This window comes from Mustela putorius, unplaced genomic scaffold, assembly GCF_011764305.1.
Source record: "Mustela putorius furo isolate JIRA1106 unplaced genomic scaffold, ASM1176430v1.1 tig00000095_pilon_pilon_pilon, whole genome shotgun sequence".
Classification (NCBI taxonomy): Eukaryota; Metazoa; Chordata; class Mammalia; order Carnivora; family Mustelidae; genus Mustela; species Mustela putorius.
The window spans coordinates 34,264,738-34,367,382 of record NW_025421280.1 but is presented as its reverse complement, the minus strand read 5'-3'; the positions used below and the strand labels follow the sequence as shown (position 1 = coordinate 34,367,382).

Below are 102,645 nucleotides of genomic sequence, written 5' to 3'. Positions count from 1 at the left end.
GTATATATACACATATATTGTGTATATATACTTGCATAGTATATTCTACTATGCATCTAGTATACGACATATCTATTCAGCCTGAAAAAAGAAGGAAATTCTGTCATTTGAAACAACATATGGTTTGCAAATGTTTTCTCCCATTTCGTAACCTTAAGGATATTATGCTAAGTGAAATAAGCCAATCACAGAATGACAAATAATGCATAATTCCAGTTATGTTCAGAGTCAGAGTAGAATGGTAGCTGGAGGGAGAAATGGAGAGTTCCTAATCAAAGGGCATGAAATTTCAGTCAAGCAAAAGAAATCCTAGAGATGTGCAACATTGTACCTAAAGTCAATGGTAATATATAAACACTTCAAAATTTGTTAGAAGAAGGGAGCCTGGGTGGCTCAGTGGGTTAAGGCCTCTCCCTTCAGCTCGGGTCATGATCCCAGGGTCCTGGGATCAAGCCCCACACAGGGCTCTCTGCTCAGTGTGGAGACTGTTTCCTCCTCCCTCCCTCTGCCTGCCTCTCTGCCTACTTGTGATCTCTGTCAAATAAATAAATAAAATCTTAAAAAAAAAAAAAAAAAACTTGTTAGAAGAGTAGAGCTCAGGGCGCCTGGGTGGCTCAGTGGGTTGGGTCTCTGCCTTCCACTCAGGTCACAGTCCCAGCGTCCTGGGATGGAGCCCTGCATCAGGCTCTCTGCTCAGCGGGGAGCCTGCTTCCCTTCCTCTCTCTCTGGCTGCCTCTCTGCTTACTTGTGATCTGTCAGATAAATAAATTTAAAAACAAAAAAACAAAAAAAAAAGGAAGAGTAGAGCTCATGTTAAATGTTCTGAGACCCACAATATTAACTGAGAAAATGGAAATACTCCCAGATTCTTGATATAGAAGTCCTAATTCTCCTTAAATTGCTCGAATGCATTTGCTGACAGATTAAACTCACATGTTTGTTAACTTAAAAATTAAGGGCCTATTTAATGTTTAACAGAGATGTTTTTGTTTGTGTTGCCTGTTCTGTGCCAAGGATAGTATAGGCTCTGGGAAATCAGAAATGAGTGAGATTCAGTATTTCCCTCCACTCAGTATTTGTGTAAGGACAAAATAAAATGTCCTGTTCAAAGATCTAGGGAAATTGTGCCTTCAGATCACAGGATATTTTAATCAAATAGTATGAGACAAGCCTATTAATAACATAGGAAATCTATTTTGTACTTTCTGTGTACATTCATCACATACACAGTTTCCACTAACTATACTGTTTAATCTTTGCAATTAGAACGAAGAAGGAAGACAGTATAAGGAAAATGTAGGACTGGGGACAAGAGAGACCTGTAACTGGCTGAGCCTTCTATGATCCATATCTTCTATGATCCATATCTCATCTGTCATCCTATTAGTCTATTACTATAGTCTAGCTGGTGCAAGGAGTACCTATTACTCCCCACTGAGGGCTACTGGAAACCTCCAAAGTGACCTGGCAGGTAAAATGACAGACTGGGTTGGTAGGAGGTAGATGGCTAGATGACCTGTGTCTGGAATCTGGATGTGAGGATTCAAATCTGAATTCATACCCATTTTATCCCATGACTGAATACAAGTTATATTTAAATGCTGTGCTCCTTTATTCATCTGTAAAATGATGATCATGTGCAGTCCTCTTCTTTGGGGGGGGGGCGGGGTATGCAGATGAAATGAAGCAAGCTACACAGAACGCTTAGCTCTGAGCCTGTCATATAGGAAGCCAATGAAATTTAATGATCTCATGCTTACTGTCTTCATCGGTGTACTCTGGGACACTTCAGAGACTGATTTCCTGCCACTGTAGAGCTAGAACCAGTGTGGGAGGAAAGCAGAGTTCTCAGTGAGTCCTTAGACTCTCATTAGAATCAAGAACATAAACTTCACAGTGCTTGGAGTGAAAACTTTGCACACCCTACCATGTGTAACCCAAGGGTCCTGCTAGCCTGGCAATAAGGAAACAATGATCCCCCAGGCCCTCCTCCATCCGCTGTCTCCCATGGCCCTCACTGGTTGCCCTGTGGCTTTGGTGGTACATAAGCAAGGAGGAAGGGGGCTGCCCCTCCCCTGCTTGGTGAGCAACAATGGCTGAGGCTCTGTCCCCAGGACTGGCAGAAAGACAGACTCGGGCCAGGCTTCCCGGGAGAGATCACTACTCTGGGAGGAGACAGAGGTATGAAACCCACTTGACAGGGACTGGCAGCCTGAAAGCTGGAGACGTAGGCTGATTATGGAATTGTGACCTGGAGACATGCAAGCAGAGTTGATAATTAGCTGAACTGGCCCATGAACTCCACTCCCTGAAGACTTCACTATCTTGGAGAACCATAGGAGGAAAAAGTGTCCTTGTTCTTGCTCAAGGACTTCTGAGTGTCCCCTCCTCCCAAAAGGAAGTTCATTTGGCATCCTCTAGGCACATACCCACAAGGGAGGCTCTTTCTGTAAAGATTATTTCCACTTAAAAATTCTATTGCAGTTGAAAAACAAAAGGAAAGCTGGGGGCATCATGGTACCTGATTTCAAGCTTTACTACAAAGCTGTGATCACCAAGACAGCATGGTACTGGCATAAAAAAAAGGCACATAGACCAGTGGAACAGAGTAGAGAGCCCAGATATGGACCCTCAACTCTATGGGCAAATAATCTTCGACAAAGCAGGAAAAAATATCCAGTGGAAAAAAAGACAGTCTCTTCAATAAATGGTGCTGGGAAAACTGGACAGCTATATGTAGAAGAATGAAACTCAACCATTCTCTTACACCATACACAAAGATAAACTCTAAATGGATAAAAGACCTCAACGTGAGACAGGAATCCATCAGAATCCTAGAGGAGAACATAGGCAGTAATCTCTTCAATATCAACCACAGCAACTTCTTTCAAGATATGTCTCCAAAAGCAAAGGAAACAAAAGTGAATATAAACTTTTGGGACTTCATCAAAATCAAAAGCTTCTGCACAGCAAAGGAACAGTCAAGAAAACAAAGAGGCAACCCACGGAATGGGAGAAGATATTTGCAAATGACAGTACAGACAAAAGGTTGATATCCAGGATCTATAATGAACTCCTCAAACTCAACACACATGAAACAGACAAGCATATCAACAAATGGGCAGAAGATATGGACAGACACTTCTCCAATAAAGACATACAAATGGCTATCAGACACATGAAAAAATGTTCATCACTAGCCCTCAGGGAGATTCAATTAAAACTACATTGAGATATCACCTTACACCAGTTAGAATGGCCAAAATTAGCAAGACAGGAAACAACATGTGTTGGAGAGGATGTGGAGAAAGGGGAACCCTCTTCCACTGTTGGTGGGAATGCAAGTTGATGCAGCCTCTTTGGAGAACAGTGTGGAGATTCCTCAAGAAATTAAAAATAGGGGCGCCTGGGTGGCTCAGTGGTTAAGCCGCTGCCTTCAGCTCAGGTCATGATCTCAGGGTCCTGGGATCGAGTCCCGCATCGGGCTCTCTGCTCGGCAGGGAGCCTGCTTCCCTCTCTCTCTCTCTCTGCCTGCCTCTCCATCTACTTGTGATCTCTCTCTGTGATTTCTCTCTGTCAAATAAATAAATAAAATCTTTAAAAAAAAGAAAGAAATTAAAAATAGAACTTCCCTATGACCCTGCATTGCACTCCTGGGTATTTACCCCAAAGATACAGATGGAGTGAAAAGAAGGGCCATCTGTACCCCAATGTTTATAGCAGCAATGGCCACGGTCCCCAAACTGTGGAAAGAACAAAGATGCCCTTCAACGGACGAATGGATAAGAAAGATGTGGTCCATATACACTATGGAGTATTATGCCTCCATCAGAAAGGACGAATACCCAACTTTTGTAGCAACATGGATGGGACTGGAAGAGATTATGCTGAGTGAAATAAGTCAAGCAGAGAGAGTCAATTATCATATGATTTCACTTATTTGTGGAGCATAACAAATAGCATGGAGGACATGGGGAGTTAGAGAGGAGACGGGAGTTGGGAATTGGAAGGGGAGGTGAACCACGAGAGATTATGGACTCTAAAAAACAATCTGAGGGGTTTGAATTGGTGGGTGGGTGGGAGGTTGGGGTACCAAGTGGTGGGTATTATATAGGGCACAGATTGCATGGAGCACTAGGTGTGGTGAAAAAAATAATGAATACTGTTATGCTGAAAATAAATAAAAAATAAATTTTAAAAAAAGAATTATAGGATATTATCAACAAAATTTATGCCAACACGTTTGAAAAGTTATGGAATGGACAGGCACAATTTAGCAAAACCAATGCAAGAACAAATTAAAAAACTGACTAATCTTTTGTCTCCTTATATTTGGTGTAACTCACCAACGAAACTATCTTACAAAAGATTTCTGGGGAGAAAACCCAGAAGACAGATTCACTGGTGAACTATTCCAAACAGATAAGCACTAACTGGTTTAAATTTTATATAAAGTCTTCCAGAACAGTTTCCAACTGCTTTTATGCTTTTATGGGGCCACATAAATTTTACATAGAACACAGACAAGTACTTTAAAGGAAATTATAAGACAAACCTCTAATTAACAGACACAAAAATAATTTTTTTTATGTTGTATACTGAATATAGCAAAATGAGAAAGCTAATAAGCCAATATCTACTATGTCCAAGTGTAGTTTATTCCAGGAAGACGAGGTTTACCATCTAAAAATCAAGGAATGTAGTTATTCACGTTAACAAACTGAAGGATTTTTTAAGACAATGACACACACAGAGAAGGCACTGGATAAAATATTCACTCACAATAAAAAAAAAACCTTGGCAAATTGAGAATAAAACAATTCTTTTCATTATTAAAAGTAATCTATGAAAAACTTGCAGCTATTATTATATTTATGAAATATGGAACATTTTCCCCTAAGACCAAGAACAGGGCAAAGATGTTCATATTCGTCATTTTTATTCATCACTGTAAACGAGTGAGGCAAAAAAAGTAAAAGATAAAATTTAGAAATCAAGTAAGACTTTCTTTTTTGTTATCAACAGAATTGTACACAGAAAATCCAAAATAATCCACAAACTATTTGAATATAATTCAAGTATAATAATTTAATTTATAAACGTCACTGGGTAAAAAGATCAATGTACAAAAAGACATTGTAATTCATGCTAGCTGAAAAATCAAAAAGGAAATAAATAAAAATATTTACAGAGCAAAACATACCACATACCTAGAAATAAATTAAAGAGATTCAAGACCTCTATAATTAAGCTAAAAAACACTGTTAAGACAAATTAAAGACAACCCAGGTAAAAGGATGATTACATTACATTTAATTGGAAGACTCAATATTGTAAAGATGTCAATTTCATTCAGGTTATGGCATCAAGTCAATGCAATTCCCAGCATACTCTCAGCTTACCTATGAAAACTGATAAGGAAATTCTAAAAATAATATAGAAACAAATGAGGAATAGAGAAGGCAAGACAATCTTAAAGAATAAAAATACTAGGGGCGCCCGGGTGGCTCAGTGGGTTAAGGCTCTGCCTTCAGCTCAGGTCATGATCCCAGGGTCCTGGGATCAAGACCTGCATTGGGCTCTCTGCTCGGCAGGGAGCCTGCTTCCCTTCCTCTCTCTCTGCCTGCCTCTCTGCCTACTTGTGATCTCTATCTGTCAAATAAATAAATAATTTTTCTTAAGTGCTGTTAAGTCTCTCACAACCAGATTTCTAAATGTACCGCAAAGCAACATAAGGGTTGAGAAGCCATCTTTAGCATTCTAAAAATACATTAACAGATGGCATCTGACCTGTCTCAGGGCCTGCTGAGTTACCAGACTTCAGTTCCCTCCTGTTGCTAAGACCCCAGTAAAGCACAACAAGCTAGCTCACAGTATTACCCCACTTGCCCACTGGGGCCTCCTCCCCTCGCCATATATCACAATGGTCAGGACTCTGATTGGGTTGGTGCAAACTCTACTCTGGTTTGGGGATGAGCACTCCAGCCAGTCCTGAACAAATCAGAGTATTACATTCCTCTGGCCACAGTGATTCGATAACAAGTGAGCCAATGAGATTCTATTATAATGATCACATTGGAGTTGCTCTTTTCTCCCTGAGACTTCAACCTAGAGAAAAAGCAGCCTGGATCTTCTGGGACCCACAACAGAAACAGCCTGCCACGAAGAACAGCTAAATGCAAGAAGATGCACAGCCAAGACACGGACACAGAACTCCTCCAGGTAAGAGCTATTTAGCCCCAGGAGCCCAGGCATCCCTGAAACTAGTTGTACCCAAGGACTTATCAAAAATCAAACCAATAAATTCCCTTTATAATTCACACCAAAGAGAAGAGTGAAAAGACAAGCCAGAGCCAGGGAAAAGTAATCTGCAATGTATGTATGTATAATACACATAAGTTATGAATATATATGATATATAACACATGGTTTTATAAATGTACGTGTATGTAACTAGACACAGAAATATACATACATACAATAAAGGACAAGTAAGTAGAAGGAAATCCTTCACATAAAATAAAAACCAAAAATGAGTGAAATGCTTCAACAGGGTGCCCTCATAAAAGATACCCAGGGGCACCTGGGTGGCTCAGTCAGTTAAGCCACTGCCTTTGGCTCAGGTCACAACCTCAGAGTCCTGGGATGGAGCCCCACCTGGGGAAATCCCCCCTCAGGGGGGAGCCTGCTACTCCTTCTCCCTCTGCTCCTCCCGCCTGCCTGTGCTTGCTTTCTCTCAATTGAATAAATAAAATCTTAAAAAAAAAAAATTTTTTAAAGATATCCAAATAGCCGGGACGCCTGGGTGGCTCAGTTGGTTGGACAACTGCCTTCGGCTCAGGTCATGATCTCAGAGTCCCGGGATCGAGTCCTGCATCGGGCTCCCAGCTCCATGGGGAGTCTGCTTCTCTCTCTGCCCTTCTCCTCACTCATGCTCTCTCTCCCTGTCTCTCTCTCAAATAAATAAATAAATAAAATCTTTAAAAAAAAAAAAAAAGATATCCAAATAGCCAATAAGCACATACAAAGTATTTACCATCACTACATGTCAGGTAACTGCAAACTAAAACCAAAGCAGGATATTACCTTGTCCTCTGCTGGATGCCTAAGATTAGAAAGGGCTGTCCAACTAGGTGGAATGACTGGAATTTGCATGCATTGCTTTTAGGAGAATAGATGGAAGCCACCTTTTCAAAAAACGGGAATACCTATTGAAACTAATGCTACAGCCAGGGATCTCATTCCTACAAACAAAACATACACGAAGAGAAGTAAGTGTAAACCAGCAAAAAGAGCAATTAAGGAGAAAGACAACTATCACGTGTCTCCCTGATATGAGGAAGTGGAGATGCAACGTGACGGGGTTTGGGGGTAGGAAGGAAGGGAGACAAACCATAAGAGACTCAATCTCACAGGGCAAACTGAGGGTTGCCAGGGTGAGGGGGGTAGAAAGAGGGAGGTGGGATTATGGACATTGGGGAGGGTATGGGCTATGGTGAGTGCTGTGAAGTGTGTAAACCTGGTTGATTCACAGACCGGTACCCCTGGGGCTAATAATACATTATATGTTTATTTTAAAAAATTTTAAAATTTAAGTATTAAAAAAAAGAGCAATTAAAAGGCTAACCAGACATCATGCTGAGAAAAGAAGCCAAACACATAATTGTACGCATTGTGTTTAAGCACTCAGATAAAGACCAAGAGGATCAAAAAGAAACAAACCTAATAAACTGAATAAAAGTCAAACTGTGGTTCCTCTGTGGGACAATTATTGAGAAGTCAGATAAATAAGCTTTCTTGAATCCTGGGAACCTCTGTTTATCACGGTATGTACGTAAGTGAAATTCCATCAAGCTATACACTGAAGATTAGCACATGTCGCGCATATTAGTGTATTTTTGCTTTACTGAAACAGCAGAAAATGATAAGGGATAAAGGGGAAATATGATGGGAAGGGGAAAGTGCAGCTAGATGTACTGAAGAAACACAAACCAATCAGCTCTCATCTTTCTCAAATAAAAGAGCAGAAAAATCTGTTGGAAGATGTCAAATGTAAATCTTCCTCCACTAAAACAGGATGATGCCCTGGTATCTAATTTTCCTTACTGTCCACAGCCCTTCTTGCCTGAGATGCCAGAGGAGTTGCAGAGATGTCTGTGCCCTGCAGCAAAATGACGTGATGGGCTTGCAGGACACAGATTAGCAATCCTGCTCTGAATTCGGGCCCCTCTATAGAGCCAGCTGACATGCCAGAGGGGCTGTCCTATCAGCAAAATGACAATGCCGGAACTTGCCAGAGAACCTAAGAAGCTGTGTATGACCGTGACAGGGGAACTTACAGAGAGGTCTACGGAGCTGCTGCCTCTGACGTTACTGAGGTTAAAGCATTTAATGTTCTGTTTCAAGCCAGTATTGACTGGTGAAAATGAGCTGGATGTAGAAGCCCACCAGGCCCCTATGTGTGTCTCCATCTTGTGGCCCCACTAAATGAAGGATAATAGCTTCTTCCCACTGCCTTCCAATTCTCATGCAAACTCTCTGTTTCAGACAGCCCTAACCCGGGAATGGACAGGAAACGATTCTGAGAAATGGAGTCCTAACCAGGTCCAAACTAACATACACAAGCCAGCTCAATCAACTTTACTTCTAGCTTTCTTGTCACAAGGTCAGTTTTTAAACTCAAAATATTGGGTCCAATTCCCAGCCACTAATGAGGACAAAGAACAAAATACAAAAACAACGTATTAGATACGACTCTCTGTTGAGATCTTTGCACTTATTAATTTCTGTTGAAATAACTTATTAGACAGAAAAAGGTTTTAATAGTAAAAACTGATAATCTCAAAAACTTTAGGTTCTTCTACTTAAAAAAAAAAAGAGAGAGAGAGAGAAAATATGTTGGGTAGGCAATTTCCAGTAATCTCCCATACTAGATCAAAATGAAATTACCAATTACAAGAAAAAAAAATCACAAAAGAAATTACAAATACCAAAGCGTTGATACCATTATGACTGCACACCCGGCAAACAATGAGCATTAATTAGATATTAATTTTTTTTAAAAAAACACCCCTGCCTGATGAAAAACACCTTAAACCCCCTATGGGTCCAAAAGATTCTGTAACATAAAGAACATTTACATCTCGGCTGAAATAAAGGTACCTGTAATAAAATGTGGTTAGAACTAAAAAGGTATTAGAGGAAAATTTATCATCTGAAATAATTCATATCAGAAAACAGAAACTAACTATCAATGAGCCAGCAGTCCACTTTACAAGTGAGGTCCTGATCTGTGCTGCTCTTGTGAATTTTCTTATACACCGGAAGTGACATTCACAAAGGCATTCCCACAGGGCGTACGGACGCGGGTTTCTCTCAGCTCTGAGTTCTCAAGTCGTCAAACAGAGAAGCAACACTTTTTTGCTTTCTTACATTCACGGTGCATCTCCACAACGTTCCAGCTATGCTGCGAGGTGAAAACGCCTTGCAGACATTCCCACATTTCTTACCATTTACACATTTTCCCTAGTGTGAGTTTTCACATGTCTTCGAAAGTAGGCAGGACACACGAAGGCTTTCCCGCATTCCTTACATTCATATGGTTTCTCTCCAGTGTGGCTTCTTACATGTCTTCGAAAGGATGAGGGACAACTGAAGGCCTTCCCACATTCCAGACATTCGAAGGGTTTCTCCCCCGTGTGCATCCTTGCATGGACAGTAAGGTACGAAGAATGGCGAAAGGCTTTCCCGCATTCCTTACATTCATACGGTTTCTCCCCAGTATGTGTTCTCATGTGGATCCTCAGAGCTGAGGGGTAAATAAAGGCTTTGCCACATTTCTTACATTCATAAGGTTTCTCTCCAGTGTGAGTTCGTATATGAACTGTCAGGTGGGAAGAACTAATAAAGGCTTTCCCACATTCTTTACACTCGTAAGGCTTCTCTCCAGTGTGAGTTCTCAAGTGTTCGGTGAGGGACGAGGAACGGCTGAAGGCCTTCCCACATTCCTTACATTCATATTGTATCTTCCCAGTGTGATCTCTCACGTGTGCTCTGAAGGATGAGGGACAACTAAAGGCTTTTCCACATTCCTTACATTCATAGGGTTTCTCCCTACTTTGATTTTTCACGTGTGTATTAAGGGAAGTGGGAAGATAGAAGGCTTTTCCACATTCCAGACATTCATAGGGTTTCTCTCCAGTGTGTTTTCTCATATGGATACTTAAGGAGGAGGGACAGTTGTAGGCTTTCCCACAGTCCTTACATTTATAGGGTTTCTCGCCTGTGTGTGTTCTGACATGGACAGTGAGTTTGGAGGATTCGCTGAAGGCCTTCCCACACTCTTTACACTCGTAAGGCTTCTCTCCAGTGTGAATTCGTATATGTATTATGAGGTGAGAGGAAGAACTAAAGGCTTTCCCACAGTCCTTACATTCATATGGCTTGTCTCCGCTGTGAATTCTTTTATGTTTGGAGAGTGAGGAGGAACAACTAAACGCCTTCCCACATTCCCTACATTCATAAGGCTTATCTCCACTGTGAATCCTTTTGTGTTCCGTCAGGGATGAAGAACAGCTAAAGGTTTTTCCACATTCTTTACATTCGAAGTTCATCTTTCCAGTGTGAATCTTCATATGTGCCCTAAAGAAGGAAGAACAACTGAAGGCTTTTGTACAGTCTTTACATTCATAGGGTTTCCCTTCGGTGGGATTTGTCACATGCTTCTTAAAACAAGCAAGAAAATGGAAAGCTTTCCCACATTCTTTACACTGATAGGGTTTGCTTCCAGTGTGAGACCTGATGTGATTCTTAAGGGACAAATGATCCGTGAAGGCCTTTTTACACTCATGGCATTCATAGGACTTTACTTCAGTAGTTCTCTTGAGTACATTCAGATGTGAAATTTGGCCCAAGGCTTGTCCACACCGATTCTCTTCACTGCATTCATAGATGTTCTCCACAACTGGACTTCTTTTAAAAATAAAAGCACATTATTAGTAATAAATAAACTTTTATCATTTTCAGTGACTAGGTACATTTTCTGCCCTGTCAACTTACAAGTTCAAAGTTCTCACAGAAGGGTCTACGATACCCAATATTACCACTGAGGTTTTCTTGACATACAATTTTTCTGATAATTGCTTACAACTGAACTCTGTGTCAAACATTGAAGATTGCAATGTCTTTTGGGGAAAAAAAATCTTGAAAAAATTCTTTATGAAATCACAATTTTGGAACAAATTCTAGATAAACATTTTTTAAGTTTTATGACATTTTAAGATTCTCTCCTGAGGCATTACTTTTTCTTTTATGAATGGCACTCACCTCAAATGTCTCTCATGGTTTTTGTTCTGATAACAAACACCCTGGTATTCCCAGTTTTTGTGTAAAATGGATGAGTGAGAATCATTCCTTTTGAATCTCACTATTTTCTGTTCATTGGATATTTCCTGTCCATAAATATCTTGTGGAGCTACTGATTCACTGGTTTTAAGCTGAATCTCAAAACCTGAAACAAAAAAGTACAGGTACCTATAAGCAAGGCACTTCTGGCAATGTGGCTGTTTCAGGACTTTGGTAATATGCAGAAGGGTCAAAACAGTAAGCAAGAAATTATTCCATGGAGACTGAGACTGACAGTAGCACAAATAAGGTACTATTAGGAAAACAAGGGGGACTTGGCTGGCTCAGTTGGAAAAGCATGCAACTCTTGATCTTGGGGCCATGAGCTTGAACCCTACGTGGGGTATAGAGACTGCTTCAATAAATAAAACTTAAAAAGGAAAACAAAATGAAAAGGAACCAGTTCCTTCCTAAAGTGCATATGACCAAATACTAACTTACAAGAAGAAATACGGGCAGTATTTCAGGAACAAGGGAAGGGTGAGAATACCGATAAAAGTCAAAATAGTAATCCAAGATAGCTGGAAGACCAGACTCCTCAAACAAAACAAAAGTTTTGCTTTGCTTTTATTTGATTTTTCCAAACCTAATATTCCCCCAACCAGGATAGTTTTTCCCAAGGACCCTTGCCTTCCTGGTGCTCCCCCTGGACAGGTCCTCCTTCCACTGTCTCCAGGTCCTCCTCCTGTTTCCACTGGGAGATCAGATATGGTGTGTGCAGTGGATACCCTGTTAACGCAGAAAGGCGCATCATGAGGAAAAACAATGATGATCCATAAACACTTCCATGAGACAGGGTCAAAATTTTGCTCTCCTGATACTGTAACGATGGGAAAGAGCAAACTGAATTTCTACAAAATGTGAAAAGTTTTTTTTTAACCAGGGGCAGGGTGGGGGAGTAGACAATGACAAAGACAATGACACAGCCTCTGATTTCTAGAACTGATGTGACATTCATTATCTAAACTTTAATATTAGAAGCTCATGTGATACAGCCAGGCCATTCTGTTCTCCTGTTGCACATTAGTAATCTCAGAATACCAACCTTAAACAAGATTACTCTGAACATGATAATTTTTTTTTAAGATTTTATTTGACAGAGAGAGATACAGCGAGAGAGGGAACACAAGCGGGGGGAGTGGGAGAGGGAGAAGCAGGCTTCCCGCTGAGCAGGAAGCCCGATGTGGGGCTTGATCCCAGGACCCTGGGATCATGACCTGAGCAAAAGACAGATGCTTAACTACTAGGCCACCCAGGCGCCCCTAGACCATGATAAAATTAAACAAATTAAGGCCACTACATAATTTAATCTAAGGATGACTCACCCAGTCACTGTGCCCCCGACGAAATACTTAATAATAAAATGTCTACCTTGGGGCGCCTGGGTGGCTCAGTGGGTTAAGCCACTGCCTTCGGCTCGGGTCATGATCCCAGGGTCCTGGGATCGAGTCCCACATCGGGCTCTCTGCTCAGCGGGGAGCCTGCTTCCTCCTTTCTCTCTCTGCCTGCCTCTCTGCCTACTTGTGATCTCTCTCTGTCAAATAAATAAATAAATTCTTTAAAAAAAAAAAAATGTCTACCTCTTTGGGCAGCATCCAACCTAAAGTGACCCCCTGTGGACTGGGTTAGCAGTGTCCCTTGAAAAGTTATGGCCAAAGAGAGCCATGAAACAGAATAGAGAGGCAGAAATAGACCTACATATGGTCAGCTGATATATGACAAAGGAGCAAAGGCAATATGTGGAGAAGATAGTCTTTCCAAAAGAGACTGAAACAAGCCATCAACATGAAAGAAAATGAATCTAGAGGGACGCCTGGGTGGCTCAGTTGGTTAAGCAGCTGCCTTCGGCTCAGGTCATGATCCCAGGGTCCTGGGATCGAGTCCCACATCGGGCTCCTTGCTCGGCAGGGAGCCTGCTTCTCCCTCTGCCTCTGCCTGCCTCTTTGTCTGCCTGTGCTCGCTCTCTCTCCCTCTGTCTCTGGCAAATAAATAAATAAAATCTTTAAAAAAAAAAAAAATGAATCTAGACACAGACTTTTACATTCTTCACAAAATCAACTCAAAATGGGGACAGCTGGGTGGCTCAGTAGGTTAAGCATCTGCCTTCGGCTCAGGTCATGATCCTGGGGTCCTGGGATCGAGCCCCACATCGGGTTCCTTGCTCAGCGGGGAGCCTGTTCTCCCTCTACCTGTGGCACCCCCTGCTTGCACGCGCGCTCTCTCTGACATAAAAATAAAATCTTAAAAAAAAAAACTCAAAATGGATCAAAGAGCTAAATAAAAATGCAAAATTTTGAAACTCCTCAAAGAAAATATCATATGAAAAGATATCCGAACATATCATCAGGAAAATACAAATTAAAACAATGAGAAACCACCACACCTTAGATCACCTATGAGAACAGCTAAAATTCAGAACACCGACAGCAACAAATGCTGGCAAGACTGTGAACAGGAGCTCTCATTCACTGCTGCGGGGAATGTGAGATGGTCCAGCACTTGGGGAGATAGTCTGGCAGCTTCTTACAAACCTAATCTTACCATATGATCAGCAATCACTCTCCTTGGAATTTACCCAAAGGAGCTGAAAACACGTCCACACAAAAACCTGCACACGCATGTTTACTGCAGCTTTATTCACAGCTGCCCAAACTTAGAAACAATTAAGATGTCCTTCAGAGGGTGAAGGAATAAAACTGCGTTACACCCAGACAATAAAATATTATTCAGAACCAGAAAGAAAAGAATTATCAAGCCATGAAAAGACACGAAAGAAGCATAAATGCACATTACTAAGTGAAAGAAGCCACTGAAAAAAAAAATCTATATAGTATATGATTCCAACTACAAGACATTCTTAAAAAAAAGCCAAAACTGGGACGCCTGGGTGGCTCAGTGGGTTAAGCCGCTGCCTTCGGCTCGGGTCATGATCTCAGGGTCCTGGGATCCAGTCCCGCATTGGGCTCTCTGCTCAGCGGGGAGCCTTCTTCCTCCTCTCTCTCTGCCTTCCTCTCTGCCTACTTGTGATCTCTCTCTGTCAAATAAATAAATAAAATCTTTAAAAAAAAAAAAAAAGCCAAAACTATGGAAAGAGTAAAAAGATTGGTGGTTGCCACAGGTTAGTGGGGAAGGAGATGAACTGACAAGGCAAAGAGGACTTTTAGGGCCGTGGAAGTACTTTGTATGATACTCTAACGATGAATATGTACCATTACATCTTTGTCCAAAGCACAGAATGTATTCTGTGTTGAATGATGGACTCAGGGTGATGATGATGATGTGTCAGCTCCAGCTCATCAACTGTAACAAATGCACCACTCTGGCAGGAGATGTGGATAGTGGAAGAGGCTATACCTGGATGGGAGCAGGGTGTACAGAAGTCCCTGTTATCTACCACTCACTTCTGCTCGGAATCTACAACTGCTCTAAAAAAAGTAAGTGTATTGAAATAAAATAGCCTGTTCCTTCTTGAAACTTCAGAATGTTATTTTATTTGGAAATAATGTATCTTATCTAGAAATATGTAGCTATAATCAAGTAAAGATGGAGTTATACTGGATTAGGGTCAGTCTTAAATCCACTGAGCAGTGTCCTTTAAAGGAAAGGCATAGAGACAGAGGAAGAGGGCCATGTGAAGATAAAGGCAGAGATTAGAATGATCCAGCTACACAGGGTGCCTGGCTGGCTCATTCAACTCATGATCTCCTGCATGAGCTGCTCATTCAGCTCATGCAACTCCTGATCTCAGGACGGTGGATTCCAGCCCCACGTTGGGTGTAGAGATCACTTAAAAATAAAATCTTAAAAAAAAAAAAAGAAAGAAAAAGGTATCACTGCAAACCAAGAAATGCCAACAACTGCTGGCAACCACCAGAAACTAGGGAGAGACCAGGAGAGACTTCTGCCATAGAGCCTTCAAAAGGAGCATGGCCCTATTGACACCCAGATTTTGTACTTCCAGTAGCCAGAAATGTGAAAGAGTAAGTTTCTGCTGTTTTTAGCCACAGTTTAGGGTACTTTGTTATGAAAGGCCTAGGAAACCAATACAGCCTGCTTCCAAGACCCATCTCCAAAGCACTCACCCAAAGTACAAACCCAATAATATGTACTTTTTAGCACCTTCATTCTGAAACATACCGCAGCTCCCCATGTCATGTGTTCTCTCTCTCTGCACTAAGTAATGACCCCTCTTGTTTACAGGTATCTTTCTGAGTAAAGAGCATTGATGTCAGTAAAATTCTCATAAGGACCCAAACCACAAACCTCCCTAAGGCCCAAAGTGACCCCTGAAGTCTGTGCCCACACTTCTAACACTTAATAACCCTCAAGACTTTTAGCCACAAGAAAAATAAAGACAGGGACGCCTGGGTGGCTCAGTCAGTCAGGCATCCGCCTTCGGCTCAGGTCATGATCCCAGGGTCCTGAGATCGAGTCCCACATCTGGCTCCCAGCTCAGCAGGGAGTCGGCTGCTCTCCCTGCTTGTGCTCACTCGCTTTCTCTCTCTTTGACAAATAAGTAAATAAAATCTTAAGAAAAGAAAAGAAAAAGAAAAAGGCAGTTCACTATACACGTTTATGTGATGGTGAAGCCATTAGACTCTAAGTTCTTTGGGGCCTGTGACAATGTCGGTCTTATTTACCAATTCGTTCCAATTCCTCAGCCTAACTCCTGGAACAAGATCAATTAGTGAAATTATTTTCTAAACAACTAAATGAAGGAATGTTGCCATTCTTACCTAGTGAGGCCAGGTTCTGAAAGTTTTCCAGCATCACATCTCTGTAGAGGCTCCTCTGAGCCAGATCCAGCAGAGCCCATTCCTCCTGGGTGAAGTCCACAGCCACATCCTCAAAGACCACCGAGTCCTAAAACATCCCAAATATATCCGTTCAGAAAGGTGCCTATTCTCCCCACATGTGCAAGAAGACTGATGAGGCTGCTAACACTAGGGAACTGAGAATCAATTCATAGGAAGTTCTGAAGATTTTATGGTCTCCCAACATCTACCCTAGAGTTCAGACATCTGATCTTTCTCTTTCTATTCATTACATCCTTCCTAACTGACCCCATCCTGTCTCATGGATCTAACCACACTTCTAAAACACCAAGTTTATCTCTCACACGGTTTGATGGTGACCAATTCCAGTCTTATAATGATCCAAGACAGTCCAGAGCCAATAGCAGAAATGACAGAAATGCTCTAGAGGTGAAATAATTTCCACACTGACACAAACAATTTCACCTGCTTCCTTCTTTCCCACCACAGCAATCAGCACAACATAAAAGACTGTGCCAACTACAAGTGAGATTTAAATGCATAAAAATACACTGAGGGGGGCACCTGGGTGGCTCAGTGGGTTAAAGCCTCTGCCTTCGGCTCAGGTCATGATCCCAGGGTCCTGGGATCGAGCCCTACATCGGGCTCTCTGCTCAGCAGGAAGCCTGCTTCCTCCTCTCTCTCTGCCTGCCTCTCTGCCTACTTGTGATCTCTGTCAAATAAATAAATAAAATCTTAAAAAAAAAAAAAATACACTGAGGAACAGGGAGCATTCCCCTTCCCACAAACCTGAGGCCCAGGAGCCTTGCAAAAATACAACTTGCAACTCAGGCCCACAGTTGGCTTGTACTCTAGGCCAGGGGTCAGCGAACTACAGCATATGGGCTAAATCCAGCCTACTACTTGCTTGTGTAAGTGAAGTTTTATTGGAACACAATAAAACATTTGTTTATGTACTGCCTGTGGCTGCTTTCAAACTAAATTCACTGTTTAATTGCAACAGAAACTCTAGAACTTCAATGTCTAAGATACTTACAATGTGGCCCCATAGAGAAATAGATTGCTGACCACTGCTTTAAACAATTAGGAGGTCAAGGACTTGGTGGGATGGAAAATGCTTTTGGAGAATCATTAGCTTCTACCTACCTGTGTCATATTTTTCTGTAACTCAGCAGCCCTTTTTTCTTCTTCCATGTTCCCTTCATGAAGAAAGTCAGAGCACTGAGAGGTTAGAGCTAAAGCAGGAGAAAGAAAACACGAGAATCCAGGTCTCCCCACAATTTCCAAAACTCATGAGCCTGGATGCTACAGCACATCCATTATGAGGGGCCGCTTCCCTCAAAACACACACCCACACACACACACACGTATAAAGCATATGCCCAAGACACCCAACCAAATACACACACTGATCTTTTAAGGAGGTGGAATAATCTTACCTCCACTAGAGCTTTAAAAAAAAAAAAATTGCTGGGGTCCCTGATAATTTAAAAAGGTTAAAAATGGCTAAAAGTCCCATGTTCTAACTTAACTGAAATCTAAAAAAGTTGAGCTGTCAGTTTTCCCATGATAATGGAAAACAAAAAACAGCAGACAATGCCTGCCACCATAAAAATACACAGTGTCAAATCCCAAAAGGCACTTATAGCTGTGACGTCTGATGGCTCCACTCCCAGTATTTCTTACTTCTGCACCACTGGCAGGCTAACAGGAATTACTGCTCAGACCCTGACCACTGACCCCTTCATGGGCTGCAGGGCCTCTGAAACTTGATTTTTGCGAAAAAGCACCAATGTACTAAACTCCACATGTAGGAGGCAGAGAAGACTGCCAAGCTGTGACTCTCCTGCTAAACTGTGCCTACACAGTACAGAAAAGCAGAGCAAAACACCATAAGTGAAGTTAGTAACATGTCATCTCCGACAGCGGCATGTGCAGCTCTAGTACATAAATTTAAAATAACAAAAACACAACAATTTTTCCCAGGCAGTGGATCTAGTAGGACATTCTTTTAAAAGACTTTATTTATTTATTTGTCAGAGAGAGAGAGCAAGCACAGGCAGGCAGAGGTAGAGGGAGAAGCAGGGTCCCAGCCGAGTAGGGAGCCCATCCTGGGCTCAATCCCAGGACCCTGGTATCATGACCCAAGCCAAAGGCAGCCGCTTAACTGAATGAGCCACCCAGGCGTCCCCCAGTAGTACATTTTAAAACCGATAAAAATCACAACATCCTTCACTAAATTAAAAAGGTGCCATTTGAGCAACTGTGATGTAAGAATGATCTTCAGAGAGCTTTTCTTTTAGAGAAGCTCTGCAAATCAGTTATTATTACAACCAGGTTATAGCTGAGAAATCTGAGAATCAATTAACCATAAACTCAAAGTTATCCAGTCAGAAAGCTGCTAAGGTGTATGTAACACAGGATGTATCACACAGATGGGTGTGTGAATGCAGGCCTGTCTGGCTTCAGAGCCTAAACTCCCAATGAGTCTATTTCTGAACATATACCCTACAGTTTATTTGTTAGTGAGGCCGTTATAACTAACATGATGAGAGTCTAGCCTAGAACTCTACTGTGCACTACGGAAAGTAGACAGATGAAGTATTCTATTTACATGTCTTATCTTGGGGCGCCTAGGTGGCTCAGGTGGTTAAGTGTCCAACTCTTGAATTCATCTCAGGTCATGATCTCAGGGTCGTGGGAACAAGCCCTGCATCAGGCTCTGTGCTCAGTGCAAAGTCTGTTTGTCCCTCTTCCTCTGGTCTCTCTCTCTCTCTCTCTCTCTCTGGAGAGAGATTAATTAATTAATTAATTAATTAATTTTTCAAAAATCTTTAAAATAAATAAATAAATGTTTTATCTTCGAGCTCCTTTGACTAGGCTCTCTTTTTGGTCAAGGAAGCTTCCCTTAAGGCCTTTACCTCTTGCTCCTTTATTTCATATTTACTTAACTAATATTTACCCCAATCCCACTACATACAGTCACAGGGGATATAGCACAGAACAAAACATGAAGGACGCGGATGTTATAATCATGAGAGGGAGCAGTAAATGAACAAGATGTAAAAGGTGTGGTATACGATACACAATAATGCAGTATATTACAGGGATAAAGAGGCACACACACATTCATTTTTAGCCAGCTAGGAATACTTTTGTGGCAGGGAAGCAGAAAATTAAAAGAAGTGTTTCAGATAACACTGGAAATCCACAGTTGGTGTGGTACATATATTCACGAATTTATGTGAATATCATCAACTCCCAGAGAAAATAAAATCAGTACGAGTCGGCTAATCATTAACTTAAGGATGTTAAAAGAACAGCATAAATGTCTAGGGAAATGAAAGTAGGACAAAATTAATATTAAAAAAAATAAAAAGAATCATAAAAATGAACAAGTGCTCACTTAACTGAGCCATCCAGGTGCCCCACAAACATTCCTATGTAAATGCTGAAATGATAGAATAATTCCCTCTGGGATCAGGAACAAGGCAAAGATGCAAGTTATATGCTATTCTAGTACTGACTGTCCACTAATGGACACTAGCAAACACACTAAATTAGTAAGAAAGCAAGGTACTGGAATAAAAGAGAAAACGCTGCAAATGACACATGATCTCATTCTCGGTGTGAAATTCAAAATAACCTACAGATAAATGATTAAAATTTATAGCTGCATTCGACTTTGAAGGGGGTTACAGAGATACTAAGTAATCAGTTCACGTTTATGTACCTGAATAAAATGTATCAAACTGATGCCCACAGGCAAGGGAAAATTCACGGATCAAAGATCTGCACCAGAAGGGGAGATGGGAACGGAGTGGAGGCAAACGTCACCCCGCGCTCACCGAACACGCCGAAATCCACTGACCAGCGTACAGACGAGGTGGAGGCGCTCGTCCCCGTGACCGAATGGCAGGGATGCTTTTACTTTCCGAAAAGACAGCAGAGGATGCTCTGGAAGGCCGACTACAGAGGAAGGTGGTTCGCTAACGCTAGCCTGCTGCCGACTCACCCCCGCTGCTAGACGCAGCCCACAGCTCCTGATTCAGTGAGTTTGGAACCAGCCGCGGCAGAGGGGGGGACCCCCGGTGCTGGGTTCCGGCTGAGGCAGGGGGCACGGCCAGAGCGGCCGTCCGCCCAGTGCCAACCTCTCCCCTTCCCAGAGGCCGGACCTGGGGCTGACCAGACCGAGTCCGGAAGGACGCGGCGAACCAGAGCAAAAAACTACCCCAGACGCGAGTGTGGCCCCGTGAAGCTATGGCCGCCAGCTCGCGCACGCGCAGGAGCGCACTTCTGCTTCCGGTTTCTGAGCCGCGCACAACGTGAGGGGCGGGGCCTAGTGAGCTGAGCTATAAGGATTGCGAGTCAGGGGGCGGGGCGGGGCAGAAGGCCGCGGGGGCAATGACGGGAGGAGGTTGCTGGCAGCCGCAAGTGCGAGAAAAATGCTAGTTTCTTCTTGCAGAGAGACGCGTTTGGGGCCTGAGGCTGGATCAGCGCAGGACTTGGGGTTGGACGGGGCTCCCAGGGGCCTCCGGTCAGTGGTGGGATTTGGTTGTTTAGGCTTGTGGGGCGGAGCTGGGGCGAGACAGCGCCTAGGGGCGTGGCTTAGTTGTGTGTTCCGGAGGGTAGGCTTTAGGGTGGGACCAGTGCGAGGGGCGGGACTTGGTTGAAAATTCTTGGGGAGTTAAGGTCTAGGGGGTGGCCATGGTGATTAGGGCTAGCGGCGGGTATAGGGTTAGGGCCTCCCATCCCAGCTCAGGAGTCAGAAAACCGGACACTCATCAGTTGCATTTATACGCTTCTCCACGATGTCGTACACAGGACACAATACTTAGAACTTTGAGCCTATACCAATTCCTAGGATCTCCCATTCATTTTGTCCTCTCATTAGGTCTTTAGTTTTCCTTTTCATTGTTTTATCGATTACTGCTCTTGCAGAGAAAGGCGATTGATGTAGGTCCCTTTACGTGGAAACCTTGCTCTCCTGTAATACTTGTCAGTCCGTTATGTTGACTTTCCATATAAATAACATTTTCTGTTCTTATTAACTCTTTAATTTTCTTCTTCTTGTTTGTGCAGGGCCTCTCAAATTGTCATAAAGTCGAAAAGAAATCAAGCATTCTTGTCTTTGTTAGTAATGATTATCAAGAATCCTAGGTAAGCTAGGTTGTGTTCTTTATCAAGTTAATGAAGTCCCTTTTAAAATCTGGCTTTATGAAGACGTTATACCAGTTTTTGATCAGTGTCATCAAATGTGTATGCATCTACTGAATTGGTAATGTAATTTTGCTCCTTTAACTCTCTTTATGATATCGTATCTGTATAAATATTTAATTCTGTATAACTCAATGAATCTATACCTTTTAAAAATTGGTTTCTCGGTTTCCTAGCTTGCTTTTATAGAAGTCTTCACAAACACTAGAGTATAAAAGTATTTTCCTAATTTTCTTCCACATTTTATTATTTTTAAAACTTTTCAATCTTTACTCTTCCAGGAATGCATTTTGGCATGTAGTGTGAGGTGGACATTCGTTACACTAACAAGCACAGCTGTACTCTGTATATTGGCCCCTAGGTTTATTTCTTCACTATAGGCTAAGACTCATTAACTCAAAAGCCTGGGGCCAAACTCAAACTCAAACTTGTACATATCCAAAATGGCCTAAACAAGCACATTTTTAGCTATTCAGAGCCTTTCTGCTTTACATACTCTGTGAAACCATCTCCCAGCATCTACTGAACATTGGTAAAATAGAGACTTGTGATTAGAAGACACTGAGCTGCTGTGACCTGTCAGAGCACACTCCCTCCCAGATGCTGTTCTGCCTCAGGGGTTGCCTTGCTCTCTTCCCTTCTGGATGGTGGCTCCTGAGCCATAAGCCTTTGGATGGTCCCATGGCTGGGACTTTCCCTTTCATGCAACTCTGTCCAAGTGCCACCCTGTCAAAGGAAAAACGGCGGTGGATTTAAGGTGGTAAAACATTTTATTCAGTACTATTGCATCATGGAAAAAGAGACCTCCATATAGAACCAGGTTCAATTCCAAATATCCCATGGGCAAATGAGAATTTATAGCCAAGGGGCATGTTGGAAGTTGATAGATGGAAAATTAGTAAGGGGAAACATCAGAGATAAGAGGGGTTCCTGGATTCCTAAATCAACCTAACAGGACTCTTGCTGAAGGTAGGCCAGATGATTGGACATCCCCTAAGGGATGAGGAAACTGAGTAGATATCAAGGATGATCAGATATAGAGGATGGGAAATTCTGGCCTAACTGACTTGCTAAAATTAGACAATACAGAGAAGTCCAAAAGCCAAGATCTAGTGGCAGGGGAGTTCAGGAGATCCTGAGTAGAGTTTGGTGAAGAAGAGAATCTTTGTCAACCCAGTAAAGCTCATTGGATGTTACGGCTTCTTGTGGTCCTATCTTTTTCCTAAATCTGCCTCCAAATCTCTCAGATTCCCTACAGTAATCTGGTGATCAGGGTAGGACTGAGGTAATCAGGAAAGAGGTATAGGGACCACACTCAATAGGGCAATCAATCAGCAAAGCTATACTGGACAGCCTCAAGTGGTTGAAACTCTGAAACACCTCTGTTGTCTATTTGGTGTTGCTCTGTGCTGTTTTACTCTGTACAGTTTTTGTGATCTCCCACTATGTCTCATTAGCCTCACCAAATGGTGGTACAGGTGAAGCAGGCAGGCTGGTCCAAGGACTTGGAAGAGGGTCCCTTGGTTCTTGGCTTCTCGAAGGACAGAAATCACACGCAAGCCAGAAAAAGTGAAAGCAGAGTTTACTGAGTAGTGTGAGTGACAGAAAATAACAAATGGAGTGTATGGGAGACTTGAAAAGGAAAAGTAAATGAGTCTTGTCCTTGGTTGGTTGGGGTTAGGGGTTGATATTGGAAAGGGGTCCAGAGTACATGTCTCTTGAGGGGACCAGGATGAGGTCCATTCAAAGGTAAGTGTCAGGTGAACAATAGGTATCATGGCAATAGGTAGGGGTATTGATGCCAGTATCAGCTGAGGCTTCTTCAAAACGAATGTGTTTGGGATCTGGCTCCGCTTAGGTGTGATCAGGTGTTTGGGGCATAGGACAAAACTCAGAAAATGATCAATTTCCTTGCATCCCCTTTGAAGGAGGAGTATAGCTTTTATGACTTATTCAAAGGTAAAATATTGAACATGAGTAAATGGGGCCTAACAGCAAAATAGCAGAGATAGAACCAATCTAAAATGGAGTCAGGGTGCCTGGGTGGCTCAGTTAGTTAAGTATCTGTCTTCTGCTCAGGTTATGATCCTAGAGTCCCAGGACTGAGCCCCTCACCAGGTTCCCCATTCAGTGGGGAGTCTGCATGTCTTTCTGCCCTTTCTGCTCACTCTCTCTTTCTTTCTCTCAAATAAGTATATGGGTGCCTGGGTGGCTCAGTTGGTTAAGTGACTGCCTTCGGCTCAGGTCATGATCCTGGGGTCCTGGGATCAAGTCCCACATCGGGCTCCTAGCTCCATGGGGAGTCTGCTTCTCCCTCTGACCTTCTCCCCTCTCATGCTCTCTCTCGGTCTCTCTCTCTCTCAAATAAATAAAATCTTTTTTAAAAAATAAGTAAATATATAAAATCTTTTTTAAATTTTTTTTATAAAAATAGGGGTGCCTAGGTGACTCAGTGGGTTAAAGCCTCTGCCTTTGACTCAGGTCATGATCCCAGGGTCCTGGAATGGAGCCTCACATGAAGTTCTCTGCTCAGCGGGGAGCCTGCTTTCCCACCCCACCCCTGCCTACTTGAGATCTGTCTGTCAAATAAATAAATAAATAAATTTTTTTAAAGATGCCTGAAGGAGATCACCAGTAGGCAGAGAGGCAGACAGCAGAGGGGGTTGGGAAGCAGGCTCCCTGCCAAGCAGAGAGCCCGATGCGGGGCTTGATCCCAGGACCCTGGGATCATGACCTGAGCCGAAGGCAGAGGCTTTAACCCACTGAGCCACCCAGGCACCCCCTAAATAAATAAGATAGTTTTTTTTAATTTTTTAAATAATAAAATGGAGTCCCTCCAGCTTCCCTACCTCCTGGGTATTTCAGTGAACCTACTCTACTGGAACTGACTTTTGTGGTTAGAGGTATAGCTGCCTGGGGAAAGAGGTCAGCCTGCCTGTCTAGTCCCCCACTAAGCAGCTGCTGGGCCTTGTAGGAATTATGGGTCCAAATAGGAAAAGGGGAGGAGTATCCACCTCTGGACCAGGGGTGGCCTGCCGCTGACCCCATCATGAGCTATAGCAAGAAGAGGTCCCCATGACCAGGCTGGTGTTTTGGGCTCCTCTGGGACAAGAGGATGTCCATGTCCCTGGGCATTGCTACAACAAGTTAATAAGCCCATAAGGCCAAGATGGCAGGTCTCCCAAGCACAACAAGCAGGCTTTAGCTGTCGTCCCCCCTCAGATCTGTTGTCAAGGATGGCATTCCAGTCCTTCCCCAGAAGAACATCGAGACCCCAAATTCTTGGGCCCAGCTAGCTAAAACATTACTTAAAATAGCTAAAGTCAAAGAAGCTTATATCCGAACCCTTCCCAGGGGCCCAACGAAGGTGGCTATTTTATTAGAGGAATGTTCTAGACCACAAGATGGGTGTTGGGTCCTACTTAACTACAGCTTCTCACCAGGATGCCACCCAGAGGAGGAAAGAGCCCAGACTCTTGGGGGAGATGAGACATGACAGGGTACAGGATCCTGGGAGAAAAAGGACTGGTCCCTTTGCTGGAAAAAAAAAAAGTACAGTGTCACCACTGTAAGAACTGAGATGATTTATCCTCTGCTTTGCCATTGACCTTCCAAAAAGTAGTAAAAGACAAAAAAGGCAAAGGGGAAGGCAAAATAAATAAATAAATAAATAAAGGAGGAGCTGACTCTTGGAGGATGAAATACACATCATCTCTATCTTTAAGGACCCAACCCAAGAAAGCAGTCCCTCTCCCCTACCCCAGGAAATGAATATCTGGGAGGAGGATTAACAATTATCAGCTTAACTAGTAAAATGGGCCCACTTTTGCTAAAAGATGATTCTGTCCTGGATATTCCTCCCAGACAGTCCCTTTTCCATTATTGGAATAGGACCTGCTGAGCAAACCTCATGAAACAAGCCAAGAACTTTTGCTATTGGTGGGCACCAGCCTTTCAGAATGACTTAATTTTCCACTATTAGTGGAGATGTCAGTATGCACCAGGAGCCATTGACAGAGGAAAGGCACCGAAGGAGTTTGGCCCATCCTCGCTGATTTAGTGAAAGAAGGGATACCAATTCCTGCCATTTCACCTTCCAGTTCCTGGTGCAGCCTGTGCTTAAAACCACTAAGCATAAATGAAGCTCACCATAGACTATAGTGAAACATGATTATTCCCTTCATTAGAGCTCCCCTACCTGATATCACTGCCTTAATTATTGACATTTGAGCCAAAGTTATAAATTTGGCTAATAATATGTTCTAATCAATAAAGGGGAGGAAGGCATCCTCACCCACTGCCCACATGCTGCGCTCTCTCACTTTTTTTTTTTAAGATTTTATTTATTTGAGAGAGAAAGAGAGCATGAGCAGGGGTCCTACCTGGGGAGAGGGAGAATCAGACTCTCCGCTGAGCAGGGAAACTGATGTGGAGCTTGACCCCAAGACCCCAAGATCATGAGCCGAGTTGAAGGCAGATGCTTAACCAACTGAGCCACCCAGGCCCACCCATGCTGTGCTCTCTTAAAGGCACTGTGGAACAAACTTGGACTTGCTCCCAGTACCCAGGAAGTAGAATGAATCCCCTCAGACTAAATAGATAACGCCAGCCACAAATGACCATCAACTTTAACCTGTGCTCTGTGACTTTGACTCTTCCCAGTAGCTGAAGAGCCCAATCTAGACCGCAGCTTAGCATATATTCTGCATTTCTCTTCTGAAGGGGCAGGGGGAAAAGCCCCTTATCTCATCAGAAACTAGGAGGCAATGAGAAATTGTCTTCTGACAGTTTCCCAGGGGAGGTGAGTGGGAGATGGCCTCATAGCTGCTCCTTCCAGACCTCCCATCCTCTCATGTTCTGGGAGAATCACAAGGCATTCAGCCAACATTCAGACTGGCCGCAAGTCAAGTCTTTGCCTGCATGGCCTATGTGGATAGATACAAAGTCTCAGAGTGCCACAGCAGTCATTTCTCTACAGTTCTGGCCCCTGATTTTTTATGTATCTAGCTAAGAATTCTTTTTAGATTTTTTTTTTTTTGTGGTAGACAGAATAATGTCCCTGCCAAATATGTCCAACTCCTAATCCCCAGAACCTGTGAGTGTATTACTTTGTATGCCAAAGGGGACTGTGCAGGTATGGCTAAATAAAGGTTCTTAAGATGGGGGGATTATTGAGGTGGGCCCAATGTAATCACAAGGATCTTTATAAGTGAAAGAGGGAGCAGTAGGGTCAGAGTCAGGAAGAAATGTGAGAATGGAAGCAGTGACCAGAGTGATTTATGGTCATGAGCCAAGGAATGGAGACAACCTCTAGAAGCTGGAAAGGCGAGGAAATGAATTCTCCCCTACAGTCTCCAGAAGAAACACAACACTGTGGACACACTGAATTTGGCCCAGTGAGACCCATTTCAAATGCCTGACCTTCACAACTATGAGATAATAAATTTTTTTTAGGCTACTAAGTTTCTGGTAACTTGTTACAGCGACAATAGGAGGCTAACACAGATACTGTAATTAATTGTGTTCATAGGGGCTTATACCAAAATTGCTTTTTTTTTTTAAAGATTGTATTTATGTATTTATTTGACAGAGAGTGAGCAGGAGGAGGGAGAGGGAGAGAGAATCTGAAGCAGACGCTGTCCTTTGCACAGAGCCCAATAAGAGGCTTGATCCCAAGGTGGTGGGATCATGACCTGAGCCAAAAACCAAGAGTCAGACGCTTAACTGACTGAGCCCCCCAGGTGCTCTTGATTCTGTTCTTTTCAGGAACTTCAGACAACACCAATCAGGACCATGAGTCCAGTAGCATGATGAGGGCTACATGGAGGATACACTTCAGCCAGGCTCCCCATGCAGAGCCAAGCCAATTAAATCATTAAACTGGGTGCAGTTGGCAGCTGCGCAATAAAGACTGTGATGCGTTCACGTATACACCAGGATTTGAAAGCAAGTATTATTCAGTTAAGACGTGTAAGAGCACCAGGCGAGGCCCCGCCCCTTGCCCTGTTCTCGGAGACCGGAAGAGCGCATGCGCAGGACGGCGGCCATCTTGGCCGCGCGCCACTCCCGCGTTTGAGGGAAAGTCGTCGGCTCTCAACGCCCTCCCTCAGAGCGCATACGCGGGAAAGGAGGATCCCGAGAGGGAGCGGCGGTGTTGAGGGTCGCTTCTTCCGAGAGCCCGGGCAGGCTGGGCCGCCGCGGCGGCAACGGTTGCCCCAGGGGGAGGCGTGCCGGCTAGGCCTTCCCTGGCGGCGGCGACTCCGGCTCCGACTCCGGCGTCCCCCGCGCCCGGCAGCCTGCGGTTGCGTTTCCTGCGGGCGGGTGCGCGCGTGGGCACCGGTGATGGCAGTTCGGTAAGTTCTCCGCTGGAGAGAGGGACCTCTGCAGGTTCCGAGGGAGCACGCGTGTGGGACACAAAACGCAGGCGTGAAGAGATTCGCCGAAGTACTTCAGCGCCCGGAGCTTCGAGTGCTGGAGCCCCTGAGGGGCAGCGGGAGGCGGGCCGGTTGCCGTTAGCTGCAACTGAATTGAGCCCAAGTACGAGGAGTGTGGACAGGTGGGTTTTTCTTTCGGCTGTTCACCTGGAAATTCGTCCTTAAATCTGTGGCGGCAGTAAAATGAGCATCCGTGGAGCCTTCATCCGCGTTCACTCCTGGCTGAGATTTGTCTCCCGTCCTGGGTGTTGTGATGAACCGATTAACGGCAAATGGCAGACATTCGCTTCACCCCTTCGCGGTAAGCATGCAGCAGGACAGCCTTCTACTGAGGACGGCGCTCCACTGCCGGTCCAAGGAAGTAGTTCCATTTTTCCGAAAGTGTCTATTAAAGTTGCCTGCATTTAAAAAAAAAAAAAAGTTAATTTTGGTTCTTGAAGAGTGTTATTGTAAGATGTTGGCATTCCAATATGATGATGTTTTCCTGTGACTTCATATACTTACTTACTTTTTAAAAGATTTTATTTGTTTATATGTCGGAGAGCGCAGGCCGAGGGAGAGGCAGGCTCCCCACTGAGCAAAGGACTCTGGGATCATGACCTGAGCAGGAGGCAGAGGCTTAACCGACTGAGCCACCCAGGGGTCCCTTCCTAGGATTTCATTTAATTGTTTCTTGTAAAGTAGACTTGGGTCTAGAGCAGTACTGTCTAATACATATATATAGTGAGGTACAGATTATACAGATGTATTTTTATAATTTTGAGTAGCCAACCAAGAACAGTTTGAAGCCCTGAAATTTTTAGTGTTTAATCAACTTACCAATTATCAATATAAATTTATGATGAAGTCAATTACTAATGTAGTTAATAGAGAACTATTAATGAGAAATTTTACATTTCTTTCCTTTTGTAATAAGTTGCTGGAAAACCCAGTGTGTATGTGGATCTCACTGTGGATGCTGAGTTTTCATTAGAAACTCGCCATCTGTATTTAGCTCTTACTGTTTTGCTGTAGAAAAAGATCTCCAAATCCAGATTGATCAAACATACTGAAGAGTTTTTTTGAGTACCTGAATCAATTTTATTTCTAAATTCTAATTAAAATAAATCAAATTAAGAATCTAGTCCTTCAGTCACACTAGCCACATTTCATGTTCTCAGTACCCAAAGAACCAGCCAGTGCCTGACTGGTTAGACTGCAAATTTAGACATTTGAATATTTCTGTATAGTTTGTGTTGTAGCTCATCGGGAGGTGGGGAAGTGCAAGTTGTCCCATTGTTTATTAGGAATGAGAAGCTTTTAGTCAAGGTGCACTTCTCTCATAGTCACAAATTTTTTTGAGGTAATCCTTGGGTGATACTTGGCAACAGGGTAATCTGTTTCCTAACAGCCTTTCATCCAAAGGTTTCACCTCGTTTGTCAGTCTTTGCCTCAGTCTGTTTTTACGTGGGCGGGGAGGCAGGTTACAAAATCCTTTTTTTCTTAATTCTGTCATTCCTTCTCCAGTCTTTAGCTATGCAGCTTTCTTTCCCCACCTCCCTATCCTCTACTTTTTTTCTTTTTGGAATATCACAATACATTCTTGGACTTTTCTTTCATTCACTATTATTTTTGACACTGAAACTGTCGCACATTTGCCCAAGGGTAGTCCTTTTGAATCCTGTGTTCCTTCAACATGAATCCTTTTAGTCTTTAAACCCTATTAGTCTTTAGGTGTAAGATAAATCCCCAGTTCACTTTGTACTTTTTTTTTTTTTTAAGACTTACTTATTTGAGAGAGAGAACAGAAGGAAGAGGGGCAGAGGGAAAGAGAGAAGCATGTGGAATAGGATGTTGAACGGAAAACACTAGACACAAATTAATGCATGTCATGATTTTATATGAAGTTCAAAAACAGGCAAAATTATAGTGTTAGAAATCAGAATAATGCTTCCATTTGGTGAGGAGAAAGGAATAATTTTAGATGAGGCATATGAGTGCTTAGGGGTGGAGAAATTCATGTAATGTACTGTACACTTGTAACTCTACACTTGTTTGAATAATTCAACAAAATGTTTGAAAAATGAACTCTATAATTTTCAAGTGTTTGAAATGATCAACAAAATGAACATAAAGCATAAGTAAAAAAAAAATAGTATAAATAAGGAATTTTTAAAAGGCGAATTTAAGGGAAAACTAAGAGGTGTGAGGTTTTTTAAGAAAAAAAGATAAACTTTGGGCACAGTCTGATTTAGCATTCTACCTACGCAACATTTTATACCATCTGGTGGGGCGCCTGGGTGGCTCAGTGGGTTAAAGCCTCTGCCTTCGGCTCAGGTCATGACCTCGGGGTCCTGGGATCAAGCCCCGCATCAGGCTCCCTGAGGGAGCCTGCTTCTTCCCCTCCTCTCTCTACCTGCCTCTCTGCCTACTTGTGATCTCTATCTGTCAGGTAAATAAATAAAATCTTTAAAAAAAAAAAAAAAAAAAAAAAAAACTAGGGGATTGGTCAGATCGCTTGCATGAGTATTACTAAGCTGCCAGTGAAATAGAGCAGTATCTGAAATATATACTGAGTTTATTTTGTTTACCATGGAATTGTTCCAGTGCTTTGGATCAAAAGTTAACTATCACTTTTTAGGCAAATCAGATGTCAGTTTTTCAAGAGCCTTTTGAAATGGTTATTTTTCTATTCTGTCTTTATTTTTTGCAGAGCTAATACTGAGTTTGCCTAGAAATCCTTAGGTGTATCTCTGTGTGTGTTGGGGAAGGCAGAGGATAATATTCCTTATCTGTTCCTATTTTCCCCCAGCACTGAACACCAACTAATAGGATGTGGATTTATTGTTTAGTATCTGCTTACCTTTAGAATGTGAAAAATGTAAGGTATTGGGGATTTTCTGTTAGTTCACTGTGCTCTCCTCAGTGCCTAGTGTATTATGTAGCAAAGGGAAGGACCTTCATAAAAATTTGCTTAATGAATGAAGGCAAAAGCCAATATAAGGACTTGAAGGAAGGCAACTGGGCCTATGTGATTTTGCCAGCTGGAGGAGTGCAAAGATGTCTGAATTAAACATTTTGTGCTAGGGCTCCTCATGAACACCCTAGTGCTCAGCAATGCAGTAGGACTGAAAAGATTCATGCTATTAAACCCAGCATGACAGTTTATAAAATACAGATCAGAATCGCAGAGGGATGAGACATGTGGGATTAATTCCAGAACAAGACAGGCATAAGCATCCAAGTGTCTTTCCCCAGCGCAGTCAAATGGGCATTGCACAATATTCCTAGTAATAATGTGTAACATCACATGTGAAATATGGCCAACCAAGGAAGCTCACACAGTATATTAGATTATTCAGTTGTACTGCTAGAACAAAAAATATTATAGATTGGGTGGCTTACAAACAACAGAAATTTCTCACAGTTTTGGAGACTGGGAAAATCAGGATCAAAATGGCAGCAAAGTGGTGTCAGGTGAGGATCTCCTTATTGGTTAATAGAAGGCAGTCTTCTCACTGTGTTATCACATGGCAGAAGGAGCAAGGTAGGTCCCTGGGGTCTCTCATAAAAGGCATTCATCCCATCATTACCTCTCAAAGGCCCCCATCTCCAGAAACCATCACATTGGGAATTGGGTTTCAATGTTTGAAGAGGCAGGGAAGTGCAGACATTCAGTCTATAGTCCCTGAGCTTTGGTGTCTAGGTTTTTATTGTGGGTCAGTCCTGTAGGCATGCACCACCTACATGACTGACTGCAGCCACTTAAGCTCCAGCTGGAATTCGGACTGTTAGAACATTGCCCAGAGCCTCAGGCATAAAACAGATGTTCACCATAAATCACATTGTTAGCATAAACTATCAGTCCAACTGGCAGACGAAAACATTATCACGCTGGGTATTCCATGCACTCGGGTTGTCTCCCACAGCCCCACCAAGAGTAGGTCTGAAGACAGGTTTTCTCAGGAAAGTGCAGGATTTGAGCACCCAGACCTGCTGAGTTAGTCATTTCTTGCACACCATTTTATAATCGTTGTCCAGGTATGTTGGCAAATCACAAAAAGCTCGGGAGTTCAGGCTTATGATATAGAGTAACCTGTATTCAGGTTACTGGTCTTCCTAATTGGTGATCTTGGGCCAGTGACTGCTGCTGTCTCAGTGTAGGTTGCCTCAACTGTGGAATGACAGTAATCATAATTGTGTTGATAATCATATGAGCTACCACTGCTTCTGGTACATGATAGGTACTCAGTAAATGACGATTGTTATTTGTATTCATGTGGTAAACTCTACAATTTTTAATGGCTTTCACATAATGTAATTTCATTTTCTACAGAGAGCTAATAAATGATGCTTCATGACAGCTGACTAATGCTTATTTCTTAAAGACTGATGTTGTGTGGCAGGGTTCCACTGCTGCTTAATAAAGAAGAATTGAGATTGGCCTCTAAACTCAGACACTGTCTTGAAGGACTTTGAGAACAAGAAGGGTTCAGGCAGATTTTACTGTCTTACCTACAGGATGCCAGCCATTGATCTTTTCTCTTGTGGTAAGTCCTTATTGATGCTCCTGTCAGAGACTGTTTTACTGGGCCTATAAACAGCCTGTCTTGTGGTCAGGGTCTAAGCAGTCCTGTTTCTATGCTGTCTAGGAGAGGGGCTTGAGTAGATAAGAACATCCTGATGTCTGTATCCTGAGATTTGGGAAGCAGGGGTGAGGATGGGTATTTTTGTGGGGGAGGGTCTGCTTAATCACATGATGAGATTCACTATTGTTGGCCAAAGAAAACAACAGCTTTACCTCTCTGAACTTTAAATTTCTTTTTCCATAAAATGGAATTATTAAACTCTCCTTCCAAAGCTGAGAACCCTTTTTCTGACTTCAGATGAAGCAGGCTGCTTGGCTATTTCATGGCAACAGCATGTGTGTCAATTTAGAATCAGTGTGGAGTAGCTTCTAGCCTAAGTGGGAATTTCGGGAGCCTAGGTTCTCAGGTTTTATTTCCTCTCCCCAAGGTCACCTTTCTCAAGACTTTTTCTGTCTTCGTGAGGAGAAGTCAGAAGGAGAAAGGATAATGACCAGGTGTCTAACAAATTTTTCTCGCGTAAGTAGGAAATTTATTCTTTTATAAAAGTACATGCTTCTTCCTACAAGGTAGATATGTTTTCTTGTAGTGGAACAGTTTCTTTATGTATACAGGGCCTGTCTAGGGACTGAGTAGCCAGTTACATTTTCTCAGGTTTTAAGGACTTTTTTATGAGGTTGACAGAGACGTAGGGAAATGATACTGTTATCCCAGTGTTTACTAATTCAGTCCAGCTCCCATCCACGCTGATTGTGTGCTCTCAGTGTGCTATGATACATTGTGAGGGAGTGGACATGTGTTTCTCAGAATGTGTGCTGTTGCTAGAGGAATGATTCATTTATTTGCCAGCATTTATGGTGTCTGTAATGTACTCAGTCAATAGGGAAGATTAGAAAGTGTACAGTGTATTTGTGGTGAGATACATTCAACTGGGTGAAAGAGGTGCTCTTAAAGTTATATGACTGGATGAGGTCCCCAGTGAATATGTGTGGATAGGAGAAGCCCTGGGAGAGATGATGGGAGAACATGGAACACTGTCTAAGCTTTGGGTCTCCCATTCTCTTTCTCCAGTGAACATGGGTTTAAATGGCAACTACCTGATGCTGGGATGTTTGTGATGGGTTTAGGACCCATCACCCATGACCTTTGAGGATGTGGCTGTGGAATTCACCCAGGAGTGGTCTTTGCTGGATCAAACCCAGAGAGGGCTGTGCAGCGATGTGATGCTGGAGAACTACAACAGTCTGACTACAATAGGTAAGGTTGGTGCCATGCCTTCGTTTAGCTTTTTCTGGAACTAATCTTTCTTAAGTGACTATATTCTAGGCTCTATGCTGACTAATGGGAGTGCAGTGGTAAAAAGAGCAGATATTGTTTCTGTTCTTGTAGATCTTATCTTGACATGGCTTCCTCTTGAAAATGAAAATTTGTTTGTTGCTCTGGTTTTATTTTCTCTATGGACTGAAAGGCTTAGGACTTCAAAAGTGTTTCTGAATACAAGTTTGAGCCTGGGTTTCAGGGGAAAGATCAGCACCCCTTTTGGTGAACAGTGAGAGAGTATGTGTTTGCATTTTAGTTTCATTTGAAAGTTTTTTGGTCTGAAAAACAAAGTTTATTGGTTTGAAAAGGTTGTCACAAACATTTTATTGTTTCTCAAGTTATACCTGACAGTATTTGGTATCCCTGGAGAGCAGAATCTTGGTCCTGACTTATGGATTTGTCATCCCTTGCATGTTCTTGTATCAAGCTTTTTTCTCTGAGAGCCAGGTACCATACGTGCAGACCAGGTCTGATCTTTCAGGCGGAGCAAAAAGGAGAGCAGAGGGTAGTAGGAAGGATTCTGAGGGGTAAAGGAAAAGGGAGAGATGATTTCTTTACAAAAAATAGCAGGAGTCCATGAGACCTGCAGTCTTTTTGGAAACATTAAATAGGAAGCTTTTGAAGATGGATTTTTCCTGAGAATGCTGGTCCCTTTGATTTCTGTGGTTCCTTGGGTACTTTAGACTTCTCTTTAACTTTTCGTCCACTTTTCTGAAACTTCCTTTTGACCTGACGGATCTACTTCTTTAAATTTTGCATTTAGCTCTTTATTCATTTCCTTTCATTCTTTGCTTTCCTGGTCACACTGCTTTCTGTTCACCATTAGTTTCAACATTTATAGAATCATTTCTTAGAAACTCACCTACCAACTTCACCAGCACCTTATTATTGCCAAACTCTTAATATAGTCAGAATTCTCAATCTCTGTATATTCATTTATTTTTTATTTTATATTTCAAGTCAGTCTTCGAAAGTAAGTAGACATTGGCCTCTTTTTTTTTTTTTTTTTCCTAACACTTTCCTTCCATCATTTATTTCTCCAAGACCTTAATGTTTTTTTTAATCTTATTTCAGATTGGGAGATTTGTCTTAATACCAAATGGTCAGCACCTCAGCAGAATATTTTGCAGGGGAAAACACCCAATGTGGTAGAAATGGTAAGATCGACAGTGTGTAATTCCTTGCCTTCCACACCAGTGGAAGATTGGAAATTCCATAAGATAGAAAAGCAACATGATAACTGTAACAGCTAGTGTTACTCATCCCAAAAGAAACTTTTCTCACAGATTTCTGAGCCTTAAGAATTTGACAAACCCGGGGCGCCTGGGTGGCTCAGTGAGTTAAGCCGCTGCCTTCGCCTCAGGTCATGATCCCAGGGTCCTGGGATCGAGCCCCGCATCGGGCTCTCTGCTCAGCAGGGAGCCTGCTTCCTCCCCTCTCTCTGCCTGCCTCTCTGCCTGCTTGTCATCTCTCTCTGTCAAATAAATAAATAAAAAATCTTTAAGAATTTGACAAACCCTTTAAATACATAATTGAGATAAAGTTTTGGGTAAGTAATTTCGTCTCAATGGTTAACAGCTTACAGCTAAACTCTGTAAGAATCCTTGTGAAAGTAAAGACTACAACAGAACTTTTTAGCAGAATGGTCACTTCATTCTGCTTGAAAGCACTGAGGTCTGGAACCATGCATTGCATGCAGTGAAAATGGAAGAAAAAAATACAAAAAACTTCAGTCATACTCATTTATTTCCTGTGTAGTATAACAGAATTCAAGGCAGAGGGAAGGATCTCTGAGTGTAATAAAGCTGGAGAACTTTCATAAGTCGTGACTAATCTCTTCATCAATAGGAGAGAAGCCATATTGGAGAGTAACTTGAATTTTCACCATTGGGAAGAAGCCTTGAGTGAACACTCCTTTAAGGTTTATAGAGTACTCACATTAGAAAGAAAACTTGTGAGTGCAACCAGTGTGTAAAAGCATTCACAAAGAACTCTGCCCTTAATCTACACAATAAGACCGATAATGGAGAAAAGCCTCCTAAGTGTAATCAGTGTGAAACAGGTTTCAGCCAAAATCCATATCTGGTTCACAAGAAAACTTACACTCAAAAGAAACCCTATAAATGTACAGACTGTGGGAAAGGCATTCCTTCTTCCTTACACCTTAGAGAATGTGTAAGAATTCATAGTGGAGAAAGGCCACATACCCTTAAAGAATGTAGGAAAGCTTTTTCTCATTCTACAAGCTTTTGTACATACGCAAATGAACAATAGAAAAAAGTCTTAAAACATTGTAAGAATGTGGGAAAACCTTTATTTGATCTTGTCTTATTTATCATTTAAGAACTCACAGTGAACTGATGCCTATGGAATGTAAGAAATTTGAGAAAGCCATTCCTTGTTCCCCAAACCTTGCTTAAATTATACAACTTCATATGAGAAGCATTGTGTTTTCAAGGAGTGTAGTAAAGAGTTTACTTGTTTCCCAAAACTTAATACTCACATGTGAGTTCACACTGGAGAAAAACCATATGAGTGTAGTAAATAACTTGGAAACCTTCACCGATTCTGCAGGTCTTATAAAACACAAAAGAACTCACACTGGAGAGAAGACTTAGGAATGTAAGGAATGTGGAAAAGGCTTTGTTAGTTCCTTACTGTACATTTAAGAACTCACACTGGCAAGAAGCCTTATGTTTGTAAGGAAAGTCGGAAGGCCTTTAGTAACTCATCTTGCTTTAAAAGTCACATGCAAACTCTAAAACCCTGTAATGGTAAGCAGTGTGGGAAAGCCTTTATTTGATCCTCATTTCTTATTCAACATTTAGGAACTCACAGTATAGAAAGACCTTTTGAATGTAAGGAAATATGGGAAATCATTTAGATATTCCTCATACTTCCGTCAACAAAACACATACTGGAGAGAAGCCATGTAGATGTAAAAAATGTGAGAGAGCCTTCACTGTTTCATCAGGCCTTATGGTACAAATGAGAGCTCACACTGGTGGATGACCTTTTGAATGTAAGGACTGTGGGAAAGCCTTTACTCAGTCCACATACCTTTTTTCTTTTTAACATTTTATTAATTATTTGTTAGAGCACAAGGAGAGAGAGCAGCCGGCAGAAGGAGGAGCAGACTCCCCGCTGAGCAAGGAGATTGATGCAGGACTCCATCCCAGGACTCTGGGATCATGACTTGAGCTGGAGGCAGATACTTAACCAGCTGAGCCACCCATGTGTTTCTCAGTCCACATATCTTATTCAACATTTAAGAACTCACAGTGGAGAAAATCCATACATAGATGAGGAATGTGGGAAACCCTTTACTACGACATGCCTTACTGAATGTATAATATTTCACTCTTGAGAGAAGCTTATGCTTGCAAAGAATATGGGCAAGTCTTTAAACTTTCTCTTAGAAAGCACAGACTAATTCACAGTGAAGGTAACCTTATTAATGAGGAATGTAGGAAACCTTTAGCTCTGCCTTATACTTTACTATTTGGCTGTGATTTCACAGGTATGAAAAATCTTCTATAAAAAAAGTTTTCATCCCCCCACTTTGGGAAGCTATGAAAGCACACATTAAGAGAGATCCCATGCGTGAAAGGGTTATAAAAAAGCCTTTGATTGTTCTTTATTAGGAAACATAATTTACACTGGAGAGGAACTGTAAAGTATAATTGTAGGGAACGTGGAAAAGACTATGCCAATTGATGTTACATAATAAGATTCTTTGTGAATGTAAAAACTGTTTTCAGTAAATATCTTACATATATTTATAAAAATTGAAGTCCTAAAGGGTTTTATAAGTGAAAAACCTTTGTGGGACACCTGGGTGGCTCAGTCAGTAAAGTGTCTGCCTTTGGCTCGGGTCATGATCCTCAGGGTGCTGGGATCAGAAGTCCCATATCAGGCTCTCTGCTCAGCGAGGAGCCTGCTTCTCCCTCTGCCTGCCGCTCCCCCTGCTTGTGCACTCCCTCTCTCAAATAAATAAATAAAATCTTTTTAAAAATCGTTTTGTTACAAAAGATTTTTTAATAAAAAATCCATAAATAAAAAAGTGTTAAAAAGAATTGGGGAAAGTTTTAGAGTACAAATCTTTAGTTACTGCATACAGAAAAATTGATACTGGAAAAGAAAGCCCATTGTTTAAAGTGAGTTGTCTCTGTGTGTGTGTGTATCTTTTCTCAAAGTAGACCAGTAGTTTTAAAGACCAGTGATGTTGAACATCTTTTCACATACTTGTCATCCATTTATCTTTGGTGAAATGTATGTTCAAATATCTTTTTTCTTGTTGTTAGAGGGTTTATTAAGGTATAATTGCCATGCATTAGTCTACATATGTTAAGTGTATGACTTAAGTTTTGATACATACACGCATCCATGAAATCTCTTACTAGCAATGAACAAATAGAATTTGAAATTGCAAATACAATACTATTTATATTAGCACAACAAAATATGTGCATCATCTATATAGGTAAAACTACAAAACTCATGAATGAAATCAAAGAACCAAATAAATGGAGAGAGATTTAATATTCATGGATATGCTCTGTATTGTCAAGATGTTAGTTCTTCCCAATCTAATTGATTCAGTCCAATCAAAATTCCAACAATTTATTTTGTGGATATTGACAAACTGATTCTTATGTTTATGTGGAGATGCAAAGATGCAGAATAGACAACACAATATTGAAGGAGAACAAAGTTGGAGGTCTGAAACTACCTGGCTTCAGGACTTAATAGAAACCTACATCAAGTCAGCTGGTGTTGGTAAGTGAATAGACAGATTGATGGAACAGAACAGATTGCTGAGAAATAGGCCCACATAAGTAGTCAGCTTATCTTCGACAGAGGAGCAAAGGCAGTAGAATGGAGTGAAGATAATTCTTTCCAACAAATGAGAGGAACTATTAGACATCCACATAAAAAGGAATGAATCTAGACACTGAACACTCCACAAAAATTAACTCAAAATGCATTGTAAACCTAAGTGGAAAATACACAACTCCTAGAAGATAACATAGGAGAAATCTTAAATGTCCTTGGATGTAGCAATACCTTTTTAAATAAAAAACTGAGAGCTTGATCCATAAATAATTGATAAACTGGACTTCATTAAAATTAAAAACTTAGGCTCTATGAAAGCCCTTGTTAAGAGAGTGAGAAGACAAGCACGGGTTGGGAGAAAATCTTTGCAGAAGACACATTTGGATTAAAGGACCATTATCCAGCATATGCAAGGAAGTCTTAAAACTCAACACTAAGAAATAGCCTATCAAAAATGGGTCAAAGACCTTAATGGACACTCCTCCACAGAAGATGTAAAGATGGCAAATAAGCATTTATGAAAAGATGCTCCACATCATATCATACAGAAAAGTACAAGTCAAAATGAGATACCACCACATATCTGAGAATGCCCTAAATCTGGAACACTAATAGCACCAAAAACTTCTTTGCTGGTGGGAATACAAAATTGTACAGCTGCTTTGGAAAAGTTTGGTGGTTTCTTATGGAACTAAACATACTCTTACCAGATGATCCAGTATCCATGGTCCTTGGTATTTACCCAAAGAAGTTGAAACTTATGTTCATTCAGAAACCAACACATGCAAGCTGTTTCAGGGGTTTTTCTTTGTTTGCACATGAATGTTTATAGCAGTTATATTCCTCATTGCAAAACTTATGTAGGTGAATGAATGTCTTCAGTAGGTAAATGAATAAACTGATGCATCCAGACAATGGAATATCCAGCACTTAAAAGGAATGAGCTAACAGGCCTTGAAAAGACTTGGAAGTACCTGAAGTGCATATTACTAAATTACTAAACCAGATGCAGGTGTGAGTCTACAGATATCTCTAGGCCTTTGTCTTTGGAGCCACCTTGAGCTGTGTGAGTTTTCCCAGGTAAGGCCCTGGTCTTTGTAGGGCAGAGATAATCCATTCATTCCCTTTGTATCTTGTCCAAATTCCTGACTCATGATCTGTGAAAATAAAATGGTGGGGAGTCCACACCAGCAGTTTTCAAATTTTTTGATCTTGGGACTCTTGCACACTCTAAAATTGAGCATACAAAACATTGTATCTTTTGAGTATTTGACATATTAGAATTTAAGACAGATTTTTCAAATATTTATAATTCATTTCATAATGTACATATTTATGAAAAATAACTGAGTTGAAAACCAAAAAAAATGTGAGAAGTGAGAGTCTTCTCTTAACCAAACTTGAGTAAGTCTCCTGAACCTTTTCCTAGGTCTGTCGGTACACTTAACCAAATCCAGTTTTAATAAGAACCCTGCTGAGTCAGTTTAGCAAGCGTTCCCTCATCCTCCACTATCCTTCAGGTGATTTCTAATCACCCTTGCCTGTCTTCAGCAAAGATTCTGTTAGGTCAGTTCAGCCAGAATCCCTAAACCCCTCTTGTTTCCTCTTAGTAATTTTCCATCCACTGACCCCTATTCTGCTCCTTGCCTGTAAGTTCCCACTTACCATGCTGTATTTGAGCTTGAGCCCATTCTCCCCCACTGTGAAGTCTTGTTCCAGTGGTCCCTGTACCTGTCACGATGGCTGAAGCAAAGTCTGCCTCACCATTTTTAACAGGTGTCATTAAGTATTTTTTTTCCTTTCCAGATGAGTGACAAGCTTGGCCAAAAGATCATTTCATCTAGCTTAATTAATGAGAGCTGGAGTCTCATAGGCGCTTCTGCATTCAGTTTTTTGCCTTATTTTAGATGAAGTATATATAGAAAATTTGGCTTCAGTGAGATACATAGGTAGAAAAAAGTATTTCAGATAATTTTGGCTCTTTGATACCTTTTGATACTCAAAATTCAACTAATAGTCGTTTCTTAAGGATTTAGTTGCACTGTGGAGTATGAAATTCTATGAGTGAACTCTTCCTATTCTATTAAAATCCATTGTTTTTTTTTTTTTTTCACTATGGATATTTTACCCATACGTGATTTTGTACCTTCATGTGTCACTTGTATAGAAAATAGTTCACTACATTATGCATATTTTTCAAATGTTTACTTGCTATCAAGCATCATGCACTAGTATAATTTGATCATAGCAGAAAGATTTGTAAATGTTGACAAACTGCCAACATTATGGTTGCAGGTATATATATTTTCCAGATTTTTTCTCATGCCTCAAGGGCATTTTTAAGGAAAATTGGGCTTTTTGTTTATCATGAGTATGTGCCAATGAAGAATACAGTGTTTGTGGCACTTGATGCCACTGCCTTGATTTCTGCCAAGGAGCCAGCATTTTATCCACAATTGCTTCTGTTTCATCAATATAAATGTCAACATGATGAAATGGCAAATCATAGAACTATTATAATAATAGTTTTGACCTCACAGACTGCCTGAAAGTGTCTTGGGGTCTCTCAGTCTGGCAACAACATTGTAAGAACTGCTGTTAGTATGTTTGGGGTGGTTTGTTACACAGCAATAATAATCATAACAGACTTACTCTCTTTTTTTATTTTTTATGATTAGTCTCTTCAGTGGTCTAGACAGCTAACTAGGAAAATTCCAGGGTCCCACTGTGCTTCAGAATTTGGCTTGCTTTTTGCCCAGGTAGAGCTTGGGTGTTAAGGGCTCAGACTGAAGCCTGACTGCAGGAGTGTGGATCCTGCCCTTGTTGCCTTTGAGCTATGTGTTTGGGGTACTTCCCTTAGCCTCTCCTAAGCCTCATTTCCATTTGCTAAATGAGATCATTAATATGGGAAATGATTTGTTATCAGATGTCAATGGAAACTTTCTAACAGTCATGCCCTCAACAGGGGCTGGTTAGAGCTCCCATTTAGTTTGCACTTACTGTATGCTGTGAAATGCCCTGAAGGCTTTCCATGGACTGAGTCATTTCATCTTCATTACAACTCTCTGAGGAGCCACTGTTCTTATTCTACTTATGTGATTTACGTGACATGAAATATGCACCATCATTTCTGGTGGATTCTAGCTCAGTGTTTTGAGCTAACAGAGGAACCCTAGCCACTGACTCCAGGCTTTCTGGTCTCATCGAGATTAGCAGCAGCCAAATTCTGTTCCTCTGGCTTCTGTATTACAAGTGGCCAGATTTTCGGAATTATTGTGTTCCCCTCAGTAGAGAATTCACAATTCAATTAGAACACAGATTCCACACAGAAACCCACTGTTGATGTTGCAGCTGACCCAGAACTGCCAGCAGAACTGAATCTGCCCTTCCTCTCAAAACGTGGCCATCTACTAATTGCAAAGAATGTGAAACCTACATTCAGCCAAAAGTGATAGCAGATAGTCATAGGCTGGGCCTTGATAGGAGTGAAAACTAGCCCATGGTTTTGCAGCTGTGACTGAATAATTTTTATGAGTTTTTTGAATAGTTCAATAATTTTTATCTCATTTTCAGTTCTCCCATTTCGTTTCCCTCTCGTTGTGGAAATTACACAGGCAATTTCATCCTTCCAATTGTACATGCACATTGTGCATAGTCTTGTTAGGCATCAGATATTCGGAATATAACCATGATAATAATTAAGCACATGACTACTCTTAAGCCACTTACTCAGCAGATCCGAAAAATGAACATGAAAACCCCCGTGGCTGGCACCAGAGACCTTATTCTAGTACGATTTTACTATGATTTAATCATACCAGAATACGGCTGACCTTTTTGCTTCTCATTTTGCTTTTTAGTAATCATTCTTCAAATTCAGAGTCCCAAATAGAAGGGATATTTTTCTCCACTGTTTCGGCACCTGTAACAGTAAAAATGATTTAATTTCAGATTGTCACGGTTATATGTGTTGGTTTTCAGGAATTTCGAAAAAAATGCAAAATTAATTAAAATTGAGTCTGATCTCGGTGGGGACTTATTTTGGTTAGGAAGATAGGAGGGCTAGTGACCTCACATGTGAATCCATAATGGCTTAGAAGTGAGGTTTATGCCCCTTTTCCTTTGTCGCTCAGTCACTTTTTCGGTTTGGGGGAACTCCTCTTTCCCCTTGGAGAGATCATGTAGCGTCAAGGATGGCTCTGAGATCAAATTGCTCCACTCTTCGCGTTGCCCCTTTACTCTTTTTTAATCCCTGCACCTAAGATGGGGCACGAACTTACCATCCCAGATCAAGTGTGGTTTGCCCTATGGACTGAGCCAGGAGTTTCCCCCCTTTATTAAGGGAATACAAAAACTCCCCTTGTCCTTTTACCCTGCAGCACCTCCTTGGCCAATCTCCCAGCCCCTGCCTTCTCCGCACAGCAGCGCCCCAGGGTGGATCAGTGGAAAGTCACAGTCTCTGAGGGCGTCGGGCACAGCCTGAGGCCGGAAGCGGAAGTGCACCCTGGCTGTAGCCCAGGTGTGGGTCTGCGGGTTGGAGGGGCTGTGCCGCATTGCGGCGAGGTCAATTGGACGGTTTCCAGCGCCAACAGCTTCGAGGCCACGGCACTTCTGGGCCTCATGGTGCCCCTCCGCACCAGGACTCCCAGCCGTCCCTGTCTTTCCTACCTGGGCCTTGACCCCCTTCCATCTGTGGCCACTCGGGACATCGGGCCGAGAGGAGGCGGGTGGGGATGTGGTCAGGGCGTGCCGGCAAGGACTTCAACCCATCCTCCGTACTCCTCTCTTTAAAGTTCTCCCCCAAATTAAGAGTTGTTTTTCCTCAAGAAAATTCTCTTTTCTGTCTCACTTTCTGCGTTAACGGCATTACCTTGAAATACTTATCACTAAGATCCTCCCCACCCCGGACCCCGACCTGGCTTGGATTTGTGCAGATGGATCTTAGTCCCCTGTGGACAGATGGATGGTTGAATTTCTCCCCTCTCCATGGGGTTGTGCATGTTTCTTAACATTTCTGCGCCAGGGTCGTATTTAGAGGTAAAGTTGTGGGGTCATGTGTAGTATGTCCAATGGTATTGTCAACCACCCCAGTCCATGGGGCTTCGTCTGTTTTGAACTTTCAGAGTGTTTCTTTTCCATCCAGCAAGCTGTAGATCTCTTTGGTTTTCAGATAATTTACCTGTAGATTCTTGGATGTTTACATTATAACAGTCATGTCATCTGTGAATAATGACAGGTTTATTCTTCCTCTGTAATCTTACAACCTGTTATGTCTCCCTATCCTTGTCCCCCCAACCCCATCCCACATTTTCCCTAACACTCCCTAATACACAACACTGCTAAGACTTAAAACTCGACTAGAGGAGCCACCACTGCATTTCTCTGTGTCTCAAAGGCCCTCTGCTTATCGCTAGGAAGTTAGATGTTTGTGGGGGGGAGGGGGAAACAACCCCATCTCAGGACCCTGAGATCATGACCTGAGGTGAAGTCTAGAGTGGGATGCTCAACCAACTGAGCCATGCAGACACCCCTTGAATTGTGTTTTTTTTTTATAGAATTGGCTAAGATTATTTTTAAGTTCTGTGAAATGTTGACTATTGCAAGACATTTATACTGTGTCACTGAGATGATCATAGTTTCCTTTGATCTATGAATTAGACAAATATTAGTAGATTTTCTGTTAAGCATCTCTGATATTCCTGGAATAAACGCAACTCGGTTGTGATGTAATAACATCATTTATTGATGTATTTGGTTTGACCTTTAGGTTGTTTATATCTGTTCATTAATGAAATTGCCTATCATTTAGGTATTTTTTTTACTATGGCTGTGTAATGCTTACTGTCAACATTATACCAGTCACAAAGAATGTTCTTCCCTTTAATACCTTTAGTCAAGGTAATCCCTTTGAGTAACACAGACTGTTTTGTAAAGTTGTTTAAAAAAGAGGCGTATCTGCTTCCTCCTCCTTTCTCCCTTGTGGTAATTGTATAAGGTATTGTAATAGAATAATCAGAATGCAAACGTGACATTTTGGGGTCATGCAGAATTCTGGAGTTTTGCATGATGCCTAAATTTCTAAATAAAACCTTCTAAGTATATAACTCTTTCTTTATAGAGTCAGTAAGTTACTATCTCTGCTAATGTTTAGTAATATACAAATATGTGATGTAACCAGAGTCTTCATGAGTATGTCTGATTCCTGAAAAATTTTGAGTCCGATTAGAATTCTCTCCTCTTCAAATGGCAGAACCAACTTATACAATTCAAGCCTTGTGGGGTTTTTTGTGTGGTGAAATTTAAATGCCTGGCTCTTCATTTTGTTTTATATTTTGTTTTGTTTTAAGATATCTGTCCAGGCAGTAAGTTTCTGGGGCTGGGGAGGTGAGAAATCTCTCTGAGGAGGTCAGCAATAGCCCCAGTTATTTCAAGTTTTTCAGCATTTTTTTTATTGTGATGAAAAATATATATAACAAGGGGTGCTTGGGTGGCTCAGTTGTTTGGGTGTCTGACTCTTGATTGTTGGCTCAGGTCTTGATCTCAGAGTTGTGAGTTCAGGCCCCACCTTGGGTTCCATGCTGCATGTGGATCCTACTTTAAAATACATACATACATACACGTGTGTATACATCTGTGTGTGTGCATGTATGTGTGTACACATGTATCACATGTGTGTTATATACATATATATGAAAACATAAAATTTGCCATTATAAGCATTTTAAACATAAAATTCAATGGCATTAATGACATTCACAATGTTGCATAGCCCTCACTGCCTGGTTCATTTTTTGTAATTTTAATACTACTTAGTTTGTTTATTTCTGTAGAGGCATTTTTTGTAAATTTTATGTCTCAAGAAATTGATGGATTTCCTGTGAGTTTTGAGCTCGATTGGCAAAATTAATCATAATATTTTATATGTTTAATCTCTGTAGCATTTATAATTGTATAGGGGGGTGTTTAATTTTCTTTGAGCCTTCTCCCTTCTTGAATAATCTTGCATGATTTCTTCCTATTTTATCAATTTCAAAGGGCCAAAAAAATTTTTTTTTGCTTGATTGATCTCTACTTTTTTTTTTAATTTATTTATTTTAGAGAATGCACAAGTGGGAGGAGCAAAAGGCAGAGGGTGAGAGAATCTCAAGGGTACTCTATGCTCAGTGTGGAGCCCAGGCAGGGCTCGATCTCACTACCCTGAGATCATAGTCTGAGCTGAAACTAAGAGTTGTTGGCTGCTTAATTGACTGTACCACCCAGGTACCCCTACTTTTTGTTTTCTAGTTCTTCATTTCTTTTTCCTATCTTTTTTCCTTTAACTTTTCTTCTTTTGGGATTTTTTTTCTCAATTCTTTAACTGGAAACTTAGGTTAATTCTTCACTTTTCTCTAATGTAAATATATAAAGCCTACTTTTTTATTTTTTTTCTAAGGCCTGCTTTAGCTGCAGCTTACAAGATTTGGTAGTTAGAATTGATCGATAATCATAGTATTACATATTTTCTAATTCCAGTTTAATTTATCAATTATATATTTTATTCATGAGTTACTCATAAAGATGATGTTCTCTAAACTCCAAATGTATGGCTTTTAATATTAGATCAAACCATGTGAACCTGCTAAGTTTCCACCATTTTTTTATCTACAGAAATGGCAGTGTTGGGGCGCCTGGGTAGCTCAGTTGGTTTAGCGTCTGCCTTTGGCGCAGGTCGTGATCCCAGGGTCCTGGAATCAAGCCCCACATCAGGCTCCTTGCTCAGTGGGGAGCCTGCTTCTCCCTCTCCCTCTACCTGCCACTTTCCCTGCTTTTTGCTCACTTGCTCTCTCTCTCTCTCTCTGTGCCAGATAAATAAATAAAATCTTTTTAAAAATAAATAAATAAATGTCAGTGTCATATGGCTCAACATAATAGTCTTCTTTTTTAACTGAATTTCATTTTGGTCAAGGAACATATCTGTATATAAATCCCTCAAAAGCTTTAAAACTAGTGCTCACATCGCAGCATATATACTAAAATTGAAAGCTTTAAGACTGGCTGTATATTATAGGAAGAGAGCTAGTTTTTATAAATACTCCACTTGTGCTTGAAAAAAATATGTGTATTCTCCATTTATGAGTGTAGTGTTTGTGTTTTAGGTGTGAAAGGGTCCGTGGACAAAAGGACGAGACCAATACAAAGTGAAAGTTAAGCAGGGCTTTATTTCGTGCCAAGCATCAAAAACCAGAACCAAACGTTGGGGGTCACCTTTCACAAAGGAAAGTGACAACATTCTATTCTCATAGGCTAGTTTTTATAGAGTAAAAGCCACATAGTTGAGCCTGGCCAATGAGAATGCAGCACACAGAAAATGTCACACAATCATGCTGGGTTTCGTACTGGCAGCCAATTAGATTACATTTTACCCCACGATAGTCACTTAACTCAGCCTATGACCTCGGCTAGAATTAGCGCCTTGGTCTGGTGTCCAAAGGGTGGGGGCTCACACTCCCTGGTGGGTATTATGTGCGCTTTTACTTGATTGGACAACTCCACCTGGCTGAACATGTCCTTGGTGGGTAGGGAGGTAATACGTGCGCTTTCCCTTGATTGGACGTTCCCATCTGGCCAAACACGTCCTGGTGGTATCTGGACTCCGTTATCTCTGGTCAGCCTGACATGTCCTGGTATCTGTGCTCCGTTATTGGGACTATTTGGCCGTGTTTCACCAGTCAGCCGTATTTCACCGGTTTTGTTTTTAAGCGCTTTCTCCCTGGGGGAAGGGGTAGGTTCAATCTAAGTTCACTACCTATATATCGGGGATGGCTATTCTATGGGGGTGAAGCCAGTACTGACCAAATTGGCCCTTACAGGTGAAGCTTGTTCATTTTATTCAAATCTTTACTTCCTCTTCCCCGCCCCCCCCCCACTGACCTCTACATCACTGACAATAGTATGTTAAAGTCTTCAACATTGATGGTGATTTGTGTATTTCTCCTTTAATTCTCTTAGCTTTTATGACAGTGTGAGTCTGCGCAACTTCAGAATCTTTATATATGTCTAGTGAATTGAACCTCTTCTAATGTAGTTGTCTTTCATAATACCTTTTGTTTTAAAATGTGTGAAATCAAGAGGCACTTAAGTGACTCAGTCAGTTAAGCATCCAACTCTTGGTTTCAGCTCAGGTGTTGATCTCACATTTTTGAGTTCAAGCCCCATGTTGGGCTCCATACTGGGCATAGAGCCTATATTTTTGTTTTGTTTTGTTTTTTTAATCTGAAAATAAACAATTTTGGTTAATATATATATTTGCCTGGTGTATCATTTTTATTTTTGAGATTCAGTCTTTTTGGTTTATTTTTTAAAGATTTTATTTATGTGTCAGAGAGAGAGTGCGCAAGCAGGCAGAGCAGCAGGCAGAGGCAGAAAGAGAAAAGCAGGCTCCCTGCTGAGCAAAGAGCCCAACTTGGGATCCCAGGACCCTGGGATCATGACCTGAGCTGAAGGCATCAGCTTGACCAACTGAGCCACACAGGTGTCCCATCAGTCTTTCTGGTTTTGTTTTGGTTTTTTTAAAGATTTTATTTATTTATTAGAGAGAGCCCAAGCAGGGGGAGCACCAGAGGGACAGGGAGAAGCAGGTTCCCCACTGAACAGAGAGCCCAACGTGAAGCTAGATCCCAGGACTCTGGGATCATGACCTCAATCAAAGGCAGATGTGTAACTGACTGAGCCACCCAGATGCTCTTGTTTTGGTTTTAAATGCATCTCATGAAAGAGCATAGAGCTGTAATTCATCTTAATCTAACATGTCAATCTTTGTTTTTAAACTGTAGAGTTTAATCCATTTACTTGTATATTGATTGTGATTATTGATATCAATATTTTCTACTGTCTTGCATTGTGCTTTTTACTTTATCTGCTTTTTTTTGTTTCTTTTCTCTGCTTATATATATTTTCCTTACTTTTGGAATAATTGAGAGTTTGGGGGGTTTTTGTTCCATTTTTTTCTTCTAGACTGTGAGTTAAACCTGTGAGTCCATTCACTTAGTGGTCATCCTAGTATCTTTATCAGGCACACTTAAAGTCAAAAGCTAATCAACATCTCTATTCTGTTCTGCAAGAATACAAGTAGCATAAAACTGCAGTCATCTCCCTCCAAATTTAAGTGTTTTTTTATTCAGTATTAGGATTCTAGCTTGCTTTTCCTTCTCACAAATTAGACTATTATTACCATTTTATATGATCAAGGTTCATTTACTTTACATGTTACGTCCCCCAATAATGGGTCCATGGTCAAAGGAGCGAGACTAATACAGAGTGAAGGTCAAGCAAAGCTTTATTTCACGCCAAGCATCAAGAATCAAACCTACCGCCAAACAGACCATCGGGGCCACACCTTACAGAGAAGATGACCCCTCTCTGCCTTACAGACTAGCTTTTAAGGGCAAAGGCCATGTGGTTGGGCCTGGCCACGCACAGGTGGCCAATGAAATTGTAATACACAGAGAAAGCTGCACAGTCATGCTAGGTCACACATAAGTGACCAATTGAATTACAGTTTGCCCTATAGTAGACATTTGAACTAGCCTTTTACCTTGGTCAGAATTGGCGCCTAAAAGGCACCCAGAGGGCAGGGCCCACACTCCTTGGTAGATAGGGAGACAGTATGTGTGCTCTACTGATTGGATGTCTCCACCTGACCCAACTCATCCCTGCCTTTGGGCTGTTATCTCCATCTGACCTGACCCACCCTTGTATTTGGGCTTCATTCATTACCTGGGACTGGTTTCCCGGACTTGCTTTTAAGTAAGTTCCCCTGGGGGGGGCAGGGTCAATTTAAGTTTTACTGCATAAAAAACAAAATGGCTGTTCAACTGAGGTGGAGCCACTCTGGCTAAATAGGCCCTTACATACCCATTTGATTATTGTTCACTCTACTTTTTTAACATTTCTGTTGCACAAACTCGTAATTTATTTTAGTGATCCTTTGATGGGTAAACTCTCTCAAGTTTTTACTTAAAAATGTCTTTATTTTATCCTTTTAAATTTTTAAGCTTTTCATAGGGAAATTTCAAGCACACATAAGAATAGAACAGTATAGTGAATCCTTATGTTGTCAACACTCAGCTTGGACATTTATCAATATTTTACCAATTTTGGATCATCATAGCCTGACTGTTTAATACACTATCCACATATGGCCATTTAAATTTAAATTTAAATTCTTTTTTTTTAAGATTTTTTTTTTTTAATTTGACAGAGATCACAAGTAGGAGAGATGCAGGCAGAGAGAGAGAGGAGGAAGCAGGTTCCCTGCTGAAGCAGAGAGCCCGATGCGGGACTCGATCCCAGGATCCCAGGATCATGACCTGAGCTGAAAGCAGAGGCTTTAACCCACTGAGCCACCCAGGCGCCCCTAAATTTAAATTCTAACACTGGCTTCATTTCAAGCGCTCAACAGCCTTATGTGAGTGGTGGCTCCTGTACTATTGAGGTAATAGTGCTGGGATAGTGCTAGTAGCCTGTCCACCTGTTTCTTTTTTTTTTTTTTTTTCCTGGAGGGTTTTTTAAAATAACACATTGTAGATATCACATCCTTTCATCAGTAAATACTTAAGTATGAATCTGTAGCTGGTACATACCACCATAGCATTTTCTCACCTGGCAGACTCCAGAGTTCCCTGATTGTCTCCAGAATATCTTTTTACAGTTGGTTTGCTCAAGTCAGGATTCTATCAGAGCTCCCACATTGTTTTTTGAGGTATAGATCTCTTAAGTACCTGTTTCATCTCCCTTTTTCCTTTTTTTGTTAATCAACTAATTGGAGATACTAAGTCATTTGTCTTTAAAGTGTTCTGCATTGTAGGTTTGGCTGATTGCTGCATCTTGGTGTTTAACTTGTTTATCTCTGTATTTCCTGTTGAAAGTCTTTAGTCTAGAAGCTTGGCTAGATTTAGGCTTAACAGGAAGTTTTTAGCATTATCACAGTACTGAGCCATTCAGGTGTCCCTTCATGATGTCATTTTAACAGGTCCCTCAGTCCTTCCTCTTTCCTCTTTTTATAAACTGCTAATGTGAAAAGATTTGTCAGGGGTTTTTTTGGCAAAAATACTTCACAGATGGTACTGTTTCTTCTTACATCATATCAGAACTTCCGTGATCAGATACCTTCATATCTTGAAAGATGAAAGGCCAAGGAATAGGTCCAGATCAAAGAAGAGTAAAGAACCATGGTTTGAGGGCATGGTCCTATATGGGAAATTTACAAAGTGATTGCTATAAAGGACATTATTGGGCCAGTTAGTGAAATGCTGCATATGGAGTGTTAAATCCATATTAAATAATCCTGATTTTGCTCATTGTGGTTACATTGGAGAATATCCAAGTTCCGGCGTCACTCTGAAGTACAGAGGAGAAAGGGTCATGACATCTGCTGTTTTCCCTCGAACAGACTTCTCTTAACATTCTTGCTGAAACAGAGAGGGAACACAGGGGTAGAGAGAGAAAGCAAACTTTAATGGTGAAGAGTCTGTGGAAGTTCATGTTCACACCATTATTTTCTTTCAGTTTGAAAGTTTTTTCAGAATTAAAAGTCAGAAATAAACATCCCCATTTACTTCTCACCTAATAACTTAGTAGCTGTTGGTGGTCATTGCCATGATCCATTAATGTACTAGTGCTTTAGAATGGTGACTTTCTGACTCTAGTGTTTTCTTTATGATAAACGAAGCTTCTTATAAAGCTTGTACAATTCTTCTGTAAAGAACTTCACCTCATTACAGCAGTTTGGAAATCATAAAAATATTTTCCACAAAAGAGAGAGGGATATATGCTTGATTCTTTCCTTTCAGAATTTTCAGAATTATGAGTTGATAGCCTGGCCCCCTCCAACACTGACCAGTAGAGTTTTTTTTTTTAATATCATTATGAACTCTTTATTTTGTTTTAGATTTGATGATTTCAACATATTGCAGTCATTTTTTAAACTGTTCCATCTTAAGCCAAGGGGAGCTGTTTTTTTTTTTTTTTAAATTTCCTCCTTTGTCTTTTTGATACAACCCCATTAGCCTTTGTTGGGTTTCTTGGTTTCTGCTATATGATGTTTCAGACTCACCTTGAACATTTCCTGTTCTACACTGGACTCAGCTGTTTCTCAAATGAGCCCCCTTGTTTCTTTCCTGGGCAAATGACATTTAGAGGCATGGTGGTTTTAGAAAGGCACATTGCTTCTCACAGTGCCTTTTGACTCTAGACATTTTTAGTAGTTCAGTCTAGAAAAAAAGTGTAAAAGCTAAAAATAAATCCTATATTCCTGATTCCTACTTGTTCTAGGATAGGAAAGTAAAATACTAACAGGGAAGTGTACTGTGGGTTTGTGTGTGTGTGTGTGTGTGTGTGTGTGTGTGTTCCTTCTGAAGCTAGTATGTGGAAGCTTCTAGGGTGTAAGTGTTGAATATCTGTCCAACCCAGACTCTGGTGGCTTCTTTCTTCTCTAGGTCTGCTTGCTTAGAACCCTGTCTGGTAAGGAGGGAGACACACAGGAGGAAGAATGGCTGCAGGATTTCTGACAACCAGGTCACAGGTATACAGGAAATTATTCTCTTTCCAAAAAACATTGCTGTTCCCAAAGGAGACATCTCTTGCCCCTGACCTACAATTTCAACTGAGCTGGCCTCAGTCTTCCCCACTTCTCTGGGCCTCTCAATGAGATAAAGAATGCAGTAGGAAAGACTTCTATTGCTACATCATTTGTTAATTTTTTTTTTCCAAGATCTTCCTCTAAGTTGAGTATTGGTTCCATATTCTGCTGGGTGCTGTGCAGGACAAGAGAGATTTTTCACTAGGAAAAGCATTCATTTTCCAAGTATTTTTCTCATCCTGCCGTACAGTCAATCTGTACTCAATCTTGGCTAAGACTGGGTAAGACTAGTAGTGGGAAGAGCAGGTCAACTATATATTAGACAGGATGCTTAAAGCATGAGTCTAGATGAGATGATCCAGGCAGGGAGAGCAAAAGAGGAGAGTTCTAAGAACTGAGCCTTGAGTCTCAGTTAATGAGATACTGGGAGGCCTCTGAAGCACCTGCAGGCCTGCTGTGTGCTAGTCTCTTTCCCCAGTGCTGGCAGCCTCTCCACCATTCTTTTCCTACGTTGTTAGAGATGAGCCTTGCCTGAGCCACAATGCATGTGATGTTTCAGGATTCAGTGACCTTTGAGGAGGTGGCAGTGGACTTCTCCCAAGAGGAGTGGGCGCTGTTGGACCCTGCTCAGAAAACCCTGTACAGAGACGTGATGCTGGAGAACTACAGGAACCTGGCCTCCGTGGGTAAGACTGGCCTCATTCCTTCATTCTCTCATTTCTTCATGCAGCAAATGGTCCTTCCTCACATACCATGTTCTAGGATATGTGAAAAGAATGACAATACATGGTAAAGACAAAAAGAATAGCTTCTGCCCTTATGGGGCAGTCTCATGGCTTTCCATAAAAACACACTGATTTCATTTTCATTATTATTGTAAAATTTAGGTGATTTGCATTATGTCTCTGCTCTTAGACTTGGATTTCGAGGGTTAGTTCCCTGTGGATAGGGCATATGTAGGTGTCTGTTTTGTGGACCTTGTAAAAGAGCTCAGATCTGATTCTTTGGTCACTCCTGAAGTTTTACTTGTCTATCTTCAGAATCCCTTAATATCAAAGTATTGGAATCAGTTTTGTGGACAGATTTCTTGTGTCCTTCACAGTTCCCCACCTCATGTGTCTTTCTCTGTGAGCAGGATACCCTCTCTGCAAACACAGTCTGATCACGGAGGTGGAGCAGGAAGTGCTGGGGACAGAGGAGGGGGCAATTCTCCAAGGGGCCTTTACAGGTGAGCCCCAAGCAGAAAGGAGTCATTATGTGGAGGAGACTTGGTGAGGGATGGTCCATTTGGGCCTGTCAGTTTGTGGAAGAACCAGGCCATTATGTGAGCTTTCCGTCTTTCACCATCTTGCCTTTCATTCACGTTTTCATGTGGTCTCAGAGAAAAAGCTGTTTTAATTCCTCTTTAAATTTGACATTTCCTTGAATACTTTTTGTTCCATTTTCCCTACTTCGCTTTCCAGATAATACACTCTCCTATTATTCCAAACCTCCAGAATCCTTTCCAAATGAAATACTTCCCATTTCCATTGCTTATTCTTATCATTAGCATCTTTTCCCAGAGCCAACTTCCTAGAACAGGTCCTCTGGTCACAGGTTATATCTTCTCTTTCACATTTCCTTTCCATATTTAGTGTTCCTGAAAACAATTCATAGGGTGTCCACCTCTTTTTTTCTGTTATCCTTACTTTTTATCGCAATAGTTTCAAAATTTTTCAATTTCAGATTGGGATATTCAACTGAAATCAAAAGATGGGATTCCTCTGAAGAATGCTTCTGGGGGAAAAACTTGCAATAGCATAAAAATGGTAAGATTCACCAGGAATGATTTCTGATTATTTTTAAAGTATGAGGAGTCTTTGATGCTATTGAGTTAAAGCACCAGCTTCCAAATGAGGCAAGACAGTGAGGCAGGTAGCATTCACTCACCAGAAAGCTGTCTCAGAAACATCTTCCTGAATCTCATAAAATTAGAGAAATCTCTAAACCAAGCTCAATATTTGCTGCCCCACAGAGAATACCAAAAAGTAAACATTTATTTAAATGTTTGTAAGTATTTAATACATGGTTAATTCATTCTTCACTCATTATTGGCAAAATTCTGTATATAGGATGCCCTTTGTTAAGAATGATGGAGTCCTGGGTTAGAGCATTCAGTTGATTCAACTTGAACTAATAGGGGGAAAAAAAATCACATACATGCACTGAAAATAGTAAAAATGTCAGTCATAATCATGTACTTCCTATATATGGCAGAATCCACACAGAAGAGAATTCCCATGAGTGTAAAGAAAGTGAGAAAGTCTTTAGTTACCACTTACTTGTTCTGCAGGTACCAACTCAACCTGGCAAGAAACCCTTGGAATTTGATCATTGTGGAAAATTCATCAGAAAGAACTATCACTTTATATGTACAAGATATTGTGAGGGAGAGAAATGCTTCAATTATAAAGAATATGGGAAGGACCTTGGCCACCCCTCAACTCTTAGCAGTCATGTAAGTACTCACAGTGGAGAGAAAACTTGTGAGTTTAATAATTGCAGCAAAGCTTTCCATCAAGAGGCATCCCTTAGGAAATGCTTAAGGACTCTCACAAGAGAGAAATCTCATCCGTGTAATCAGTGTCTTAGGTCCTTCAGCTTACACTCTTCCTTTTCAGTACATGTGCAAATACCTACTGGAGAGGAATTCTGTGAATGCCATGATCATGGAGAACGAGCCTCCCTTGGTGTCCACAAAACAATGTGTACCATGGAGGAAAGCTCAGAATGTAAGGAGCACGGAAAAGCGTTCACCAGCAGCTCGTCCCTTCAGAAATGTGTGAGACCTTGTGCCAGAGAGAAGCCTTATGAATGTGGTGACTGTGGGAAAGCCTTCATTTTTCAGTCTTCCCTTAAAAAGCATGTGAGATCTCACACGGGAGAGAAACCGTATGAGTGTAATCACTGTGGAAAATCCTTCAGCCAGAGCTCTCATCTTAATGTGCACAAAAGGACTCACACTGGAGAGAAACCCTATGACTGTAAGGAATGTGGCAAGGCTTTCACTGTTCCTTCATCCCTTCAGAAGCATATGAGAACCCACACTGGAGAGAAACCCTACGAATGCAGTGACTGTGGGAAAGCCTTCATTGATCAGTCATCCCTTAAGAAACACACTCGGTCTCACACTGGAGAGAAACCTTACGAGTGTAGTCAGTGTGGAAAATCCTTCAGTACAGGCTCTTACCTCATCGTGCACAAGAGAACTCATACTGGAGAGAAAACCTATGAGTGTAAAGAATGTGGGAAGGCCTTTAGGAATTCCTCGTGCCTAAGGGTACACGTGAGAACTCACACAGGAGAGAAGCCCTATCAATGCATTCAGTGTGGAAAGGCATTCAGCACCAGCACTAACCTTATAATGCACAAGCGAATACATACTGGGCAGAAAGTTTGAGTGAAATGACTACAGGAAAGCCTTTGTTGGGCCTTTACCCCTCATTCCTCATTTTACAACTCACACAAGAGAGAAGCCCTGCTGTGACCAATGTAGAAAGCCCAGGCACAACTCTTGACTTACGCTATACTGAGAACAATCTTACGAATGTTATCGTTCTGTGATTGTCTTTATCAGTGAGTGTCTCATCCTGAAAGTGTGACAGCTTGTTAACTGATGAGAATTAAAGGTTATATGGCACTCTAAATGCTCCCTAGTCTATACCACAAAATTTTGATAAATAACGTTTTCACCATAATTTAGTACTGAATGTGGTCCAATCCTCATCAAGATGTCTTGGACCTGTAGGTTATTTAGAAATGGATTTTTAATGTGCAGACTCTGCATATTTTAGTTATTTTTGGTAGATTTCTAATTTAATTGGATTATACACAGATGCGTGGTCTTTATGATGTAGATTATGTATGACATTATTTAAAACAAAATTATTGGAGACTTGCTATGTGGCCCAATGTGTCGGATACAGCAAGTATCCCCAGATCCATTCCTCCTTCCCTTTCCTAAAGTAACAAAACTATAGTTATATTCAAGTTGGCAGTGTGAACAATTTTTTAAGGAACTCTCTCAACTTACTTTGCTGCTTTGAGCCCCCATAAGCTCTTGGTACTGGTCAGTGAGAAATAGGTAGAGGTCACTACTCATGGGTTCTAAAGAAGCTGTGGCAATGGGAGTATCTCAGTTGGCATCTTCTCTTCAACATTTGCCCTGTGTCCCATCCCTTTTTCTTTCCTAGAAAATAGACCAAGAGGATGATAGTCAGAGGCTACTGATTATACCACAGGAATATACAGTATCATTTGGCTGTACCAACCTCGGATTGCTTATTTCTGGGCTTCATCTAACACAAGAAAAATAAACTAACTGATGTAAACCACTCTGGAGGGAGCTTCTGTTTCAAGGGATTTCAGTTAACTGAGAATATCTCCTATGTGGTCAAGTCTTAGGAATCTTTTAAATATGGTTGGAAGCAATGCCTATTCTGTAATTATTCAGTATGATCAGTGTGTCTGATGTATGAATCTTTTGTTTTTAAAATTTTTATTATTACAAACCTCTCCTCATTTGTCCTTTATTGAGAGACGTATGTGAAATGTGATACTATTACTGGGGGTAGTCAGATTGTTTGTTTGTTTTTTTTAATTTTGTCTTACTTTTAGGCACTATAGCTAGATGCATACAAATGTGGTCATTTTATATTTCTTTTTTTAAGATTTTATTGTTACTTATTTATTAGAGAGCACGCACAGGAGGGTGAGGGGCAGGGGGAAAAGCAGGGTCTCTGCTGAGCTGGGAGCCCAATATGGGGCTCAATCCTGGAATCATGACATGAGTCGAAGGCAGATACTTAACAGACTGAGCCACCCAGGTGCCCCTCATTTTATATTTCTGATAAATTGTCCTTTCATTCTTTTTTTTAAGGTTTATTTGTTTATTAGAGAGAGAGAAAGCATGAACAGTGGGGAGAGGGGGAAGCAAACTCTCCACTGAGCAGGGAACCTGATGTGGGGCTCGATCCCAGAACCCCAGGATCCCAGGATCCCACTGGGATCATGACCTAAGCCGAAGGCAGACACTTAACCAACTGAGTCACCCAGGGACCCTTGTCCTTTCATTCTTATATTCTCCCCACTTTGCTCCCCTAATAATGTTTTAATTCACTTGGTATAAATGCAAACAATTGACTTAGCTGATAACATTTTCTCCTTACCAGTATGTGAGGACAACCAGAAACAACTTACCTCTCCTCAGCACTGTGGAGTGGTGGTCCCTGCAACACGAAGGGGGATCTCCTCAGCCACTACATCTCCTGTGGAGGCCAAAGAGATCAGGAGGTCCTCAGCAGCCATCACATATGTCCCTGTTATTCCTCACTTTGCTTCTGTTGTGATTTGTTCCCCTGCCTACCTGGTGGGAGATGAGATCCATGTTTCATGAAAAAGGGAAACGGGTAAGAACATTTTTCCCTGCTCCCCTTAAAAAATCTCGGGAGGTTTCTCAACTCAAACCCGTTTGTAAATCTCCTGGTCAATGTACGTGGGCTCTCGAGTGCCACTGCCTATCAACATGTAAGAGCATCTTCTTGAAAACCAAATGTTACAAAATTGGGATTCCCCCATATTGCTCTCTTGGAGAGAGATTCCAGTCCCTCTGAGGTTGAAAGGCACAGTCTAGAAAGGGAGGTCACTGCGCATAGCAAAGGTCCACTCAATACCATCAGGAGCTTATAGGTAAATACGTAAAGAAAAAAAATAGGGAAAGGTGAGAGACCAGAAGAAAAAAGGTATAGCAGCAGGGGCTCTATGTGACTACAAGTAACCCCTCCCTTCCCAAAGAACAGGAACTTTAAGTCTTCTGTACCAAGCAACTGTCAGGTCTATAAACATAATGTTAGTCTTCAATTGCTTACTCATTTAAAAATGATAACGAAAAATAAACCCATAGATACAGGGGAGAAAACAAAAGGTAAAGTAAATTATGTACATTTCCAACATTTAATATAGATATGTATATATGTAAATTATAAATATACACTACACACAACTAAACTAAAACAAAGATCCATAATTTGAATCAATTGAAAACTTAGTTATATATTAAGGTTTATATGTTAAAAACTTACATAAGTTTTATATATAACTATATATGCAACAAATAAGCAACAAAATTTATATATTAAAGAATTTACATATTACAAAGATAAAAGGGTCACCAAGGCTTTTGCACCTCCACAATTTGTTCTAAATTAAATATAACATTGCTAAAATACACTAATTGACAGGGCTTCATAAATTGTTATCAATACTAGGGCTCAAATTATAGCTATACTTGGGAACCCCACTAAATTTAAACATTTCTCCTATAATCAAAAAAATAATTAAAATAGAAGAAAGTAGGTGTACCCCACTGTAATTGTAATAATGTCTAAATTTCCCATAAGTATTGTAACCATCAACCTAAATTATCCCATCTTAATCATCAAGGCCCTGACAACCATGAAAAATAAATTTAAATTAAGATCTTTGGCTTTATTCCTTGATAAAACGATTCTGTGGATACTTGGTTAAAAAAATTAATATGGCTCAGTAGGTGTAAAAACTGGCTTTCAGGGTTTAAAACTTATTATACGGGGTGAATGGGTGGCTCAGTTGGCTAAGCGAGTGCCTTCAGCTCGGGTCATGATCCTGGGGTACTGGGATCCAGTCCCACATTGGGCTCCCAGATTGGCGGGGAGTCTGCTTCTTCCTGACCTTCTCCCCTCTCATGATCTCTCTCTCAAATAAAATCTTAAAAAAAATAAAACTTATTATATAAGCATAATAAAGAGGTACTTATCTCTACTGCTTCTCCACTTAATAATTCAATTTTGCCTATCTCAAAAATTTAGGATAAATAACTATATCTTATCTTTTGGTATTAACCAAGTAAAGAGTAGTCGAGAGTTCCTGGACTATGCAAATGGAACTGCCAGCCATATGTGACAAAGCACTGGAATGTTACTGCTTTCCATCTCTTACTTTATTAAAAAAAAAAAAAATGGACGAAAGATCAACCAAAGACAAAACTGCAAAATTCCCAGAAGAAAGCATAGGAGGAAAGCTTTTTGACATTGAATTTGGCAATGGTTTCTTAGATGCGATACCAAAAACACTTGCAATCAAAGAAAAAAAATAGATAAATTGTAGTTTATCAAAATTAAGATCTTTTGTACTTAAGAGGTCCATCATCAACATTTAAATACTTTTGTACTCCAAAGAACACATCAAGAAAGTGAAAGACAACCCATGGAGTGGTAGAAAATATTTGCAATTCATATATGCAAAAAGAAACTTCCATGCAGAATATATAAATAACTCTTACTAAACAATGACAAATAATTCAATTTTAAAATAGACAAGAGATTTGAAGAGACATTTCTCCAAGGACATAACAAATAGCAACAAATACATGAAAAGTTACCACTAGTCATCAACATCACTGGTAGAAAAATGACCCAAATCACAAGGAGATACCACTTCTTACCATTTAGAATAGCTAATAAAAAAAAATTAACAAATGACATTGGGAAATAGCTCATATACTGATGAGTAAAGTATAAAATGGTGTAGCCACTTTGGAAAACAGTCTGATAGTACTTCAAAAGGTCAAATATATAATTACTATTTGACCCAGCAATTCCAGTCCTAGGTAGATACCTATTAATTAATTAATTAATTATTAATTAATTTCGTGTGTCAGCTAGACTGTGTCATGAAATACCTAGATATCTCATTAATGTCATTTTTGGCAGTGCCTGTTGGCATATTCCAGGAGTTTCGCATTTAAATAAATAGACTAAGCATAGCATATCACCCTCCCCAACATGGACAGATATCATCCAATGCGATTTAGGACCTGAATGGACGAAAAAGCAGAGGACGACTGTGTTCTCTTTTTCTCTCTGATTGTTGAACCGGGATAGTGATCTTCTGCTCTTGGTATTCCTCTTCTTGGGCTTTGAGACAGGGACTGAAATCTACATTGTGGGCAGTCTGGCTCCGGAGTGTTTGAAAGGTACCACCTACTTTCATAGTTCTCGTAGACTGAGAGATTTCTCAGCTTTCATAGTTATGTAAGTAGTTCCTTATATAAAAAGTCATGTTGTATATGTATAAGTACGTATAAAGTATGTTGTGTCCATTGTATGTGTGTATATATAATAGATCCTTCTGAACTCACCATAAATTTCAGGGCTATATGTTCTATTTCTCTGGGGAATTCTAATACAATACCCAGGATAAATTAAAATATGTCTGCAGACACACAAAAATATGTGAATGTTCAGAGCAGCAGTACTCATAATACCCACAAAGTGTAAACAACCTAAATGTGCATCAATTGATAAATATATTAATAACATGTAGTATATCCATACAAAGGAATATCATTCAGCAATTAAAAATGATGCATACTACAACACATATGAACCTTGAAAACATGCTAAGTGAAAAGAAGCTATCAGCAAAGGATTTTATGATTTCATTTACATGAAATGTCCAGAAAAGGCAAATCTTTAGAGTGAGAAAATACATTCATGGTTACCTACTCACTAAGAGAGGAAGAAAATGGGATGATAGCCAAAGGAATGATTCTTTTGGAGTGACAAAAAAGTTCTAAAATTGTGCTAGTTGCACAACTCTGGAATTTAATTTAAAAAAAAACATTGAATGTTTAAGTTTCAAATGCACAAATTGTAGGTTATGTGAATTATAAGTCAATAAAGCTATTAAAAAAAAACAAAAAAAATCATGGCATAGCTGTATCATGAAAAGCATAAAAAAAAGTCTTATCTCTGAAGCACCTAGAGCAGTAAGTTGCAACATATATTAGCAGCTCTTACTGGTAAGTGGTACCACAACTGGCCATGTTTTCTGTAGGAAATAAAATAACCAGATCCACTACCCCACACCACATGGTGAAATCAACTCCACGAGGATTAAAAATTCAAATGTCTTTAATAGGGGCACCTGGGAAGCTCAGTCGGTTAAGCGGCTTCCTTCAGCTCCCATGATACCAGTGTCCTGGGATTGAGCCCAGCAGGGGCTCCCTGCTCAACTTGGAACCTGCTTCTCCCTCACCCTCAGTCCTTCTCCCTGTTCCTTCTCTCCCTCTCTCGCTCACTCAAATAAATAAGTCTTTAAAAAAAATGTCTTTAATAAATGTGAGAGGGGCGCCTGGGTGGCTCAGTGGGTTAAAGCCTCTGCCTTTGGCTCAGGTCATGATCCCAGGGTCCTGATCGAGCCCCGCATCGGGCTCTTTGCTCAGCAGGGAGCCTGCTTCCTCCCCTCTCTCTCTGCCTACCTCTCTGCCTACTTGTAATCTCTGTCTGTCAAATAAAATAAATAAAATCTTTAAAAAAAAAATAAAAAATGTGAGAAACAAATTCAGTATATAGTTTGGACATTTAAAGGCTAGAAACAAATTATTTGGGGGCCTCTGGGCAGCTCAGTCGGTTAGACAGCTGCCTTCAGCTCCTGTCCTGGTCTCAGGGTCCTGCGATTGAGCCCCATCTCAGGCTCCCTGCTCACTGCGGAGTCTGCTTCTCCCCACTCATTCTCTCTCTCTCTCTCTCTCAAATCTTAAAATATTTTTTAAAAAATAGATTATTTGGCTACATACATTTAGTATTCTGTACAGCAACACATGAAAAACAACCTAGCAAAATAGTTATAGATGTATAAGACATTTGATAATGCACATGAACAACTCAATAAAATGTCATTAAGATCAGGGCTTAAACATCTTTATTAACTCCGTAAAGGTCATCCACTGAAAACCACAGCAACCACAGAGAACATGATTACTGGAGAAACTTCAGATATATTCCTGAGAAGTGAAGAATGTCCGGTATCAATTGTATTTAAAAATAAATAAATAAAAAGAATTATTATGGCGCGGGGGGACAGATTTGCAGAAAATGCCATTACATTGAAAATCTAAAGGAATCACTTACTGGAGTTTAGCATGGTGCTCAAAGACCTAAAGAAGGGACTGACTGGAGGAGCTAGACCACTTTAAGGATTGGCAAGAACGTTAGATAGGGGAGAATCCTTGTAAAGTGTCCAGGAACAATGGGAGGGGAAGCAGTTCTCCCGAGCTTATTGTGAGGTCGACGCCCCGCACACTCGCCCTTCCAGCTTAAATATTAAGCAGTGCAGACAGGCACTGGGTCTATTCGGCCCTGCAGCCCCGCCCATGGTGCGGGTCCTAACTTCCGCCTAGTCTCTGGATCCCATTCTGTCCCCGCCCCGGGGCCTCGCCCAGCCCTGCCCCCCCCACACCCAGGCGGGAGGAAACCAGCGCTCTCCCGCCTGAGGTGGTCGGACGAGGCTGATGGCCGCCCGCCGGGGCCCGCCCCTTCCGACCTCAGGCGGGAAGCGGAAGTGAGATCACGCAGGCGCCGGGGTCTTTTCCGCCGCTGGTCTGGTTTCGCTTTGGCTGTGAGTGCGCGCCTGCCAGCGTCTGGAGGCTAACACGAGGGAGAGGGAAGGGCCTGGGGGACTGGAAGGTGGCATTTAAAGGACAAGTGTCTCGGGCCTCCCAGGTGCCTGCTTAAAGAGACCTGGCCCGTGCAGAGCCTGGCGGGCTCAGTGAGTGGAGCGAGCCACTCGATCTTGGGGTGGTGAGTTCAGGCCTTACCTTGGGTGTAGGGATGACAAACAAGAGGGCCTCGGGAGTAGCTTCTCAGGAAATAGAAGGGTGCTTCTTGGGGGTCGGTTCATACACTGCTTCCCTCTTCAGGAGCCTGCGAAGCAACTTTTGTTACTTTTCTGCAGGGGGAAAAGAGCTTCATCCGCCGAGTTGGTAGATTCTGGCGGTGCCCTCGCGTCCTCACGGACCACGCGGTTTCGGCGCACTCGGGTGAGCACTGTGGGGGGAGCTGGTTCCCATGGGCCTGTTTTCCTCTTGGATGCAAAGGAATGTTTTATCTGACGGTTTGACTTTATTTTTTGCGCGTTCTTCGCTTCTGATCCATTACGTTCACGTAGAAGTTAATATACTTTCTTTTTTTTTTTTTTTTTTTTTAGATTTTATTTATTTGATAGAGATCACTAGTAGGCAGAGAGGCAGGCAGGCGGGGGGAGGGGGAAGCTTCTCTGCCTACTTGCGATCTCTCAAAGAAATCATCTTTTTTTTAGAAAGTTAGACATAAAATATAGAGAGTTAAAAAACAAACATAAAGGAAGTCTGTGGCAAAATGAAGAAACATAAAGGCAAATTAAATAGAAAACGGAACAGATACAAAATATGAAATGGCGGTTGTCTGAAAAGACACACAAAATGCACACATGTTGAGCAAAGTGTGGCATGGACTTGCCCCTCTGTCAAGGCAAGGGGAAGCACACATCTGTTTGATCGGAGGTTCCAACCAACACCTGTGGGAGCTTCAGCACTTGAACCTGTTCTGAGTTATTTTGTAAAAACTTTGGCATTCCTTTTCTAATCTTTTTAGGTTAAATATGGAAGAGCTAATGATTCTCTTTTTCTCCATTGTCTTGCCCAGAAACCAACAGAATCTATGTGGGGTGTGTATATAGGACACCCTTTTTTTCCCCCCATCTGTTTATTTTCCCATGTCACTTATGAATTGATAAGTCAGTTATTACTTTATTGTCTATCTTCTACGCTAGGAATGTTGGATCTTTTATGTCTGGGACATTTTCCATATATGTAACTGATCTCATGAGTATCTGCCACAGACATAACTTACTATTTACTGAACAGAAGAAAGGAATAAATCCTCAGTAAGAATTGAAATGAACAAGCTTCAAGCTTCCCATCCAAGGAGGCAAGCTCAGTGATATTGACAGAAATGAATTTTTTTTTCCTTTATATACTCAGCCACAGCCTCGACCAGTGCTGTCCAGTAAAAGTATGTGTAGACCATGAACATAATTATTTTCAGTATCTACAATGAACAAAAATGAAAAAGCTAGTATTATTTTGAAGAATATTTTACTTCTTTATTATATAAAGTAGTTACTGCAGTATGCAGTCAGTACCAAAAATTTAGATGCTTTGCATTATTTTCTTCATTCAAAGTTAAAAATTCATTGGACACTAAATTTTAACAGATATGTTTTATTTGTGTTTAGATCATTACAGTTGAATGAATAGATTCACACTTAAAATCTTTTTTAAGGGTTTAAGGGACACCTGGGTGGCTCAGTGGGTTAAGGCCTCTGCCTGCGGCTCAGGTCATGATTTCAGGGTCCTAGGATTGAGCCTGCTTCCTCCTCTCTCTCTGCCTGCCTCTCTGACTATGTGTGTCCGCTCTCTCTCTGTCTGTCAAATAAATAAAAAATATCTTTTAAAAAAATTTTTTTCTTAAGAAAAGGTGGGGAAGGATGCTTGACTGGCTCAGCGGGTAGAGCATGCGATTCTTGATCTCAGGGTTGTGAGTTTGAGCCCCATGTTGGGTGTAGAGATGACTTTAAAATAAAATCGTTAAAAGAAACAGATTCAGATACACAAATTTTTCCACATATGTGTGAGCTCAAAACTCTAATGAGACATCTGATATGTAACAGTCCTCAGTTATTGGCAGTTGATATTAATAATCTCTTGTACGCCATCCTGTTATAGTAGCTTTCATGCATGTCATCTGCACAGAAAAAGTAATTGATCCTGTTGAATTGTTACTAATCAATATTTTTGATTGATTGATTGATTAATATGAACCCCACTTCAAATAACCTGATCTCCAGAGAGATGGAGAAGGCCCTGTCCACTTAACAGTCTTGATCTGCTCTGAAATAATCTTAATTCATATAGTGCAGCATTCCAGCAGATTTCACCCTCAGCTTTGCAGGATGATTGCCTAGAATATGTCCCATAATAAGTCCTTGTTGATGCCCTTTTTCAAAGACACTGCTTTAGGTTCTACCTGCACAATACAGAGTCCTGAAGTCGGAACCTGAGCCACCCAGGCACCCCTGGACAAGAGCTTTTAGACTTGTATTAAGTTTATGTGTTAGAGGCTTCACTGAAGCCAGGAATGAAGTATATCAACCATGAGTGAGTTATCAACAGAGAGAAGAGTGTTTAGCAATGTTTTCTGAAAGGTATATGCAAAACAAACTCCAAAGCCAAAGGAGATATAAGACCAAAGAAGGCAAACAAGTATAGTTTGATGAGAAATGGTTTATTAAGGAGACTCACAGAAGTATGGCTTAGGTAGCCACAAGACAGAAAGATCTCCACAATCCTGTGACTCTAAAGATGTGTTATTATATAGCCTTAGAGGCTGGGAGTACATGCTGGGGTACCATACAAGAGAGGAATGTTTCAGAATGAATGTGTGCCACAGTCCTATCTCTCAGCTTAGGTCATGATCCTGGAGTCCTGGGATCGAGTCCCACATTGCGCTGCCTGCTCAGTGGGAAGTCTGCTTCTCCCTCTGAATCTCTCCCCTCCCATGCTCTCTCTCTTTCTCTCTCAAATAAATAAATAAAATCTTTTTAAATAAATAAATAATAAAAGCTCTTGTCCGGTTTTCTTCTTGCAGCAAACTGCTGAGAAAAGAGATACCTGTAAGCACTGATGAATTTATAAACCAAGGAATGCACACTTTGAGCCTCATCATATAAGCACCTGCCAAAATAACATGTAGTCGCCTTTATGAAATGCAGATACTGGGTTTATTTGGTATTCTCTCATTCTGATAGGCTGTACTTTGTGAGAAAATTCAACAGGGCTCAGAGTGACTCTTCCTTTAGGAAGCTGTGGAAACAGGTCTACCTATAAGGAAATATATGTATCTGGTAGATGTAGCATGTTATTTTTATTGAAGTATCAACTTTTTTCTTACCTAAGAAGAACCTGTTAAACATTCAGTCTTCATCTTTTCTGCTTCTATCCTTGTTTCAAGAAAGAACATGTCCTTAGAAGGAAAACCTAGGAGAAAAGAAAGAAGGCTGAATACCAGAGATGACTGTAATTGCCCCATTTACCTGACTGGAATTCATTCCATTCTAGCTTGAAATTCCCGAATATCTCTGCATTCAAGTTAATCCACATGAACAGACATCGTTGCCATACAGTGCCACAGTGATTCTCAATCAGCTGTAATCAGAGAAGGGCATCATGAGCGATACTGCCCTTGAAGAGAATCATGTTGTTTAATTTCAGAGTCGTTTTTCTCACCAACTTCTTAACATCATTACTAAATTGTTGGGGCACCTAGGTGGCTTAGTGGGTTAAGCCTCTGCCTTCGGCCCATCAGCCTCTCTGCCCAGCAGGGAGCCTGCTTCCCCCATCTCTCTGCCTACCTGTGACCTCTCAGTCAGTCTCTCTCTCTCTCTCTGTTAAATAAATAAATAAATATCTTTTAAAAAAATAAATAGTTGACATAGCCAAACTCTTCAAATCCATTGTACTGGTTTTTGGCATGTTTAATTTTGTAACAAATTCAAATGAACCTCACTATTTTTAACTCCTTTAACCTACATGTATTTTGATAATTTCTTATATTTGTTATTCTCTCTTACTTTCAAACAAAGTGCAGCATAAAACCAAATACTCAGTAATTTGGCAGAATATTTTGGGAAAAAAACCTCCAATAGGATAGAAACACTGAAAGTTTATAAAGTATTTTTTTATTTCCCTTACTTGGAAAAGATTGAGCTTTTCCTTAGCTAGAATATTAGCACGAGTGATAGACATTTGAGATAAGGGACATTTTCCAAAGACAAAACAATTTTTCTAGTGAGATATCCTCAGTGTGATGAATTTGGGGATATACTAAATCTACCTCGAAACTTGTCTCTTCACAATTCCAAGTATTCATTCCCACATATATAAATGGATGTTGAGTTTTGAAAACAATTCCCTGAAACGGACACCTAGGTGGCTCAGTCGGTTAAACATCAGCCTTCTACTCAGGTCATGATCCCAGAGTCCTGGGATTGAGTCCCACATTGGCGTCCTTGCTCAGCGGGGAGCCTGCTTCTCCCTCTGCCTGCTGTTCACCCCACTAGTGCATGCTTGCTCTCTCTCACAAATGAAATCGTTAAAAAAAAAAAAAATTGAAATTCCATGAAACAAAAGGAATCCCTCTAGGATTTTAAAAGATGGCCCACTGTGCTGGCAGAAGGAATCTGTCATCCCACCTGGAAAGAAACGAACAGGGCAGGAGGTATATAAATGCACTGGAAATGGTATGAATCCTAATCAACACTGCAATGCTATTTCTATTTTGATACAGGTAGGGTCAATTAATGACTTAGAAATCTTTGTGAAGCATCATTCATCTATTCTCCTACAGGCAAGAAATCATGTTGAATGGGAAATCTTTGTGAGCAGTGTCAGAAAGACTTGAGTGAATGCTCATACCTTTAGACACAGGAGAACTCCGAATGGAGGGAACACTTTCGAGAGTAAGGAATATGGAAAAGGCTTCCTTTCTCTGCAGGAGAAACCCTGTAGTGGAGACAGACTTCCTGGGTTTAAACAACACAGAAAAAAACATCTGACTCCAAATATTTTGGACTGGAAAACCAACACCCAAGGGAAAACCTTCACGTGCAGTGACAGTGGGAAGGCCTTCTGTGATCAGTCTTACTTCAAAGGACAAATGACAACTCATGATGGAGAAGAAAAAACCTGTGAAAGCAAGGAAGGTGAGACCCGTTCTTCACGAGTGCATGAAGAAACTTCCACTGCTAACAGATTTATGAATGTGAGGAATGTGGTGAAAATATTCCTTGTTGTGCAAACCTTTACATACACATGTGAATTGACAGGAGAGAAGCCCTATAAATGTAAGGGAGTGAGAAGCCTTTGTTACATCTCCCAATTTTAAGAGATATACAACATCTGATACTGAAGAGAGTACCTTTGTATGTAAGAATGTGGAAAGATTTCCTCATGTCTTAATCACACTGGAATAAAGTACTACCAGTGTAAGGAATGTGGGAAAGCCTATACTGCATTCTCAAAACATATGGAACATACTACAAGTTCACACTATGGAGAAGCCTTTTATTTTTATTTATTTTTATTTATTTATTTGTTCTACATACCTAGGAGAGTTAAACACCCAGACAACTTTATTTTCTGTGTTTAAAACTGTTGAAACAATAGCTTATCATTCAGCTACAGATCTGGAGCTGCCTCTTTCATGGAGAAGCCTTTTAAATGTGACAAACAGGAAAGCCTTTACTGCTTCTTCGTGTTTTATTAATCCTCAACTCACAATGGAGAGAAACTGAGGGTAGTCTGTGTGTGGGAAAGCATTTGCCAGTTTCCACTTTATCACTTACATACATACTCACACTGGAGAGAATTACTATGACTAATAAAAGTGGGAGAGCTTTTATTGTTGCCTCAAAAGTAGCACAACCTTTTAAGAATTCATACTGGAGAAAACCCTTATAAATGTAAGGAATGTGGGAAAACCTTCATTAGTTAAAACTGTTGAAACAATAGCTTATCATTCAGTTTTCATTAGTTATTTTTCTCTTGGTAAACATAAAACATTGCACTCTGGAGAAGTACTTCAAATGTAAGGAATGTAGAAAACCCTTCCAAAATTATTCATGTTTTAATCCAATTGAAGGGCGCTTGGGTGGCTCAGTGGGTTAAACCTCTGCCTTCGGCTCAGGTCATGTCAGGGTCCTGGGTGGGAGCCCTGCACTGGGCCCTCTGCTCAGCAGGGAGCCTGCTTGCCTGCCTCTCTGCCTACTTGTGATCTCTGTCTGTCAAATAAATAAAATCTTTTTTAAAAATCCCATTTGAATTCAAACTGAATTAAAACACTATGGATATAAAGAATGTGAGGGGGCGCCTCAGTGGCTCAGTTGTTTGGGTGTCTGACTCGGTTTTGGCTCAGGTCGTGATCTCATGAGTCTTGGGATTGAGCCTCTCATTGGGCTCTGCACTCAGCAGGGCATCTGCTTGGGGCTTCTCTCCCCAATGCCCCCACACCCCTGCTCCTGTATGCTCTCTCAAATACTTTTAAAATCAAGAATCTTATGTCTGTTGACAGGCATTAGTCTTGTGGGTGGTTGTAAGGTCTGTTTTAAACATTTATCATTGTGTCCCAACCTTTTCTGGGGGCATGATGTATCTTTGCCCTGATTGGCCTGGCCAGGCCAGTCTAGTGGCTACACCTTCCATGTTGCATCCCGCCCAAAAGTGGGCCTATATGATTCACACTTTATTGTCCTTACTGTCTTCTACCCACCTGAATACTCTTACTGGATTGACTTGGTCTTAAATTTCAAGCACAGTGCCTCAGGGCATCACTGTTCAAACTGCTCATGGAGTCCATCTACACTGAATCATACTGGCCAGGGTAGGGTATGCAAAACATGTCTCAATTTTGGAAAGAAGACCTTGTGCCCCTCTCGTCGGATCCTATCTCATGGAATCTCAGGATGATGCATGGAATGAGTGGAGAAGAGGTGAGATTACACCTTGTACCAAGAGGCAGCATGAGTACATGCCCTATGAACACACCCCTGCCAACTGGGAAGGCCTTCTATTCAAGCTGTGTATTAGGAGGGTGAGTGAGGACAATGAATGTGCTCTTCCGTTCCTATACCCAACACCACAGCCTGGCAAAACATCCTTACCATCTGGAGCTCAAGCTCCAAGGAGTCGTGGTGATGCGGTCTGGCTCTGTGCTAATCATTCAATCCATGTGCTGTGAAAACAGCCTTAGTGATACAAATTCATACAGCTCTGATGCAGAGCAGTGTTGGGTTGGTTTATGTCATGTGTGGCCATCAGGGCTGCAGCTGCTTGATGACACTTTTTGAGGCTTAATGAAACCATTCTAATAATCCAAATCAAACTTCACACATGTCTTACAGCTTCGGTGGGAATTATCTGTTCACCTTTTTCTCTTGCTCTCATTCACTTTTTTACCTGGGAAGAATGCAAATCCCTGATCACTCTTCCACTGGGCCATTTGTTAGATGTGCCTTTGCAGTGTGGAATCTTGAGAGATGACATCATCTGTCCTGTTAAGATAAAGAGCCTGCTTGCTGACTGATTCAAATAAACCGTGTTCTGCAAGCTCAGCGTTCTTCTCCAGCACCTGGGCCCCTTGGAACCCCTGTGAGACGGGACAATGGAGCCAATTTACACATGCTGATGCTCATGTTACTGGCTATACCATGAGTCAGTTATTGCCCTGGTCTCTAACGTCAGTCTCAGCTACTCTGCCAACACCTGTGAGATAGTGACAGGTTCACCTAACACCTTGGAAGAAAGGAATAATCAAATCACACATTCAAGACTTTTGGAAATGGAAAGCAATTCTAATAGAATCAAGGTTTTCTGGTAGAGGGAGAACAGTGGCGGCCAGGCTGAGTATCTGCAACGCAGTAATGAAATTTCTTCCGCAGGAGGTTTCCTCTCTGAGCAAGAGGGGAATAGTGCCCCTACTCTGCTGCTTCTTCATGAAGTTTGTGAAGTACTGTAGTTACATCAACTTGTTTTTCATTAATTTGTTAATCTTGTGCCCTTTCAATAGTCTCCTTTTACACATACTGTATATGGAGCTTATCTATTTGAAATATTTTAAAATCCTTTGCTTTCATTTGGAACATTAGCCCATAATATGTCATTACTAATAAAAATGGATTTATGTCTCGCATGTCATTTTTCCCAGTATTTATCTCCCCCCTAATTCGTAAACTGCTATGTTGCTCCTATTCCATCAACCCCATATATAGGCCTTTATTTCCCCCTCATTTCTTTTTATATTGGACAAAATGGTAAACTCTTATCACTGGTTCCTTTTTTTTAAAGATTTTATTTATTTATTTGACAGACAGAGATTAGAAGTAGGCAGAGAGGCAGCAGAGAGAGGGGAAGGGAAGCAGACTCCCCGCTGAGCAGAGAGCCCGACTCGGGGCTGGATCCCAGGACCCTGAGATCATGACCTGAGCTGAAGGCAGAGGCTTTAACCCACTGAGCCACCCAGGCCCCCCGGTTCCTTGCTTTCAATGTAATGGCATGACATTTTATAAATCTTTCATGTTTTTTTTCACATAAACACTGACACTGGGGATTCCTGCTTTATTCAGGAATGGTTCTAAAATTTCTCCATTAGGGGCGCCTGGGTACCTTCAGCTCAGGTCATGATCTCAGGGTCCTGGGATTGAGCCCATCGGGCTCTCTATTCAAAAGGGAGACAGCTTCCCCCTCTCTTTCTGCCTGCCTTTCTGCCTACTTGTGATCTCTCTGTGTCAAATAAATAAATACTTTTTAAAGTCTATGGCCATACCACCCTGAATGCACCCAATCTTGTCTGATGTTGGAAAATTGTTTTAAAATGAAAGAAAAAATATATGGGGTGCCTGCGTAGCTCAGTGGGTTAAGGCTCTGCCTTTGGCTCAGGTCCTGGTCTCAGGGCCCTGGGATCGAGCCCTGCATCGGGCTCTCTGCTCAGCAGGGAGCCTGCTTCCTCCTCTCTCTCTGCCTGCTTGTGTTCTCTTTCTCTCTGTCAAATAAATACATAAAATCTTTTTAAAAAACATAAAAATTTTAAAAATATAAAATTACTCCATTAATCATGTTTGCTGTTGTTTTGAATGGAAAACTGTCTTTGCACAGTTAATAAAGATCTTTTAAAACACTGATTTAAAAATTTTTTTTTTTAAGATTCCATTTATTGGGACGCCTGGGTGGCTCAATTGGTTAAGCAGCTGCCTTCGGCTCAGGTCATGATCCCAGCGTCCTGGGATCGAGTCCCACATCGGGCTCCTTGCTCTGCAGGGAGCCTGCTTCTCCCTCTGACTCTGCCTTCCACTCTGTCTGCCTATGCTCGCTCTCGCTCATTCTCTCTCTGACAAATAAATAAATAAAATCTTTTAAAAAAAGAAGATTCCATTTATTTATTTGACAGAGATCACAAGTAGGCAGAGAGGCAGGCAGAGAGAGAGGAGGAAGCAGGCTCCCCACTGAGCAGAGAGCTGGACACGGGGCTCAATCTCAAGATCCTGGGATCATGACCTGAGCCGAAGGTGGAGGCTTTAACCCACTGAGCTACCCAGGTGCCCTGATTTTTAATTTTTTTTTAAGATTTTATTTATTGGACACAAAGAGACAAAGATCAAAAGTAGGTAGAACAGCAGGCAGAGAGAAAGGGAGAAGACAGCTGAGCAGGGAGCCCAATGAGGGACTCAATGCCAGGACCCTGGGATCATGACCTGAGCCCAAGGCAGACAATTAAATGACTGAGCCACCCAGGAGCCCCTAAAACACTGATTTAAAACATATTTATCAAGACTTGTTCATGGGCATCATTAAATGTTTTGTGTGCATCTACTGAATTGATAACCTATTTTGCTACATTAGTTTTTCATGTTTTACTGCACAAATCCTTTGATTTTTATGTAGGCAAAGAAGCATTTTAAAAAATCGTAACTGGATGGGTTCCTGGGTGGCACAGTTAGTTAGTTGGCCATCCAGCTCTTGGTCTCAGCTCAGGTCCTGATCTCAGGGTCATGGGATTGAGCTGAGTTGGGCTCTGCACTCAGCACAGAGTCTGCTTGGGACTCTCTCCCTTTGCTCCCCCAGTCCACGTGTGGGCTCTCTCGTAAATAAATTTTAAAAAATAAAAGTTGTATCTGCATTTCCTAACTTGCTTTAAAAAGTCCTTTGAAACTCTCAATTATATACGCATTTTATAGTTTACTTCTTAAATATAATCTATTTAAAAACACCGACCTCTTTAATCCTCATAGGATATATTTTAACATATGAGGTGAGTAGTGGATCCAATCCCTCTTTCTCCCAGAAAAGATGGCCAATTGATTAAGTACCAATCATAAATTATTTTTGACCTACAGATACAAAACTCCGACTTTATTATAAACTCCTGCACTAGTATTGCATTTGCTTATGCTCCTATCCATTTTGATTAGTGTTTTAAGTCTTAATATTTTGTGGTAAATATAAGAAGGTTGGTAATGTTACATTTACCACAGTAGGTGCTCAGCTTAAGGTACTTCCATTGATGATATCATGTTTGCCTAATTCTTGTGATCGTTGCCTATTTCTGTATGTTTGAGTAATCACTCTTCCAGTCTTTAGTGCCACATCAGTACAGAAAAGCCCTTCATCTGTCAGCTCAACTTAGGCTACTTAATGGTCTGCTGGCCATGTCTGCAGGCAACTGGGCTTGTCATTTGTGTCTCTGTAATTAAACAAATGTCTTTCAGACTGTATAGACTGTTTTCATGGATAAAAACAATCTCATGTCATGTCTCTGGGGTGATGGGTTTTGCTTCTGGAATCATAGTCAAGTGGGAGGGATTGAGACCAGACCTGGCTGCTGCCAGCTCTGCATTGAGTCTGTGGTACACAATCCTGTTACCAAAGCAAATGACTTTGTCTTCACCCTGGTCAGAAGAGACATCTCTCCAGGACCTTAATCAGTAGGGCTGACACTAGGACAAGGTACTAATTCAGGATCCAAAGATAGCAGTAGTATTTCTGGTTATGTGGATAGGTAGGGCTCATAACACATCACTTGGCAGGCATAAATGGCCTCAAACCACAACTGAAAGGGATTGGAGCCAAGTCACAAGGCTAACTTAGGGTTCACCTCCATGACCCAAATTCTGCAGGCCTGCCTCAGAGAGGGGACTGAAGGGCAAGACTTCTTCTGGGTGGGCAGGATTCCTCCTATATTGTGGCTCAGTGTCTGGAGCCGGGTTGTGGGCTGCTTCAAGATTGGCAGGGAGACCAAAGTGAGCAGACCCACCTCGAGGAACCAGTTGGACACAAGTCCTTCTGGATTCCTTTGTGGTCTAGACTGTTGAGGGCCAATATTAAAATATTTCTCTAAAAACTAACAAGTCATCAATTACATTATGGAATTAAAGGATATTACCAGAAAGAAATCTCACAATCTCTTTCCACTGTCACTTTTTTATTGTGTTTAAATACATATAACAATATTAACCATTTTAAACACTTAGGTGTACAGTTCTAATCAGTTGGCATCAAGTACACTGGTTTTTGTGCAACCATTACCACTGTCCATTTCCAGATGTTTTCATATTCCCAAACAAATACTCTATCCATGAAACATTCATTGTTTTTGTTCTTTCTTCCACCAGTCATGCACTGATAAAGTAGTTTCCACCTGGGTCTTGTTGGCAGTAACAGAAAATAAAGGTGCAATTAAACAAAGATAATAAAGGAAAGGGGGGATGAAAGAAAGAGGACAGAAGGCAAAGAAGAGGCAATATATCAGATTTACCCTATGCAATATACCACATAAAAACACCTAAGCAAACTACCACTTAAATCTAGATTCCTACACACCGGAAGTTCAAAATTATGTCTCTGTGTCCAGGGTATAATCCATTGCAATCACAAACTTTTATGAAAAATGGGGTAAATGAGAAAGTATCTCCAAGAATTCCATCAAATTATATACATAAAACAGTAGTTTTTATATGGCAAGTGCTTCAATTACAACTGTAGTACCCTTCTCATTCCACTTATATGAAAAAAAAAAAAAACACCAAAGTAAATGAATGCAAATATCAACATTTCAGAGGATGATTTTTGAGAAAACCATGCCACATTTGATGTGGTACTTCATATCTAATGTTGGACATCTGAGGAATGGCTATAGGAAATCTGACCAGGACAGAAATCTGGTGCTCTAATTAGGGAAGAAAGGTAACAATGTAGTTACTGAAGAGGTTGTTGAGAAGCAAAGACAAATAGAAGCAAGTCATAGGTGCTATGGGAATAGAGTAAAATAAATATATCCATTATGAGAGAATAATAACCAAAAAACTTAAATTCACAATATTTGCATTTGGGGCCCATAATGTCCTCTTGGCTCTGAGGCCAGCATCCCATCATGGACCATCATCTCTCCCAGGCGGAGAACTCAGGACCCCATCACATCCTTGCTTCCCAGGCTGTCAATGAAGGAGTTCAGCATGGGTGTGACCACAGTGCATGTCACTGAGGTAATCAAGCTTCTCTGGTTAGAATGGCTCCAGCAGAACTGAGCTAGAATGCCACAGGCTTTTCCCACAGGAAAAGGAGATCACAGAGTAGTGAGACCCACAGGTGGAAAATGTTTCATGTTTCCCCATATAAAAGACATTAAGGGGGAGACAATCCGAGAGTATGAAAAGAGGATCCTGGTGAGACAGAAGTCAGCTACCATCATTACTGGAACATATAGATGTTACTGATGAGGGTATCAGATTGTGGGAATTAGGACTTGTGGGTTTTTGAGATAACATCACTTAAGGCCAGTGTATTATATATTGCAATATACACAATGCAGTTAAGACTACACCCATACTCAGGAGACTCATTTCATATCCCTATCTCAATCAAACACAAACATACAGGAATGTACCCATGTCAATTCTTTTTAAGTAGGCTCCATGCCCTGCCTGGAGCCCGATGCAGGGACTGAATTTACAACCCTGAGATTGAGACCTGAGCTGAAATTAAAAGTTGGACATTTAACTGACTGAACCACACAGGTGCCCCTATCCAGGTCACGTCTGATCAGAAATTATCATTAAACCTGATTGGCTGGAGTGTATTCCACTGTTCTGATTAAGCTAGAAGGGAAGTGACAGTAAGCTGCTGTAGCCTCCAAGGCCACCCATGACATAACTAAAGGCTGCTCAAGTATTACAAGTATATGAATGTGTTAACTCAAAATTAAACCAAGGTTTTGATAGATTCTGTGTCTCTGCCCAAAGGCCACTTGCAAGAACTGCCAGTGGGACATCAAATATGACAAGAGTATCAGGACCTGTCCTATTCACAAGGTTTCCCACCTCACAGCATCTGAAGTGATGTAAACAAATCAGCACGTCACATGCCAGGTGCAGCTGTTTCGGAACACAAAGGACATAACTGTTCTTCCAGGCCTTGGTGATTTGGGAACTAAGAGAACATTCTGTTATTAGCCTCACCGTGTTCTGCCCAAGGTTAAAGGTATTTTCTAACCTAGTACTAGGTGTGCTGCTCTCTTCCGAGAGCTATGAGACCAGGGTATATAACCTCACTGTTAATTCTTAAGTCTTTCCTAACCCAGAAAGAGCAGGTATGAGAGAGAACATTTTCAGGAAATTTAGAGACTTATGTCCTCCCCCTTCACCAGCATGAGGCACTGCAGACGGACTATGAGCACTGAACTGATACACATGCTCACCATCTTCACAGTATTAGACAACTAGAGGATCCAGGTGGCTTGCACAACAGTGAGTCTAACGGTGGTAGTCCCACGTGGGGGTAGGCTGAAAACCAGGTACTAGAAACTAGACTGGCACTAGTTTAGTTTAGTTTGAGCACTGCTCTCAAGGGCAGAAAGCCAGACCATTCCCACAAATGATCAGGGCAGAGTGACACACGTTCAAAATAGATCCATGAAGTCAGCCTATAAACGGGCCCCACACAGCTCTTACATTGAACTTCACTGTGTTCCTCCAACATGGTTTGTGGGACACTGATTGCTTAACTTTCCCACATTGCTTAACTTCATAGGCATCTAACTAGTGAGTTCTTTCACATATACAACGGGACACCTGTAGACCTTTCCACATTCCTCATATTCATAGTTTCCCTCGAATGTGGGCTGTTTAGTTTTTTGAAATGCACTGGAATAACAGACCTTGTCACTCTTATTACATACATTAAGTCTTCAATCTCTTCTGCGCTTTAAGGTGTTAAGTCATGACTTCAATGTTAAGTTTTTCTCACATTCCTTACGTTCAAGGGGTTGCTCTCTGGTATCAATTTTTACAATTTTACAGGTTGAGGCAACAGTAAAGGCTTTTCCTTGGTGTTTACATTCATAGGGTTTATCTCCAGTGTGACTTCAAATGTGGAAGTAGTGAAGGCTTTCCCACAGTCCATTAACAGTCATAGGGTCACTCTGTACTTTGAATCCGTGTATGTTTATGAAGGTTGGAAGACCAAGTGAAGCCTTTCCCATATTCCTTACATAGGGTTTCTATCCAGTGTGAATACTTAAATGTCAAATCAGGAGAGCACTAGTGAAAGCCCACAGTACTTAAGTTCATAGGATTACTCTCTAGAGTGATTTCTCAAGTGGCTATTAAAATACAAGAAAGTCCTAAAGGCTTCCCCGCATTCACCACATTGAAAGGGTTTCTCTCCAGTATGAGGTCTCAAACGTTCCTTAAGATAGGAGGGATTACTGAAGGCTTTCTCACATTCACCACATTCAAAGGGCTTCTCTCCACTATGAGTTCGTAGATGTTTTTTAAGGACTGAGGGCCAAACAAAAGCTTTCCCACATTCCTTACATTGATAGGGTTTCTCTCCAGTGTGAATTCTCAAATGTACACTAAGCCGTGAGGAATTAGTAAAGGCTTTCCCACACTCCTTACACTTATAGGGCTTCTCTCCAGTGTGAATTCTCAGATGTTCATTAAGAATTGAGGAACTACTGAGGGCTTTCCCACATTCCTTACATTTATAGGGCTTCTCACCACTGTGAGTTTGAACATGTTTCCGAAGGACTGACAGCCAAGCGAAGTGTTTCCCACATTCCTTACATTTATAGGGCTTCTCTCCAGTGTGAATTCTCAAATGCTCATTAAGAACTGAAGAACGACTGACGGCTTTTCCACATTCCTTACATTTATAGGGCTTCTCACCACTGTGAGTACGAACATGTTTACGAAGGAGTGAGGGCCACTGGAAGTGTTTCCCACATTCTTTACATCGATAGGGTTTCTCTCCAGTGTGAATTCGCAAATGCACATAAAGGCGTGAGGATGTAGTGAAGGCTTTCCTACATTCACTACATTCAAAGGGTTTTCTTCCACCATGAAGTCGAATGATACGATTATCGAGGCACTTGGAATCTGCGTAAGACTTCCCACACTGTTTACCTTCATGGGGTTCGTGAGCAGCCTGTGTCTGTACATGCTCCTTTTGGCCTGCTGAGAAAACTGAAGCTTTTATAAATGGCTTCCATTCACTGAAATCTCTTCCACTGTGAGTTCTCCTATGTGCCTGAAAGTGTGAACGACTAATGAAAGTTTTCCCACAGTCACTGCATTCCAAAGTCTTATCGGCCACGCTGGTTCTCTCACGCACTGCATGTGGAGTCCGCCTGTAGACTTTACCACACTGATTAAACTCAGAAAGTTTCTCTTTAGTAGAGTTTTTCTTCTGCAGATTAAGGAGGCCACTGTGATACTGATTACACTCAAAACTATTCCCTCGACTTTGAGTTCTCATATGTATCTTAAGGTTTAAATGTTTATTCAAGACTTTTCCACCTTGCTCACAGCCAGAGAGTTCTGCTCCATGGTGGTTCCTCTCCTGTTGATGGAAGGGATGAAAGATGATGACAGGATTTTCAGACTGATGATAAATTTCAACCTTACAATGCAAGAAACATGGTGATGATATGACTCTTAGCATTTTCATTACATAAATACAGGTCCTGTTGATTTCTTTCAAGTTAAGCCAGGGAACCTGTCTGCCAAAAACTGATGCCATCTACTCTTAAGATCATTCCATTAAAATTTCACGAAAATATTTAAAGATTCAATCACAAGTTATATATCTGGGAATGTGTACCTGTGGCATCTAGAGAGCAACAATTTTCAAGATAGATTTGGATTATAAATGCCAAGTCGTCATATTCAGATTATCTCCAAATTACTCTATCTTTGGTGAATGCCAATTGTCTCAAGTATCTAACACTTGCACTGAATTTTATAACAGGACCACCAATCTTTTTTGAATGTGGAATATAAGAAATATCACATATCAATCTTACTTTCTGTATTCCAATGGCTGTTTTTCCTCCAAAAAATTCTTGGTGAGATGCTGATCCTTTCGTTTGAGGCTGTGTTTCCCATTCTAAAGTAAAATAAAACACAAATTTAAATATTTGCAGGAAGAAATCATAGGCTAAACAATTTTCTTTCTCCTTTTTTTTAAGATTTTATTTATTTGGGGGCACCTGGGTGGCTCAGTGGGTTAAGCCGCTGCCTTCGGCTCGGGTCATGATCTCAGGGTCCTGGGATCGAGTCCCGCATCGGGCTCTCTGCTCAGCAGGGAGCCTGCTTCCCTCTCTCTCTCTCTCTCTGCCTGCCTCTCTGTCTACTGTGATCTCTCTCTGTCAAATAAATAAATAAAATCTTTAAAAAAAAAAAAAAAGATTTTATTTATTTGGGCACCTGGGTGGCTCAGTCAGTTAAGTGTCTGCATTTGGCTCAGGTCATTATCCCAGAGTCCTGGGATCAAGTCCCATGTCAGGCTCTCTGCTCAGCAGGGAGCCTGCTTTCTCCTTCTCCCTCTGCCTGCAGCTCTCCCTGCTTATGCTCTCTCTCTCTGCCAAATAAATAAATAAAATCTTTAAAAAAAAAAAAGATTTTATTTATTTGACAGAGAGAGAGAGACAGCAAGAGAGAGAGAGAATACAAGCAGGGGGAATGGAAGAGGGAGAAACAGGCTTCCTGCTGAGCAGGGAGCCCTCTGTGGGGTTCAATTCCAGGACCCTGGGATTATGATATGAGCCAAAGGCAGATGCTTAATGACTGAGCCACCGAGGCACCACTGAACAATTTTAAATTAAGACTCACTTTTCTTTATTTTCCTATCAAAAATGGTGAAATAACAAGAAAAAAAAACACCTGTTTTTTTATGGGCAATATATGACAATGAGTGTGTAGGGACAGACTTCAGAGGCTTACTAAAAAATAATTTTCTGAAAATCAAACAAGATGTCAAACAATAACAAAATATTATCAAGGTAATATATTATTACCAAGTAGACATGTGAAAAATACCTGGACAAGGAGGATACACCAAAATGATAAAGAATCAGAACAGGTCATTTGTGAGATCATAGGAATTTTAAGTAAAAGACTGAAGGAACCTGAAGATATCCCAAACATCAGAGGTAAATGGTTTCATCCCTCTGAGACCAATGTATCTTAAAATTTAACATATCAAAGTTGCAAAGATGCCATCCTTCAGAATGACCAGTTAGGACTGTTAACAAGCACTCACCTTGGAAAACTCCCTTCTCCACTGTCCTCAGCTCTTGTTGTTCCAACCAAGCAATCAGCTTAGGTTTCGATAGTTGATACTCTGTCCACAGGAAAAGGTACATTAAGAGGAGAGGCTCATGCAAGAGAAGACAAAGCCTCCAATAAATCTAGAACTATATTTCTAATGAAAGCCATGAAATTATCCCCAAAGGACCAAGAGAGGCAAGTACTCCCCTTCTGTGACAAGAGATAAGTTATCTCTTGACACCTGAAAGCCAATTTTGAATGTATATACATATTTACAGAGCATATAGGTACTCAAATAGGAAATTAAGATGATGAAAGATCTTCATTCTGATGGGGAAACCACTAGAGGAGTGGTCCTCAAACACTGGAGTGCATCACAATCAGCAGGATGGCTTACTGAAACACAGAAGATGGGGCGACAACCCCAGCTTTATAATTCGGAATGTCAGAAGTGGAGTCTAAGAATGTAAATTCCAAACAGAGGGGCACATTGACAGAACACACATTGCAGAGGATAACCCTTTAGTGCAGGGACTATGTATCTCTTTTTTCCAATTATGTTCAGAGGGCATCACCAAGGCTGGAAACACAGTAAGCATATGACACACATCTGGAATGTTGGCAGACTTACCTACTGCGACCAGGTTCTGGTAGTTCTCCAGCATCACTTTTCTGTATAGGTTTCTCTGAGTAAGGTCCAGTAACAGCCACTCCTCCTGGGTGAAGTCCACTGCCACATCCTCGAAGGTCACTGCACTCTAAACCATCACACCCATGTTGGCTTGAGACAAAAAACATCTCCACCAACGTTCACGGGAGAATGAGGACAGGAGATTGAATACCTATGCAGGTCTAGATTTCTCTTTATCCTCCCACGGTTCTGTGGTCCTAGGTCCTCTTCTTCCCATCTAAACTCACTCACTGCTCATCTCCACTCATATGGCTTTAATGGCACCTTTTAAGCTTATCTCAGAAAAACCAGAGTAGGAGTTCTTATTTCTCTCCATTGCAGTAGACTTCTAAGCACACTAAAGATCCTTGATAAACAGCACAGAATGACTAAATTCATTGAAAAAGATACTTACACCCTCCTTACCACGTCAGAACACATAGCAAGGTAGAAATATGTACCTGTTATCCATGAGGTTCACAGGTGATTAGTGAAATACTAAGATTATTTTCAGAGTAATCCCTTTTCAATATGAGTGTCCCCTTCCAGGGAAAATGCAACTGGGGACTCAGTCCTTGTACGGGGTTTATTTGCTTTAGGAAGCTCAGAACACAGATGTCCTAGAAGGAATGTATCCACCTGGTGGATGTAAGTATGGTATTCCGTTGATTCATATGCTTTTTTATTACCTGTTGATAATTTTTCAGCCAGACAGCCACCATCCTTTCTACCTCTGTTTTTTCCTCAGGCAGATAAAAAGGATCTCTAGAAAGATCTGGGAGGAAAAAAAAAAGAATGCAGCATGACCAGAATCACCTACCTGAAACATCATTCCATCCTAGTTTGAGATTTCCATATATTCCTGTACACTCAAGAAATCTCACAGAAATACACACTACTGCCATAAAATATCAGAGTAGCCCTCCCTCACCCAGAGCCATAAAAGGGACATGCTAGACATACCACACACAAGAAAAGGGGTCATCGCCTTATTTTACAGATATGGAAACCCAGTCCCTGGGAAATCCAATTCTTTATTTGTCCAAGATAATAAAATTCATCTATGGGATTATGCAGCACCAAGTCCCAAAGCATACACACCAGGAAGCTGACTTAGGTAACAGCATTCTCTGGCCTATTTCAGCTCTTTCTAAATGAACCGGCAGCCTGACTGCCTAGACCCAGATGCTGCCCTATACTGTGTAGAGGTGACCTTTAAGAATCATCTGAAAATGAGAATCAACAATGACTTACCATGGGTCAGATCAATGGCTGCCATCCTGGGAGAGTGATGAAATATGCCTGATGAGAAATTTGATGCCAAGATCACTTGAGTGCAACTTAAAAATCTGAGTAAATATGGCAGACTTCATTATTCTTGGCACAGTGTTATCCAGAGTATCTTTCATTCATATCAATCATCAATCAGTAAGCATTACTAATCCATTATCAAACATCATACATTAGCTCTCTCTCAGTAGAGGTATATGGGAAATTCACTAAAAATGTTATAACCTTTGGCATGAAAGTCAGTAATAGCTATTACCATTTCCTTACAACAGACATATGACAGATATCTGTCTTACTAGGAGCTGTATGTGTATCCGCTCACCTAATTGTTGTAACAACCCTTTACAGTAGGTATCATCTGCTCTATTTAATAGCTGATAAAGCTAGATTCACAGAACACTAATCACTGGTCCAATACTATCCAATTATGAAAAAAAAGAGATCCACAATTGAATGTAGACAGGCTTCTCTCAAATGTTTGAGATCCTGAGGTTCTTATTCCCCAATATGAGCAAACGTCATTCTAGACCTGCCTTGTCCATTCTGGTAGCCAGCAGCCACATGTGCCATTGAATAATTGATACGCAGTTAGCAAAAACAGGATTTTAGATTTTATTTATTTTTAATTAAATTTTAAATTTTAAACTTTTTGCAGGTTTATTAGAGAACTTAAATGTTTCCATAAACTTAAATACATCTTTCTCAACTATATTTATTATGTGATCCAAACACATAAAATACATCTGATGAAAATTTTGTGTCCAGTGAATTCTGAATACTTAGTATGATGAGAAGAATTTAAAATACCTCAATTCTTATACGGAGTTCCATGATGAAATATATTCAATAGATGGGATAAAGTATATTATTACATAAGATTTCCTTCTTTTTTGTTTATTGCAGTTACAGAAAAGCTTTAATCATATACTTGGCCTGCACATTATATTTCCATTCACCAGCACTGGCCTAGAATACTGCTGGATATTATGAAGAGGAACAAAATGAAGCGTTTAATTTGGTAACACCCTTGAGCTTCGCTTCATGGAGCTGCGAGTGGCTCGGAGCCCTGCACCTCCTTTTAATTTATCTAATAGGCTTATTCCTTCCTTCTTTCCACAAATAATTAAGAAATTGTGGCCCTGTCCTAGGCATTATGCAGAAAACGGTGAAATATACAGAAAATGTCCCAAGGGACAAGATATTCAGTTATTAATGGACACATCCGTTTATTGGTGCTTCTGAAGCAAAAACTCAAATAGATGAAAAAATAAAGAGTATCTTATATACAAATACAAATGTATACACAAATATTTTGGTTTGCTTCTTGGGTAATATGACAGGAAAAAGGGAAGGCGGTTCTAAATAGGATCCAAAATTTTAAGAAAAATAATGCTGGAAGGATTTTAGAAAACTCAATAGACTCTCCAAGTATTCAACAGCCTCTGGAGGGTCTTGACTGAGGCTCAAAGCAATCAAAGTCTGACCCTCGCCCTGGCAAAGGAGCAATGCCCAATCAGCCTGTCCTTCACAGTGATCTATTTTTAGGAGTCTTTCCAGAACTTCCTTATTATTATAACTTCTGTTTTTCACCAAGCTTTTATTTTTAGTTCTTTCTTAATAAGGCTTCCTTCTATCTTTTAACCTGATAGAGTTTAAAGGACAACTCCTATGTTGAACATTATTGACTCTCTTTAATAAACTGAAAAGAGAACAGCAGCCCAAATGCTATCTACAGAGTAGTAGAGTATCTATAGAGATGTGGGGGTTGATTTCATCAAATCTTTGTCTGAAGCCAGATGCCGAGCTCCTTGAAAGACACTCAGCTGCATTATGAGCGCTATCACTTGGAAGATGTAAACAGAAGCACTTGCCTTGGGAATCCAAGTGAATGCAAGGCTTAGCTGTTACCTCAGTAATGATTACAAAGACTGTGGTGAGAGACAGAGTCTTATGACTAGAGTTGCACAGAAAATGGCATGCTCGTATCAAGGTCTGATCATCACAAAGCCTCAAGACAACTCTTAAAAAGGACATTTTTTGTGGCCATAGGACTGACACCGCTGAAAATCAAACATGAAATTTAACTGCACAGGTAAAATTACAACCACAATTAGAGTGTCTATATCAACTAGTTGTTCATGTGAAAATTAGGGCACTGATAAGGGCAGAATGAGATTTGAAAACGAATGGGGACACTGAGACCAAGATGAAAGTCACAATCTTGAATCCACAAGACACCAACTCTCCCTCATCAGGAAGTCTCCTGCCCTCTGGTTTCTGAGATGAGCCTTCCTCTGCTTAAAAATACCGAAGAACTCTCACTTGGGGCGAAAGTCTTAGAAGGAAATGCTCCTTCTCTTCAAGATCCACCCAAAATACCTGCTACTGCCTCTAGTGACATAATGAATTCATAGTGCAGGGTAACAGGGATACAAGTCAATGCAAGATAAAATAGCTTGTACAACAGAACAGTTCCAACTAGTATAATATGTAGAAGAAACCTGAGTACCCTGTCGGGGAATAAACTGTAAGCATGCCAGACCCTTAAGTGTGGATATAACAATAAACTGGGCCAAATTCATTGACATGGGAGCACTTATAATAATGACAGTCTGGGTTTAATATATACTACCTCATGGATGCAGGGAAAGCTCTAACAGCTTACTTGCTTGGATGGTACCATAGACTCAATGGTGACCCACAGTAACAAGTTCACATGTCAGAAATTCCACCATAAAATGTGAAGGGGCAAATCCCAGAGAGAGAGCAATGTGACATTGGATTTATCCTGTGTGATACACAGCCCCACTCCCCACTCTATGTTGAGAGAACAGAAGGGTCTCCACAAGGGTACAGAAAACAGGTAAGTAGATGGCCTCCATCCTAGAAGCCTCTGTGGTTATTCTCCATGATAGGTGAGGTACAACTGTTGGGGCTATACGATCACTGAGTTCCCTGATTTCAGTGGGGATGATGCGAAGCCAGAGAGGCAGAAATCAAGTAGGCAGCACTTAATTGCCACAGAAAAAGTAGGCATGTGAACTGTCAAGAGCAGTGGGAATGAAACAGGAATCAGAGTGCTCTGGCCTGCAGAAATCACTAGCGGTGGCTAACTGAGCCCAGCCTAACTGGTCCCTTGCAATGAAACAGATATGCAGCCTGTTCTAGCAGAGCTCAACAAACCTGCTTTACCAGTCCATACAGTACATTGCGGGCACAGCAGGCCAAATACTGTCTGTGCTATATAAACTCAAGTCTGTCTCTGTGGTTTCAAAGAAGCCATAGAAAATATGTAAACCAGGGGCACGTGGGTGGCTCAGTAGTTAAGCATCTGCCTTTGGCTCAGGTCATGGTCCCACGGTCCTGGGATTGAGCCCTGCATCAGGCTCCCTTGCTCGGCGGGGAGCCTGCTTCTCCTTCTGCCTGCTTCTCCCTCTGCTTGTGCTCTCTCTCTATCAAACAAATGAGTAAAATATTTTTTTAAAAATGTAAACCAATGAATATGGTTAAGTTTGTCTAAAGCTGTATTTACAGAAAAAGGTGGAGAGCCAGATTTGGTCCAGGGTTCAGTTTGCCAACCTATGTACTAGAATTTGATTTGATGTCTATAACTAGAAACCTCAAGTACAGTAACCAAAACTCAGATTTGACTGACCACTGTGGAAAATCACAGCCACCTACCCAACTTCAAGACATAGGCCATATCACAAACTTGGGACTCCTTCAGCAAAGGAAGGATCTTGCATCATCACCACTAGTCACACTATAAACCTTCCTACAGGCTCTTCATAAAAGGATGTACAGTCATTTACAAGTGACTATGCATGGGGGAAAAGGAAATATTCAGACAGTCTCTAAGAAGACAATAATTCCTGAGGATCCAAAATATCATTCTGGCACACCACCAAAGCAGAGACTTAGGAGGTGATTTTTTTTTTTTTAATCTTAACCTTCAGTGAACGCAGACTGGATCCAGCTGTAGCAAGCACCCACCCTGTGTTTATTTATTTCCCTAAAACCTAAATATATAATTGGAATTTTTGGCAACTAGCAGAATTTTCTTATCTCTGACCCATAGGGTAAGGACCATTATGGTAGGAAAAGCTGAAAGGAGTATCCTGAAATTCCCCACCACTGGACAATATAATCCAGAAACAATACCAACATTGCAGGAGGAGATACAAAGATTAATGCTTCAAAAGATTAGTTGCATCTATATCCTTCCCGTTTTCATTAATACACAAGTTATTACAGGATAACTTTACAATTTAGTCTTTAGGTAACTGATTTTTGTGAGATTATAACTAAATTTGAGCAGTAGTTACTATGGACCATGAGGGAGATAACATACTTGATGTACATTATAACTCCTTTTTTAAAAAGATTTTATTTATTTATTTGACACACAGAGAGAGATCACAAGTAGGCAGAGATGCAGGCAGAGAGAGAGAGAGGAGGAAGCAGAGAGCCTGATGTGGGGCTCGATCCCAGGACCCTGGGATCATGACCTGAGCTGAAGGCAGAGGCTTTAACCCACTGAGCCACCCAGGCGGCCCTCTCCTCTTTGATTTTGTCAGCAACTAGCGGCGGAACCTGGTCTGTTTTAGAGCCCCAGAAACAGGTGCTCTTGCACCCCTGAGCCCCCCGTTACATTACTACCTTGGCCTTTTCTGACACAAAGTCTACCAACCTCTATACCAGACCCAATGACCATATTACAAAATTACAAGATGAACAAAGCATTTAAACACATCATGGAAATAAAATCACGAATATCAAAAGTATGAGTTTCTCAAAAAACATGTGACTCTTCCAAGTCAGTATTCTGAAGAAACAATAGCTCTGCTTTAGCTTAAAAGTGACTAAGAGACATAAACATATATATTGTCACATATAAACCTTAACTGAGTCCTAGATCCAAAAATGTCCAAAAACATTTTAAGACAATGTATAGGATTTTATTTTCACGGAGCAGGTATCAGTTAACATTTTTAATTTTCTGGGGTGAAATCAATGTATTATCGTTTTAGTAGCGAAATGTCCTTATACTTAGGAGATACATCACCGGTCTTTTTTTTTTTTTTTAACTTTTTAAAAAGTTTTATTTATTTATTTGACAGAAAGAGCGAGCACAAGCAGGGGGAGTAGCAGGCAGAGGCAGAGGGAGAAGGAGACTCCCTGTTCTCTGGGGCTCGATCGCAGGACCCCGGGATCATGACCTGAACCGAAGACAGACGCTCAACCAACTAACTGAGCCACCCAGGCGCCAACACTACCGAGTATTTAAAGGTCAAGTATCACGCCTGCAACTTCCTTTTTACTCTCAATACATGTCGTGATCCAGAGAGCGCAACCATGCAAAATGCGAAAATGGGCGAACCTACTTCGACCACATTCATAGCAGTAGTATTTACATTTCCTTTAGGGTAAGATCTTTGGAAACAAAAATGTCGGGAAAATACACGTCCTGTAATTGTGAAATTCAATTATTTAAAAGTGGGGTAATAAAGCCTCCATTCTCTTCTCCAGGGGTCCCCTAGTTTGAAACCTGGTGGGGATGGACGGGTTCAGGAGGGAAGGATGTTAAGGTAGGTGAAATCTGCTTCTCTGTAGCACACTTGTGGTGCACGCGTGTATCACTGGCTTCTGAAACATGCCCACTACTGACGTCCGAGAAAACAAAATACCTTCCGACTAAGACACGGTGCGTCCAAAATAAAGGACGAGCGTGACAAAGCCACATTCTCTTCCGCACGAAAAGAAAACGCAAGCCCTTGTGAACCAGCTTTCCCAATGCTCACCAGTCAGGTCCCCGAGGAGGCGGAGTCTGGGTCACTCCCAACAGCTGAAATTCTTTACCTCCTTGAGAAAAGTCACAAAGGCGGCCTGCGCAGTGGACACAAAAGACCCCAAGGCAGCGGCCTCACAGCAGGTCCACAACGGCTCGGGGCGGGAACCGCCGGCCTCAATGGCGGATGCGCACCGCGCGGCTCGGCCCCTCAGCGGGCCCATCCGCGACCCTGACTAAGCCCGTCCCTGCGTTCCCGCCTCCTTCACTCCCCTTCACGCCGCCCTTACCACAGCCAGCCCACAGCTCACCACTACCATCCCCAAGCGCTGAATGCGGTCCAGAGGAAGCAGCCGGAAGAGACCCCGGCGGGCGTGTGACGCCACTTCCGCTTCCTGCCGAGGGGGCGGGGCTTCCACTTCAGACCGCAGAACTGTGACTCCCTCATTCGCCGGCTGAATGGCGGTACGGGCTGCGCTAGGTTTGAGGCCGGGATGCGGCCGGGAGGACACGGCGAGGGCTGGACCCAGGTACGTGGGCGCGGCTGCGGGCGGACGGCGGGACCCGTGCGCTGAGTGGGCCGGGGTGGCGTGGGGCGAGCCCCAGCTGCAGTTTGCGCGGTGGGAGGACACCCCTGGGCAAACCCAAGGGCCTGCTCAGTGAAAGGTTTCGTGTCTCCCTCCCCGCAGTTCCTAGAGCCTGTACGGTCGTCGTTCCTTATCGATAAGCCCGAGAACCCAGCGGTCCATCCCATTTTTAGGCCTTTATTTTGAGTGTTATTGGGTGGCGTTTTTGCAGTAAATAGAGCTCTTTTTTAACACGATTGGGTGATCCCATCTATTCAGGACTTAGAGGAGGGAAGTGGAGGCGTAATGGACAAAGTATGTGAAGGAGGATAAGAAGTCCAGTCTTCCGGTTGTAAAGTAAGACAGGAGAGGTCATGGGCCCGCATATGGAATATAGTCAATGTAATATTTCACCATTCTTTGTGTGGTAACAGCTGTTAACTAGACTTATTGTGGTGACCATTTCATGACGTGTGTATGTGTCAAATCACTGTGTGCCCCTGAAAGTAATCAATTATTGTATGTCAGTTGTTCATCAATAAAAAGAGAAACGTCCTGTTCTTGCGCATCATCAACTGTGTTTTATGCGTCGACTGAATTGATAACCTCTGTTGCTGTGTTAATGTTTCATCTTTAATTGTACAAATATATAATTGTTCTTTAACATCACCAAAAATGCCAAATTTATTAGTTTACATCAACGTTATGGAAGTTAAAGAAAATAATTAATTTGTCTTTCGGACGGGAAGGTGACTTATTCATTCATTCATTTCCAAACGCCATCTAGCAGTCACTAGGTTAAAAGTGAGTCAGCTGATTGCTTGAAATCTAATGAACTTTAAGATCTTCAATTTGTCCTGTTGAATGTTAACAGTATTGACATAAATACATCCCTTCAGATAAATGTGAATTTATGTTTGCCGTGTTCCCACATACTTGAAAACTCGTTTTCACAGTTATCACAAGCATGAGGAAAAATTTTAGTATGTTCAATAGCAACATGCCTGTTAGCATTCATATTAATCCTACTCTGAAAACCACATACTTGACATACAAAGAAGTTTTTATATTTGTCAAAGGGAATTTTGTAGGGACCTGGATAGCTGTCAAACATCGAACTCTTGATTTGGGCTCAGGTCCTGATCTCAGGATCATGAGATCAAGCCTGAATCTGGCTCTGCATTTGGTGTGGAGTCTCCTCAAGAGTCTCTCTCTCCTTCTCTTGCTGCCCTTCCCCGCAAAATGCCTTCTCTCAAAATAAATAAATAAAATATATTTTTAAAAGATTTTATTTATTTGACACAGATCACAAGTAGGCAGAGAGGCAAGCCAAGATGGGGGGGCCTGGGTGGGGGGTAGCAGGCTCCCTTCTGAGCAGAGAGCATGATGCACAGGGCTTGATCCCAGGACCCTGAGATCCCAGGACCTGAGCCAAAGGCAGAGGCTTAACCCACTGAGCCACCCAGGCGCCCCATATATTTTTTAGAAAAGATTATTTTGCTAAAGAGGCTATACTATCCATGTTCTCCATTGTTAATACTTAGCACTCAGTTGATTTACATGCATGTTCATTTACCACATGGCTTTGCAAGTCTCCTGGATCATTGGTTTCATGTTTACAAAACTGACACTAATAGTGTGCTCCTGGAAATGTAGGTAGCCTTCGTTGCTTGAAGATAACTCTGCATTGCACTGCTCACAGCAATAAAAGTCACTAAATGTGTGTCTTCAATGTGCTGGCTATTCTCAAAAATCAATGTTTTATTATTACAGTATTTACAAATGTAGGGATCCTCTTCATGCAGTTTGATGTGTTTAATCAGAAGCATGTTGGTAGAGAAACTTTCCTTGCATATTCAATGCATTTGAATTAGTACCTTTGAGCTTCAGCATCATATGCTGCTTTATAGCAGAAAAATATATGCTGTTGAACTCGCAAAGTTCGCACTTTTTAAAAGATTTTATTTATTTATTTGACAGGCAGATCACAAGTAGGCAGAGATGCAGGCAGAGAGAGAGAGAGAGGAGGAAGCAGGCTCCGTGCTGAGCAGAGAGCCTGATGCGGGGCTTGATCCCAGGACCCTGGGATCATGACCTGAGCTGAAGGCAGAGGCTTTAACCCACAGAGCCACCCAGGCACCCCACATTTTTTTAAAGATTTTATTTATTCACTTGACAGATAGAGAACACAAGTAGGCAGAGAGACAGGCAGAGAGAGAGAGAGGAGGAAGCAGGCTCCCTGCAGAGCAGAGAACCCGACGTGGGGCTCGATCCTAGGACCCTGGGATCATGACCTGATCTGAAGGCAGAGGCTTGAACCCACTGAGCCACCCAGGTGCCCCTATAGGACTCTCCTCTTGAGTTTGTTGGTTGCCAATTCAGATGAGTCACACCCTTCATCACAAATTTCAGTATCAGCAGATTTTTTTTTTCCACAAAAGGTAGTTTGGTCTAGAATTCTCAGTACAGGACTGGGAACAAGGTAGTTAGAATTTCTATTTCTGGTCTTGATTACATCTGTAAATTTTGGCAAATCATTTGATGTCTCTTTATCAGAATCATCTTTTCTGTTGTCAAAATATTTTAGTCTGGTTTTCTCATAGAACAAATACTATAACTGAACAGAAAAAATTCCATTGAATTCGTCTGCAATTCTGCTTATTCCAGAGGAATGTGAGTGACAAGAAGAGTGTAATGTCTTACATTTTCTTGTTTTAGGATATTCATTCATATCTTTTCAATTTCATATAATTCTTTTTTTTAAGATTTTTATTTATTTATTTGACAGAGAGAGAGAGACAGCGAGAGAGGGAATACAAGCAGTGGGAGAGGGAGAAGCAGGCTTCCCGCTGAGCAGGGAGCCTGATGTGGGGCTCTACCCACAGAACCCTGGGATCATGACCTGAGCTGAAGGCGGATGCTTAATGACTAAGCCACCCAAGAGCCCTTCAATTTGGTATAATTCTTAATACTGTAGTGAGAGGAAATGAATTATAAGGAAGCTTTCACAGATGCTAAAAAATGCCAGGACCCCAGGGCTGCAGTACTGTGACCCTCATGCTCCTGAGCACTGCCCCAGCCTAGGCGCTCTCCCTCCTGCACGCCTCACGCCCTGCCCTTCAGGCCATCTGTACAAAGGTTTAAGTGTTATGTAGATGAAGAAGTCTAGGGGTGGTTTTTTTAAAAGATTTTATTTATGAGAGAGTATGGGGAGCAGAGGGAGAGACTGGGCAGACTTCCTGCCCAGCAAGGAGCCCAATGGAGGGCATGATTCCACGACCCTGAGATCACCAACCTGAGCCAAAACCAAGAGTTGGACCCTTAACCGACTGAGCCACCCAAGCACCCGCAAAAAGACTATCTTTAATTTTATTTTTTAAAGATTTTACTTATTTATTCGACAAATAGAAATCACAAGTAGGCAGAGAGGCAGGCAGAGAGAGAGAAGAGGAAGCAGGCTCCCCACTGAGCAGAGAGCCTGATGGGCTCTATCCCAGGACCCTGAGATCATGACCCGAGCCAAAGGCAGAGGCTTTAACCCACTGATCCACCCAGGCGCCCATCCTGCTTTAATTTTAAAAGTCTCTTCAAACAACAGATCATATTTGGATTTTATCATTTTCTTCTTGAATATATTTAAAGACACTTAAATCTCTAATTTGCATGGAATGTGTTTTGACATAGAGTGTGTGGTAGTGGATCCAGGCACATTTTTTCCCCCAGAAAACATGGCTAATTGTTTTAGTACCACTTACTGATAAATTAACTGGCACACTGAATTGGAATTGCACCCCTATTTAAAAAACAATTCTTATAAATACCTGTATCAGTTTCTAAAACTCTTGTGTACTAGTAATGTATTTATATATAAACATATCTCACTCTTGATTATGGTAGGCTTATATGTTTTAATATCTCATGGTAAATATATAATGGTAGGTGATATTTGTTGCATATAACTGCAGTAGGTATTCAGCTTGACATCCTTCACAGATCAGCTAGTAGAGTATGCAGACAAGTGGTATTGGTATTAGGGTCTGTGCATTTGAAGGAGCAAACACTTCTTTCAGTCTTTAGAAGCTGCTTTCACTCAAAGACCTTCTGCTGGGTTTCAGGCCTGGTGGTTTGCTTCTAGGATCATAGTTGAGCTGGGTTGGAGCCATGTAATACAGCTGCTCCTGGATCTGTAACAGTCTGTTTGAAAATCCTGTTAGTAGGGCAGTAAACCTTGCCTGGACCCTGGGTAGACAGGACCACCTCCAGGATCTTGGTCAGTAGGGCTGGCCCCGCACAAGGATTCTTGTCAGGATCCGCAGGCGGCAGAGCTATTTTCCTAGTTGTGTGGGAAAGTATGGCTCTCTCACTAGACGTGCATGAATGGCCCCATAGCACAGCTGAGAGGGGCTGGAGCCATGTCCTGCGTTAGAGTCCCCTCCATGTCTGAGTTCTGTAGGCCTGCTTCAGTGGGCACTGATGGACGAGTCTCCCCTTGGGTGGGACTCAAAGTGTTTGGAGCTGGGTTGTGGGCTGCTTCAAGATCTGCAGTCAGACCAGGTCTGGAGGCAAACCTGCTGACACGCACAGACACAGACGGGGCACATGTCGTTCTGGATTCTTATGTGCAGAAGACCCCAGATCATAGAGACTGGAGTTGGATCACAGGCTGGCTGCTCATAGTCCGCATCTCAAAGTGAGGTCAGCAGCCTGTTAACCTGAAAGGTATGGGTGGTTGTGTCTTCTTCTGGGGGCTGAGGGATGGTGCCAGAGCCAAATGGAGCTATATCCAAGTCCACATGAGGATAAAACTGTTTCCAAGTATGTGGCTGGGACTATATTTAGCCGACCATCTGGGCATAGGTCTGCCCTCTCAAAATGTCCCTCCTTGTTCTTGAGCTCTGATGGGGCTTTGTAGTCTTATACCTGAATACCAAAACTCCCACTAATGGTGGAGGTCTCTAGAATTTGGAAAGAGCAAGTAAACAGATTTCCTCAAGCACCTCCAGAAAGAAAGTAGCCCTGCTGATGCATTTTAGACTTCTGACTTCCAGAAACGTAAAATAATAAATTTGTGTCATCTTAAGCCACTAGACTTATGGCAGTGTGTTATAGCTTCAATAGGAAATTAATATATCTCTCTTCCAAAATGTTCCCATCTTACTGCCACTGGTTAGGTCAGGTCCCCATCATCTTTTCCCCTCAACTACTTCAAGGGTCTTCTAAATATTACTTCTGCCTCCAGTTTCTCCCACTCAGAGCAACCCTAAAGTCTTCGTAATACATCTATGGTTACAGCATGGCCCTAGTGTTCCATTGCTTTCAAAATCCTTAATTAGATTCTCTCTCTTTTTAGAGCAGAGGCGGGGAGGAGTGGGGAAGACAGCGGGAGAGACTCTCAAGCAGGCTCCTTTCCCCATGCAGAGCCAGTTCAGGGCTTGATCTCACAACCCTGAGACCATGACCTGAGCCGAAATTAAGAGTCCGATCCCTAACCAACTGAACCACCCAGGCATCCTTCAAATTGGATTTTTAATAGTCTGTCCTTCATCTACATATCTAGGTTTATATCTTTTTTTTTTTAGATTTTATTTATTTATTTATTTATTTGACGGACAGAGATTACAAGTAGGCAAGAGAGGCAGGCAGGGAGAGAGAGGAGGAAGCAGGCTCTCCTCAGAGCAGAGAGCCCAATGTGGGGCTTGATCCCAGGACCCTGGGATCATGACCTGAGCTGAAAGCAGAGGCTTTAACCCACTGAGCCATCCAGGTTCCCCTCTAGGTTTATTTCTAATAACTCAGTCAACAGTTCTATATATCATCCTGAAATGCCTTAGTCTTGAATTTTCCATGTTTATGTGTACGTGGTTCCTTTCTGCTCTAGTTCCGACTCTTCTCTCTACTTCCTACCCAAACCATTCTTTAGTTAAATTTCTACAGATTATTTGTTATGCAGTGCTCAAGTGTATTGTCCTATTAGAAGTTTTTGATGAGCAGCACCTGGATGTCTCAGTCATTAGGCGTCTGCCTTCAGCTCAGGTCATGATCCCAGGGTCCTGGGATTGAGCCCCGCATCAGGCTCCCTGCTCAGTGGGGAGCCTGCTTCTCCCTCTGCCACTCTCCTTGCTTGTGTATATCCACTCTCCTCTTTCGCTGTCTCTCTCTCTCTCCATCAATTAAATGAATAAATAAAAATCTTTTTTTAAAAAGTTTTTGGGGCACCTGGGTGATTCAATGGGTTAAGCTTCTGCCTTCGGTTCAGGTCATGATCTTAGGGTCCAGGGATCAAGCCCCACATTGGGCTCTCTACTCAGCAGGGAGCCTGTTTCCCCCTCTCTCTCTGCCTGCCTCTCTACCTACTAGTAATCTCTCTCTCTGTCAAATAAATAAATAAAGTCTTTTTAAGAAGTTTTTGATGAATCCCAAGTGTTGGTGATGTGGAAACTGTGGAACCATCATTCATTGCTCAAGGGAATGTATGTAAAAATGTAAAATAGTGGAGCCACTTTGAAAAAACAGTTTAGGAGATTTTTTTAAATGGAACATCAGTTTACCATGTGACTCAGTAATTACACCATGAGTTATCTACTCCAAAGAAATGAAAACACATGTCACCACAGAGACACACATGCAAATGTTCATAATAGAATTATTCATAATAACCCCAAGCTGGAATATCCAAGTGTCTACCAGCTGATAAATGAATAAACAAATAGAAGTATATTTATATGTTTGAGTATTATTCTGCAATTATAAGAAACAAAATACTGATATAAGTTTTCCACATAGATAACCCTCAAAAATAATTATGCTAAGTGAAAGAAGTGAGAATCAAAAGACCATATATTGTATGATTAAATTTACATAAAATATCTAGAGAAAGCCAATTTATAGAGACAGGAAGCAGATATGGTGTTACCTAAGACTGAGGTGAGAGTGGACAGTAACTGCAACTGGAGACAAGGGAAATTTTGGAGTGATAGAAATGTTCTAAAATTGCATTGTAATAGGCACATAATTCTATAAATTTACTAAAATTACTGACTTTACATTTTGAATGGATTTTATGGTATACAAATTATATCTCAATAATTTCATTAAGTAAATGTTTTCTCTGGAATTACTTGAGTCATAAACTTTTACCTTTCTTTTCAACAGATTCTATTACACACCAACATTATTATGCTCACAATTCTGTATTGCAATCATATTTACCTCTTTGGTACCCTCTTCAATTTCTACACATAGACAATAATTAAACATTGCTTGAAACTTAATGGACTGAAAATGAATTTAAGCTGCCCCATATTGCTGAAATATGTCTTTTTTCCAGTAATTTGAAGATCTAATTATATATGGAATACTTGTTTTTTGTTTGGGTTGGTTTTGTCCCAAAAGTTATTAGTTCCATCCCTGATAATTGTTTTAATACCCATCACAATCTTTACTACATCACTTCATTTGGGTTCCTCAGAAGAAGACACGGTGCCAGTGATTCATTGGCACGCACATTACTGGAAGAAGCAAGGAAGAAGGACATGGGTTAGGGAGAGGGGAAGTGAAACAGGGAAGAAAGTACATCCAATAAAATGTGCCCTAAGTCAGCTCCCACAGCAATTGAACTGTTTTTTCCTGTGGGGAAATATTGGAAAGTGGTACAAAACAGAGATATGAGAATTATGCCAGCTAATTGATGATGAAGACGGTATACTTCACACCTCTCCATCAAGAGCTGTCCTTGGACTCCAAGAGCTCAGTGGGTTAAGCAGCTGCCTTCAGCTTGGGTCATGATCCTAGATCCTGGGATTGAGCCCTGCATCAAGCTCCCTGCTCGACAGAGAGCCTGCTTCTCCCTCTCCCTCTGCCTGCCACTTGTGCTCCCCACCTCTCTCTCTATCAAATAAATAAACAATCTTTTAAAAAGAGAGAGAGAGAGAGCTATCCTTGTTGGGGCATAATTCCCTGTTACTTCTTACCTTGAGCACCTGTTGCTGAACACTGATTGGCAGGTTGGTATGCAATGGAGAAAGTGAAAGGATCCCTGCAAATGGAGGAGAAATGCTGACAAATACACTCCTCACTGTAGTCTCATTTCTATCAAAATTCTTTTTTTGTTGTTGTTTACTATTTTTTGAAGACTTTTTTTTTTGACAGAGTGCACAAGCAGAGGGAGAGGGAGAAGCAGGCTCCCCACTGAGCAGAGAGCCTGACATGAGAAATAAAGGTCCAATAGAACAAAGAATATGTGGAGGGAAGGAAGGAAGAGGAAGAAGACAAATAGGCAATATTTCAGTGATATGCAATGCACTATAATACCTACAAACCTGAACAAATGAGGGACACCGGGGTGTCTTAGTTAAGTGTCTGCTATTGTCTCAGGGCATGATCCCAAGGTCCAAGGACTGAGTCCCGCATTGGGCTCCTTGCTCAGTGGAGAGCTTGCTTCTCCCTCTCCCTCTGCCTACCACTCCCCTGCTTGTGTGCTCTTGCACTCTTTCTCCAAATGAGTAAAATCTTTAAAAAAAAAAAAAAAAAAACCTGAACAAACAAGGTTTCAAATCAACATTCCCACTGTTGAAGTTGAAAATGAGACCAGTGTTTTCAGGAACACTATGGTAGCAAACTTAGGAGTGTGAGCTCAGAGTCAGGTTTCCACACCCCAATGCCAACCTTTTTTAAAGAGAGAAAATATCTTAAGGAAATGTCAAGATACATAAATTTGCAGATGTAGAGCAATAAGTACAATCTCAATATGGTAAGCATTTTGGTTATGACTATTGTGTGATTTCCATTCCATTTCTTCCAGGTTAAAACAAACATATAACCAAATTAAGGTGAAGGATATCAGCATTCCAGAGGACAATTTGGGGAGGAAACCATGCTAGCACTTGATATAAGTACTTCACATGTAATATTGAAAATCTCAGGAATGGCTGTAGGAAAGCTGACCAAAGAATATTATAGGCTCCAAATAGGGAAGAAAAAGGAGAAAAAATTATTGAGGAGGTTGTTAGGGAGAAACTCACACAAAAACAAAACCTAACAAAAACAAACTTGTGAGTACTTTAGGAATAGAAGAAGTGAGGCCTGTCTTTTAGGAGAGGGAAGAAACCCAGATTTACATGCACAGTATTTGCCTTGGGAGCCCACAATGTCCCCTTGGTTCTTAGGCCAGTCGTTTGTCATGGACAAAGGGCTCCTGGATTGCGGAATCTTCCTAGGGCCCCCTTCACATCCTTATTCCTCAGGCTGTAGATGAAGGGATTCAGCATGGGAGTGACCACAGTGTACATCACTGAGCCAATTGAGCTCTGTGAAGAATGAGTTGCAGAGGAACTCTGTGAAGAATGAAGTCGCAGGCTTGTCCCATAGTACAAGGAGACCACAGAGAGGTGAGACCCACAGGTTGAAAATGCTTTATATTTTCCTGCTGCAGAGGATACTCCCATTAAAGAGGAGACAATCAGAGAGTATGAAAAGAGGATCCCAATAAGAAGAAACACACCCAGTATGGCAGTGGACACATATAAAAAGATATTATTGATGAGGGTGTCAGAGCAAGCCACCTTGAGAATCTGAACCACTTCACAGAAGAAATGTGGAATTTCTGTGCCTGGGCAGAAGGTCAGCCACTTCATCAGTAGGATATGAATCAGGGAGACCTAGAAAATGATGACCCAACACACCAGAACCAGCAGGCCACAGAGTGGTGGGTTCATGATGACTGTGTAGTGCAGGGGGTGGCAGATGGCCACAAACTGGTCATAGGCCATCACAGTCAGGAGGAAACCATCCATTCCAGCAAAAATCATAAAAAAAAAAAAAATACACCTGAATGAGGCATCCAGTATAGGAGATGTCTTTGCTTTGTTCCTGGATGTTTATCAGCATCTTTGGGACAGTAGTGGAGATGAAACAGATGTCAACAGAGGACAGGTTGGAGAGGAAGAAGTACATGGGTGTGTGGAGATGGGAGTCAGAGAGGATAGCCAGAATGATGAGCATGTTTCCCAGCATGGTGACCAAGTACATGAACAGAAACAAACCAAAGAGGAGGGGCTACAGTTCTGGGTCATCTGAGAGGCCCTGGAGGAAGAATTCGGATCCTCTGGTATGGTTTCCTGCTTCCATGTAGCCAATGTGCCTGCTAGAGCAGGGGTTGAAAGCAATATTCAGTGACTAGCCAACTGGCACAGCAGCCAGTCATCATATTTCTAATACCACCTTTAGGTGGACATCCTTCACCCTCCATTAGTCCTTCCAAAGGCAATGATTCATTCACTCACCCAAGTGGTAGCTCATTTTCAATCTAAATGTACTTAGGTATCCTTTCAAAAATTTAGACATCTCTCTATTTTTTTAAATTTAAACATTTTTAAATTTTTAATTTTTTTAATTTCCTATTCACTGGTCTAATTCTATTTGAGGCCATGGACATAAGCCAATTTCTTCTATGATACGATCATTCAAAAGAAGTGAAGACATCAAATGTCTTCTTTGATAATCTCCATTATTCAGATATCTCTATACTAGTTATACAATGTGGATTCTCAACTCAAATAGCCTTACTTTGATGAGGTGATGCTGCCTATCAACGTGACAGTTAACTATCTGTTATTATTATGTGTCTTATTATTTTTCATTCTAAATATGCAGTTATTGCTATTAACTTCTTTGTGAGGATTCAGAATGCTCTTGTACACAGTAGGATGGCAATAAATGATGGCTATTTTTGTCAATTCCTTTGGTAGACAAATATCCCCAAACTCAGTATAGACCTGCTATTCCAAATATGAGATCTTGGGTCAGTCTTTCTAGAACAGAAATTTGGACTACCAATGTACTCCCTGTGTGTGACCTGGAGAAAGTTAATCTATTATAGCTGCAGATAGTGTACCTCTACAATAGGAGTGGTTAGTATTCCCTACACTGTAAGCCTGGTTAGTGAATTAAATGAAAAGATGCATGTTATGTTTCTACTGTAGTTCTTGTGACATTCTGTGGACACTTGGAAAATGTGAGCTTCTGCCCTTACCATCACAATAAATCTGCCTTGTATAGCTATCACTTATCAATATTAAACTGAGACATCCATCAAAGATGGAATTCTGATCATTATAAACACAATAGGTCTGGTAACTCTTTTGACCACCTTCAAGCACTTCTCATTCATGAATACCCTATACCTCCCTCTTTCAGATACCACTTGCCAGGTGGATTTCTCTAAGAACAGAGATGAGCAGGTGGACTACATAGATAATAGGGTGAAACAGAAGCACACAACCACTAAAGTAAAATACAAAGTTTGGGAGTGTGTGCTCCTGTGTGCCCACTCCAGAGCAGGTGTCTGTTGTATTAAAAATCAGCACTTCCATTGCTGATTTTTGACATGTCTGGTAGATTTGATTTAAAATATTCAAAAACTTCTACAAAGGAAATCATCCTTAAAAAATTAAAAGGCAGGGGCGCCTGGGTGGCTCAGTGGGTTAAGCCGCTGCCTTCAGCTCAGGTCATGATCTCAGGGTCCTGGGATTGAGTCCCGCATCGGGCTCTCTGCTCAGCAGGGAGCCTGCTTCCCTCTCTCTCTCTCTCTCTGCCTGCCTCTCCATCTACTTGTGATTTCTCTCTGTCAAATAAATAAATAAAATCTTTTAAAAAAAATTAAAAGGCAAATTTAACATGAAAATAAATGTTTACATTATCCATGACAAAAAGGAGGTTCTTGTTATTTCTAATGTCTAGAGATTGCAATTAAAGAGAAAAAATTACTGAGAACCAATTTAGTCTGAGGAGGTACATAGAAAAGTCTTTTCTGAAATAGGTACACTTGTGTCACTCTCACCAGCAAGAACGACCAGGAGACACGGAGTGACAAGCTTGCGAATCTTTATTGTAGTCTCACCCGGATATTTACCCTATTTATATCCCCTCCCCTCCAATCAGCAGGCTGTACACATGAAAGGAAGCATGATCAAGGCTTAGCATGATAGAGCACACGCAGTGTCCACGGGCTTCCTGTTCTAGGCATAGCCAATCATCTTTCAGGTGGTGCGCAGGTCCTCTGCCTGGCCGCAAGCACAAGCGCCACGTTGCATGTTCTGTACATAGCTGCCCCCGACACACTTGAGCTGCAAGAGGAAGCATGGGTAATGGTTAATCAAGGGAAATAAGGAAAGAGCACGTACTTCAGGTCCTGAGAACAGAATTTGCACTTTCTCCGTGGTTGGGTCAGCTTAGTAATGGAAGGGATTTGAGAGGCCAGTGAGATGGAGAGCAGACAGTGAAGTCCAGGAGGGACAGAGTATGTGAGGAGCACACAGTGAGCTTCCTGTACTATTCCTTAATATGCCTCTCACATTGGTGATTTTATGTTTATTTGTGGGCCAGAGGTTGTGACTGTTTTTGCTCTTTCTAAAGACATGGTGTCTGCACATACTATGTGTTCCACACATGACATGTTAGGTGTATAATAAAGATTGAAACCAAAAGCTTCCACTATAACACAAGAAAGGAATCTTCAAGCTCATTATATGACTAAATGTAGACAAAAACAATGACAACAGCAACTTGGAATAGTAAAGTTAAATACAATGCAGTCATGCCTATTTAAGAAGAGTAGTATATCCTAAACAAGTAAAACAAGTATTTTAGGAATGGAAAGTTCCTTAATGCTACGATGTTTGCTAAAAGTCTGCATCACAAAGATAAAGAAATGAAGAGGAACATAGCCATAATCACAATGGAAAAAAATATTTGAGAAAATGTAATAGTTATTACTGTGCTTAGTTGCCTGGAAAGAGTCTCTTACTACATGAAGGAACTTTGGTCAGTTTCTTAACACAATAAAGAATAGTTGTTTAAAACTGCAACCAAGGGGCACCTGGCTGGTTCAGTCAGTAGACCATGCAACTCTTGATCTCTGGGTTGTGAGTTTGAGCCCCATGCTCAGCACAGAGGTCACGTTAAAAAAAAAAAAAAAACTGCAGCCAACAGGGTATTCTACATTAATAAACTAAATTATTTCTCTTATATTTGTGAGCAGGTCAAGACAATCTGCTCCAACTCAATCACTGCATATTCTCATGAATATTTATAGAGATTAGTAAGATAGGGAGTGGATATTAGCCTGAATACCAAATGTCAGAAATGATTGCATTATTTGTAGATGTATTGTGGACACTGAAGGAAAACAACGACAATATAGAACTATTAAGTGTGATCAGACACTTAAGGCAAATCTGCCAGCAGAAACAGTGAATATAATTTTTAAAAATCTAATCACTTGAGGAATAAAGAGGACAACATATCATGCATAACACGTATCGACTGAGTAGTTAATAATAAGTGATGGAACAGGAACTAGAATTCATGGGAAATGATAAAGATGAGACTCACTGGAAAGTAACTTACTGAAGAGTGTCTCTAGATTCTGAAAGAGAAGGAAACAGAACAAGAGCTGGGGAAGACTGGTTTAAGTAGCAAGTAAAGCACCTTCATACTACAGGGACTTCAGCTTTGTAGACTGACTAAATATGGGACTGAACCTAACTCATTACTCTAGAGATAAACCCAGTGCCCACTTTCTCACCCCTTTTCCCCCTACTCCTCCAGCCATGACTGGGAAGCAATGATCCTACCCTCTCTGATGATTAGCATGGAAGCTTTCTCTTCTCAGAAGTCTGTCCCAGGAGAACCCCTAAGCTGCCCTCAGAGAATTACAGGAAAGGGGGAACGGGACATGTTATTATCACAGTGGCTGAATTCTCAAAGGTCCTCATTGAAAAAATTGTTCTTCTCACTTTCCTCACTGCAAACAATTCAGGTGCCCTGGGATATAAAGATGAAAGAATGGGAATTTTACAGTCATGTCTGGGTAGGCAACAGTGGGCAAAGATGAAGGTATATTCTCAAAAAAAAAAAAATCTTTTTTCTTTGGTTTGACTTAAAATGAGAAAACATCCCCTAAGAAACATTTAATTTCTACAAGAACAAAAACCAGGAATCAACTTTGTGGAATATCCATTCCTTGAAGAATCTTTGGAGATTTCAAAGATCACTTAGTCCACAGTGTCATGGAGGCAAAGAGGTCCTTCCTGAAGAAAAGCAGAGTGGTTAATAG

At 41.3% G+C, this 102,645-nt stretch overlaps 3 protein-coding genes, 1 long non-coding RNA gene and 3 pseudogenes across 12 annotated transcripts; 3 read left to right on the top strand and 4 right to left on the bottom strand.

The window, feature by feature from the left end:
- Positions 1-7,586: 7,586 nt before the first annotated feature.
- On the bottom strand, positions 7,587-20,486 carry LOC101692365 (zinc finger protein 699). The gene is made up of 6 exons (XM_013050724.2): positions 20,027-20,486; positions 17,325-17,413; positions 16,140-16,266; positions 12,034-12,132; positions 11,326-11,509; positions 7,587-10,971 (listed from the first exon to the last, which is right to left on the bottom strand). Exons 2-6 carry the CDS (start codon positions 17,370-17,372, stop codon positions 9,513-9,515), a joined length of 1,917 nt encoding a protein of 638 aa, XP_012906178.1. The 5' UTR covers positions 17,373-17,413; positions 20,027-20,486; the 3' UTR covers positions 7,587-9,512.
- Positions 20,487-27,366: 6,880 nt separating this feature from the next.
- Positions 27,367-56,536, top strand: LOC101687252 (zinc finger protein 177). 8 transcript variants are annotated; one of them, XM_045084474.1, is made up of 10 exons: positions 27,367-27,951; positions 32,215-32,358; positions 32,825-32,913; positions 33,466-33,651; positions 34,789-34,871; positions 52,026-52,111; positions 52,728-52,854; positions 53,304-53,396; positions 53,894-53,976; positions 54,501-56,536. In XM_045084474.1, exons 6-10 carry the CDS (start codon positions 52,079-52,081, stop codon positions 55,605-55,607), a joined length of 1,443 nt encoding a protein of 480 aa, XP_044940409.1. In that variant the 5' UTR covers positions 27,367-27,951; positions 32,215-32,358; positions 32,825-32,913; positions 33,466-33,651; positions 34,789-34,871; positions 52,026-52,078; the 3' UTR covers positions 55,608-56,536. The 8 variants fall into 8 exon arrangements, with proteins under 8 accessions (XP_044940409.1, XP_044940384.1, XP_044940391.1 ...); XM_045084449.1 differs by having other exon boundaries at positions 27,373-28,130; positions 32,145-32,358; XM_045084456.1 differs by having other exon boundaries at positions 27,397-28,130; positions 32,197-32,358.
- ZNF559 lies at positions 33,534-37,626 on the top strand (annotated as a pseudogene).
- Positions 56,537-62,264: 5,728 nt separating the features above from the next.
- On the top strand, positions 62,265-68,867 carry LOC106004618. 2 transcript variants are annotated; one of them, XR_001177667.2, is made up of 3 exons: positions 62,265-62,644; positions 62,981-63,065; positions 67,471-68,867. It is a non-coding gene; the product is annotated as an uncharacterized LOC106004618 (long non-coding RNA). The 2 variants fall into 2 exon arrangements; XR_001177665.2 differs by having other exon boundaries at positions 62,265-62,826.
- Positions 68,868-74,077: 5,210 nt separating this feature from the next.
- On the bottom strand, positions 74,078-88,352 carry LOC106003452 (zinc finger protein 426). The gene is made up of 7 exons (XM_045084434.1): positions 88,257-88,352; positions 82,143-82,190; positions 81,578-81,663; positions 80,850-80,976; positions 80,211-80,291; positions 78,973-79,055; positions 74,078-78,509 (listed from the first exon to the last, which is right to left on the bottom strand). Exons 2-7 carry the CDS (start codon positions 82,165-82,167, stop codon positions 77,241-77,243), a joined length of 1,671 nt encoding a protein of 556 aa, XP_044940369.1. The 5' UTR covers positions 82,168-82,190; positions 88,257-88,352; the 3' UTR covers positions 74,078-77,240.
- A 905-nt stretch (positions 88,353-89,257) lies between these two features.
- Positions 89,258-91,263, bottom strand: LOC101692635 (annotated as a pseudogene).
- Positions 91,264-97,708: 6,445 nt separating this feature from the next.
- On the bottom strand, positions 97,709-98,657 carry LOC123391358 (annotated as a pseudogene).
- Positions 98,658-102,645: the final 3,988 nt, after the last annotated feature.

Coding starts and splice junctions, on each gene's coding strand:
- LOC101692365 (XM_013050724.2), bottom strand. CDS start 17,372: ATGGAAGAAGAAAAAAGGGCTGCTGAGTTACAGAAAAATATGACACAG. Junction 16,267..17,324: donor TACAGAAAAATATGACACAG/GTAGGTAGAAGC, acceptor GGGATGTTTTAG/GACTCGGTGGTCTTTGAGGA. Junction 12,133..16,139: donor TCAGAACCTGGCCTCACTAG/GTAAGAATGGCA, acceptor CTGCGTTAACAG/GGTATCCACTGCACACACCA.
- LOC101687252 (XM_045084474.1), top strand. CDS start 52,079: ATGGCTGCAGGATTTCTGACAACCAGGTCACAG. Junction 53,397..53,893: donor TCTCCAAGGGGCCTTTACAG/GTGAGCCCCAAG, acceptor TTTCAATTTCAG/ATTGGGATATTCAACTGAAA. Junction 53,977..54,500: donor CTTGCAATAGCATAAAAATG/GTAAGATTCACC, acceptor CTTGTTCTGCAG/GTACCAACTCAACCTGGCAA.
- LOC106003452 (XM_045084434.1), bottom strand. CDS start 82,167: ATGGCAGCCATTGATCTGACCCATG. Junction 81,664..82,142: donor AGCCATTGATCTGACCCATG/GTAAGTCATTGT, acceptor TTTTCCTCCCAG/ATCTTTCTAGAGATCCTTTT. Junction 80,977..81,577: donor GGCTGAAAAATTATCAACAG/GTAATAAAAAAG, acceptor GTGATGGTTTAG/AGTGCAGTGACCTTCGAGGA.